The 121,294-nt window shown below is 48.2% G+C and overlaps 1 protein-coding gene across 15 annotated transcripts; it reads left to right on the plus strand.

Moving 5' to 3' along the window:
- Positions 1–27,156: 27,156 nt before the first annotated feature.
- On the plus strand, positions 27,157–101,863 carry IKZF1 (IKAROS family zinc finger 1). Of its 15 annotated transcripts, XM_061197525.1 has the most exons (8): positions 27,157–27,204; positions 35,450–35,569; positions 72,798–72,857; positions 80,590–80,850; positions 86,481–86,648; positions 90,871–90,996; positions 94,124–94,258; positions 101,154–101,863. In XM_061197525.1, exons 1-8 carry the CDS (start codon positions 27,165–27,167, stop codon positions 101,861–101,863), a joined length of 1,620 nt encoding a protein of 539 aa, XP_061053508.1. In that variant the 5' UTR covers positions 27,157–27,164. The 15 variants fall into 15 exon arrangements, with proteins under 15 accessions (XP_061053508.1, XP_061053509.1, XP_061053510.1 ...); XM_061197526.1 differs by lacking the exon at positions 72,798–72,857; XM_061197527.1 differs by lacking the exons at positions 72,798–72,857; positions 90,871–90,996.
- The last annotated feature ends 19,431 nt before the right edge of the window (positions 101,864–121,294 follow it).

Below are 121,294 nucleotides of genomic sequence, written 5' to 3' on the forward strand. Positions count from 1 at the left end.
TATCTTAGAATTAAATTCATTTTCAAAGCAGTCTTTGCTTATTATATATTTTTCTTTTTCCTTATGAATTAATCAGTTATCATGATGGTTTCCAACATAATTTTGACCCAACTTAGGTTCTTGTTAACACTTTTTTAATTCTATGAAGCAAATCAAATGAGGTATCTCAACTACAATTTTTTACATTACATAGCTTTACCGATAATATTAGATATTAGTAATAATACTGTAATACAGACAAAGAATATAGAAAGTTATTAAGAAGAAAGTATGTCACTCAAGAACCTCTCACCCACAGGTAACGTTAACATTTTAGTGAGAGCCTTGTAGATATATATATGAAAAACCTGTGAAATGCTTAAAATCATTTTGTAACTTGAATTTTCACTCAACTACTCATAGTGGGTATCTTTTCATCTCAAAAAATCATCTACATCATCTACTTTTACAGGAACTACTATAAAAACCACTCATTTATAGGAACATATACTTATAGGAGCATATCAAATTTTATCTTATCTTGTGATGAACATTCAGTTTGTTTTCAATTTCTGTTTCTAAAAACCTCATTCTAAAGAACCAACTACTATGTATAAAATAGATAACTAATGAGAACCTACTGTATAGCACAGGGAACTCTACTCAGTGCTCTGTGGTGACCTAAATGGGAAGGAAATCCAAAAAAAAGCAGATATATGTATACGTATAGCTGATTCACTTTGCTGTAGAGCAGAAACTAATACAACTTTGTAAAGCAACTATACTCCAATAAAAATTAATTAAAAAAAAAAAGAAGACTCAGAGTACAATGGAAAGAAGAAAAAAAGAACCAACAAATCATACACACACACACACACACACACACACCCCTTAGTTCTTGAGCATGCATTCCTTGAAGTTACAAAGTACACTTGTACATTTTACATTTTGATTCATGTTGACATGCAATGCTCAGTGGTGCACTAATCCCCCCTATGAATGCCACCAAGGAGCCCCACTTTCTCCACTCCCTTAACAGCAATCTTTGAGGTGTGATAAATAAAAAGTCATATCTTGCAATATATTTTAATTTTCATTTTTTAACTGCTACTAAAACTGAATCTTTTTCTTGTATTCAGTGGCCTTTTTGTTTCTTTTGTAAGTTGTATAATGAAGTGATTTGCCCATTGCTTATTGAGTTACTTCTTTTTCTTTTTTTTTAATAATTTGTAAGAGCTCTTTGTATATGAGCAAATATATGTATATATGGACTTTCTTTCATATGCATTGCAAATATTATCTCAAGCTATCATTTGTATTTAAATAGTGGTCTTCTTGCCTTCTTTTTCTTTCTTAAAAAATGCTATCACAGAAATTTTCAAATATATACAAAAACAGATAATCATATAATGAATCCCCATATAGCCATCACCCTCATCAACAATTATCAAAGATATTACAAACCTGGGTCCATCCCTCAACTGCTTTTTTTATTTATAATTGTTGTTGTTGTTGTTGTTTTGCTGGAGTATTTTAAAGCACAGCTCACTTTACCCATAAATAGATCAGTAGGCATCTCTAATTGATAAGGACATTTTGACATATAACTACAAGACATTTTCCCAACCTATCCATCTTTAATACTAAGAAAATTTCACCTACCATGTGAAACTTTTTTGGATGATATATATCCATTTCAAAATACCACCCCCCCTCCCCAGGTCATTTTGCTTAGGCTGTTTTGCCTTTTTAACCAGAGGCAATTTCATCTATTTACTTTGCATAATTTGTTATACACATTTCTATAATTCTTATCATATACTCATTCCCTACAAAGAATTTTTGCTCCACTCAGATGTTCTCTACACTTTCATCACATTCTCTTTTCTGAGCATCAGATGATTGTAGGCCTTTGAACCTACACACTGTTGTAATTCTGATCTTCACGGCCTCTCTTCAGTTTCAGCTCAACATTTCCAGTTGAAGTGACAGTGTTTGCTGAGATCTCAGGGTCTCCCTGCCAATTTTCCATGTTGTAGGCATTTACATAGGCATTTGGGGAAGTCATGGGTTTTCCCCAAAGCATTTCCTACTTACCAACAGCCTAGCTCACAGCAGAGTTCAGAATTTCCCTCAGATCGATACACTTACTTTAGTCTGATATTAACTCATCTTCCTTAAATCTCCCCTTGCTGATGCAGGAGGCAGCCTTTTCCAAGAGTTCTGATCTTCACCAGCTGTCTCTCTCCTTTTACTCAGGAGGACTTTCCCAGGAAAATCCTGCTGCAAGCAAGAAACATCAAGCTTCTCTGTGAGGGCACTGCACAGATCAAAGGCAGGTGGATCTTTCTCTCTAGCACGTATCTATTTTACTTACGTTTCAGGTAGGAGAATTGTCCACTTCTTCACTCCTTCTCACACAGTCCTGAAGTCAAACCATCCAGGTTTGGCCAAAGAGGTTTAGTCAGTATAGGTTAGTAGGTGATGGATTTACTGGTTGTGTTGGTGCATGTTTCAGGGTGTGATAAGTTCTGACTGCTTTTGGAAGAGTTAGCCCTCAGTGTTTGGGGACTTCTGGGAAGCACGGCACTAAAGGACAGAGGGAGGGTGAACTTACAGATAATGGGCCAAGAGCCTGCAGAGCTTTTTGCCAAGGCTGTTCTCAGGTCTATGCAAGCCCACAGAAAAACACTGCCAAAGCCAAAATCAAGTCATGGAGGATCATTCTGGGGAGACCACAGAGACCATCTTGTCAACCATTCCAATCTTATGAACAAAGGAACTGATGCTCAGGAAGGTGACCTGAAGGACTTGCCCAAGGCTGGAGAGAGAAGCATGACCAAAACCAGGTCACCTGACTCTAACGACGGACACTGTCCATCTACCCAACCAAACCAAACTGTCTCTGGCTGGTGACACTCTCCACCTACCCAACCTCTACCAAAGCTCAGAAGGCCAGTGATGCTTCTCTAAAGCATCTCATCTTGTCCAGAGCCTAAAATCACCTCAATGGGGTTGACCACCGTGTTCAAACTACTTCCAAGGGACTACAAAGACAACCTGCTCCCTCTGGGGTCCCATCAATTGCAATTCTGGAATCCCTCATCACGGACATCAGGAAGATGGGATTAGATATTGGCCTGTTGGATGAGGTAAGGTCTACTGAAACAAAAGAGAATGGTTGGCCTAGGATAAGATGAAAAATACACTTCAAAGGGAATAGACTACTAACCCTGCTGTCCTCCGGAGGCCCCAATCCAACGCATCAATTCCCTCCTACCCTTGGCCTGCCTCCGTCCTTAAAGAACTCGGTCTTTTGTCTGTGAAAAGACAACAGGATTGGGTCTTTAAGAGAAGAAATAAATAGTAAGTAGTTCTCCAGGTTTTCTGCAGCTACGTCTCATATTTGACAATCTCACACTCACCGACTTGACAGTCTGCTTTCGCTAATCCATATGCATATAAGGTGTATATTACCCCCACGTCTACGAGATTCTCACTTAGCCAACGACATCTGTCTGTGAACTGTCACGAAATGCTAGAATGATTCTTTTTCTTTTGTGGTGTCAATTCCTCTATCTGTCATTATGAACCTTGTTAAATACCCTCTTCCCTCCCCTTATGAAAGGCATGAACTGAGTGCTAAGTTTCAAACATACCCCCTTAGCACATCCAGATGGGGAGAAAAAAAGCACATCTAGCTATCTACTTAATCAAACATCTACTTTTACTCCATCAACGGGGAGGAGGCCCTTTTGTACATTTAACAAATTCAAGCAATTTAGCAACTGGGTTAAAACCTATGTAAAGTACTTCAACAACATGGGAAATAAAGACACTGGTCTTCTGTCTTAGAATTGGTTAATGGAAGACGTGAAGTCTCAAAGCGCGCACAACCGTGGGTTCTTACGGAGCTGCCCTAATGCACTGCTGGGAAAACCTTGTGAAGTTTTCCATCACGGGGGGAGGTGGGTTGACAGTTTTTGCCTTTGCTGTCAGTTCCACTGTGGGAGGCTCCTAAATTTATTATATCTAGGAAATAATTCTGGTGCAAGCCTATCCTGGAGGAAGCAAAGAAGCAAGGCATGCAGCCCGCTCTTCCAAATGTATTGTCTGTTATTACTACAAGGCTGTGGGCTGAGTCTTGGCAACTCCATGGGCAGGGACCTTGGGCGCTTCTCGGTCTAAACTTGATCAAGGGGAGGCAGAGCAAGAAAGAGGTCCCATTGGCCTTTCTTCATCTACCAGCTTGACAAGCCCTAGCTAAACAATATATTCAGAAAGTAAAATGGAATCATCACAGTGGAGCAGCAGTGTTTTCCACTGGTGTGAACGTCTCCATCAAATACCATCTCTGCTAAGTCATCAAAATGCGCAATACCACCTGTTAGAAGATCAGATGTCAAATATTACTTTTGGATCATCAAGAAAGAGCTTTGTCTCTTTTTTTGCAATCTCCTCACTTTGGGAGGGTCCATCACCTCAGTTTCCTCATCCACAAAATATGAATAATAGCGTGGTCCAACCTCCTGGGGAGGAGAAGATAGATAAGTGCTTTTTGCTGACTAGCTCAAAAGCCACGCAAATATAAATCACTGAGTACTGCACACGCTGCCTTGCTGCTGCTGTAGGTGCCTGGAGCTGTCACTGAAGCCTGCGAGAGCTCCAGGAACCTACAAGAAATATGTGCTGGGAGAGCCACGTCCAGCGTCTTTTGGTGGTGATGACTGAAACGCTGTTGTAGTGGAGGGGCAGCTGCTAAGTTTATGGTTATCGACCTCTGAACTTGGACTTGCTCTGAGAAGCCTGCTGGCTCCATCAGGCCGTCCAGCTCAAAGGGCATCAATCATTTGGTGCAACACTGTGTCTTATGGGCTTAATGGTATTGGAATCCGAAGGGCCAGAAGCTGCCCTGGAAGTGAACAAAGGGCTGCTCACAGGCTGGAGGAGTGAGAGGAAGATGGACCTGACATTTGCTTCACAAATAATCTAATAATAAAGGAATTAAACCAACGCGCAAGTTCTATTGATCTATAATAATGATTGAACGATCAATAAATGCACATCTGGGGCTTCCCTGGTGGCACAGTGGTTGAGAGTCTGCCTGCTAATGCAGGGGACACGGGTTCGAGCCCTGGTCTGGGAAGATCCCACATGCCGCGGAGCAACTAGGCCCGTGAGCCACAACTACTGAGCCTGCGCGTCTGGAGCCTGTGCTCTGCAACAAGAGAGGCCGCGATAGTGAGAGGCCCGCGCATCGCGATGAAGAGTAGCCCCTGCTTGCCACAACTAGAGAAAGCCCTCGCACAGAAACGAAGACCCAACACAGCCAAAAATAAACAAATAAATAAATTTAAATAAATAAACAAATAAATGCACATCTGCACTCGACAACTTAGTAAATGGAGCCAAATCTCTCAGTTGTATCCTCAGGTGAGTTACTTGGCTTGTCACCTTTTGGTGATCGTGGAATATGTCCACAACTACAGTTAATCATCTTACAAACATATATAAATCCCCCATCTCAACTTGCACCAAGTACTAGCAATAGCCTTTGCTATCATCTATCAATCAATACATTATCCCTTCTCCCCAAATGCAGGGTCATTTACTACAACCTATTGGAAACGTGCTGCTTGGCAGAGAATGTTTATGAGATATAATCATAGAAAATAAAGGGATATTATAATGAGAAGTCAACCCTTCAGTTTAATTGCAAAAGACTGTTTAAGCTAAAGGAAATAGTGTATTTGAGCTCTGAAGTGGAAATAAAGTTGCCAGTTTCTGAAATGCATATCATAGAAAATGAGTTCTTTTTCTTCATTAGAAAAAACATATCTGCAAGTAATAAGAATATTATGAGTAAATACTAAAAGAATACATAGCCATTGGGCTGTGAGTAGCTACAGAATACATTATATCTTTGAATAATTTCTAAATCACCGACTTAGAGAAATACTGAGTCCTGGCCTTGGTAAATTATAATCTGTGTTCTTATCCTATAGAAATGAAAAGGATCATCGCCCCACACAACCAGAACAGGAAAACTTTATTATCAATCTGAAGTGTTGCATTTTTAAATTAGTCTTTGTCTCCTTTTTGAAAAATAGCTTGAAAATGAACAGAATAATGTATGTATAAGGATAGTATGAACTAAATTGTCAAATTCTCTATAGACCTAAGGGGGAAAGAAATGTGGACCTTGCTGTGCTGAAGTTGCTGTTGCTAAGGAAGCACTAAATAGGTGAAGGCGAAACCCTACGATGTGCATGAACTTGGTGTCCCAGATGGACGGAGGAACAAAGAGGAGGTAGGTCCTTCCAGCTCTAAGGCCAGGAAAAAGCAGTTCCTATGCAAATTTGAAAACAAAGATGACAACTCTTTGTTGTTTGACTTAAACAAAATTGTTTTTCCTGAGTTAGAAAAGTCAGATTAACCCTTCAAAATCAGTACCCATAAATGGAAATATCAGTTAACTGTTCCGGTCACTGTTCCAGGCACTGAGGAAACAAAGGAAAAATATTCTATCTTCCTAGAGAGTAAACAAAGTAAGTGTTAACTCTACAACATGGTACAGATGATAAGGGCTGTAGGGAAAAAAAGTAAAGAAAGAAGGAGAACGGGAGACGTTTGGGTAGGGGTGGGGGGAGGGTTGTCGTGCCTTACAGAGGGTAGAAGTGACAGTCTCTGAGCCAAGATGACATCGGAGCAAAGATTTGAAGCCAGCAGGAGGGCAGGCAGGCAGGTACCCGAAAGACAGTGAGCTGGTCCAGATGCTTGAAAAGTAGCAAAGCAGAGCAAAGCGGCTGGAGACAAGTGAGCAAGGGGCACAAAAGCTGGACATGAGAAATGGGAGAGACATGAGGAAGGAGAGAAAAATCACACATCCTCAGGACTTCGGCTTTAGTCAGAGAGCGCTGGCACACTGTCCAGCAAAGAAGCACACAATCTGACTTCATTTTTCTCAGGCTCTCCCTGGGTGCTGTGAGGGGCGAAGACAGAAGCAGAGAGTGACTAGGAGGGCCCACAGTTTGCAGATGGAAGGCGACCGTAGTTTGGACCAATATGGTTGCCATGGAGATGAGAGGAGGTTGGGCTCTGGATACCTGTTGGAAGAAGAGCTGGCACGAGGTCTTGGCAGATGGGATGGGAAGAGAAGGAGGCATCCAGGATACCTTCAAGGTTTTTTGGCCTTAGCCATTTCCAGTTGCTATTAGGTAAGATGAAGCAGGTTTGAGGGGAAATATCAGGGATTTGGTTTGAGGCCATGGTAAATATGAGATGCCAATTAGATCTCCAGGTAAGGTGTACGAATCCTGATTTCAGAGGGAGGTCTGAACTGCAGATGTCAGGATACATGTGACATTGAAAACTATGTCTGGGGCCTTGTCTGGAGAGCTCCAGCATTTCAGGAAGGAGACTGAGTAGCCCATGACACAGGGAAAAACCTGGCAAATGTGGCCTCATGAACATCTACCTCCCTGATGTCATCAGGTTCAGAAGAAATGTTTATGGGTGTTTTAGGTAAACTTTAAAGCCCTAGATCAATGCTCACTTACTACTCCTGGAACCAGCTGGACTTTGCACCAACCACTTTGAATTAATTCTTCCCAGCCCTTCTCAGATAAAGGAACAATCAATTTGCAACTTGGTCAAGGTGAGTCCCAACTGCGAGCCTGCAAACCCCTTTCAGGCACTTGGCCTTCTTCCTCACCTGCTTTCTGCTGGATGTCACCTCCAAAGCATCCTCAAGGACCTCCCTAATCAGGGGAAAGGAAAGAGAGGGAACTAACACGGATTACCGGGCATCAGGATTGAAGATTTACCTCCAGGCTCTCAATCAATCTTTAAGCCAACTCCGTGAAGCAGGATTGACTTCTCCTGTTGTAGATACAGATAAGAACGTGATGCTCAGAGAGGTGATGGAATTCAGCTAAGTTCCTACCGTGGCCTTACCTGGAGCTGGGAGAGACACCAAGATCTTCAGGACAGTTTCCACTATAGAGCCCCAAAGCTCAACCCCTTCTCCAAAACCATCCCAATTCCTCTACAGATGGGACAGGAAAGATTTATGATGTATTAACACTGAAAAGAGAAAGTTGCTCTAACAATACAAAAATAGCTAGACTCAATGTCTATGTACTTTACAGATTGGAAAGCCCAGTCACAAACCTTCATCTTTCCTGGACGTGTCGATCTGATCCCTTTACCAAGACTGGTGCTGCCAAGATTGGCAACTTGGCCTCAGGGGAAATAAAACACTGAAAGTGACCTGGAAAGAAAGACTTTCCACCAGTGGAAGGAGGATGTCTTAAAGGTCCTTAATGAGTCCTTGGACGGATCTCAGCTCTCTGCTGGGAAACAGGGCATAGGCAGGGGGCGTAGCCGAACGAAGTGACCGAGATTTGTATTCCAGCCCAACCACTTAGAAACTGAATACTTCAAAAGTATCGAACACTGATTCAGTGCTAAGTATCCATTCAAGGTTGCTTAGCGCACATTAACTCAGACTGTGGACTGTGGACGTTACTGATGAAGATTTGACTGTTGGTGGTGGTGTTATATTCCCATTTTACGGAAGAGGAAACTGAGGCCTGGGGAAGCCTAGGAGCTTGCCAAGCTCCCAAACACAAACAGTTTGGCTGCAGAGTCTGGCCCTTAACCTTCAACCCCAGGCAAGCCACGCTCTCTGAACTTGAGTATCCTCGTTGCGTTGTTAGATGGAAAATAATCTGGCAATAATAGTCTGGCAATGTCCTCCACAGAGCTGGGTTCAATAGGGCTGTTACCTGAATATGACTGTTCGCCTTTGGTTAATTGTCTCTTTTGAGGAAACTCTTCTAAAGCCCCCGCAGGTAGAGAAGACCAGCACTTCCTACACCAGCTCGAGTACCACTGAGCAGCTTCACCCTCTGTGTGTCCGCAGGCTTTGTGTCTAAATTTACCACAGCACGTTGCACGTCAAAATGCAGTTGTTTCCGCTTTTCTGGATTAGCAGTTGGAGGCCCTTCAGGGACAAGACCACATCTGATGCTTTATCGGGACTACCTGCCTCTCAAATACCACCCGCAAAGGTAGACGTTCAATGGATACTTGCTCTTTGCATAAACCAATAAATGCATCCCACCGGAAGGTGTGACACCACCAGAAATAGTGTTCCAATCCCGATCTTACCCCAATCAGTGGGGGGAGGGTGACACTCAGCTCTCGGTTTTCCTTGTTCTGATCTGTTCAGATCACTTCAATATCTGCTCTTCTTTTACTCACACAAAACATCTTTAAACCTTTTCATTGGAAAGCTTTTGGGTGAATCTATCTTCTCCAAATCACTATATCTGACTCAGTTTGTTTTTCAGTTGCTTCTAACCAAACGATATTGATAAAAAGTCACTGTTTTTGAGAGTCTAAGTGTATTCTTCTTACAAATACCAAAGGGAATAAAATGAAAGAATTATCATAAAGTGGGAAGGATTTGGCTGTCAGCTGCATCACATCCTTGATTCAAAACCCAGCTGCACTGCTGCATTTCTCTGAGTTTCAAAACCAGGAGCCACAGAGCCTCTGGAGAGGACATGGTGCACCCTGAGGGGTCTCCATCTGGGTCCCCAGGCATTTCCCACCCAGGATCTGCCAGCTGGACAGTCTTGGCTCTACATGAGCCGCCCCCCACACTTCCCCACCCCTGAGTCCTGGTTCTTCACTTCCAAACCCAAGGAGTGAGCCCCAAGAAAAAGGGTCGAGGCCTTGCCCCAGGCTGGAAAGCTTTGGTTTTCAAAAACAGAAGAAGCAGCAGCTGGAGATCATAAAAACTGGGAAAAAGAAAGCAGAGCAGCAGAGCCCTTGTTGCAGAAGTTTCATCCCAGTCCTCGGTCTTTTTCCTCAAGTTCATCATCCTTTACACTATACAGAACCACAAGCGTTCTGTATGAGTTTCATACTACAGAAAGATAATAGAATTTCATTTTTTACAGAAAACTTTACCTATTATTTAACAAGATACTTACTATTTCTCAACTGCTGGAGGCAAAGGGATGCTCATTTTATTGCTGTTTAATAGATTTTCTTAAAGAAAAAAACACCATCATCATCGTAATTACTTACATACATTATCTCATTTAATTTCACTGAATTCTAGCAACACCATTGGAAAGTAGGTTTGCTCTGCAGATGACAAACTGAAACTCAGAGAGGTTAAGTAACTTACCAAGACGCACACAGCTAGTAAGAAACAAAACTAATAACCACACTTATCACCTCAACTATCCTTTTCCTCTACAAAATTCACTCTCCTTTAAAATGCAATCCAGGCTCCGCCAGAACAAAAGCGCCAGTAACTAACTCCATTATTACAGTAAGTTCTGAATAAGTAGACTTTGATTAATTCTATAGGTGTTTTTATTCTTTTGAGAAGATTATCTCGAAAGAAAAAAATGGTAATTTAGCAATTATTGTCTGAATGAACTAAGCTGTTTTTAACACTAACATTATGGAAACAGCTATCTATCTATATCTATCTATCTATGCACACACATATATATATATTTCTAAAGAAACAAAATGACACCTATAAAGTTTTAGAGGATCACACCTGTTTCAATTTCCACTCATACGTTTTCTCCTCCAGTGTGTTTTTTAATGTTTATCGTTTTTAATTTATTTTTAATCGAATGAAAGATTCTTTAAATTATATAGTGCTTTACAGTTTAAAAAGTTTCACACACGTGGTTTCACATAATCCCATAGTAACCCTTTTTTTAATCCCCTACCCCTATATAGATCCTCCAATATGCTTTGACTGTTGTCTTCAGCAGCTTTAACTTCTGATGGAAGGGTCATCTCTGGCCCCACGGAGTCTTATCCACAGACCCAGGTTACAAGCTGAGTTCCTTCTGCTTCACGTCTTTGCAGTGGTACATGAGACTGGCTAATAATAGTAGAGTTCATAATAAATAATAATTACTGCTCACAGAGTCCTCCTCTGCTATGGCAAGAAGCATATGGCAAGGAGTTTTGTATGTGATCTACTTTATTCACCAACAATCCCGGGAGGTAGCTTATATTGTTACCATCAGTGTATAGATGGGGAAACTGAAGCTCAGAGAGGTTAATGACCTCGGTCAAGGTCACACAGCCAAACAGTCTGGGCTCCTAGCCTCATGCTCTTCTGCCTCAGGAGGCTTTGCCTTGGTGGGATGAACACATCTGAGTCCTTGACACGCACTCCTGGGGACCATGGCACACATTTAAAGAGAGGAGCCTGGGGGGCGGAGCTAAGAGTGCCGCACTCTTCCAAGGTCATGACCCCTCCACCACGTCATCTGCCTCCCTTGGGGCCCTGCACCCTAGGTTTATTGCCTCATTGAATCTTGACAAGGACTCTTTAGGATGAAGTAGCGTTTATTTCTTTTGCAGATAAAGAAGACGAGGCCCAGAGAGGTTCAATAACTTTCCCAAGGTCACACAGGTAAGGGAAGGACGAGGAATTAAGTCAATGAACCTTTTACAAGTCCCGCCTCCTCTGGGCTTTTAAGCATGGAGTTAAGTGGCTCGGGCTCAGCACAGCAGAATTTCAGGACGAACCGAGTAGTAGTGTCGCTGAAGTGGTCCAGCAAGAACTTGGCACATGCTGTTTGTAGCTCAAGGATGGTAGGAGAGGCTTCTCCCAGGGATGGCAGAGGTGAAGGTGGTCAACAGGGCCCCCGGCCCCACCACGACCAGCCTCCTTAGACGGGCCACAGCCTTCCCTGGCCTCACTCAGCTGCCCGTTCCCTTTGCCCGGAGGCACTTCTCTCCACTTGGAAGGCCTGCCCAGCCTCCCGCTTCGAGGCCACAGAGCCCTTCCTCGCTTTTCCCATGGAAAGACGCGGTCCCGTTTGTTTGTCCCGCTCACGGGGATGCGCCGGCGTTTATCTGAGCCTTACTGATGCGCCCCTGCAAGTCTTGAAGGGCCGGGGTCTTGGCTCGTGTAACAGACCCTCCCCTGGCGCCTGGGCGGGGGCTGGGCGCGATGCCCAGCACAAATCTGTTGAATTCATGACTCCTGCTCGTCTGCTCAAATTGAGCACTCTCGCCGGGCTCCCGTCGGGTGGGGCCTGCCTGATCAGAATGACGGATTCCTCGCGGAGGACGAAGAGGTGCGCCATCAGAGCCGGCATTCCCGTTTGAATCGATACTACGCGCCTTACACTCGCGCTTCGGGGCTCGCGGAGGGAGAGGCTGAGGCGCAGAGAGCCGAGGAGGGGTTACAGGTTTGCCTTCCGAGCCGCCCGCGCCCCCGCCGCCGCCGCCGCCCTTTCACACTCGCGTGTGCACACCGGCCGAGCCGGAAGGCGCGATCCTAACTTGTGCCTCGAGCGGGTGGGAGGGAAGAGAGACTAGAGGTATTCCATTGGTTGTCTGGGAAAATGAATTGCACCTTCCCCTCACTTGCGGAGGATCAACTTTTCCCACCCCCTCGGGTGGGCACTCATAACCTGGGGTCGCAGCCAGAACCGGGGAGCCAAGTGGCCCGAGCTGGAGGCAAGCGAAGCCGGGCGGGCAGTGGGCTGCCCTAGACGTCGGGGAAAGTGCTTCACGGGACCCCGAGTGCCCCGGGCGGGCGAGCACGCGGGTGCCCCGACGAGCGGCCCGGGGCGCAGGGTTGCGGGTCCCCGGGAGGGCGCCCCGGCTCCAGCGGCCCCGCACGCGTCGTCCGCGCCGGGCCCCCAAGGGTTAAGCGCGGGCCCCGCGGCGCGGTGGCAGACACGCCAGCCAGCCCGGGACGCGGAAAGGCGGTCACCGCCGGCCGCGCGGGGCCGCGGCGGGATGCGGCGCTGGAATGAGGAAGCGCGGCGGCGCGGGGAGGGCTGGGGCGCGCGGCGCGCGGGGGTGGCGGCGGCGCGCCCAGCGGGCCCGGCGCGGGCGAGCGGGCTGCAGCCGGCGGCGGCGCCAGCAGGTACGGCCCGTGCCCGCCGCCGCCCCGAGAGCCTGGCCTGGGGGGCCCGGGGTCCAGCCCAGCGCGGCGGCAAAGTTTGCGCGCGCGGCCCCGGAGTTGCGGTCGGGACGGCGCAGCGCGAGCGGGCGACCGGCGGCAGGGGCGGCGTGCCAATCTCCGCGTCCCTCTCCGCGTCCCTCTCCGAGCCCCGCTCCGCGTCCCGTCCCCGTCCCTCACCGAGCCCCGCTCCGCGTCCCGCCCCGCTCCCCGCTCCTGTCCCGCTCGGTGCCGGAGCGTGCGCGGGGGCCGAGGCGGCGGCGGGGCAGGGCGCGCCGGGACCGGCTTGGCGCGTAGCCCCAAAGTTTGTGGAGCGCGGGCTGCGGGCGCGCGCTCGGGCCGGGCGGCCGCAGGTGGCGGAGCGCTGGCCCGCGGGGGCGCGGCGCGGAGCCCAGGTGCGCGGCCCGTGGGCGGCGCTGTGCGCGCGGGACGGGCCGACCGGCCGGGAGCGCGAAAGCCGGGTGGCGGCCGGCGGGGGGTGGGGAGCGCAGAGGAGAAATGGGGAACAATGCGAGTGAGCAACTTCAGGAAGTCATTGTGAAAGAAAGCTGGGAAGAGCTGGGCGGCCGAGCGAGCCGGGCGCTCTGACAAGTGCCTGCGCGGCCCGCGCCCGGGGCGGCGTCTGCGGCGACGGTCCTGGGTCCCCGCGGAGCGCAGCCGAGCCCGGGCGGGACGCTTGGCCGCGGCGAGGGGGCCGAGCCGGCGAGCCCGGCTCCGAGGTTGCTCTTGGCGCCCGAGGATCGGTCTTGGACCCCCAGAGTGCGACGCACACATCCACGTGAGTGTTTCCAGGTAGAATTTCCGTAGGAAAACTTGGATTAAAAAAAGAGAGAGAAAGAAAGAAAAGACGAGGCGGTTGGATGTGTACGTCCTGGTTTCGCTCGGGTCCGCCTCTCCTCTCTGGGGACAGTGGCAGCGCTGACTTTTGTCAAAGCCTGGGCCACTTGGTGCTGTGACTGCAGGTGCAGGGCAGGCCGGCCGTGGGACACCTGTGAGCCGCCCCGCTGTCCCCGTGGGGAGGACGCCGTGGTCCCGGTCATGTTTAAATCGATCTACGCTTATATAGTGAGATCACGGAAGTCAGCCTTTATAAAGTCATTCATAACGCGCTTTCTTTTCTTATTTTTGACGTGAGAGCTTTTTGTTTATACTGTAAAATAAATAGATCGAGTCTGAGCTTGCTTTCCGCAAAATTGGAATTATCCCGGTTTGAAAAGTTGGTAGTACTTTTGCCGAGTGCCGTTTTGGCTGTCAGGTTACGAAACCCCTCGGTCAAAAGGCGTCGGGTTACTTGCGACTGTATTTGAAACGTGTTTGAAAAATTCGTCAAGGATCCTTGGTGATTCCTAAGGAATCTCCTGAAGGTGTGATTGTTTTTTCTTCTAAGTTGGAGGCACGGAGTGTAGCATCTGGAGAAGCAAAAAGGGTTACGATTCGATTCGCAGGGTCTGATCCGGCACTTCCAAATGCAGCTTTCAAAATGCAGTTTCCATTCTCTCTGGACTGCAGCCCCCGGAGTGAATGTCAAGGCCCTGTGCTTCCCTCAATTTCAACACTCAAAATTCCCCACCCGGCTCCCCACGGGGTATTTCAGCTTTGAGGTACCTTATTTTAAACTTGGAAAGACAAACTGGTATTGAAGAAATATCTCCTTAACCTTCTGTTAAAAGTTAAAAAAAAAAAAAGGAAGCTGAAAATATTTATTATGCATAATATTTAAACTTTCATGGAAATTTCAGTGATTTTAAGGATTGGTTCACTTTGGTTATGAGTTGAGGGGAGAGTGGAACCTGCAGGAAACTGTCTGAGCCTCTTGAATTCACTGCTTTGTTTGAAGATGTTTATTTGATGAGGTTATTTGGATTCATCTTTTATGTGGGATTTTTAAAGTAATAATTCAAGTATTATGTATATTATATGTGTTGCAATTGTTTCAGTGACAAATTAGATTATTTGATATGTGGCTTAAAATTTAAGCAGTCACAGATATCTCTAACCGGAAGATTACTTGCTTACATTCCAGATTATACAGAACGTGTTAAAAAATAATTTGTGTGCACAGATATAAATAATGATGTCGCATTTAAAAATCCTATACAACTTGGGTTTGATATAGTGTATCCGATTTCAAAACTTCCCATGGTCATACATGTTTATACCTTTTTTACATGGGGAAAAAAATGTGTTTCCTGGCCTCAAAGTCCACCAGAGCTGAAGACCAAAACATGTCACTGAGTTAAATGGTCAGGTTTTCTTCCCATCCTGTTTCTTGGTGATAGTTGAAGGCAGGAGTTTCAGAAACTCCTCCGTGCCTCTTTAATTCATCAATATTTTAATCAAAGTGCTACATCTTGGGAAACTACATATCCTCAGAAATTCAGGACCATCGTAACAATAAAAGCCCATCATCACGGCCTCATGGGATGAGCCCACAGGTCCATGAATCAAAGTATGTTGCATTTGGGTCTTTTGAGAAGTGTGTCTGAAGTCTCCTGAGAGAAGGTAACCAGTGGTTTCCTTGCAGCCATTTCCCTTGTTGAAAATTAAGATCACAGCCAATTTCCTGGCCAAGAGGCTGCAGCCAGTAGTGCTGGGATGGACCACTGTGTCTTCCTCACTGGAGGCCTAGAGTCTGAGGATCGTGGTTCTTTGGTTTGGGGATCTTTTCCCCTTGGCTTGGATTTGTGTGTCTCATGTTGGGTCATGTGTAGGAGCATATTGTCAATATAAACGTCAAACTCTTGAAGTTTGAGAGGACCCGGTGTATATATACAGTCTACTACATGCCATGCTGTGAAACACCTCCACCCCACCTGTCCACGTGTCATGTGTATCCTTCACGGTTACATGGGTATTAATAAATACAGGAAATAAAGACATTATGTGACCATATGCACACAGACCCACACAGGGAGTACATGCAGCGTGGGGAGAGACGCAGGGGGCAGAGTGGGAAAGGGTTATAACATCAAACACACCTGACCTGAGTACTAAGGCCCCTCCTTTTTGGGTTTGTTGGTTGGTTTGTTTGATTTTTACCTTTTACTAAAACAAGACAGATTTTCCTGCTTGGAATGGTGAATTTAAGCATAAGTGACGTTAGTACTCTGGGTGTCTGCCTCACGCATTTGCAGTTAACCCAGAATTCATCAAGGGTAGCAGCGTTCAGAGGCATTTTTGTTTCTTTTTCCCTCCTCTAATATTTGTCATTATGAAATAATTTCACTACGAAATAACTCTTGGTTTTGTTGCCTTATTTGAATGGAGATTTATATCAGTGGATCCAGCTCACAGAGAGCAACCCTTTAAGGTTGACTGGCAGCCCTTGCTATTTCTCTTTTTTTTAATTATTATTTTTAAAAATTCATTGAAGCATAGTGGATTTACAGTGTTGTGTTAATTTCTGCTATTTCTACACACATTTTTGGGTGCTGTGACAACCACTTGTGGCCATAAGACGCTGCCCCTCCTGCCCTGATGGTTACCGTTAGTCCCTGTCTGGTGTCGGTCCGTTTACCTGCAGAGCCCTCAGGTGTGCGTGTAGCATCATTCCATGTCACTGGAGAAAACACAAGATGTAAAAGCGACAAGTGACCCATCCTTTGAGGCTGACAAGGGGAGAACCGTTGATCCAGTTGACACCTTGAGACGGATCATTCTGGTTTTGCTCAGAACAGGCACATGTACACGTGTGATCCAGACCTTGGACAGGTTGTGTAGGCATTACACACACACACGCACACACACACACATTTAAAATCCAGATGAGGAGGGAGACAGGGATGGGGTTCATCAGGGACGTGGGCCTCCCAAAGCAGACTTGAGCCACACCAACAAAACTGGTGTTATGGGGTCGACCAGATGCCCACCCTGGTTTCTCCACGGAGACCTGGCATGTTGTTGTTCTTTGCAGTGTAATAAATGACTCTGCACTGCAGGTTATCTTTCTGCATCTCCTGTTATATATGTTCATGTCCTTCCATTTTCAGTGTCGTTGCTTTAATAGCTTGTGTTTGACATCACTTTGAAACATTTGATGATATTCTAACAAATATTTGTAAGATGTTATGAAACATTAAAAGTGAAATGCTGCATTATTACAAGTGAAACAGAGCAAACAAAAGAAGCTTTGCAGAGAGCCGCAGGGTGGAGAGGTGGGCAGGGCCCACCCTGCTTTGGTGTGTGTCTGGTTGGAGGCCGGGAGCCACTCCTGAGAAGGGCCTGGTGGGGAGGCAGCCCAGGCATCCTCTGCAGGAAATGGCCTCATCCCTCAAGTCCGTCTTTTTTGCCTTCTCCTGTTTTGCTGCAATGAACAGGTAGGTGGATGCCTTGGGTGCCTCCCATGATCCACCTGGGGATGAACTGTGAAAAATGGTGAAAACCCCGAGTTCCAGGCCTGGGGGCCACCTGCCTTCCCCGCCACAGGCCTGGCTCTGTCTTCCTTCTCCCAGGGCCGTTTGTTTCTGCCTTTGGGGCACTCAGAATGCCTGTTGACTAAAAGAGATCCCTCTCCCACCCGCCACAAGCCCGCCAAGTCAGACGTCCTAATCTGTGAACCCGTTTTGGTCAGGACAGGAAGCACGGGCTCCCTTCCTGCCCGTGTTTTCCTGAGAGAAAACTACCTTCCCTCCTTTTTTGCATATTTGGCAAATGGGCCCACCTTCCTCTCCGCCCCAGTGGAAGGCGAGAAGGGCAGTGACGAGGCGAAGGAGACAGCAGGGTCCCTTCCAGGTGGCTGAGTCCAGGGGCTTCTGCGCAGCTCAGGGTCCGAAGGCCCCAGGCCTCCAAGGTAGGACTGGGGTGCAGCCCCCCTGGGTCTCCAGGGGCCACAGGCTCCTGGGTGAGATCGCCCATTTCTTTGCTGCTTTTCCACAGATGGGATGTTCCCAGCGTGCACTCTCCTCCTTCCCAGGGCAGCCTACGACCCAGCCCCTGCCGGGCACCCCTCCCGTTGTCTGTCCTGGGTGATGGAGAGCCTCATTACCTTCCATGTGCTCTCTCTGCTTTCGGGGGTCCCCGCTCCACCTCCTGATGGCTTACGGCGCAGGGCCACGGCTTAACGAATTGCTGAAGATGGGCCCTAATGAGTGGGAAAGCTCCTCCTTCATCTTTTCTCATTCAAGTGTGCAATGATTCGTTTTTCTTCAGCAGTCAGCTCACTGCTAAAAGAAATCTGACTCTCTTCCTGCCATGTTCGCGCCAAAAGTGAGCTCTCACGGACGTGCAGTTGGTGCAGGGCTTCTGGGGTGTGTTGAGGGCAGGTGCAGTGTGCGAGGGTCCCAGCTTTGTTATTTAATCCCTTCCCTCCCTCCTTCCTCTCTGTCTCTGCCTCTGTCTCTCCATCTTCCTTCTGTCTCTCATGTGTGGGGTTTTTGCAGAGACAACTAAGAACTACATAAAGAATTTGTAAATGACCTTACACATACTGAAATAGACTTTTGGGCTCCATTGTTGAGTTCACGTGCTAAAATTGACACTCTAAAGCTTTTTCGGGCAGTTTGAAACTGTCTAAAATTGAACAAGATGGTTTGGATTAGAGTCCTTTTCTAAAGCTAGGGGTTCCACGGTGAATATTGATTCATCAGTTTTTGGTAAATTTTTGTTGTTACATCAGACTTTCACTGGCACACTTGCAGCAAATGAAATAGCACATAAGACACCTCCTTAGACCAAATGGGAAAAATGTTTAATTTAGAATCTTTAGGAGAAATGAAAATGAGGGATTGATCTCTTATAAGCTGACTTTGGAGGCACTCTGAAATGAACTCCAGTGCTTTTAATGGAAACTAGAAAGAGCCGGCGACCCCCTGGTGTGAGCCCCACTTTGAGCCTGAAAAAGTGACCTTTTCTTCCTCCTTTGTGCTGGGTTTTGTGTAGGGCAGTGATATTCAAAGAGATCCACAGTGAAAACATATTGATAAATTGTGTATCCTACTTCATTAAATTAAAAATCATACTGCTAATTATCTCAGGTTGTTAGAGATAAGGCAATTAATTACCATTTAAAAATGGTTTAGAAATTTCTAGTGCATTTCTACCTGCGTTTTCTTGCTTCTGTCTGGAGTTGTGTTTGTTTAACCTGAATTTCAAGAATTTTCAGTTTAATTTAGAGCAGATAGCCTTTTGTAAAAGAAATGTAATTTGCTGGGAAAAAAAAAAAGTAGAACATTGAAAATAAATAATTTAAACTTATTTAAGGGCTGCAGAAAAATCTGACTGTAGTGTTTAAAATGAGTTTTCCTATATTTTGCTCCCTGATGGATGTGAGCATTTTCTGCCTGATTATACATAAAGATGTGCTGATTCTGTAGGCCTGAAAACGAGGAAGTTGTAAGCCTCTGTGAGGTTCTACTGACGACACCCCCCACCTCCCCCCGGGTTTGCATGAGGACATTGTGGGCTAAAGGTTGTGGATGACAGACCGGGCTCCAAGCAGTCCTCGTTGGGCCTGATACCCACTAGGAGAGCATATCCATATGGACCCTGTTACGTGTTCTATTATGTTGGGCATTTTGTCCTCGGGATCCTACAAGGTTCGGGTTACAGGATAGCTCAGCTCTCTGTCCGTCACCGAATACAATGGAAATCTAGAACTTTTCTTGCTAATTTGGTCCAACTAAAGAACCCATTCAGAATATCAAGTGGTATTCTTCTCTGTGATTATTTTAGTTACTGTCAGTAGCAATCACTGTTACCAAATCATTGATACATTTGTACTTCCTTTACCCTTCTCAGACACAACTGAACTTGACTTCAGCTGACCCATTTGAAGCTGGGGTGACCAAAGTAAATTCCCAAAGTACTGAAGCTGCTAAGAGATTAAGCTACGATTTAAGGAGCCTGATTTTTGAATTTACATTCTGTGTACTATGAACTTGGTTTTGAAAAGTGAATAGAGATGATTTTTTAAGAATTTTTATAAGAAGTTACTTCATTTTAATTCATTACAGCTGATAATTTAATTCATTACAGCTGATAATTTAATTCATTACAGCTGATAATTTTGGGGTGTTGTAAACAGAACTGATCTCAGAATGTAAGTCCTTTAGGGAGAATTTCCCATTAACCTGGAAACCGCATGGCCTTAACATGGAGAGTCAGCCATCAGGATGTCGGCACCCATTTCTCTCTGGAGCCAGCATCCTATGATGCTCTGGAACACATTTTCTCTCTCTGTCTGCATCTAGATTTGTAGCTCTTGTTTCCCCACCAGCTAGACAGGAGAGACTTTTCTAAATTAAAAAAAAAAAAAAAAAAAAAAAGGTTATATGGTAAACTGGATGGTGTCCTCAGTGGGAAAATCAACAATAGCTTTTCAGTTGTTGTTGATAAATAGATATGTATGGATTGCAAACACTGGGTATTCCTGTGGGGATTAGCATAATTTTACTCCCTTGGGTCTAAATAACATAAATATAGCTTTAAAAAGAAGTCCAATGGCCTTTGTAGAAACCTCAGTATGACAGGTATGTTTTTCAGAGTGTTATGGGTATACACGTGGATTTTCCTACCATATACAGTTTTAATTTTGAATTTTTCATGTCCACATAAAACTTCACTGCTAAGAAGGCAAGAGGAGATACTGTATTCTTCATGACAGCATCTTGCCTTGCTGAGTAAAAAACTGAGTTCATATTGTAACTTTGTATTTATCTATTTTATGAAAAATGAAAAAAAATCTTTGAAAAATAATAGGAACACAAAAACTATTCCTGGGTTCCTCTGTCTCTTCACTTTATAATGACAAGAGATCAACACTTATGAGAATATCCGTGTAAATCATTATTTTGGTCCAGTTCCTACATTTTTCTTTAAAGATGGAGATGTCACTTTTGTTGCACAGTTGCTGGCCAAGCATGAAGTCTTCTAAAATCGGGAAGAAGGTAGAAGAAAATGATCTAAACTTAGACTTTTTACTTAAGTGATGAAGTGTAAAAGGCCATTTATATTTGAGGAAGCGACTTAGGAAATGGCCTCTGATGACGGCTAGGAATCAGGAAAAGTCCTCTAAAAGAGTATGTAAATTCTGAGTGTGTCTGCCTCTCCCAGGGTTGCTGAATAAACAGCAGTTACTGTTAGTAGTTTGAGAGCCAGTGTACAGGGGTGCACACATGAGCGGGTCCAGACACACAATAGTTGTGCAGTGCTGGACCTTCCTGGGGCACTTGAAACCCAGCTCTGGACCTGTTTTGAAAGCACAAACTGTCTCCAGCTCCGTTTTCTGTATTATTTTCTGATTTCTAATATTTCGCATTTTGTTTCCTGCCTCACTTCGAGACAGGTAGCTCCATGATGGCTTTAACAAATAGTCTCATGGTTCTTTTCATTCTGTATTAAATCCCTCCTCACTAAGAATGTTTTCAGACAGCAGGGTTTTCAGCTGTTTTTTGAAGAGACTTCCCGAGTTCCCCCTGACCCTTCCTCTTTTGCATATCAGTTCCTGCCCCTAGAAAAAAAAATGTGAGGACAGAATTGCACATGGGAGCTAATTTGCCCTCAAAAAGCAGGTTCACAGCAGAACAAACCACTGGAGGAAGAGTTCTCTGTAGCTCAGTTTAAAAAAAGGGTGTGTGTGTGTGTGTTTGTGTGTGTGTGTGTGTGAATGGCTCAGTTAAATATGGGGGGGGGGTGAAAGCCAAATTGGATTCCCTGCCATCCTGTTTAAATCTTGTTTTTCATTGTTATTTGCACCAGCCCTAATCTCTGTGGAATAATCATGAAAATGTGTAGATTGGCAGCTAATTTTTGAAAAATGAAAAGACTCAGAAATGGAATAACTGGGCTCCGAAGTTGTTACGTTCTCCCGACCTGTTTTGTCAAGTTGTTAGGAAAACCTCTATGGTCCCCAGAACCAGACACAAAGACCCTGCATATTGCCTTTGCTTTTTCTTGGAAAGTTTCCTTTTTTAAGATACAGTGTAATTCACAGTGATAGGGTAGATTTGCAAAAATAAAATCTACCAGTCTGAAGATCAAAAGACTTTCTCTCAGCAGGAATAATGGGTTTTATTAAAGAGGTCTGTGACCTAAAACATTTTAAATAGATTATAGGCTTGGCCCGTGTTCCCCCTTCAAAATAAGCGTCATTGAGATTATAAGGAAATAACCCCAAACGTAACTCTAGTGCAGCCTCACTCATCAGGGAGGAAAATAACCAATAGCGTCCATTTGACCAAATAACCAGAATTTAACTAAATTGTAGAAGTTTTGTGATGAAGTTTGCCTTAATTGCAGAGTATTACAAAGAACATGCTTATTTTCTGTGAAGATACAGGTAACACCCATTCCTTGTCCATTTATACATTTAAAATTTGGGAACGCTGCCCAAGTGGTCCTGGGTTCAGATCTCAGCTCTGTTGTCTGTTTAGATGTGTGGCCTTGGGCAGAATACTTCTTTCTTAGCCTCGGTTTTCTCATCTACAAAATGGAAAGAATAATATGGATTATGTATAATAATAAGAATACAGTTTAATTGTAAGGGTTAAAGATGCACACTTAGGAAATGGGGATTGAATACTAGATCTACCGTGGACACTCTGCCGGGCACTCAGATAAGACAGAGGACAAGGTGGGTGGTGTCCATGCCTGTGGGGATTAGCAGTGAAATGCCAGGCACATGGTAGTTGCTTCAAGAAAGCGAACTAACCCCAGTATCGTTTCCTTTCCCTCTTTTTCTGGCATATATAAGGCACTCAAGAAAGACTATGAAATATTTCTGGGCAGAAACTCACCCATGTGGTTCATCATAGCACATTTGTTGTGCTGTGTACTTAATTCTTTAATCACCATTAATCAGGGTGGCTTGGAGAGTCATCAAATTGTGGTTCGTGACAAGCATCTGGCTTTTAGTTTTGACTTCATTAATCCAGACTCACCTTTTTGGATTATGGAAAAGCCCTGGCACCTCAGGGAAAGTGCTGTGAGGGGAGGCGGCTGAGGAGGGTCTGGGGACCCCCACTCTCCCCGGCCCTTCCCACCTGGGTGGTCCTCGCAGGCTCTCGCCGAGCCGCTCTTCAAGCTGCTTGCTCTCCGGCGGGTAGAAATGGGGCCACTCGTCCTGGAGATGTGCCCGGGCTCCTCACTCGGAAGCCACGACTGCCCAGGGCTGTTGGATGCTTGTCCCCGGGGAGGCATCCAGGTTCCAGCCCCCGTGGGTGTGGGAGGAGGAAAAGAAGGCGAGGTCAGGGAGGGGCTTCCAGAAGGTCTTGCTGTCCCCCTGGCCCGGCCACCGTGGAAGCAGGATGCTGTGGGCCTGCCTCCATCTTGTGCTGGGTCTTCACTGTCCCCCTCTTCTCTAGGCTCCAGAGAGCCGGTGGGGAGGGAGAGATGGGCAAGTCCCGCGCAGCAGCAGGGGAGTGACGGGCCTGACCGCAGGCTGTGCCTCCTGAAAGGACAGTCCCCGCTGGCTGTCCCTTATCTCTGCATCTGTTTCCCCGTGTGCAGGATTCAGGGCTGCTCACTCCCAAGAGACAATAAAAGCATTCACGTCTGTAAGAGCTGCCCGGTGACGGTTATTTCCTGAGATTGCTGTGTTTTCTCCCATCAATATGTTGGCTCTGGCCTCAAATCATTGGGGCTCCCTGTGCAGAGCAGAATATGGCAATGTTCCCGTGAAATAAGTGTTCCCTCTGGCATCTCCCTTTACAGGCCTGCTGGTCTTGGTTTCGGTTTAGGTGAAGGTTTGTGAAAATAAGGTGTTAAGTCACTTTTGCGATAAACTCCTCTTCCTGACTGCAAGCTCTTTTGTACTGAGATCAGATCAAGCCTGAGTCCCATTTTCCATTTGACACTGGGCCCTGCTTCCACGAGTCTAAAAAGGAACACAGAGCCTGGGCCGTGCCTGTGTTCCCGGGGAGGGGGTTATTTCACTGTCCCCTTCGAGACCCTTCCAGGCTGCCCCTTGGCAGCTTCTTGGTCTTGGAGGGGGTGGTGTTTCCTCTCCCTCAGGCAGTTTTCCATTGTCGGATTATTCCTTGGTCTTTGCCTAAAAGCAAAGTCACTTTTACAAAAAACTCACTCCTTTTTAGTCCCAAGAGATGCAAATTTCGACTTTGGGGAAGTTTGAGGGAGCTTGTCAAGCTACCCACCGAACCACCGTGTGATGTCAGACAAGACAGGTCGCGGAATCACAGGGCCGGCGTGGGCTGTGCCCTAATTCTTACGAATCTCAAAACGATGGTGCCAACAAAACATTCGTCCAATCAAGGGGGGCGGCCCGTAAGCACAGCCCCAGGGCTGCAGTGGCTGCAGGCCCACACATAGTGGGTCCGTGTAGGGTTGGTAGAGAGTGCATCTGAAAGTCTAAGCAAGGCTGAGGACCTAACAGTTCCACATGGGGGTTGCAGACATTCAGTGAAAATGGAAACCGGCCTGTGACAGGGACCCTGCATCCCCTGATTGCTGGGGTCGGCTCCCTAACACCTCCAATGTCCAGAGCACCAGTGGACACTGAGGCGGGGCTGGATCCAGGAAGGTGCCCTCGCCCTGCCCCCTCGGAACACGCAGGCGCACGTGCCCGCCCAGCAGAGCCGGGCCTGGGCCTTAGCCACGGGCCCAGAGCATCCTTTTGCTGCTTTGTGACATGTTCTCACGTCTCCCCACCTGAAGAGACCAATGAACAAAGGGGAGCTGCGAGTGGGTAGATTTTGCCCCGACAGTGAACCCAGAGGGTCCATAGGGTCCGGTGGGCTGGAAGGCACCTTCTCCGGCAGGACTGGGGTGGCGGGCCATCAGCTGGGCCTTACGAAACATTTTCTCTTTTTACTCGGAAATTACTTGAATATACGGTAGGGTATTGAGGAAATCAGTCCCTGCCACTGAGCAGTGCATAGTCATTAAAACAAGAATGTCGATGCATATTTGTCAATTAAAAAGATACGTGTAGGGCTTCCCTTGTGGCCCAGTGGTTGGGAATCTGCCTGCCGGTGCGGGGGGCTCGGGTTCGGGCCTTGGTTTGGGAGGATCCCACGTGCTGTGGAGCAGCTGGGCCCGTGCGCCACGACTGCTGGGCCCGCGTGCCTGGAGCCCGTGCTCCGCAGCACAAGAGGCCACTGCGATGAGAAGCCCGTGCACCGCACCAAAGATCCAATGCAGCCAAAAATAAATAAATAAAATAAACAAATTAAAAAAAAAAAAAAGATACGTGTAGCATTAAATGAAAAAATTGTTTTACAACAGTTTATTTGGAATATGTTTAGTGTCCTGTTCTTCTAAAAAGTTCTGTGTGTACACACACACACATACACACACAGAAAAAATGTAGTTGTCCTAAGTAGTGGAAATTATGGGCATTTACTTGCCTCTGTTTTAAAACAGTTGTAAAATATGTATCACTCGCATAGCAGAAAAAAAGTTCAAAGTCAACAAAATAAAAATTGGGAGTTAGAGTATCATTTGTTGCTGCAAGATTTGAGTTCTATCTACTATACGTCGCCCCGTCAATACGGGGACACTTTAGAACTGGTTTGTGATATTTCACTGTAAAATACTATACTTGTCTTCAGAAAGCTGAATCTTGTATTAATGCTACACAGTGAACACAGAGGTTTTTCTCATTTGAGTCTGTCTTGTTTCTTTAGAATTGTTTCAACACGTTGCAGAAGAATCATAGGTTTTTTACCTTTTTTACTGTTAAAAAGATGTGAGACTTTGGACACATTGCTTTTTGGTGAGCCTGGACAGGTTTCCTGTTTGCTTCTGGGGCTAGTTTGTCTGGCTTTGCTTTTGGTGGACCCTCAGTCTTGGGGCTGAAACACAAGTGGGCCATGGGGCCTTTTTCCCTTCTGGGGTCACGGGCTGTACCCCTAAGGCCCACACTTGCCTTGGAAATTCGAGTCACTGCTCAGACTAATGCAATGGCTTGCAGGAATAGAGGCAAACCCTTCCCCATCCAGAACCAGTGCTGGTCATCCGTGTCCTCTTCGTGACTAGTACCGCCAGGACTGAAACTGAAAATCTGTATTCCGAATGCACCATGACGGCTGTTACATACACACACACATGGCCTCTGTCTGCTCAGAGCTGTAGCCTCCCCTGAGAGGGTCAGGCCCCCTGAACCTTCCATCGCTGTGCAGGCATCTGCTGAGAACAGGCCTGAAAGCGCAGACACACACATCTGAACGGGAGAGACAGAGGTGGTCCCCCAGAAAGAAGTGACCTGATTTCGAGTCAAAACAGGCTCCGTTGGCTGGTTGGAGAAGGCGCTCTTCTGTAGGTTGTCCAGCAGAGCATAAACAAGCAGACTTTGTGGAGGTCATCTGCTGCTGGGCCCCAGCTTTCCTATCCACGGAGCCTCCAGATGTCATCTACCAGGGGTACCTGAGACCTGTGAGGTGCAGGCCAGGACCCTGAGTGCAGAATGCAGCCCCCCTCCCTCCTGCTCGGCTGACGTGGCCTCTCCCCGGTGTTTGTGGTGGCCGCGAGCAGAATGGTCCCCATCGCCACCCAAGGGCAGCTCCTCCAGGCTCGCTTTCTCTCTTTCCACCCGCCCGAGGAGCCAGCCACGTGTCAGCAGAACAGGAAGGTCTGGGCGCTCTCCGGGCCTGGTTTGCCAGCCGTCGTGGGCTTTCCTTCTCCCCGTGTCAGAGCCTGGCAGAGTCTCAGGCAGGGGCCCTGAAAAAGCGGGGGACAAAGCCAGCGGCGCGAGGCCCATCTGCCAGGCTGGAGGTGTATTTATTATTGATGGACGGAGCACGGTGGCTGCTCAGATATGCAGCCCTGCCTGGGTAAATGAGACATTCTTCAGCAAATTGCTTCGTTTTTTGATTGCTGATTGTACGCGTGTCACCAAGCTGACTCAAGGTTCATCGATGCATGCTCAGTAAATTAGAAAGAACATAACTATGGATCAGCCAAGAGAATGAATTCTGTGCCTACAATGACCCAGGGCCATTTAATTTTCTGCTTAATTTTGTTGCAGTCAGTTTGCATTTTGGGTTATTATGCAGTAGGAAATTAACAATAAATAACAAATTTGGTCCTCCTGTCCTTGTAATGATATTTTTATAAATCTTTGTAATGCTGTTTTTAAAAGGATCAAGGTCTGTGCCAGTCTGATACTCCAGCGAGTGTGTGAGGAGGAAAATGCATTATTCTTGGTAGATAGCCTCGTTGTTAAAGAGCTCAGCCCTTATCTCTCTTTCTCTCTCTCGTATCTTAGGAGTAATTTGCTTTCAACTAAAATCCCTTCCTCTCTTTCTCAGATAACCCGAGGACCATGGATGCTGATGAGGGTCAAGACATGTCCCAAGTTTCAGGTGAGAGCTGGTGAGATGCCCATATGGGGAGTCCAGGAAGACTGCTCCAGTGGGCACTCAAAGCCAAGGTGCTTGCTGGGGGGTGGGGGAGGAAGAGGGCTGTCCTGCCAGAGGAAAGGCCAAGATGGAATTGGTATCCATGTTTCACCTCAGCTCTTAGAGATTATCCCAATGTGGCAACCTGGACAGAAAAATCTCCCTCCCACATAAAACTGGTTTTCCTGTTACATCTGCGAGCAACTTGGAAAGGATTCAATCTATGTTGATACTCTTGGGGAGGAAAAAGGACGGATGATCTGCCCTAGAGTCCAAACACAGGCCAGTGAAGGTGCTTGAAAGAGAGAGAGAAAGATGGAGGGAGGAGGGGGAAGGGAGACAAGGAGAAAGTGGATTGGAAAACAGAGTTTGGGGCAAAATTCAGGATATTTGTTAAACGTGGCAACAACATTGCCCCAGTCACCATAGGTTTATTTCAAGCCCTATTGGACATAGCTCCTCCCATCCTGGGAGACCCAGGGCCTGGGGCAGTCCTGGGAGATGAGGCCCAAGGTTGGATCACGCTGTCCTGCTGGGCGATGCCCGTGCGGTGGACCCCCAGCCGGTCTAGCCAAGCCTGCCCAGCTCCGTGTTCATGGGCCCAGGAAGCCCACTGTCTGGCTAGCCCTGAACATGGATGTGTCAGCAGCAGTCGGGTTTTCAGTATTTTATATTTTCCAGTCTCAGGCCCATGGTCAATCCCAGATAAGCCTCTCTGCTAGAATGGCCCATGTGGTCCTCTGGGCATGGCCAACCTGCCCCCACTGGTTTCCAAGTTGTGACTGAATTCTGCGTCAGGGCCTCGGTCCATCCTGGTGATGGAGATCAGGGCTGGCTGCCACTCTGCCTGCCCGCTGCTCCCGGGAGATGGGCAGGAGGGGAGACTCAAGTTCCCTCAACCTGGAGACGGCCTGCTGCAGCCCACGGTCCCCCCTGCTCTGTTCCTGCCACTCCTGTCATTTAGAAAGTCTGGATTGAACTCTCCAGACTGTGAAGTACCAGCAGACGCCTGGCTTTTCAGCTGTGGCACGTAGGCAGTTGATGGACAGTTGGTGGACGTGAACACTGGTCAACACGTTTGGCCTTATCTGTAGAAACGAAAGTTGTGTTGGAGGAATCAGCCCAGGAGACGTGCTCGCACACAGGCACGGGGCGTTTCTGCCGATGCTCGCTGCAGCGTTGGTGCTGATACTGGAAAACTTTGGTCCCTCCATGCCCTTGTCCGTTCAGCTCTGAACAGTGAGGGCCATCTGAACATAATCATGTGGAAAAGACATCCAAGATGTATGTGAAGGTGAGAAAAGCGTGTTTCAGGATGATATGCAGAGTATGATCCCATCCTCTGAAATGAAAACATATCTCACACACACACACACACACACACACACACACTTTCCACATGCCTGTATATACGTTTAGGAAAATTCTGGAGTGATACTTATTAAACATGCACTTCCTCTTGGAAGACTGAGGATGGAAGGAAGGGATGGGTTAGAGCAGAAGGGGACGGAGACTTTGGTTTTTCATCTTCTGCCTTTCAGCATTATTTGGATTTATTTCCCTTAGACACATACTTTGTTTCTTAAATGTAAGTAGAACAGCAACAACAATAAAACTATTTAAAAAAAACAGCAATTTTTGCTCTTTGGAGCCTCTCCTTCGGCTTGGCCAGGATCTGATAGCTGCTGGTAGATGCAGTCTGAGATGAAGGAGAGGTAAGTCCCATTCCCTGGAATTGCAGACCACGGCTAGAGGTGACGAGAGGGTCAGAAACACGGGATGTTAAACATCCCAAAGGTGCAAAGAGACCCCTTCGTGGTTTCTGATCCTCTGTGTTCCCTTGTCACCTTCTTCTTGGGTGGCTTCCAGATTGGCATCTTACATGATGCATTGAGGAGGAGACCCCTTGGATCCATGCAGACTCTGCTGTCCCAAAGGCAAAGCCGAAAGCCCGAGCCTGGGCTGGCATCTCTAGAAAGTTTTGTAGGAGAATGGCCAGTCAATATTCTGATCCCCTCGATTGGTAACAAACATAACAAAACCCTCATTTTCTTCTCCTATTTTTCTTGCCCTTAACGTTATGCTAAACACTCAATTTGTTTGGAAGTGGCTAAAGAGAAGGTTGGCAGGGGGTGGAGTCAAGAATGAGGTTGGCCTGAAAAAGCCAACTCTTCTTTGGTTTAAAAAAGATTCAAGATTTGGTCTGAAATTTAGTTTTGTATACTCCTAGGAAAGGAAATGCTACTTCTAGTACTTTACACAAATAGTCCTTTGGATTGTGTTAAGCTTGGAGCATTCTAAACAGAGATTAGAGCATTTAAAGAGTTGTGCCCTTTTTAAAAATTTATTTATTTCATTTATTCATTTTGTTTTTGGCTGCCTTGGGTCTTCATTGCTGCATGTGGGCTTTATCTAGTTGCGGCGAGCGGGGGCTACTCTTCATTGCGGTGTGCGGGCTTCTCATTGCGGTGGCTTCTCTTGTTGCGGAGCACGGGCTCTAGGCGCACGGGCTTCAGTAGTTGTGGCTTGCGGGCTCTAGAGCGCAGGCTCAGTAGTTGTGGCGCACGGGCTTAGTTGCTCTGCGGCATGTGGGATCTTCCCAGACCAGGACTCGAACCCGTGTCCCCTGCGTTGGCAGGCGGATTCTTAAGCACTGCGCCACCAGGGAAGCCCAAATTGTGCCATTTTTACTAAAGATTTGAAGCATACTTTTTCTACTTGTTACTGCTTCTCCAATACAATCCTTATAATGATCACTTTTCCTTTTGGATTTCTAAAATGGAGGAAGGTGGCAGTTAGTTGTAGAATAAGGATGTACATTTAGCCAAACAGAAGTTGAATTCTTGATTTATATGAGGAATATGTTCTGAATCATCCCCTTTTCCCACAAAATTGTTCCTTGTTATGTACTGCTCCCAAAAAAGAAAAATAGATTTTTTTCTAAGTTGAACCCTATGAAATTGCCACTATCATGGGTAAAAAAAGTTCCCACATCAGCAATTTCATAGGAGTCCACCTAATCTATGTGCACTACTCCCTTGAAAAATAGAGAAGTACTTAATACCCAACTTTTTTTTCAAACTACCTGTTTCTTTCTTCCCTGGGATTTATCCTAAACGTGGACTGAGCCCTGGTTACAGGGCCTTGCCTATAGTAGACACTCAATAAATATTTACCCACTTGCATCCACCAGAGTCGGGAAATGCTGTTGAATAGGCTTGAAGGAGAGTGTGTCTAAAGCAAAGCCATCCTTTCCTTTAAGGCACATCTCCTTCATTCTTTGGGTAAGTTTTCTATTCCTTTCTCTGTCTCTTTTTTCTTTGGCACACTTTCCAAATTATTGGTTATGCATGTGGTTTATGGTTTGCTTTGGGTTCTAAGGGAAGAGGCAGCCTGTGGGAGGACAGGAATTGTGAGGCCCATATCAGCACCTCATCTGTACCTCCAGCTCTGAGACCTGACACCGTTCTCCATGCCTCCTGGACCACTGTGTATCCTCTGCAAAATGGGGGACTGGAGCCAGTTGAGCTTAGAGGATGCTCAGGCTCCTGGGGCCCTATGGGATGTTTTCTTAGTGGTGGTTTGTAATGTTCGTTGGAACAAGGAAACAAGAACTAGGCTCTGTAGACATCCATCGCCTGCCTGGGAAATGAGGCTCATCTATGTTGAAGTGTCAGTGCAAATGTTAATCAGAGTAAATCACATTGATTGAGTGCTTGAGATTTACCAAACACCGCCCTCAGCATTTTCTCCTTTCAACTTTACAAGACCCCTGTGAAGAAGATACAGGGACCATCTTCAATTCACAGGGAGCTGAGACTCACAGTTTCAATAACTGACCAGAAGTCCTACGGGAGCCAGACATGGCGCTGAGTAGGAGCTTCCCCACTATTCTGTAGAGTCTATTTTCTGAGTTTTTATTTACCCCCAGGAATTATGTTCTCCTGGGTAATTTTGCATAGTAAAAACTCATCCACTAGGGAGAAAGGGAATCACAGAACTTTGCTTGGTGAATTATAATCTACTTGAGGAATATTTGCTTGCTGTTGATAAGCTAATTATACAATTTTCTCATCTAATTTGCCCAAAATGCTTCTCATAGGTAAAGCTTTATTTGAAACATGGGTAGTAGGTAACTTACATAGAAATTGGTAAGACGTTTCTTTCATTTTTCTAAATAAGTAAAATGACCTCTCACCTCCTAAATTCTTCCATTTCAGTACTTGATTTCTCACTGTCTACAGTTCTGCCTGTCTGTGTGACATTGTACATGCACTTGGGGGACATATGGGCACTTGGTGCTGTGCATACCTCTTTCTATAGGATGTTACATTTACAAAATAACACCATAAGCTTATTTAGCATATTAGCATCCATACACTTTGTTATTTTATCCTCACAACAACCTTGTGAGCTAAGCCAAAATCATGTTTTTTAGCCTCATTTTACTCTTGAGGAAAGAGTCTTAAAGAGGTGACTTATTATGGAATCTGTCTTATAATTGGTCAAATCTGAGCTGTACTCCATGTCAACTAACTTCTGGTCACAGTGTGTTACTATCTGCTATGTGTTGACTTGATTTAATAACTTCATTTTCTTATCTTTTATCATGGTGGTGTATTTTATACCTGGTGTTGTATTTTAAGTGGTTAACTGGGTAAATTGGTTTAAAATCAACACATAAAAATATGTTTGCTCCCCATGAAGGTTTTGATGAAGTGGTGGAGGTTCATCGTGGAAATCTCCAGCAGGGAAAGGATCCCAGGGTCGCTGAGTACCAAGGCTCAAGCCAGTGATTAATGCCTCAGTAGCCGCTGCTCAAACTTGGGGGCTTTTAGGCAAATCAGATGAGCTCTTAAAAACCATCACAGAGTGCAGGCGAGGTGAGGCTGAATTCCAGCAGGGCTCGTGACAGGCACGTGGCTGTCTCACCTCGCTCTCTTCCAGTACTGACTTTTTACCAGATGCCCCTGCACACGCCGAGACTGATGTTTTATTCTCGCTTCTTCTGCATGGGGAGCTCCTATTGATCGACCCGACCCAGGGTATTTAGAATCATGGTCCCTACTGTTTCCATTATTCCTTTTTCTCCCCCGTGTAGGAAACAATGAAAGTGCTGAGATGCTGCAGGACTGCTGGGCTGTAGCTCAGCACAGGAGCCCAGCCAGACGGAAGCACGCCTAGGATCTCACCAAGTTCTAGTTGGTCTTGTTCCCAAGAAACGAATCAGCTAAATTTGAAAAAAGATTATGTGGATGCATTTTTCACATGAATGGAGGAGAGAGACCACATCCCTTCACTGGATAAATCCCGATTCTTTATGATGCTCCCTTGGTTTCCTCGTGCCCGGGTATCTAAATTGATCCCAGAGTTCTCCAATGTTATCATCAGGAAGCTCAGAATAAAAAACAAAACAAAACATGAATACAGTCTAGTTTCTCAGTGTCCCGCTCCCAGCCCGTAACCATGACAGCTGGTTAATCAGAAAGGCGAACATGCACACCCCACACTCTGCACCTTTAATGATCCGGTCAGTTTGTTGGGCCAGAGTTCCCATGGTCAGTTCTGTGGAGGCTCCTTGGGGGTCTTCACAGAAGCAAGTGGCCTGGGCCTCTGGTCTTTCAGCCTCCCTGCCCTGCAGTGTCCCCACTTTACACAGAAGACGGGTTTCGTATATTGAAGTTCTGTGTAAGAACTAGAGATTTTCACCTGAAGTGAAGTAAGTCAGACAGAGAAAGACAAATATCATATGATATCGCTCATATGCGGAATCTAAAATATGATATGAATCAACATACCTACAAAACAGAAACTAACTCACAGACGTAGAAAACAAACTTATGGTTATCAAAGGGGAAAGGGGGGGAGAGATAAATTAGAAGTTTGGAATTAACAGATACACACTACTATACGAAAAATAGACGAACAACAGGGTCCTACTATATAGCACAGGGAACTATATTCAATATCTTCTAATAACCTATAATGGAAAAGTATCTGTAAAAGAATATGTGTGTGTGTGTGTGTGTGTGTGTGTATGTATGTATAACTGAATCACTTTGCTGTATACCTGAAACTAACACAATATTGTAAATCAACTTTACTTCAATAATTAAAAAAAAATATTATTCTTACCAAAAAAAAATTGAAAAAGAGTCCTCTGACCACCTCCCTGAAGTCCTCGAGGTTTGAAGACCATAACTCTAGGAAATCAGAAGGAAAAAAGAGTTGTCAGTTGGTCATATGCTTCCTGCAGGCTCCTGTTCAGAGCTTTGGCCCATTTATGAAGTAGGTGAACAGTAGTAACACTGCGTCTTTAGCTGTTGCTACTTTTAAAGTCTTCCTTTTAGGGCGATGAAAATATTACTGATGTAATGCACATTTAGTGTAACACGAGCACTTCAATCAATTTCTCTCTGGCCTTTGGCTTTTCCTTGGGAAATTCTTATCATCCTGCCCCACCTTTAACTATCCATCTTGTACTGGCTATCCAAATATACCCAATAATGCTCTTTCTGAAGATATGCCAATTGAGATAATTACAGCTAAGCTGGAATATTAAACTGTGATGTCTGTTTGCTAGAGAATGCGATACTGTTCCCCAAAGCATCGCCTTGGTGCCTTGCAGCTTCTATTTTAAATTATTCCTGGAAGGGTCGTCTCCTATGCTGGGGATGCTTGCACTGGTCCTGCCCATCCCCTGAAGGCTTGTGTCGCTTTTGCAGGTGGTTTATTCAAACAAACAAGACAGTTTCACACTCTGCCTCGCCCTGTCTTCCAGGCTCGCCCTCATCATCATCTGTGCACTCTCCTGCAGGTCTGGGCTTCTGTGCAGGAATATCCTTTGTCTGGGACGCCAGGTTGCCAGCCCAGCCAGCAACCCGCAATCCCAGCCCATCCCTTTTCCACGAACCTTCCTTGAGGCTCCTCATGCCTGCTTGTCTTCCACAGCAGTGCTCATGGGCTATTCTGCATCCACTGGGGGCCTCACCAGCTCTTTCCTTGCCTGGGTCTATTGTCTCCTAACTCAATTTTAGGTAACATCTATGTTAGAAGGTACAGGGGTTTCCATTTCAAAGGAGAAGGAGCATTTTCTACACATCTAGGCTTCCCAGTATTGAGTTCCTGGGAGTGGGAGTGATTTCCCCATTTCTGGAGCTTCCGATGAAACATTATAATATCGTCAAAAATAGATTCGGGCATCCTGTAAAACCCTATCTCATTTGGTAAATCCTACTTTGTGAAGCAACTTTTGGAGTTGTGTGGATTCTGTTTTGTTTTCATATTTTGAGGATAAAAATTCCTCATGGCAGACTCTCTGTGCAGGTGGGGCAGAGTCGTGTTGATTCCCTGTTCATCCTCCTTCCAGGCTTCCCGGCTCCATCAAGTTAATCAAATCGGGTGGCTGGCAAAATACCTACCCCCTGGCTCTTGAAAAGAGAGTGAACAGACCCAGAATGTGTAGCTCTGGGCAGGATGCTCAATCTGGTGACCTTAAATACGAAATAATATGAGGGTGTGGTGAGCAGGCTTGTCGGAGGGTAAAGTGGAACAAACTTACAGAGGAAAATTTGGCCCTAACACGTGAAGAGGCTTAAAAATGTGGATGCCTTTTGACCCAGGCATAAAACTCCCGGGGTTTATACTATGGTGGTTCTTAAAAACGTGGGCAGAAGCTGTCTGTCTGGAGGTTTACCACAGTGTTGTTTCATAAAAAAAAAAAAAGATTGAACACAATCTAAGTTCAAAAGTAGAAAAAGGATTTAAATAAATCCTAGTGTGCCCATGCAATGAAGTATTACACAGACACCACAAAGTTATGGAAGTAGGGCCACTGGTTATGAGAATGTCTAAAAAGTACAGTTTATTTTGATCAAGAAAATATGTCACCACGCATTATCCATAATATATAAGTATCCATGTATGTGTACACACACGCACACACACCACAGTTTTAATAGTGGTGATCTCTAGGTGACATGTATTTTTTCACATCTGTGTCCTCTCAGTTTTGAGTGTGGCAATGATATTATTTTATAAAAAGGAAAGCAGGTTCTAATCCCCAGAGAGAAACGTGAACTCAATCCAGTAACTCGAATGAAGCCAAGCCACGGTGAGGCCCAGGCTGTCCCTGCTGGCCCATCGCAGTGACCACCACCCCCGGGGTGACCATGTCCCCAGAAGCTCAAGCTCCTAATTGTCTCCTCAGGGAAGGAAAGCCCCCCGGTGAGTGACACCCCCGACGATGGCGACGAACCCATGCCTGTCCCTGAAGACCTTTCCACCACGTCTGGAGGCCAGCAGAGCTCCAAGGGTGACAGAGGACTGGGTAAGTGGCCTCCTGTCCACAGACTGTCACGTGCTCTAATCCTCCTGAACCTTTGTCTCTTTATAATAATTTCACCTGTGGTTTCCCCTCAACCCCCATGTCAAGGAAACACAAGATGCAGGACGGGGCCCTATTGTATGAAGGATGGGAGACCCAGCTCAGTGTGGCATTGAGCCCTATGTGGGAAGCAATGTGGCCAAGCTGTAGAGCATCCCCCAAAGCAGCCATGTCACTCGCCTTCTGTCCTCAGCACACTGCAGCAATATCCAATTTTATGGATTGTAGATAGGGAAAATTATCCATTTTATGCGTAATGGCAATAGGGCTGTTCATTTTCATAGCTTTGGTTTAGAAGGTGCCGAATCTGGCCATTTTAAGTTATCCTTCTCATCTCTATTTCTTGAATGTCCAGTTTAACTGAAAGTAGAAAATTTGACAAATAGAAAATTTTTAATGTTAAAAATAAATCTAGATAATCTTGACTAGCAGACATTTACATGCCTTCTCCATAAAAGAATGTGTATGGAAGTATCTGCAATCTCTCCCCTGGTTAACCTACCCAGGCTACAGTTCATGGTGAGAAATCTTAATCCACCCTCTTTAAGAAAACAGAGGCCCAGAGAAATTCAGTGAATTAGCCAAGGTCACATAGCAGAGTCAGAAGGAGACTCAATTTCTGACTCAAAGATTGGTTTTCACTCCATTATACCCTATTCTCATCAGCTAAAGAGTCAACAGTTCCTTGGAATACCTATCTTTTTTCTTTTTATAAAGAAAAAACTGTGATGTTGAGAGCCACTCATCTGCACAAAAGTGTATCAGGAAGGGTACACAGGTGGAAATGAGGTAAGACAGGTAGGACAGATCTCATGTGGGTCAGCTCATAAGAGCCACAGCCAAGGAGGGCACGTGTGTAAAGTTCGCGGGGTTCTGAAAATCGCCAGTTATTTTCCTGTAGGACATCCTAATGTGATAACTAAGAAACATATTTTGTATGTTTTCATGTGTCTTGGAAACCAAATAGACTCTGGGTATTATGGTTCTTCTGTTTTAATTTAGCTATACAATTAGGTGTACAAACAGACAAAGATAGTGGCTAAAGCCCTTTGACATAGATGAACCAAGAAAACAAGTACATTTCTGAATTCCTTTTCCCTGTTAGAAAATGTATATGTGGGCGAGTAGGGGGAGAGGAGAAGGTTTGTGGATCTTGCCCTTTGTTCCACACACATCCTTTCAGGGTTTCCCAAAGCTGAGACACAAAAGGGCATGCTTTGTTGTAATTGATGCATTTATGTTTAAGATTGTCTTCTGTTTATTACAAGAGATACTGGTTTGTCATACACCCTGTACTGCTGCAAAGTTTCCTTTCAAGACACATTTACATAAATTAAAAGATCAAATTTCAATAAAAACATTAGGACAATGAGGGTGTGTATACATGATAAAAATTTGCAAAGGCTCAGGGACCAAAAGCCAGAGGAAATTATGTGGATACGTACCCACTAACCATTTAAATGACCCGAGAACGCAGACATCAGAGTTAGGACTCCGGGGTCATTATGGAGAAACTGGGGAGCCCCCTCGCCGCACTGAAATCCCTGCAGCTGCTGGGCAGGCTGACAGCCATAGGCACCTTGGGCAACCTGTAGAGAACTGAAAGTCGGGCCGGTTCCTGGAGAGTGAAGAAGAGTCCACTTGGTGTAGGTAAACAAGCCTTCGTTATAAATGCCTTCGCGTTCTAAATATACCACCCCTTAAGAACTTCAGGTTGTGGGTGATCTGCCTTGGTAAGAGGTCATCAAGGCCCTGGTTCCAAGACTGCGTTCTGGTGGTGAGATTCGGGCTGGGTCCTGACAGAGCCCGTGCAGGTGTGGCTGGTACAGCTGGGGGGTGTGATCTCCCGCAGGCTCTTCCCTGTGCTTCCTCGCCATGCGACACGATGCTCACCCACTTCTCCTTTCAGCATAAGGTTTCTAAAAACTGAATTTCAGAGTTGTAAAACTTCAAACAACACCCAAGAATCCTCTTTCCTTGGTTTGTAAATAGCGGCTGCCGTGTGGACAGGCAGGGAAAGTGGTTGGAAGTGGGGGCCAGGGACAGAGGAGTGATGGGTCACTGCCAGGAGGCTAGAAAGGACAGAAGCACAGACTACAGGAGCAGACAACGGGCAGGTTTAAGGAGACAGGTGAGTGGGAGAGAATCCCAGAAGACCAAGGAGTAGAGAGAAGCATCAAGGAAATCGACTACTGTTCATGCTCGGCCAGTGAGCTTTAGAAACCATCCTTTATGGTTTTTGAAGGAAATCAGCTGGCTTGAGTAGGCGGTGGTAGGTTTTTTATTAAAGTAATGCATCCTAGGTAGCACTGAACAAATGAAGTATGTCAATAGCATTAGGAGACCACTTTAAAAGATGGGGAATTAGAAGCTGGAAGGAGAAGGAAAGGCACTCAAAGGCATGTTGCGTCAGCTCCCTGGGAAGAAAGCAAAGGAAGGAGGGTCAGGGGACAGACAACAGGAAGCAAGAGCCCCTCCCTGCTTGGGGGCCCCTCCCTGCTCGGGGGGCCCCTCCCTTCACAGAAGCAGGAGCAGCACAGCACAAAAAGGAAGCGCCAGGGAGAAGGCACTGGGGCTGTAAAGAGTGGGGAGGATGGTGGGGAGGGCGGAGGCTGGCCCAGGAGAAGGTGCACCTGGGAGGGGAAGGGTGGAGCCTGGGCCCCTCCCAGGCAGACCTCTGAGCCTTGGTGCCCTCATTTCAAACTGGCGGCAGCATCAGAACTCAGCTCACAGAATGGTCTCCAGGGTTAACTGAAAACATGCAAACACGCTTTGCTGAAGACAGAATAACAAAGTCAAAAAGTAAAACAGACCGTAAAAGGCAGAAAAAGATCTTTTAAAAGTTTATGGGCAGAGTAAAGGAGCCTGTTGTAGCTTCCCCTGGGAGAAGGGAAAGAGAATGGATAAGATTTGCAGCCCCAGGAATAGAAGAGGAATTTATTAATTAAAAAAATGTGAACCAGAGAACAAGCAAATTGAAAACACAGCCAAGAAGACGGGGGAGGGATCAGTTAGGAGAGGGCAAGACCAAGAGAGAGACTGAGGTGCTGGCTACCCCCAGACCCAAGGTCCAGTCAAGGGTGCTGCCTCCTCCGGTGGAAATGTCAAGGAGAAATGGCGAGAGGCCAAAAGATGGGAAAGTCTTAGGTGATAATAGATCGCTGGGTGTCTGTTTTAGAAAGAGCCAAGGGATGCTTTTGAAAAGCTCTGAGCCCTTGTTACCAGTTTTAGACAAATCTAATCCCAACCAGGAGAACAGACCTGTGTAATGAACAAGTTGTTGGGAAAGGTAGAAACCAGCCCCCTAAGATGGAGAGGTGGCATCTCACTGGTGGCAGGTCATTCCCAGCATGAGAAAAGTAATGATTTTGCACCGCAAGCCTTCCCCCAGTCTTGAGGGAAGTCCTGTAGGACTGTGTGGAAAGGTGGTCAGAGGAATAAGGCCAGGCGAAGGCTGTTGCTCTCATCTGGCTCCATTTTCTTCTGGGTCTGAATAAGAGGAAGCAAGGGTCTGAAGTGCAGCGTGAAGAATGTAAGATAGACACAGGAGAGAACTTTCTGGCCATGAGGGATTTAGTCATCAGGACAGTCTACTTAGTGAGATGCTAGCTCGTTCTTCTGAAGTGGTCTCCTTAAAAATGAGAGAAATCTCGCCTCTCTGAAGTGGTTGTGTATGAAACTGCTAAAACGGAGGATGCACTCAGTGACCTCCTAAGGCATCCCCCAAATTTACTCAATCACCCATGGCAGGTGCCCTAGAGGAGTGGAAAATGGGTCGAGAGTTCTTCTGACAGCTGTTGACCAGGGGTGATTAAAAGTGTCTCGTGTAGAAATGATGTCAGGACAGGCGTCTAACAGGACAGATAAGCATTGTGAGTAAAGGAACGAAAAGCTTAGTTCTTTTCCTCCTTTATTCAATAACCCGTACGTTGCTTTCTTCCTTCGGGCGTGGATTTTTACCCATTACTGCCTTGCTCTCCCTTTGCTCGTGGGGATTTCCCTGTCCTAAAATTGGGCAGGGGTCCTCCAGCTCCTGAATGCTATCAGTGAGTGCACAGGACTGGAGAGGAAGAGTGAGAACTGCAGGCTGGCTGGTTCCAGCCCCAAGAGAGACTGTGAATAAAGTCGGAAGCCCCTTCCCCTTTGAGTGTAGATGGCTGGCAGGGAAGGAGGCTTGCTGAGCTGGAGCAGAGGAGACAGGGAGAGGCCAGAGATGGAGAAGAGAGATTTGAGGCCAGAAAACCAGATGGTACCCTAAGAGAGATGCCTGGCAAGGTTAGGATTTAGAGTAGAATCAAAGGGAAGACCCAGGGGCAGAAGCCCAGTAATGCCCAGGGGGTGGTTGAATTAGCCGACGGCCGAAGACTCGAGGCTGGTTTGAGGTTGAAGGAGGCTTTCCAAACGGCTCGGCTCCATGGACAGACAATCAGGATGACCTTGTGTAGTAGTCACTCGAATGCAGAGGGAGGTGTGAGGTTGGGTGCCTTTGAATACGGGGCGATGACGTGTATTTGTGCGTACCCTGCCACATTCTAGAATGTTCTTCCCTTGCTCACTTACAGGACCTATGCCCAGAGTAGGGCGGCGACAGCCATTGTTTCCTGGGTGCTTTATTGTAGGACCTAATTCCTGCAGGTCACACACCCCAGAGTGGTGTTTGGAGCATTCTTGAAGCTGAATTCTTGTGTCAGCTTGGGTCCTTGGGTCCTTCCCTTGGAAGACTTTGACCAGGGTTTGATTCACCCTGGCGAAAATGGAAAGAAAAAAAAAAAGTAGGAAAAAAATCTGGCGTTCTTCCCCCTGGAATCCAGGAAAATGATTGTGTCTACACATACATTCTCTTTTTTGGTCCATTCACTTGAAATAAACATTGCTTTATTCCATCATGAGTTCCAGACCTGGAGTGTGAATTGTAAGAGGATTCATATATTTTTCACTGGTGATTCTGGTACCAGATCTCACTTTTGTTTTAAAGTTCTAGGCAGGGCACCAAGACGGTGGCAGGACGGTGGGTGAGGGCTGTAACACCTCTCCACAGCCTGGGTGGATGGGAGATACTGGAGAGCATTTTTCACAGTGGAAAACAGTGGGCTTTGGTCTAATTGGAGCTGGGGCGCTGGCGTTTGAGTACGGATGCTGCGCCCGCTTATCTAATCAGCAGTTAGAGGAAGTCGTTTTTATCTGTGCCATGCATCTCCTCTGAACCGAGAAACCCCATTTGAGCTCGGGAGAACTATTATCTCACAGCATCTGAGCATTAGCTGCAGCTGGGCTCGAGCTTGTCAGGATGGGATGTGCGCTGTGAAGCAGTCGCACAGAGAAAACCGTCCAGGGCTGAACTCCATCCAGGGCTCGGGTATCTTGGTTTCCAGTTTTCTTCTGAGGAGCAGCTCAAAGCATGTCATTTAGATTCGTGTTCACGTCTCTGTTTTATTTAGTTCCTTACTCCTTTTCGTAGTTGACGCATTGTGCAGTGCTTTTGATGGAGCACCTTTTAAAGATTCTGTCCTCTTCATCTTCCGATTTGCTGTCTCTGCCCGGGGTGCCTGGTGAAGACCACAGAGGTGACCATACATCACCAAACCAAGAGGAGGCCAGTTGGAAAGATTCTCATTTTCCTGAATTTCCCAAAATGTGAGACAAAGCATCAAAAATATATATATATTTTGCCTACTATCTAAGTCTTTCAAGTTTTGAAGAGGGACTATTATGTAGCAGGTTCATTGCTTCCCATTTAAAAGTAAATGTTAAGTTTTTTCTGACCTCTGTTTTGTGGGTCAGTGCAAAACACTTGGAAATCATGATCTTTGTGGAACATCATGACACGTTGGTACACGAAATTAAAATAAGTGATTGTGTGCTGCATGGGGTACCGTCCTGTACTGGGTTTTGGTATATAAGGTGGGACCAGGCAGCAGAGGCTTCTGTGTGTAGTGTGTGCAGTGTCTGTGGGGTGTGTGTGTCAGGGGTGTGTGTGGGGGTGTGTGTGTGTGTGTGTGTGTGTCCTGAGTGGTAGTCAACAAGACACCACAGTGGGTCGCTTGGAGGAGCATCTCTGCTCCTGGGACCCTGCTGCAGGGATTCTGTCCTGCTGGCCCTGGCAGGTCACCTCCCTGTGGGGTGAGGGCATCACCTTGCCCATCACTGTAACCTAGGGCGAGCGCCGGGGGGCGGCGGGGCCGCGAGCTAGGGGCATCCGTGCAGCGGCAGCCCTGGGGCCGTCATCATCCGTCAGGCGTGCTTGCTGTGAGATCTCTGCGGGATCTGGACGCCAGATGAGCACATGCTCAGGTCACCTCCTGGCAGGTGACTTCGGGGAGAAGCACCAAGGCGGTGCCCTCACAAGACGCTGAAAATTCCCAAGAAAGAAGGCACACAGGAAGCAGCACGTGATCGGTGTGGCAAGACCCGAGGGTCTCAGCAAACTCCGGGTCCTTCCCAGCGGCTGGAGAGAGCGGGATACGAAGAAAGGCCTGGCTGGAGGGTGGAGGGCTCGTGAAGGTCCCCCCACCAACCCCGCCGTGGTGAGGGCCGGCCCACCAGGAGGATGTGCGTGGGGACGAGGGGCTTGTGGCGCTGAGCTGTCAGGTCATCTGAGGGCCAGTGTGTCCTGCTTGTACTCGGAGGTCAGCGACCACACGGTTGGAAGCTGTCAAGGTGTGTGCGACCGAAAGCAGGGCCCCTGCTGGAGGCCAGGCTGCTCTGGGCCCCGCCCTCCTGTCACCTCCCCACTGGGTTCACTTTAGGATTTGGGACCGCACCGTTTAGGTTGGCTTTGTGCTTTGTGTGAACGTGTGTTTCTGTGACTCTTAGGACATGAGGACCTTCCATTCAATAACAGTAATATTGACTGAGCCCTTCTCCCTGGCTGGCTGATGCAGCCGCTGCCTTGCAGACCTTAGCAGTTACACCTTGCAGACTAATAGCGCAGCGCCGTAAGGCACGGCAGAGCGCTCACAGGGACATCAAGTTTTCTCTAAAGAAAGAGGACAGAAGGGCTTGTTCCCAGCTGGGCTGGGGAGTGGGGCGATGGGGAGACTCAGGGAGCTGAAGTTCTCACAGAGGCGAGAAGGTGAGTCATGTTTGACCTTAGGAGACGGGTGGTGGGTGGGAGAGCAGAAGCGGGGGGGCAAAGTCACAGCAAGGGCCCCCGAGGCCGGCTCTGGGAGCGAGCTGTGGGGTTTGGAGGGGACCCCGCAAAGTGTTTCCTCCAGACCTGAGTGCTGGCAAGATCATCTGGTGACAGCAAACAGGGAGACATGTCCTGTGCCTGAGCCGGGAGGGGCCGGGTGGGGAGGTGATTCCCAGCAGTGGCCACGGCGTGTGTGACCCCGCGGTGTGGGCACGCGAGCGAAGGGACTGCAGCAGTTCTCTTAACAGAACGGGAGATGGACACAGAGTTGGGGTTGACTGGAAGTCCGTTGACAGTTTGTAGCCAAGGAACTGTCTGGAAGGCAGGACACGGGAGGGGTGGACAGAGCTGGTCCGGCTATGCCAGGAGGGATGCTGAGCGCCAGGGCCTTGGGAATACATGTGTGTGATTGTCTGGAAGAGAAAGCAAGGGAGGAAGCAGAGAACGAGTTGCTTGATTCGGGTACAATTTTCTGGAAAGAAACATGGTGTAGAAGTTACCGGGGTAGAGATTTTAGGGAAGATGCGAAGCATGAAAGGGTGGACGGAGGGGCTGGGAAGGGGCCTTCGGGAGATGGGCGGTAGCTTCCCAGAGGGCTCGGCAGGGGTGGAGGCCCAGATCAAAATGTAGGGGAGCAGGAGGGGCCGCGGAGCTCAGGCAGCTGGCAGACAGTAGGGATGCAGGGGGGAGCCAGGAGCAGGCTGAGGATGCAGCCGGGGAGGATGCTCAGGGTGGCCTGTGTCAGAGGAGGACAGTTAAACCTGTTAGAAGGCAGAGAGGAAGGAGTGACTGGAGAGAAAGGACAAATACATGACAGCCCAGTGGAGCCCCAGCGCAGGCAGGACCAGCCATCCAGGGGCTGGGCTGGGGTCTCTGCCTTGTGCTGCCCCCCACCAGGCCCCTGTGACCCTCTCCCCTCCTGCATTCAGTCTCCATTCGGAAATGACACGTCAGAGGGGCCCTCCCTGACCTAAAGTGGCAGCGCCAACCTCTCGCTGTTCACCTGTCCCCACTTGCAGGGAGAGTGTGCCCCTGGGCTTTGCTCACTGCATCCCAGCATCCGGTGGGCGCCCCGGATGCGTGCACCGAATGCACGGGATGGTGGCCCGGCCTTCTCAGGCAGAGAGCTGGCAGGACAGCAGAGAGAGCTTTTAAGTTGAGGGGGAGGAATTTAAGGCTGCACCCGAATTTAAGGTTCATCACATGGATTTTTTAGGCCCCTTTTCTCAACGGGCGCCATCGGTATTTGGGGCGGAGAGGCCTTCCTGGGCTGACTGTCCCTCCCCCCCAGGGGCTGTTTAGCCACCTGTGTCCCACCTCCGCCCGCTCATCGTGATGCCCAGTGTCACCACGTTTCCCAGCTGAGAACCATCTAACCAGATCACCGTCATCCTCACGTGGTTCCAAGTGTCCACTCACGCGAGCTTCACACTGCAGACAGGCGTTTTGTTGACTGTTTAAGATTTTTTACTACAGTCAGTAGTGTCCCAGAACCGGAAGTATGACTTTTTTAAAAAGGGAATAATCTATAGAAAAATGGGGCCCGGAGAGGTTGGAATACCCCGAGCCTGGCATTTCCAACCACGCTTCCAGTTTTCTTTTTTTATTTGTTTTTTGGTTTTATTTTATTTATTTATTTTTTATACAGCAAGTTCTTATTAGTTCTCTATTTTATACATATTAGTGTACATATGGCAATCCCAATCTCCCAGTTCATCCCACTACCACCACCCCGCCCCCGCCCCTGCTTTCCCTCCTTGGTGTCCATACGTTTGTTCTCTACATCTGTGTCTTTTATGTCTGCGTTGCAAACTGGTTCATCTGTACCATTTTTCTAGATTCCACATATATGCATTAATATACAATAGTTTCATTTCGTGTCTCCAAAGGAGTGTGTGAACTCGGAAACGCTGGTTATTTTTACAAAGAGAAACCAGTGATCGGCTTCTGTCCATCTTCTTCTGACAACCTAAATTCAGGATCACATTGTATCTAGTTGGTTTCCTGAGGGAAATAAGGCTAGATTCTTACTTATCAGAGTAGAGAGATAAACAGTATGTTCTGTTCTAGGGTTTTGGTCCCCATTTTATTCTCTGCTTTGTTCCATCTGTGTTGAAAGCATACTTAGCTCTGGGGATAAAACAACCAACCGACATTTCGTTAACTTTCCTTCTACATGGGGTTTCAGAAAGAAATGGAAAAAAAAAAAAAAAAAAGCTTTTGAGCTGTGGTTGCCAGTTGCCACCTGTCCTATCTGGTTAGGACATTTCTGATTTGGGAAGTGTAAATATAACCCAGAAAAAAAAAAGCTTCCCCTCCTTTTATGCAAAAGTAGAAGCCTAAGCAGAGCCGAGCCCTAACCATTGCCCTGTAAAGTTTCCACAGTCCCAGTTCGATGAGACGAAAACACTTGCTCGGTTGAGCCAGGCCCCAGGAAGCCGCCTTCCTGGTCCCACAGCCGTGGGGCGGGGTTGAAGCCGAGCCCACTGTAGCCGCCAGATAAGCCCCGCACCCTGCAAGGTCTTAGTAGGAACTGCAGTTCACACGTTACCGCAGAGCCGCTCAAAATTGTAAACCCTTCGCCTGTTAGGACTTGGCGGGGGACAGGAGCTTACAGGCAACTAGGAGACTGTCTTCAGGTTCTCGGGCTGGAGTCAAAGCTTCCAGGCTCTCGTTATCTATTGGTAGCCGGAGTACTACCATGATTGGAAGGGTTTATACCAAAGAAATGGGCAAATGCTACAAATTAGGAATTTTTTCTTTTTTTTTTTTTTTTTTTGAGAGCTGGTGTACCTGCATACAGTGGCTTAACTATGGTTGTAACGTCTTGACAGCTCCAGTGGAAAGCAGGAATTATCTTGCTGATGGCTGTGTGAGGTGGGGGTTTTTTGGAGGGGGTGTTAGGGAAGACTCAGTCTGCTGGGGAGACTGGGGGCGGTGAGGGGTAAATGCAGCTTGTCCAACACGAGTTGATTCCAAGTGACGCTTTGCTGTTGATGTCACAAACTGGAAATGTCACAGCAACTAGATTCTCTGTATTAATAAGTAGAATGCTGCTTCAGCAGTTTAGTTTTGCTGCTGGGGGAGTGTGATTAGAAAGGATTCTGTGTCTTATTTATGAGATAGTATTATTATTATTATTGCTGTTATTCCGGTTTGAAGAACTTTAAATGCAAAGCAAGACTTGTCTGCATTCCATCAATATGTTGCTAAATTACAGTGATTTCTCCAGGAAAACATTGGCTTCACGCTGTTCTTCAAAACACATGGGATTGAACTTGGTCTTCTCAAAGATGTTTTGGTATTGAGTTCCTTGGATGAAACACAGCCCTGAGATGTGGGTGCAGATCTGGGAGGTGACCTCTGTGGTGGTCCCTAAGTAGGTGGTGGCTTCACTGGGACATTTTCTCAGCAAGGGCTCAGCAATGTGTGAGCGGCCTGGGGAGCGATTGGAAAGCTAATCGCCATTGGAGGACCAGAGAGGCTCTTTCCAACATTCCCGCTCGAAGCGCCTGACCCTGGCAGCAGCTGGATTAACGGAAGAGTCTTGGTGCCCTACTTTGAGGAGTGAGTTTAGCTGAAAGGATCTTTCAGCAGGTCTAGGGCGTGTCTTGCGAGGCTGCCTGCCAGGAGAGCACTTCCCCTGCAGGGGATGTGGCTGCAGGCTGTTGATTTCCACTGAAATCACCCGGGCCTGATTCCGGTGAAGCCCTGAACATCCGGTGTCTTCCCCGCAGGGCGGGGTGTGATGGACGGAAGGCCTGCAACCCCAGGGCCTCGCTGTGCTGACAGAGCGCGTGGCAAAGGCGGCCACTTTCCTTTTCAGAATGAAGGACTGCCACACTAGAGGTGAAATCCTGCTGAAATGAGAAAAGGACTTTTATGACAGCCCTGCAGGCAGCTCTGTGATTATTTTTATTGTTATTCTTGGAATCCGGCAGAATTTTGCTCCTGTCACAATATCTCTACTCTCTCCAGTTAAACACGGTAACAATAAAAATATGACTTCGCCTGTACTCCCCCCAGCACTTCTGATGGCCTCTGTCCCCCCCCCCTCAAGTAATGTTAAATGATGACGATTAACTATTATCCGGTATAGAGAGCACTTAGGTAATCTTAGCATTACGGTTCAAGTGGCCTTTGGCGAAATTCATGTTCAGTAGACAATGCTGTGGTTTTAAGTGAGAAGAGAAAAGAGAAGAGAAGAGGAATTATTTTGTCATGATCAACACTTACAATTTTAAAGAAGTGCTGTTATTACAAATATGTGGACTCACTGCTGATTTTTATGCTTGGAGCCGGAGCTATAGGTGTTAACAGTTAAGGGTTCATTTGTTTGTCTTTCCCATTTCAATAGCTTTTTTTCTTTTTTATTACTGATGGAGTATCTCCTAACAAGGCATCCTTAAAATCAGCCTGCCCTGTGCGTGCACACACATGCACACTCTCTGCGGGGTAGGTGTGGGGTCCTTCCAGCCAGGTCCTCGCAGACAGCTGGACTCCAAGCCTTCTGAGACACGGTGACCTTGAACAGCCCTTGTTTGGGGAAAGGTTTCATGGATGAAGGACAGCCAGCATTTCTGGAACATATTTGTGAAATCTGGGAATCACCTGTTCCAGGGTAGCACTGTGCATGGACTATAAGGAGACTCACATAGGTGATTCTCAGTTTTCTAGGAGTCACTTTAAAAAAGAAAAATGGCACAGGTGGGACGAATTTTTACATATATTTTATTTAACTCCGTATGCCCCAAATTTTATTATTTAAACGTGCTCTCAGTATAGACAATCATTAATGACCATTTTACCCCTTTTTCCTACTGAGTCTTTGAAACCCAGTGTGTATTTGAGGCTTACAGCACATCTCGGTTTGGATTGCCCACGTTTCAAGGCTCAGAAGCCTCCTGTGTCCAGGGGCTACCTACGGGATGGAGCAGATCTGGGATTCTATGGAAGTACGTGTCATTATATCATAGAAAACCTTTTACAATTAATTCTTGCTGAAATTAAGCCCCAAACTAGTTAGTCATCCACTCTCTAAAGTAGTGTTTAAATCAGTTTTATCTTCAAAACATTTTCTCAATTGTCATCACAAAGGAATTGGAAATTTTTCATTTTAGTTCTTCTGGTTTTGGCCACATTTGATTTAGAGAAAACCTAGGTCCAGTTCAATTATTTTTTACATCATTTGGATTTACTTAACGTAGCTCTGTTTCAGCCATAGGTTTTGTAGGCATTTGATTAAGTACAAAGTAACAAGAATAAAGCAACATGTAAACATGCAAAATAAAACAGTTTTCCAAAGCATAGTAGCTGAATGAAATACAGAAATCTACTATTTTTTTCTTGTTTTAGTTTTCATCCTTTCGTTTTATTCTCATGCACTCTCTATGGTCATTTTGGGTGGTGGGAAATCCTTTTGAATGTTTTGAAGCAAGGCAACTGTTTTATAGACGTAATGCACATTTCCATAAGAGTGCCATTAGGACAGTCACCACGTGAACTGAGCTCCAAAACCGGGCACCATCATATTGGTGAACTTGTTTGCAAAAATTGTGGAGAATGAAGCTTCTTGATAACTTCCTAAAAGATGCTGCTGCAACCTGATGAAGCAATGGGGCAGAGGTGGTAAAGGAGAGGCTTTTTTCTTTTATTGTAATGTGGGAAAGGGAAGCAGCCGGTGCCTGTACTGCACCCTGAGAAAACAAGCCTGGGGTTTCATCTCGCCACCAGGTCCTGATGCCCGTGCATGGGGCACCCTGGCACCCAGCCAGGCTGAGCCTTGTGCAAGCCAGACCCCAGCCTTCCTGTGCAAGGACGCCTCATGCTTACTTACTGGCTCGCTTCTTGCATCTCAGGGGACAGTGTGTGCTTGTGTGGCTGCTAGGTTTCCTGAGCACAGCAGATCCAAAGAGCCACAGAGGCAGCACTGTGGCTTTGATTGTGCTGTCACTCTCTGAGGCTTTTTTTCTTTCTTTCCTCCTGTCTTTCTTTCCTTCTCTCTCTCTTTCTTTCTTTCCTTCTCTCTCTCTTTCTTTCTTTCCTTCTCTCTCCCTTTCTTCCTTCCTTCTCTCTCCCTTTCTTCCTTCCTTCCTTCCTTCCTTTCTTCCTTTCTTTCTTTCTTCCTTTCTTTCTTTCCTTTCTTTCTTTCTTTCCTTCCTTCCTTCTCTCTCTCTCTTTCTTTCTTTCCTTCCTTCCTTCCATCTTTTCTTTCTTTCCTTTTTTCCCTCCCTCCCTTCCTTCCTTTTCTCCCTCTCCCCTTCTTTCTTTCTTCTTTCCTTTCCTGCCAGTGTTTCCTTCCCTTTTTTTTTTTAATATTGATCTTGGAAACAGTTTCATCAAGGTTCTCTAACTTGGGTCCAAGGACCAATAATGGAAACCTTTAGCTCAGGAACAAACTATCTTAGGAGGCCTCGAGGAGAGGCTGCTCCAGTGCCCTCAGGTACCGCATACCTGTGCGATAAGTAACCTAATGTAGCAGTACAGTCGGCAGTGACGGGAAGACTCACAGCCTCCCAAGTTCAAGGTCACTGGCTCCTGCCTTTTGCTGCTTGTTAAATGGAGTAGACAGGGACGACCTGGTTCATGATTTGTTGACAAGAACTACGTCTTTGTACAAAAGGGCTGTACCAGGAAAAACCATCGTGGGGAAGGGTTGCCTTCTGGAGCTGAAGAGCACACCTTCCCCAGCTGAGCGCACGTGGAGGAATGCTGTGCAGCCAGGCTGGGTTGCAGGCTGGTGCACCTGAGTGCATATGCCCAGCACTTGTCCTCAGGGGCCCAGATTTTTCCATCGCTCACACTCACTTTGTAGCTTCCGCACTGTCATTCCCTGCTGAGCCCCAAGCACCTACTTTTGAATATTTGAGGCAAGGCTTTCTTTTTCTTTTAGGACTAGTTAAAAGTCCATTTGGAACCTTAGACCTTTGCACGAAAGTGTTGACTTAGTCTGGGGAATGCTATTGTTTGGTTCAAAAACACAGTTTAATTGTAAAGTAGTGAGAATTGTTTTCTGGGTTGACATAAGTTCACCCTAAAAAATCACCCCCGGAAGATGATGAGTCCAGCTCGTTGTAGGATTGGAAGCAGAGCTCCCTGCGTGCACTGCCTGCATCTGCAGGTACATTGAATGAATCAGACATTTTCCCTAAGTGCATTCTGTGTAAGGTAGTATTTAAAACTGGCTTGGAAAGGATGACCATCTTGCTGTGTATTTGCCGTGCGCGTCTCCTCGTGCGTGGGGGATGGACAGGCCACATCCTTTGCGACTCCAGATTCATTTCTTTGTCCCTCCCAGGGAGTCCTTGATGAAGCCCTTCGGCGCCTGTCTCCCCCGTTCTCTTTACAGGTTGGTACCATAAGGACCTGTCATCCTCATCTCACCTCTGTATCCATTGTACTCTGGAAAATATATTTCACAACTTCCAAGCTGTGTACCTAAATTCACCTGAGCACACCTGGCCTTCCTGCACTCCATCAGTGCTGAAAATGCAAAACCAGGCTAAAGATGCCGTGAGGCACATGCGCCGCCTTTGGATGTGACCCGCCCTGAGGGCACCGGATGTCCAGTGCCCGCGTGTCGCGTCCAGCTAGATGTCAGGGTCCCTGCAAGCAGCACTTCTCCTGCTGCTTCTCCAGCTCGTAACACAACGAGGGGGAAAGCAGAACGTAATGAACATCCTGACACTCAGAAATACCAAATCCAGTGTATGGTGAAAATCCTCTTTATCGTGTCTGTTCATGAGACTGGCTGTAGAAATAGAAAATCATTTCAGTTGAAAGTCTGGAAACAATATTTTAACCATCGAAGGAAAATAGTTAACACAAATGGGAAGGAAGCAGTACTTAACACAGTTGAGGGGAAAATAAAATGTCATCTAAAACTTTAAATCAATCTATATGGGAAGTAAAAGGGAAATGAATATTTTCAGTTTTGCTGTATAATTAGGATTTGCTTTGCGGTCCAGAGTCTGTGAAGGGCCCCCCCTCTGGGCTTCTCCCAACCCTAAGGGGACAAATAATCCGAATTAACAGCATCCTGGGATCCCAGAAATTATTAGCATGCCCTACACGGAAGTGCCATCTTTTTCAATGTTTATAGGCCTAGACTATGGGTTTGTTTGATCCTCTTCAGTCTTGAAAATTGAAAAGAAATCCGATTGCTCATGGACATGGTGTTGAAAACTGTATTGTCTTCAAAGTGCTGTCACTGAATCCATCCCAAGCTGCTAGACCAGCTGTCATGGGGAGTCAAAGCCGTGTGAGAAGCGGCATCCACAGGGGTTAAATGGACAGAGGGACCTAAAGGGTCCCTGGTAGGTTTGTGGCTAAATGGCTAGCCCAGGTTCTAAGCAGTGTCAGCGTTCCAGATTGCAGGGGAGCAAGCTGGAGGTGGGGATTGAGCCAGCCTTGGAGGATTGATTAGTGAGAGAAATGCTTGTTAATTACCTGCTCTATCCCAAGCACCCTGCTAGGCACAGGGGCAACGAAGAAAGGCAAGATTCCGGGGCTCAAAGAGTTTACCTGCTGGTGGGAGAGAGGAAGGATGCAGCTGAGCAGAGAGAGAGAAATAGTAAAAAGGGAAAATATAGAAATAAAATATTTCTTCTCGTCCGGCAGACAGTTCTGCCTGGTTATAAACGTCTGCTTCATAGTAATGAAAACGTTTAGCTTGATGCTTTGAAGTTCATGACTGCACTGACTGCGATATGACCGTTCCCCTAGGGAAAAGGTGAATCGGAGCATCTGTCTGCATGTGCTTGAAACCAGGCCAATTTAGGAAAGCTTCTGAGGCTGACTGCTTCCGCCTCCCCAGCACTCACGGAACCAGCCGTGCACACAGCTTGCTTGCTCTCTGCTCTGTGTCTGCGGTAGGGATGGATTCCCAGTCCCATAAAGCATTCCAGACCAAGGTCCCTGAGTGGTCCTGAGCCCAGGGCTCAGCATCCTTGATAGGGGATGGCCGGTCTGTGTGGGCACCTCATGAGACAGCCTGCTTGAGGTTTCGAGAGACACTGAATGTTAGAAAAGCCTTGAAGGAATCTGCTTCTGTCCAGAGCCATCCCTGCTATAGCAACACTTTCTCCGAAGTGTGGGAGCCCCACCAATCATTGGAGACAGTAGACCAGGCCCTCGAGGCACCTCCTTCTCCCAGCCAATGTGTTCTGGTTCCCTCCGAGTGTGATGAAATGAACAGGATCGTATATTTGCTCCGCCTCTCCTCACTGTTCTCACGGTCCCTGGGCATTGCACGGTGTGCCCAAGTCTCCTGAAACCCGGCACCAAAGGGCCTCGCTGGCCTTGGCTGGGGACGCAGGTGAGAGAGAAAGCCCAGTCTCTGCCCCGAAGATGAGCTCCCCTGGGTCCAGATCTACCTCTGTCCCCAGGGTGCGAGGGAAGACCGCATGTCAAAGCCAATTTTGTTACCGTGCAGGACTCTCTGCTGTCAATTTATAAACACGTGGGTATAGAACACATCTTCTGTCCTTTTGAACTTTAGTGTTCTAGTTCTGAAGAGCAGGGGCCACGTAGGAATAGAGCCTGCCTTGCTTGGGTGCAGGTTTCTCCTAGATGCACAGTCGGGTCAGACGTGTGCAGCCGAGATTTGGGTTCACTGCCAAATAAGAACTCAGCGTCCATTTCTCAGAACAGCTCTGAAGACTGTCTCCCTCCTCTTGCACCTGTGCCTTTGGTGTTTGGAGTCTCACGTGCTGTTGGGTACAGTGTGTTTCCCTTCAGCCTGTTAGGGTCCTTCTGGAAGGCCTGTGGGTTCCTCGTGCAGGTACAGTGGTGAATAAGAGGGGGCCTCCCTTGACATGTTGGTACCTCAGCAACTTTGCCTGATGAAAATGTAGCCTTTTTAAAAAACATTCAGATAATCTAGTTTTTAAAAAAGATGAAATTAGCATACCTGTGCTGCTAATGACTCCACTCTGTCTGATCCCTGATTCCCTTAGGATCTTTGCCCTGCTATCAGGACAAGCAGATATAAAAAGGAAGCAGTTCATGGTAGTTTGTCAGCAAACCAGGCCTAAGGTCAAAGTCTTGCTCTTAAACCTAAGTTTTTAAAAGTTTCTTAAAAGGAGCAAAGCTCATACCGTGCATCAAAGCAAAAAGCAGAAAAATATGCCATTGTTCCCACTGGAACTCTTCCTCCATCCTATTTTATTCTAGGTAAAGCTAGTCTTGCAAACAGCTGTGTCTATGAGATCTTTCATTGAGTTTAAGTTTTACTTTTGTAAATAGAAACGTTATCTTTAAACACATTGGTCCACTCCTTCAATCCAGAATTTCCACAGCTCAGTTGAAACGTCAGGTGTCGTGTCGTGTAATTTTGTGAACCATTCACATGCAGGTGGTACACCATAGAGACGGAAAGATTTCTTAGAAAGTTTTAAGTGAAAGGGAAATCAGGTAGAAAGTGTGCTTTAAAATATTAGGTATGTGGATGGTCTTCTTTGTGATGCTTTGTGTAGTCATCACAGTTTTGCTGCTGTGACTGGATTCCCAACTCTTTGGGTCAGGAAGGCTCACATTCCAAGATGCACAGAGAAACAGGGGGAGCCTGGAGGGAGGGATGCTTTACTGTCATCGAAGGATGAAGTATGTCCTTTTCTTCATTTAGGAAGAATAAAGAAAATGCCAAGATTTCCCTATGAGATGCCAGAGGCATTTCCAGGAGAATTCCCCTTTCAGAGAGACACATCTGTAGATGCCCATTAGTCAGCTGTACCTTCCAAATAGTCAAACAGGGAAAGGAATTCAATTTTTAAGTTTGTCGGAAAATTTTAATTATTTGAAATCTTCAGCTGCTGCCACTGAGAGTGACAGGCCCGACTTTTCGGAGTCCATGGAAAGAGCATGTGATTCCCACAGGAAACAGAAAACGAAGAGGCAGCATGACTGATGAGTGATTTCAGGAGATGCCCTACAAACTGGCTGTTAGCAAACATTCTTACCTCAAAAAAAATAAGAGTAGGGTATGTACCTTGAGAAACAGTTATTTTTGGCACATTCTTTGAGGTCAGATACCTCTGTGAGATGCTGCTTCCTCATTACTATGGCACCAAGGTCAGAACAAGAGTGCGGTGGTTCTGAAACCATGGGCGTCAATCAGCAGCTACGGAAGCTCCGCCCACTTGTGGAAGGAGGCCGGCCGCTGTGTTGATTCAGGAATAAACAGATGGACCCCATGGCAGGTGTGATCAAAGCCGGCAGCTCTTCTGAAGGTAGACAAGGGAAAAAATAAAGAAAACACAACTTGAGATAGTACAAAACAATTATTATTTTATGCATAATAGTACCCACTCGTTTAATAAAATGCACCAGAATCATGCCCTACAGATGCCAACACCCTGCCCTTAAATGATGCACGGTCAGTTGGAGGGAGACAGAGTGTGGACAGGTGGATAGGTGGGCATCACTCTCTCTGTTTTACAGATGAGAGCATCCCCAGCATCTGCCCAGACCCTAACAAGGCCTAGAAGGGCAGTTGGTGCTTAGAGTCGCCCGGCCTCCTTGGGCAGGTGGTGGTTATACAGTTAATGAGGTTAATTAACTGATCTTCAAATCACACAACCTGTGTGAACCCAACTTTTCTGATCTTAAATCTTTCATTCTTCTGACTGTTAGTTTTACCATTTTTATTTTAAGTGTGTGTGTTTATGATCTTTGTCACCGTTCAAAACACAAGTATTAGCTGAGTGACGTTGGACAGTACTGTCTTGTATTCTCAATGGGATTGGGAAAGCGGTGGGAGAATGTGGTCTCGATCGCTGCAGTCCAGCTGGCGTCATCGTGCGGCGTGCGCAGAGCACAGAGGGAAGGGTGAAGAGGATGAGGAAGGCAAGACCAGCCTTCCCGAGGGGACAGAGTACACGAAATGCTGCCGGAGCTAGAAAACCCCACAAAACAGGCCAGGAGCACAGTCAGCTTTGATGAGAAGAGTGTAGGCTTTTTAGAAGACATAACATATAGTCTGTTCCCTCAAGAATGGGTAGGATTGTAAGAGCTTGATGGGAGAGGGATCAGGTGGGGGACATATCCGTGGGCCGAGGAAGCATCACTGCAGCTTCGGTGTCTGCGTGGGCCGAGGCGGACCCTGGTCTGACCTCAGAGGAGGTGCTCCGGAAACGTATTCCCTGGGCAGTCACAGCCATGGGTGATGGAGATGGGGTGGGGAGTCGCTGGCTTAGCTTTCCCCCCAAATGATTGCAAGTTGAACCCTTTATTCCGTTGCCTTTCAACAAGAAATCTCGTTACCTGGATCACCCTAATTGAAACCCTATCACATTCAGGGCATTCATTCTTCTAGGTGAAGTGTTCTAGGAGCTGTGAGAAAGGAGTTTGGGGCACATGGGAACCCTCTGTGCAAAGTTTGAGTCCAAGCTTTGGAAACCAGACCGCTTGTCTTATTTATTTTACAAATTCATCCAGAAAGCTGTCGGTTTGAAAATTCCAAAAGTAGGGATGAGAACCCATGTGAGAAACAATTGAAATGATCCCCAAGTCAGACGGAGGTGTCGGAGCAGATCTTACGCGGATGCAGTGGCAGTGAGGGGGGTGGCCCTGGGTGGGCCCTGCGGACATGCAGGCCTGGGTGTCACTCGACATCACCTTCGTGACCACGTGGCTTTGAGGCACCTCCCCCCACCCCTTCCCGAGCACCCAGTGCTGCTGCCCTCAGCTCCAGAGGCCGTGGTGGGAAATCCTGGGACACGGAAGCCCCTTCAGGGGTCCCAGGGGTCACTGCCATGCTCTGTTTCTCAAGAAGGCAGTACAGACCTCCCCTCCTCCCCTCTGTTGCCACCTCCATGGGTTTTCCTGGTGCAGAGGCCAGTTCAACTCTCAGGGCCCATCTGGGAATGGAGTGAATTGAGCAGGTGAGACAGGTAAAGTCTCTGAACCCATTGTAGCCCAGGCTGCGGTGCTTCCCGCGACCTTGAGACAGCATGTAGGTGATTCTGCAGCTGGAGAGAGACCCCTCCAGGACTTGGAGACAGGTAGATGGGAGGATAATTCTGAGAGCGTGTCCCCCGGTAGACTCTGCCCACGGCCCTACATCACGCACAGATAACCACCTCGGTCTGAGCCATTGGAAGTGTGTCGCTGAAGTGTAAAAATATTTATGCTGTTAGATTTCCCATCATTTTCTGTTCTTTCATTTCCTCTCATTTGCATTGGTTACTCATAAACGTAGATCTTCAGTGCGATTTGTACAACCGCTCTGTGTGTCAGTCTGTGAAAAGAAATCTTGGTGCCAGCCGAGCTGCCGGGGTCACTTGGTCCCCACGTGCCGGGTGCCAGTGGTCAGCTTGAAGTGGGATCACAGTGGGCCCGGCCTGGGCTGCTGACCACCAGCAAACAGAGAACAGTGGGCTTCTGGTTCACTCACTTGCTGTTGAAGAGCTGCTTTTCAACATCCTAGCTGTGCTTTTTAGCAGAAAGCTCTGTTGTCTTCACACAATGACTCTAGTTGTTTAATTCAACTTGTGGATGACACCTCTGAGCAAAACCAACCGATTATAACCGCTATAAGTTCTGATTCGAGGTCATTGAAATACTCACCATATCACCATAGTCCATTAGATACTCTCCTTTTTTATTGTCTATTGATAGAAAATACCCAAGCATCTAGCGCCTTGTAGTTTTATGATCTGGGAAGGGGTGGATTTAACCATTATACTAGTTTTTTCAAAGTTTAAAAAGTCATTTCTCATGAAGAGAAATCGTATGCCTTAATAACCTTGATAAACTAAGTTTTTCATGATTACACCTTAAGGTTGAAACACATTTCATTTCATCATTTCCCAGAAGGGGCACTGAATTAACCCATTTCCTGTTTTTAATCTCAGAATGTTCTGTATTTCCTCCATATATCTGCTTTCCTGGCAGCAGGACCCTGGAAGCAATTGACAGCAAACTCTTTTACCTCAGATGTTTGCACTTGGCACGTGGTTGCCATCAGATCTACAAGATCTCTGCACAGAAATGGAGGCGTGAGGCAAATTCGCTGTCCCTACTGTGCGCAAAATCGTTCAGCCAGCTGGTCCGTGAGCCCCTGTGATGCTGGGCCTGGTGCCAGATCTGGTACCAGGTCTGACCTCATGGTCACGGTTCTCATCCACAGGCCACCTCATCCAACATCTCGGTCACGTAGCATTTGCAGGGGAGGGAGCATTTCTTCACAACTAAATGTTCTAAATTACTCAAGCCTACTCCATTTTACTTTCATTGTGTTTTAACCTTTCTGGATAAGGAATCTTTGCTAGAACCTGCTAGACCCCCCGAGATCCTTTTAAGAATATCTTGAATATGCTCTAACCTTTTCTTCTGAAGTCCTGCTTACTGTTGTAAACACTTAGACCCAGCATGTTGGAGAGAGCATTGCATGTACACGCTTGGCAAACTGTGAGCCCTGCCAGCAGGGAGGTTTGTATGATCAGGGCGTTCACTTGCTCATTCATTTATTCATTCCTTCAGCAGACATTTCTCACACCCTGCAACGTAACGTACAGATGACAACTGTGCAGTCTTCTTGTGGCCAGAATACTTACTTGCATGTGTCCAACCCTCAGGTCCTGGAAGTGGCTTCAGAAATAGTCATTGTGTGTATGGAGCTTATCACTCACTGTTGCCTAAATGACCCTGGCCTTGAATTCTCTTATCTGTTTGGATAGTATTTTCAGTCTCTTCCTTGACTTTCTAATTTGCAACTTTTAATCTGCTGAGTGTTAAGAAAGAACCACTTAATCGTTTCCACGGCTGTCCACGATGTGGAAGACAGATGCCCCCGCCGAGTGTGGAGGGACTCACCCATGAGTAAACAAGTGCATTTTGGCTGAAAGTTTTCCTACTTCTCTTTTATTGGTAGTCTCAGAGGTCAGTTTTACTTTTTTTCTCCTTCCTGACCTGTTGCTGTGGGTCGTTTTAGGTGGCCGCATGGCTGCTGAGTAAGGGAAATGTCATGGGCATGAGGTCAGCTAGAGTTCCCCAAGTTTATATTTCTAAGTTTTTCAATCTCTTTGATCTTTATTCAGATCCTTCCAATTTAAGTTTTGTTGTGCTTCTCTCTGTCACTTAAACCGGGAGCCTCCAAATCAGAATGAAAAAGGCTCATAGTGGGCAAATGAAAGGCTTTATCTAGTGGGCAAATAGATCTCCTTATTTCTTTATTAGAAATGTTATTTTACTTGGCTCTCAACCATGACATATCTTGGAATAATTGGCAACCTAAATAGGAATATTTTGTCATTGCAGGGGGTAAAACTTTCTGTGAATTCCACGTGTGGTGTGTATCTTTCCATCTTACATACTGTTAGACTTTTTAAATACTTGGTTTTCTGAAAATAAAATAAAATTGCTTCTCAGCAAGGTTATGGCTTCCCAAATCTCCCTTCCTTGCTTCGATGGCAGAATCTCATCATAGAAGTCAAGCTGGAGAGCCGGGGTCTGGAGGGGCTGCAGGACTGGTTGGCAGCGATGCTTCCCCGTGGGACATGCCTGGGGCCATCCTCTTCCCCGCCGTCCCATGGAAGTTGCAGCTCCACTTTTCCCAGACTTCCAGGGCACTTGACAGAGAGAGGAGCCTGCTCTTCTGTACCCTCAGCCGTGCCGGCCACAGCTCTGGCCAGAACGTGCTGTCTTAGTCTTCAGGCCCTTGACCACCACCGCCCCACCCCGGGGTGGGCGGGGCTCCTGATGTCCGCCACACACCCACGGTGCATAAGTCTGCTGCTCTTTCCTTTTCCCTCGGCCTGTGAACCCTGTGAACCCTGCAGCGTTTGCACTGATGCTTATGAGGGAGAAAAGAAGTTTGCCATCCTCCCTCCCATCCGCCTCCAGCCACAACGCTGGGGACTCTCTGATGTCACCAGATGCAGTGACTTACCGTCGAAGCCAGTCCTCTGGTGGGGACATGGGGTCTCTCTGGCCCCAGAGGCTTTGGAAGCCTCATTGCCAAGGGCCCAGGGGCTGCACCTCTGCTCTACGAGATCCATTAGTGAGTCTCTAAATCTGCTGCATTTATTGAAAAGTGTCCACAAGCCTTTTGCCTGTTTCTCCTGGGACCTCTGTTACAAGGAGGGAGACCCGTTCACGCCAGGGACCCAGCCCGTCCCAGAGCCAGGGTGCAGGAAGTGTATTAAAACTCTGAATGACAAAGGGTCCAGGGGAGGCGGGATTCCCTCCGGAGCATCTGCAGCGGATGGCGCTGGTTGGCGGGTTCTACCCGCGTTTATCTGTAACTCAGGCCTTAAAACCCCAGGGCTGCCTTCTGTGCAGATGAGCTTCTTCTTGAGCAATGTCCCCTCACTTGGAAGAGCTCAGTGGTTCTCCCAGCCTGGGTTCCCTCCAGGGCAACTGGACCTGAGTGCTGTGAGCAGACGGTTTATTTCATTTAAAAGATGAGCTTGTGGAAGGGGGAGCAGAGGAAGGCACTGGGCGGAAAGCAAAAGGGAAAACCAGGGCGCAGGTGACCACCATCTCTCCAGGGCGCTCTGAGTGCCAGGCTGGGTGCAGGAGGGGCATGCGTGCCCCGCCCCCACTGGCCGAGGGCTGCCCCACGGAGGGTGAGCATCCGCTTTCTGAGATGAGACACCAACTTACCAAAGCCCAAGGGAGAAAAAGGACTCAGACAATTAGGAGTCACCGGCCTTTGGTGACCCTCTTGCATTTCCACTCTTTGTCCCAGAATCGGAAGGGACAACGTAAAAAGTAAAAAAGGTGAACAGTGGCCTTGGTGACGGGCTGTGGCCCCGGGGGTGGATGTGGCATCCTCGGTGGTGCAGAGAGTTGGCACCACAGGTGTTCAGCATGGGCTGGTTGAGTAAACTGAAGTTTTCCCAGGAAGGAAAACGCTCAGAGTCTCGGTTTGACGTGGACGCTTGGACCACGTCAGGATCAAAGCATCACGTGAGGGGTAGGAATGATGGGTGATGCACCGTCATCTAGAACGTTCACCCAGGAGGCCCGGAGGTGGAGTCCTGGGGTCTTGGGTGGATATGGAGACAAAGGCCTCGACCCAGGACAGCCCTCTCCGGGCCCGCAGCCCCTCCCGACCCCCCTGCACCCCAGGTGGCGTGCACAGGGGTGAGGTGATACCCACAGGCTGAAGGTTGGCCACCGTCTCCTCGGGACACGGCCTCTCTCGGTTTATATTCATGCGATTCAACATGTGAGCCTGCGAAGAATAACCGGAAAGGACCACTCCTGGGAAGGTGCTCCTGAAATGTAGTCTCAAGAGATAATCAGTAGTTTTCTATAAGAACAATAGTAGTTCTTGGAAAATAAGGAAGGGGGAAGATAGTGCATTCATTTAAAAACCCGCGCCTGGGAGGGAACTTTCCATCTGAATTCAGAGACCTCAAAGGCAGGCTGGTGGGCCCCCGCCCCTCAGACACACGCCATGGAAATGCTAGATAAGGCGTTTTTCTGACCCCCCTCCAGGCTCCTCCAGTGGGAATGCCTAACACAGAGAACTGCTGCTGGTTATCTCCACACACAGAAAACGCCGCAAATGAGTTAATTCAGTTTCTTTCTCATTTTTCCCTTGATTCCATGCTTTACTCTCGTGGCCTGTTCTCATTTTTAAAAATGATATTTGGAGATCCCAAAGAGGAGCTACCTGCATATACTTATGCTTTCTGTACCTTTAGTCCATTGTTTTGGTCTCGGCTCTCAAATTGTGTGTTTGATGACACAAGGCAATGTTACCATGTTTTTAACTCTGGCTTTTTAAATACAAGAGAAAAATAACAGATTGGCCTCCAAGAATCATTGGGAATTTCTGGATCTAGTGTGGTTTAGTGCAGACATGCAGGTGACCCTTGGACCATATCCCCCAGCCCACTGGACCACAGGGCAGACGTGTCCCTCTCCCTCCCGGGCTATGAACTAGGAGATCATCCTCTTGTAGAAGTTTGACTGAGATGCAAGACAGGGTGTGTGAGTGTCAGTGTCTGTCTGGGGGTGTGTATGTGTGTGTGACTGTGTGTATGTTTGTGTGTATATGAGTGTCTGGGTATGTGGGTGTGTATGTGTGTCTCTGTGTATATGAAAATGTGTGTGTTTGAGTATATGTGTGTCTGTGTGCATATGGGGGTGTGTATGGGGGTGTGTCTGTGTGTATGTGAGTGTGTGTGTCTGTGTATGTGTGTGTATGTAAGTATGAGTGTATATGTGTCTGTGTGTATGTGAGTGTGTGTCTTTGTGTGTATGGGAGTGTATCTGTATGTGTGTGAGAGTGTGTGTGTATGTAAGTGTGTGTATATGTGTGTCTATGTGTATGGGGGTATGGGTGTGTCTGTGTGTGTCTTTGTGTATGTGGGTATGTGAGTGTGTGTCTGTGTATCTGTGTGTCTGTGTGTGTGTATGGGGGTGTGTATGTATGTATGTGTGTGTGTGTGTGTGTACGTGTCTGTATGTGAGTCTGTGTGTCTGTGTGTGTGTGTATATGTGTGTTTGTGTGTATGTATGTGTGTGTATGTATGGGTGTGTGTGTGTGTGTGTGAGTCCGTGTGTCTGTGTGTATCTGTGTGTGTACATGAGAGTGTGTGTATATGTGTGTCTCTGGGTATGTGAGTGTGTGTGACTGTGTGTATGGGTGTGTGTGTGTGTCTGTGTCTGTGTGACTGTGTGTATCTGTGTGTGTATGTGAGAGTGTGTGTATGCGTGTGCCTTTCTGTAGGTATGTGTGTGTGTCTGTGTGTATCTGTGTGTCTGTGTGTGTGTATGGGGGTGTGTATGTATGTATGTGTGTGTACGTGTGTGTGTACATGTCTGTATGTGAGTCTGTGTGTGTGAGTGTGTGTATATGTGTGTCTGTGTCTGTGGGTATGTGAGTGTGTGTGAGTGTGTGTGTCTGTGTATCTGTGTGTGTATGTGACAGTGTGTGTATGCGTGTGCCTGTCTGTAGGTATGTGAGTGTGTGTGTCTGTGTGTGTATGGGTGCGTGTGTGTGTGTGTGAGTCTGTGTCTGTGTGTATCTCTGTGTGTGTATGTGACAGTGTGTGTATGCGCGTGCCTGTCTGTAGGTATGTGAGTGTGTGTGTATGGGTGCGTGTGTGTGTGTGTGTGAGTCTGTGTGTCTGTGTGTATCTCTGTGTGTGTATGTGACAGTGTGTGTATGCGTGTGCCTGTCTGTAGGTATGTGAGTGTGTGTGTCTGTGTGTGTATGGGTGCGTGTGTGTGTGTGTGTGTCTGTGTGTATCTCTGTGTGTGTATGTGACAGTGTGTGTATGCATGTGCCTGTCTGTAGGTGTGTGAGTGTGTGTGTCTGTGTGTGTATAGGGGTGTGTGCGCAGGTAGGGGTGTCTGCGTATGACAGTGTGAATGTGTGTGCACACACACTCTGCTCAGCCGCCCCAAATGCAATTCCTGCGCTGCTTCCCTTTCTGTCACTTCTCCATAATTCTCTGCGTTTCGGTTGGGCTGCTGTCCCGGGCTTCCTCTTTCCCCGCATTCCTGTATTTCATTACTCGCCCTTGTTCCTCTTCTAGGGCTTGTACAACACAGCCAGGAGGATGTGGAAACGCAGTTACAATATGACACGCGGGCTGCGGTGTCACAATCGAGCTCCTGGGCCTGCCTCCTGGAGGCTTCGGGATGAGGCGGGAGGAGGAGGCATGGAGAGGGGAGAAGACAGAATGCAGAAGTGCTGGCGGCGCCAGCATGCTTTTCCTCTAAAGCCTGGAGTTTCCCATTCGCCAAGGCTGCGGAAGCCTGCGGCTGCCATTTCTGCTCAGGGAGCCTGGGGCACCCAGGAGCCCCTTCCCAAGTCAGAGCCTCCTTGCCCCCGGCCACCGCCGGCTCCCAGCTTGCCTGTCTGACTGTCTGTCTGTCTGTCTGTGGGCTGTCTCCTCCGCGTCCCCTCTGCCCAGCCCCCCACCGCAGCCCCTCCATCCCGACGCCTAACCCAGGCCCCCCAGCGCGGCCCCCTGAGCAGGGACCTCGATGCTCCCTGAGGCCTGGGGGCCTCACCTCAGCTTCCGGGAGCCTCCAGAGCCCAGCCCTTCCCCGCTGCACCCCGTTGTCTGGAGGGCCTCCGCCACACGTGCGGCTGCCCTGTGCGTCTGCTGGGGATGCCTTGTTCCTGCTTTTCGTTCTGAACGTGATCCTTCTGGGAGACCAGGCCCCGTGTCACTCGGCCGGCTCCAAGCAGGGGGATCCCTGGTGCTGGGCCCCCTGAGGCGGGGGGGCCTCTCTCCCGCTGCCCCTCTTAGACTTCTCCTTCCTGCCGTCAGAGACCCTACTGCCCTCCCTCGGGGCTTCGCACCACACCCTGCAAGACCTCAGTGTAAACCGCCCCCGAATGCTAGGTGCCCAGGCGCATTCAGGGCCTTCTTCACAAACTCCTTCATTGCCGGCCCCGGGGGCCTTCAGAGGCCAGAGCAGCCCTGGTGGGACCCAGAGGAAGACGGTGAATTGTTTCCCGAGTGATAACCCCCCTGAACTCAGGCACCAGGGTTCAGTCTGCTTTCCCGTCAGACGGGCGTGGGCTGATCAGGTGAGCTGCAGGTAGCAGACATCCCTGGGGGATGGTGGGGGGGAACTGGGTCCCAGTCCCCACCGGCAGCCCTGGGTAGGTCAGGCGGCCTGTCTGAGCCTATTTCTCCATTTGTAAAGTGGGGTCGTGGTTTCCTCATGGGGCAGCTTCAAAAAGGAAAGAAACGGGTGCCCAGAAAGTGTTTTGCACAGTAGCTGGTAGCACACCCAGACGGGAGGGGACAGTTCAGGCCGGCAGCCCTGCCCTAGATGGTGCACGCTTGGTGCAGCTTGGATTTTAAACGGGAAGAACACATGACCTAAACTGGTCCTTTTCACACGTTTCTCAGTAAATGGTTTTGAATCATAGAGCTGGCGGGGTGGGGGGGGGGCGGGGGGAAAGGGAGGAGGAACCTTCCTCATTTCAAAGAAATGTTGCCCGAGGGAAGGACAGGACTTTTTGAGAGACCCTAGTCCTAAGAAACGGCTGAAACCTACTGGGAAAAGTGTGATGTTTCAGGTTCTTGCCGAGAGATGTGAGATGTTGGCTGAAGTGCCGGGATGCGGGGCTGCTGAGTAATGAGTGAGTCCCTTCACAGGGTGTGGGGTGTCTGTGCCCTGTGACTGCTGGGCCCTCGCCCTCCGAGGGTCTGCACCCCTGAGCCAGCCTTGTGTGCTGGTGTCACATCTGAGGGGACCCAGCCTGAGGCCAGGTGACGCTCTGGGTCCCAGAGCTTCTCGAAGGTGGAGGGAGCACAGCAGGACTTCTTTCCCCAAATCCATCTCCAGCGCCCTCCCTGGACTACATCCCAGAGCTTTACAGGGAGGGTGGATAGACTGACATGGCATTTGTTAGGCACGTAAATAATGAGAGGGGTGAGAGAAGAGAGAGGAAGAGCGGGAAAGCTTTAGAGTTCCGTGAGAGAAGAACTATACAATGCAGAGGGTGCAGGCTTATTTTATCCAGGTTCGCAGTAAGTCCACACTAGACGCTGAAGAGCTCGTGGCGGCCGCATCTCTGGCCCGTGTCTCCCCCGTGTGAGTTTACTGTCAAGATGTAGGGTTCCTCACCCAGGAATCTCTCCAGGATGTTTCCCAGCTAAGAAACGGAGGGAGAAGGAACCTCACCGTGACTTCTGGGTACGGTGGAGATGCCTCTGACCACGGGGCTGGGCGGGAGTGGGAGGGAGCGGGGCCTGTCTGTGCCCTGGGGGCACTGTCCTTCGAGTGTGAGGGTCAGCATGACAGACTGGCTGTCTACCTTCGAGGCTGTTTCTCTGAGCTGCCTTTGTAAATACCTGGGCAGGAAGAGCGGTCTTTGCCACTGACGCGCACACACACGTGCATAGACACGCACGTGCACACACGCACACACACGTGTGAGCCTGGTGCACAGGCCAGGGGCGCCCACCCCACCGCGTGTCAGTCCCGGCCACTTGCCCAGCCTCGGCCCTGTTCCCCTGCAGATGCCCACGTGCTTGCAGACCCGAGGTGCCTCCTACTTTCTGCCTTTCCCTCCTCCATCCTGGCCCCTCGCCTGGCCTCACCTCACCCCCAGATGCTGCCCGACAGCGTGCTTTTGGGCGGAGCACAGGAAGAGATGGGAAAGGCAGGGTGAGGGCTTGTCTCCGCCCTGGGCCGTAGGGCACGAGCATCCTGGGCAGCCTCTCCTTACAGACCAGCGCCCTTGAAGACAGACAGCGCTGCCGCTCCCCCGGGCTCAGGGCAGCGGGGCAGCGGGCAGAGCTGTTCTTCCGGACCCACCTCCCCCTGCTGAGTCACCTCTTGCTTGGAATTCTGGCAGGGACCCCTCTGAGCTTCTGGAAGGGAGGGACGGCAGGGGACCCGCCCTCCGTGTGTCCCGGGGGAGATTACTTTATCTCCGGCCTCCCCGAAGCACGGCCTGGGCTCCTGGGATCTGTGGGGCTTGACACGGTGCCAACTGCGGGGATGGGAGGGAATGGCCTGGAGGGTCTGCAGAGCCGGAGGGGGCCCTCCCTTCACCCCTCTGCCGACAGAGCAGCCCGTCCTGTCCTCCGTGTGGCAGAGGTGCACACAGCAACCGTGCTTCAGGGGCCAGGCACATCTAACCGTCGAAACATCGCCTTCAGCCTTCACTGCTTCATTTCGCGCTGGCAGCGACATCCAGCCCGCTGCTGCAGTAAGAATGTGCCCCGGGAAAACCACAACTGAAACACGCACAGTGTTTACAGTCACATCAGCTAAAGCACCTGCGGGTCCCCCCTGCAGACGCCCCAACGGCCAAGAGCTGTCCATCCCCGCCCCTCCTGGCCATGTGGCCAGGGATCCAGTCACCCATCGCCTGGTCTCCTCCCATCCTCACGCGGCCTTGACGCTGAGAGGTGGCCCCCTGCACCTGTGCTGGCCCCGCCCGCTGGCCCCGCCCACACGCCTGCGTGCGGCCTGAGCAAACTCTCCCTCCCTTAGTGTTTCGGCCTGTCTGATCCGGTGTACATTCCCCTCACTGGAGCAAGATTTGTAATGGAAAAGAAAAACAAAATAAAATTCAAGGTTTCACCTACGTCCACGCCCTCACACTATTTCAACCTCCCCAGGTCCACGGTGAGACGTTTATGGCTTCTCATTGCTTCTCCAGCCATCTGAATTTCCTTCAGCCCTTATTTATTGCCTGAAAATGTCCCTTTCCTCCTCTCATTTTAAAGCTTGAGCTAAGCTCTCTCACTCTGTTTTTATTATGTTTCCATGGTCTCCTTTTCATGGGTTTCCTTAGATTATAGGCGTTGGAGGCGAATTTTAGAAATTTCATCTTGGTATTTCTGTATACTTGCTATCTTTGAATAGGCAAATACTATTTTTACCAATAAAAAGGTATTTTTTCTTTAAAAAAAAAAAAGAAAAAGCAAGAAGGACATAACATTCTGAAAATATCCCTAAATCTATTCTTTAACCTGTTGAATGTTTCACCCTAAATTGCAGTAAACTCTATCTAAGAGGGTGGGTAGGGGGCGATTCCAAAGGACACCAAAGCAATGACTTCAAAGACAGTCCCATGAACAGAATCATCACTTTTGAACCTGTTTGCTCAGGTGTGCTCTTCAGAAGAAGAGTCTTTGCTTATCCACGTTTCCCTTTCTAAATTATAGGTTTATCAATCAGAGCTTTCCCATGCTATTTAGTTCACTGTGAACACTTAAAATTGTACTAATGGAATATAAACAGAAATAGGGCTGGTCCCCAGCTGGTCTCCTCCACGGAGAGGATCAGAAGTTGGTTTGTCCCCGGCAACTCATCAGGCTGTTGGTTAGTTCCGTGTGTTGTCTGCTCTGGATGGCAGACCCAACAGTTGTCATGGGAAGGAACGTCTAGTTGACTTTGACCATTTTGTCGCTTTCCACTTGAAACAACCAAAACTGTCCCACGACCTGGCCATCAGCTGGAAACCCTGTAAGGGTGAGTGAAGGCTTTAAAAGGTCACCCCAGCCCCATTCCCAAGTGGAGGTGAGGACCTGCCAGGGTGTTTGGGGTGGGAGGGGAGCCTGCCTAGACTTGGGTTTCCAGGTGCCAAGGACATGGTCCCCAAGGGTGTCTGTCTTTCCTAGACACCGTCATGGTCTTGCAAAGCACCAGCCCTGTTGTTTTTCCCGTGTATTAAAAACTTGGTCAGCGCTAGTCGGCTGTAGCCAAGCCCTTCAGCCTGGAGTCTTTGTTGACGAGAAGATAGGTGTTATCATTGGTCCTGGTTATCTGCCCATGGTTTTCCACTGAGAGGAGGGCCGGCTGAGGAGCAGGGCCTTATAAGCGTTACCGTGCATCTGCACATGGACCCGACAGAACAGACACGATGATTCCCGTTCTGTGGGTGAGGAAGCCGGGGCTCAGGGCAGCTGGTGCCTGACCGAGTCCGCATCACCTGGGGGGACAAAGCCAAGCGTCCAGCCCTGCAGCCCCTGCACCCCACTCTCCAACAGCGCCCCTCCTTCCCAGAAGTTGACACAGCTGCAGGTTCGGGGACATCTGGGACGTGATGTGACACAGGCAGGAGTAGCCAGAGGACCCGTTTGAACAGAAAGGCTGGGCCCATGTGCTCGGTTCTCTAAACTGAAGTCAAGTCCAGCACATTCCCCGAGACTCACTCGACCTAAATGCACCCACTTCCTTGGGAGCCACACTCAGACCTAAGAAGTACAGTGCCTTCTGCCTCATACTTTGCAGTTCCTCCTGGAATGTGTATGGATTTCTGAAAATGTCCAGGTCAGATGGTTGTCTCCAAAAATAAGGAGTTTGTCGATTCAATGACCCTGTGATGAACCCCTCGTGTTCTAGGTCTTGTGCAGGAGGAGAGGAAATGAGAGAAGGGAGCAAAGTGCCCGTAGCCTTTTATCTGATCACGGAATTGGGCTCCAGACACACCAGCTTCCAGAACTGGGCGCGAATCCCAAGGGCTCTGGAGTGGAGATGGCGCAGGCTGTTGTACCGAGAGAGAGGGTGGGTTCTGACCGGTTGTCGAAAGGGTGGGAGAGCAGAGGGACCCCTCGGGGGGCAGAGAGGCACTGCTAGCTGAGTAGGTCGGGGGGACGAGACCTGAGGCGGGTGGCCCTGACATCTGCACAGGACACAGATCTGCTCGGACGAGGAGGACGTCTCCATACCGGCTGCAAGGCGTTTACAAATGAGTGCAGCCGGTGGTTTGGTTTTTCTTGCATTTTTCCTGCAGGTTCATCCGTTTGGTTGTCTGAGTAGCATTCCCAGCTGGGAGGGTCATGGTCATTGCTGACCAGTCCTAGAGGGATTTGGCCCAGGATTTGGGGGTTTTGTCTCATCACAACAGTGCAGACCAGTGGAAGCTCTGGACGTAGGTGCCCTGATAAAGGCAGCCTGTGGATGAGGGTCTCAGGGCGATGGGCAGCGTGGATTGGAAGCGGAGCCTGAAGGCAGGGTCCCCGGGGTGCAGGTCATCCCCATCCCTGTGCCGGGCAGTGGGCAGGAAGCCCTGGCAGGATGTGGGGCGGGGGGGGGGGCGCCCTGCGGGGCAAGGCAGCGGCTTCACGCGTGTGCTGGCTGCCATGTGACTGGAAAAGAGTCGGAAAGACAGAACTCAGAGAGAAATTGGCCGTGGAAGGCCAGGGGTGGGAGTGAGGCCATGCGGCCAGATGAGAGGACCACTGGCACGTGGGACGGGAGGAGGAGAGCTGGGTCTGGAGAAAGACCTTGAGTCTGGATTAGGGACGGAGCCCAGGAGAATCCTGCAGTCAGGGGGCGCTGGCACATCGCTGCTTCCTGAGTCCATGCAGGACACAGGGCTGAATAGACACCGGGGCCCGGAAAGCTAGAGGAAGGATCTGGAGCGGGAAGCGGGGTGTAGCAAGAGGAGCCGCTTGGGAGTCGCTCAGCTTAGGTGTGAGGCCTCAGCCAATGCTCGTGGGCTCGGTGTGCGGGGTCAGACTAGCTTCCTCTTCTGTCAGTCTGGAAGGACACCCCCTTCCTGGCGTGAGTGGTCAGGAAATGTCAGCATTCTCTTTCCCAGCAAGACACAGAGCCCCCTAACATAGAGGATGGTCTGAGGACAAATACGCACCCCGGAAACGTCTGGGTGTGGCAGAATCGCTAGAGAATCTGGATCTGGTACCTATGCAGGATGTAACCAGCTCTCTAGCAGGAGCATGGCCTTGGGGTTTTGGCTCTGGGGGGGGGCGTCCCTGCTCCTCTCCTTTGCCCACTGGCCCACTCGTGGACCCTGTCGCTAGGGCGGGGACAGGGTGAGGATGCCCTTCCCTGAAATGCTAGATCTGCAGGTATCGCAAAGGTCACTGCAAACCATACTTACACAAGTTAGTAAGAGACTGATGATCTGGCTGTGACCGACAGGCTAATATGATTTAAAGAATCTATTAAAAAGTCACATGACCACACATTTCTAAATTCTCCTAAATACGAATCTGAATGTGTTTACACTGAAATCGTCAGAGTCTTTTTTTGACTTGGAAGTGGACAGCCTTCCTCTCTCCCAGTTTGAAAATCCCAAGTATGTTTTCATCTCTCCTGAAGGTTCCAGCAGTGTGAGAAGTATATAATTATATTCTTTATAATTTGCACAACTAAAGGCAAACTGAAGAGTGTGGTTTTGGGGCCTTTCACCTTTTTCCCAGAATGGTCATCAATTGGCAATCTGAATAGGGTTCCGAATCTGAGGCACTCCCAGCATTTTATACAAAAATGTTCGTGACAACTTGGGGAATAAAAATTCCTAGCAAATGAGCTCAATTTGCTGTTGGTTACAAGAATGTATTTCATGAAATTTAGGAAACTTAACAAGGTTCATTAAATCTGTTTGTATCTGCACCTTTTTATGAAACAAGAGCCTGAAATGTGGGGTGAAATTTACTAGGGAAATGAAGACAAGGCTGAGCGTCCAGGAGGCATCACTTCTGCCCCCATGGCGAAGCTTCTAGGACCAGCCAGGATTGTGATCAGAGACACGTCAGGTCTGCACCTGTAACACAGCCCCCCAGGTGCCTGGGGAGAAAGGTGGTGTGGCTGATTTTCACACTCACCAGACACGTGGACACCATCAGAGTGCAGGGCCCTCGGGTCAGCAGTCCAGAGAGAGCAAGAGACTCTGGACCACCATGCCCACCGTGCATGCTCACTGCCCGTGGGCAAGGGGGCCGGGTGGCCGTGCAGAGGGCAGCAAGGGGAGGGGGGCACACTTTCCAGACCACTCACTGGTCGTCATTTTGTTGTGTGGGGAATTCTTTTTTTTTTTTTAGTAAAGATATTTATTCTTTATTTTATCATTTTTAAGTGAAGTACAGTTGATTTACAATATTGTATTTGTTTCAGGTGTACAGCACAGAGATTCGGTATTTTTTACAGATTATACTCCATTAAAAGTTATGACAAAATAATGGCTATAATTCCCTGCGCTACACAATATATCCTTGTTGCTCATCTATTTTGTTTTATTTTTATTTTTATATTGGAGTAGAGGTGGTTTACAATGTTGTGGTAGTTTCAGGTGTGCAGCGAAGTGAATCAGCTCTACAGATACATACATCTATTCTTTTTCAGATTCTTTCCCCACACGGGTCATTACAGAGTATGGAGCAGAGTTCCCTGTGCTCTACAGTAGGTCCTTGTTGGTTATCTATTTTATACACAGTGGTGTGTGTCTGCTAATCGTGCAGGGGATTCTGTAGGTAAATGCGCTGTAGCTCTCATGCGTGGTGAGCGTGTGTGCAGCTGCGGTAACGTTCGCGCGGTCCAGTGCCTCTCCAGCATCGTAAGGGAGAGAGCACAGCTCCCAGAGGCCCTTCCGGCAGGGAGAGTGTGTGTCTGGAGTACTGACTCTATGCGTCAATTACATATGGTCTCAGATTCACCTGTTTCCCTGCTAACCACCAAGAGGATAAACTCCAGAGCTTCCTGGAAGCCCCAGCCTCCTCCCTGGTGACCTAATGATAGTTCCTGCCTTGAAGGATCTCGTGGGGACAAAAGGCAGCTTGTGGAAAGAGCTTGTAAGTCCCTGGTGTTTACAGAGCTCCTGGTGAATGCCTTCCCCGAGGCACTGGACCGACCAGAGTAAAATGGGACGAGATGGGACGAGACGGGACGGGGCAGGATAGGGTGAGTTTTCACGGTTCCCTGCTGTGCATCATTTCCCCACAGGGAGTGAGGAGCTCTCCTTTTCCTGAACTCAGAAGTAGGTACCTGCAGGAACGTGTATGGTACCCGAGCAAGAGTGAATTCTTATCAGTTCAGCTTTCCTCGGGGAAAGCACAACAACTTTATAGCTACAGCTGTTTTGTTTTTTAAACTTTTTGTAATTTGAAGGGAATCAAATCTTTAGGACAACAACTTTCAACTTCATTTGAATTATACTAAGCAAAGAACTGATGCTCTTGAGAAATGATTAACATTCAGTGTCCAACGATGTGCTGTAATATTATTTATATTCAAAAGTAATGGGTGAAATGGAAAGCATTCTGACAGAATTCCATACTTTAAGGCTTATGCTCTGATCACCCAGGATCTGTGCAAGTGTACATCTTCTCCTGGCGAGGCAGCTTTTAGATGAATGCTATTCATCATCACGCATGGCCTGTAGCTGAAGGGGCACCAGGAAGTTCACTTTCAAATCACGTCACGCCCAAGCCCCCTATCATCAATCTCAGCCATATCTCAGGGAATTGGGGCAGTGACATCATTTAATCAGAGAACTTTATATTATGTCATGTGTTGTGATGTTCCTGATTTTAAAAGGTAATGCTTACCTTTCAAAACATCTTGACCTTTTCTCCCTTATCTGAGATGGTAGCACCCCCATGACACAGAGCTACTGAGGTGCCAAAAGTCGATACAAAGGGTTAGAACTCAGTGAAGACGATAGAATTGCAAAGGTCACTGTGAAGTCAGCATCCCGTGGTTGACTGTCTGCAGACCATGGAGCACAGGTGCACCCAAGTGGACCACCTGATGACAGCTCTGCTGGGTGGGACACAGGTGGTGACTGTTAGATTCGGATGCTCAAGGAACAAAAGGAATAGAGGAAGACTAAGGGTTTGTTAGGAAATAATTAAGGTAGCGACTTCAAGGAATAGCTTTGGAAGTGTCTACCAAACTGTTTCCCCATTATCCCAGTATTTTACTAAATTTTTCATGTGGAAAAAAAGGGAGGGTCTGTGGTCAGATAAGTTTGGAAAACACTGATCTAAGCAAACTTCAGTAGGTCTGTTTCCTGCAGGAAACTCTGCTAATTCAGTAGTTCAGCAACACGTTTAATTTAGCAGCTACTCTGTATGCATAACTCAGACAGTTACTGGGGGTCACTCCAGCAGAGAAAACTGTATGTGTGTTGTGTGTGTGTGTGTGTGTGAGAGAGAGAGAGAGAGAGAGATGTGTGGTATCTATTAAGTTTCAAGATACAGGCACACACTGAAAAGCTATGACCTATAAAACCAAACAAACTTGGCGATTTGAGGTGGTGATAGTATTCATGAGGGCAGCTGATAAGGAATACCCACAGAAATTGGTAGCTCGTTTTGAGGTAGAAAACACGAATTTCTCCCCACTCAGTGTGTTGCATGAACATTTTCTAATTTTCTGTGAACACTTTCTAAGAAAAAGCTGAAGGAAGAACATTTGCAATGCAGTCAGCCCATTAAGAGTCACACTGCTTTTGTGAAGATAAGCACTTTCCCAGGAGACGCTTGGCTGTGAAGCTGAGATCTTGGACCTGTTTATACCAACTCCCCAAAAGGGTTTCTCAGCAGAGAAAGTTCTAGAATGTTCTAGGTTGCGGCCCCTAAGATGTTCAACACACCAGACGTTGCTCTGCAGTGCCTGTGTGATATAGTGCCATGAGCTCAGACCTCTGGGAAGTGGGGTCCTCTTTCTGAGTAAGCACTGTGTTACGGTGTCAGCCCTCTGTCTGAGGGCTAACAGTACCAGATTAGTAACTAAATAATGGTTTTGAGTAATATTACTTTCCTTTTAAAAAATAATGCTTTCTTTTAAACTCTTACTCTTTCTCTCAGATGGTGTTACAGCCCAGCTTTCTTTTTGCCTTCTCTATTGCAGTTACTTATGGGGCTGACGGCTTTAGGGATTTTCATGCAATAATTCCCAAATCTTTCTCTCGTAAGTATACACTTTGCTTCTAGAAAATGGTAACGTGTATTCATTTCATACTCAGTTTCCATAGTGTAAATGTTGTGAATGCATCTTTTTTCATCACCTTCCTTCATACTTGAAAAAATGAGATGAACTAAATATCAATCACGCTGTTTATTAAACATCTATCATTGAGAACATCTCTTACACACTGAGGTATGTATGCCTGGTTTTAGACTGCTGGATATACTATGGAGCATGCTTTTTGTGGTGGCAATGCAGTAATAGTAAGGGTAGAAGTAACAATAGTATCAACAGAATTGTTACCCTACTAATGCTGTTAAACAGCTTTGTTACGAATGTTACGACTATCCCCTCTTTGTTGAGTGTGATGATAAAGGTCAGACTTTCTGTCACCGTTAAATAACCCAACATACTTTCAAGATACTTTTTACAGTTTTGTAGGATGGAGAAGGATACATACTGTCTTTCTGTTGCTCTGAAGTATTAATTTCAGAACCGAGAGGAGAAAAATCGCAGGGCTTCAAGGCCGTTAGTCCGTGGTCCTCGCTTCCTGAGCAGACACACTGAGTGCTTTTGCGTGCGGAACGCTCCTGATCTGAGCTGTCAAACCAAACACAGATGTTAATTTCATTTTTCTTTTTTATGAATTGAGAGATGATGAATGATAAATATATTTGGGCAACATCCCTGAAGGAGTATTTTAAGGAGTGGAAAGTGCTTTTTAAAAATGTCCAGAGAGCTGAATATTCAAAGTGGTACAAGTTGGTTGCCCCCTTAGGACTTAAGTCTTCAGAGCCTGTATTAGTAAATTATCTAATATTAAAGCAACATCAGAAGACAGGCCATGCTTGTTAATACTGTAACAATTATTAATACAGGCTGTAATCTAAAAGGTGTCAGTAGCCGTTAAAGATAGGTTTCTGACATCCTGGCTATCAAAAACTCTTCGGTACCTAAAGGGTTTAGCAGTATCAACCTAAGGATATCCCTTTTCTCATAACCTACATTGACTGCTTTTCCAGTATAGAGAACGGACTTGAGGACGCGGGGAGGGGGAAGGGTAAGCTGGGATGAAGTGAGAGAGTGGCATGGACATATATACAGTACCAAATGTAAAATAGATAGCTAGTGGGAAGCAGCCACATAGCACAGGGAGATCAGCTCCGTGCTTTGTGACCACCTAGGGGGTGGGATAAGGAGGGTGGGAGGGAGACGCAAGAGGGAAGAGATATGGGGATGTATGTATACATATAGCTGATTCACTTTGTTATACAGCAGAAACTAACACACCATTGTAAAGCAATTATACTCCTATAAAGATGTTAAAAAAAGTAATAGAGATCTTTCTCTTACTAATGTTCCTTTGAATTAACTTTAACAGCTTGACATTTATTTCTGTGAGATCTATATGCATATATGTATAAATGTGTATATGTGCGTATATATGTGTATGTGTGCTGGTATGATTATATAAACTGTTATACTAGGACAGATAACTAATATAATTTCGAGATGAACAATCACATTGTTGAAATATTAAGAAGTTAAAAGCACTTAAGAGTAAGATAATGCATTCTAAGATGTGTTTTCATTAAATCTGAGGAAGGTTTAGGCTCGAGCATATTGTAATATTGGAGCAGATCCTTTGGTGAAGACTCCAGTATGTAAAAAATTGCTGCCTATACAATACTTGGAGATACTGTAAGATAGATGATACATGTTTCAATACACTGCCTGTCTATATATTTATACAGTTGGGTTCACAAGGTATTAGTATCTCTTTCTCTCCTCCTTCCCCACCCCCTCCCACATACCCAAGTTGTAACTAAATGGCTGTTGACCTTGATGAAGTCTCCACCCAAAGAGCAACCCAACTGTTCTGGGACAACATCACCACCTAGTGGTCATAGTGGAAAATTGTCCTCCTCACTCATCTCTTTTTTTCCTTCTTGAAAATTAAAAACATGAACTGTTTGACACCCTCTATCTCAGTTTGTGTCCCTTGTTACCTGAGGAAAATGTAAATATGCTTGTAACTCATTCTTTTTTTCTTAATCTTCCTCTTTTGTCTCTCCCTGATTTCATTCCATTTAAAACCTTAAACATCAAATAAGGATAAACGTATTCCTAATCATGCATCCTTGCAAGGGAAAAAAACCCCCTGCATTTTAAATGATATAAGTTATAATAAATGGTTTCAGTAACCTTAAAAATGCTTGAGAGTTTCCATAAATCCTTTAGAGGCAGTGCAAAAACTTCTACACATCTTCTCTGCATCTAAAATTTTCGTTTAATTACCCTCATTCAAGATATCTCTTAAATATTTTTATTCCATTTGATTTTTACTAGTCGTCAGTTGCAGGAATATTTCTGTCTCCTGTTTCTTCATTTAAAATATTGAGCATTTTGAGCTTACCTGGCTTAAACTCATAGTGACAGCTTGGGGATATCTTTTCAATGGAAAAATGCTGTCTGAGTACCATTTACCTCACCAGGAAATATAAAGACACATTCGAAAGGAAGAAGAAGATGAAGGGGAAACAGAACCCCTTTGTGAGGCGGGGCTGCCAGTGTGCATTATTCCTGTGCATTAAAAGGATTTGATCATTCATGAGGCCGTACGATGCTTGGCAGGAGACCCAGGCCCCGATGACCCCGAGTTCCCTGGATTCTCTCATTGCTAAACTTGTCTAAGTGCTAAGGTTCAGGGGTCCAGGGTCAACTGGATCTGCCCTGTTACTAAACACATAGAAGGCCTCTGAAATATATAACAACGACACTTTCATTTTCCTGAATTTTCAATTGCGTCTGGGAAGGAAAGTGCCTTTTGGCTCAGGATTTGAAGGCACCCACTCTTTATGCAGCCACATTTATTAAATAATGACATTGGGGTCCCGTCCATTAGCTCCCGGGGGTCAGTGGAAAGGCTGCAAGGTTAGGCCTGAGCCAGAGTGTTCTGGGGTCAAGAAACACAGAAGTCTCCATTTCATGTTCTATATTTAATCACTTCCATTCAGCACCTTACTGAGTTTGACATTTTTCTAAGTGGTGGGAGGACGGAGTTAGAAGATATTTGTAAGTAGAATCCCTGTACTCAAGGAGAGTATAACATTTCACAGAAGCAATACTGCAGCTAAGCAGTTTGGGGTCCAAGGAAACGGAGCCGATGAAGCGGTTTAGGGATTCAGAGGAGGGGAGGGACACAGAGACAGCCTCCGTGAGGTGGACCCCAGTACACTAAACGCGGGTTAGGGAGGACTGACCATTTCCTGGAATTGGTGACGGGCGGGTCTGAAGAAAGAAAACGACAGGGCTGGTCCCGTGGCGTTCTCAAGAGACGGATGCAGGAGCCCCGCTTGTCCCTTTGGGTGGGCTCCGGGGTGTTTGCATGTGAACCTGCAGGAGGTGGACAGCTTGAATACACTCCCAGCACCTGTTCCCAGTCTCTTCCTTCACTAGCTGGGCAAAGGCTGGTGCCGCTGACTCTCGGCGGGTGGAGTTCAAAATCACGGGCCCACCAGCACTCAGACCCGAGGGCCTTCCCGCACCAGCGCCCGCCCCTCTGGCGCCTTGACTGGGAGCCTGGCAGCCAGAGCCTGGCTATTGCCCTCTGCCCTCGGGCTGCTCAGAGGCCTCCCAGGGCGGGTGCCCCCCGTGGAGGGACCTCCGATCCCCCCTTTGCCGCTCCTCCTGCTTCCCCTCGTTCAGGAGCTCAGGGTGGGTGGCGGCATCTCTGCTCTCAGCTGGAGGCTTGTGTCTCTGAGCCGAGCATGTCCAGGCCCCTCGATGTCCCCTAGGAATGGGCTTCAGTGTCCCCCGACTTCCTTCCTTCTGACCCTCTCTGGGCTGCACTCCCTCATTTAAAGGAGGCGTCCGGCCTGGCTGGCTCAGGGGATTCTACATGTCAATAACAGAGACCCCCAAGACCGCAGCCTCTGCTGTCCTTTGCTCAGGCCACATCACTAATCAAGCTCATCATCACCTAAAACCCCCGAAGCCATTTTCACATTTACCAAAGTGGTGAAACCAAGACACCCCTTTCCGAGCTTGTGTTTCTAAAATGTGTATTCTACCTTAAGTGATGGATGTCTGTTAGATTTTGACCTTTGAGATCTGGTCTGTGTTTGCCATGTTTTAAGACAGTTCCGTGGCCTGATTTACATCATCTACGACAATAATACACATGTCGCCTGTATTCGCCTCCCCGTCAGACGAGAGGCCCCGTTTTCACAGACGCAGGGGTGGGGGGCATCTCTGCCCCTCTTCCACGCAACCGGCACCCAGCCTGCATTTGTCCACAAAGAGATGGGAACCTTCCCCCAACACTGAGAGAAAATGCACACGTGCTTGAATCTGCTGAGCCCATGCTGACGTGTTGCCCTCTGGGTCTCACCTCCACTCTCAGCCCCCTCAGGCCCCCTTTCTCCCCTCTTACTTGCCACAGATCTTTCCTGTCAGAGTCTGGCCTCAAATTCACCCCCAGAGCTCTAGCACGCTTCCAGCTCTGCATCCCCGGCATCTGGCCTCCGTCTCTTGTGACTCAGTGCGTCTACCATTTGCTTACCTGGAGCGCTCTGTCCAGTTCCCATTATTTACGCTGCCTTGACCTTGCCACTGTGATCCAGGGACCTCCAGTCTGGGGGTCTGCCCACCTTTTTTCTGAAAACCAGAACATCACAGGATACTGAATTTTCTTCTTCAATTTTGGTCTCTTCTGGCACCAAACACATCTACCTAAAATCGTACAAGGGGACCCACAGTGATCGGAGGGTGATTTAAAATAAGCTCTCTTCAGCCTCTGGTTTTCGGTTCTGTGAACAGCATGCTCAGAGAAGCTGTCACATGGCAGCTGTCCCGCCTTCATGAACTGCTGTCAGCTGAGTGACTGGTGTCAAGGCTTCTGGCTTGAGGGTGTCTGTGACATTTAAGGTGACATCCGTCCCTCAGTTTTCACTCCCGCTGTCCTCATCCCGTTCACTCCTGACGCGCTTTACCTGCTCTGCCAGCAGCCTGCCCGCGGGGCCGGGACGTGTGTCCTGATGGCGGAAACCTCAGGTCGCCCGAAGCTCCCCTGCTGTCCTGCTCCTCACCAGGAAGGGCCCGCACTTCATCATCGGCACAAGCCACAGGGCCACCAGACGGTCACACAAACACCTGTCTTCTTAATGCAGAACAGGTGGGAGTCTGGGGCAAGTGTTAATAAGTCCTATACTGAGGTGTGTTTTGGAGAAAGCAAGAGTCAGTTCCATCGAGCGGGTTGCCTCTAAACTTATGACCTGGAGCTGAGTGCAGGAAGATCGGCGAAGGGAATTATGCCGACGCTTGTTCATCTGCATGGTTCCCTTCCTCCGTCCACAGGGTCCTTGGCCTGCGCCCTGGGTCCCAGCTCCGGGCGCTGGAGAACCTGCCACACCTACAGTCATTTGCCCCTCTGCGCTCTGAACTGCCCCCATCTCATTTTCAAAAGCCATGAGACAGATGATTAAAAATAACCCTGGTGAAGGAGTGCAGAGGGCTTTGAGCATTCCGGAGCAGAACCCAGTGGGCAGGGAGGCCCTAGTGAGTTAGCTTTGAGAACGTGATTCCAGAGGGCTCAGGGGTGAAGCACCTTCACAGGATGGCACAGCTACCCTCCTTACCTGTCTCATCTCCTGAGCTCGCCATGTCGGTAGGACTTGGTTCCCTGTCTCCAGCAGCTGGGAGAGGTCAGCAGGAGGCCACTGCGATGCAGGATGCTCCCGAGTCCCTGCTCTCGGGACAGTCTTCTGTGATGCAAGGATGCGATGGGAAGAGATATCCCCTCACTTCTGGGGTCTCCAAGTCCACAGTGGGGGTGTGGCCTGCATCCCAGCTCATTCGTTCCGTCTGCTTATTTGTCTGCAAGTCTTCTCTCCAAAGATCTGATGGGCAACCTGGGCGGTGTGGCGGTTAGGAGCGTGGGCGCTGGGGCCAGGCTGCTTGCAGTATCTCCCAGCTGTGTGACCTCAGGCAAGTTGCTCAACTTCTCTGTGCCTGGGCGTCTTCAACTGTAAAATAGGATAACAGCACCTCACTTATAGGGCCGTTGTGAGGGTTACCCATTACAGGGCAGTTAAAGTGCCTGGCACACGGTCCGTGCCGTGAACATTCCTGGGGAGCCCCCTCAAGGGGACGGCTTTATGGGAACGTGCTTTCATTTGCCAGGCCAGTCACTGGCCTAAGTTCACTTTACATCTCTTTACCCACTAAATCCTCCCAAAGCCCCTGCTGCGCTAGTGTGGATAGTTCCCGTTTTTACAGATGAGGATTGCCCAAGATCTCAGAGTTTATAAGGAGTGGAGCTGAGATTCCAAACCAGGAATTTTGATTCCAGAGTCTGGGCTCTGGGCTTCCAAATCACGAGAAATGTGTTGAGTCAAACAAACTTGGAGTGTTACTAGCACAGTTTTTCTCAGACTCGAGTGTACGCGGGAATCCCTTGGAGGCTCATGTGAAGAATGCCCAGGGCAGGGCCCACCCCCCAGAGTTTCTAGTTCAGTGGGTTCGGGTAGACCCAAGAGTCTGCTCTTCCAGCAAGTTCTCAGGAGATGCCGGTGCTGCTGGCCCAGGGACCACACTTGGAGAACCACTGATTTACAACGTCGATCAAAGATTTTGTAGCCGTGGTTACTGTCGATCTCATTGATTGTTTTACTTGGCAGAATTTACCTACTTCCTCTTATTCATCTCTAGAGACTGTGATGAACGTGAGGGCTTTCAGTGTAACTGCAGTTTCTCCCGGTCATTACAATATTGGATTCAGCCATCCATCATCAGTTGGTGTTTCGGAAGAATGCAAACCAAATGACTATTTTCTTTACCAAGAAAAATACATGAATGGCAGAAATAATGACTCTAAATGCAGAGTGGACAGTTGTTATTGTACTATTACCAGGAGCCCTTCACCCCCATGCACACACGAGTCTTGCTTTCTGAAAAGCTAGTGCAGATCTGTTACGTTCACCATCCATGCTGGTCAACCCTTCAGCAACGGGAAGAAACCTGAGAAATCATGGCACTACTTTAGGACACAGGTTTTATTTTCATCATGGAATAAAAAGGGTTTAGAGTGATCACGTGCTGAAGAAACAAACAAACAAAACTCTTTCGGGAATCTTTGGTCAGCAATCTGAGCGCGTGTTTGCTGAGTTTTGTCGCACGTTTATTAATACATGAACGAAGGAAAGGTAGCTTATGCTTATCCTTATGCTCAAGGGGACTTTTCCAGGCTAGATAAGCGCTTCTTAGGGGGTTTTGCCAAACATGGTCCCACACCTGGGGGGGGCTACGTGATCAGTACTCACCTTCTGGCGTGAGAGGTCTGCTGGCTCACAGGGTGTCGGGCTTGGCCTCAGGTCACTCCATAGGGGCCCAGGCTGTCACAGTGGACCCGGTGACCTTACCCTGCATAGAGGTCCCCCCACACACACCCAGTCTAAAGCGAGAATTTATAAATTCCATGCATTTTCGCCATCCGCCCTTCGGACCTACAGAGAGGACAGACAAGGGTCCCAAACCCGTGATGTTTGACGGCATGTATCACAGCCCCCTGTGGGCCGGTGGGTCCAGAGCCCAGGCCACTGTCCCCTGGTGTCAGCTGCCAGGAACCTGTGTTTAGAAGGTGCCGCTCCCGCTGGGTTGTCTCTGCTGCTGTGCTCTTCTGTTCTGTTTTTGCGATGACACTGAGCGGCCCCCTGTGTTGTATTGTCTCTTTCAGCTGGTAATGTTAAAGTAGAGACTCAGAGTGATGAAGAGAATGGGCGTGCCTGTGAAGTGAATGGGGAAGAGTGTGCGGAGGACTTACGGATGCTCGATGCCTCCGGAGAGAAAATGAATGGCTCCCACGGTGTCCAAGGCAGCAAAGCTTTGTCAGGAGCTGGGGGCATTCGACTTCCTAACGGCAAACTAAAGTGTGATGTCTGTGGGATAATTTGCATCGGCCCCAATGTGCTCATGGTCCACAAAAGAAGCCACACTGGTAAGGCCTGGCGGAGTTCCTCCTTCGGCGGCCCGGAGGGGCCCACGGGGTGTCGCAGAGGACAGGGCCCTTCCCGGCTGAGGGTCCTGAGCGAGGCGTAGCCTCCCTATTCGGGAACAATATTCAGAAAAGTGCTTCCGAACATGCACCAATTCGATCCTACATATTAAAGCCATAAACAAAAAGGGAAAGGAAACAGGTATGCAAGTTCTGACGAGGGCCCGAGAGCATACTCTCTAAATATTGGCGGTGGGGCTGTCAGGTAGTTCACCCTTAAAAAAACGAGACAAAGCAAGATAAGAGGAGACTGATACACTGAAATCTACTCCTCCAATTTTCCACTGAGAAACCATGAGTCAAATGTGCAGGGTTGGGGGTATCCAAACTGACAAGGCTTGATTTTTAGAAACATTCGTTGAATGATGGAATAGCAGCAAAATTTAGTCTTTCAGAAAGAGTTCTGTTTGCAGATGGCTTATCCTCCAGCAGGTGACACTCCCACCAAGACGGTTTGGTTGCCACTAGTTTCTATCTCAAACTGGTAAAGAATTTAATACCCAAACCCCTGTCTTAGTGGACGGGGCAATGGAGGCTTTGGCAGTAGAAAACAGTATTCTGTGTCCAGAAATGAAGGGATGCAGGCAATCTTGTGTCTGACGGCTGCACCCAGGCTTCTGACATGTTCTCACATTGGGGGCTGGAGGAGTAGGGTCTCTGTTCTGCCCCGTCCACATCCCCCGGGGTGCACAGTCCTGGTGGGTGACCAGTCACGGGTGTCCCCACCAGGGCTGTCACCACAAATGGCACTAGACAGTCTTCAAAATAAAAGGTTAACAGGTCACATCTTACCTAAACTGCATGCGTAAGGTGTCTTTTGAATTAAACAGAAACTTTACTCTTCTGCCCGAAAGGTGGAAACAACACAATAAATGTGCCAACTCCAGTGGTCACTGAAAGTTTGGACATAAAACATGCCCTGAGCCGTTGCTGCCCCGGTGGGTGGCATCTTAGGTCATCATAAAGCCAGCGTCTGCCCCTGTTCTCCACAAGAGGAGAAAAACGAGCCGATAAAAGCAGACTGAGGAGGTAGAGTGGGTTTTGTAAGCTGGCTCAGGGACGTCAGGAAGAAGATCGCAGCCTCCTGTGATTCTCCCCAGGGGCCCAACGCTTATCTGATTATCAAAACTGAAGCAGGAACTCAGAAAATTCATGGAGCAAAACAGCTGGGTTGTCAGGAAATGCGGACCTTTGTGGAGTTGTCATTTTTGTATTTGAATCAGGCAGTTCCCAAAATAAGTTCTGTTTGTCATACATCTGGAAAACCGTAAAATATGTTTATTTTCAATCAACATTCATTTTCGGTAAAAACTTAACTTCTACAATTTAGCAAACTTTGCGTTTCCTAATGTGCCTCTTAATCCTCCAATTATCCAGTGAAATGTCCCCGCCACATCCAGCCCCAAGGGAAGCTCGCAGGAGAATAGTCAGGCTCCCCGCTTTGTAATGAGGTGGAAATTAACGTGAAGGTAGGTTACGTGGTGAGAGACCCTTCACAGGATACACCGGGACCCATATGAATTCATTCCTGATGGAGGAATAGACCTCGCAAATGAATTACTTTCCTGCTAATTCATGTAAAACCTGACTATACGGTGAAAGTTCTCTTCAATAAATATTTGATAACTGAATGAAATGCTGGCATACTAAATGGCCAAAATATAATGACTGCCTGCCCTGATAAAAAGAATACTTGCATTTAATGAATAAACCCACCAAGTATAGATATGCAGAGTAGACCGGCTGTTTGCTGCCCACTTCTTCCCACAACTAGTGGCTACGGGCCAAGTAGGTGCCAACACGCAGAGTCTTTCGCTTACAGAACAAGTTCATTCCAGAAAGAGGGACATAGAGACCATCAGTTTTATGGTTCCTGCCTTGACTTTTATTTTAAAAAAAAAACAAAACAAAACAAGGAACTCCTGATTTGCTTTCATAATGCTTTTCCACTTTGCATACATATAGTCATAGGTCGATATAGAAATAGTTTGGCCAAACTAGGTTTGAATAAATAGACATGCTAGAAGGTTTCCACTTTCCTGGAATCGGAGTGGAATGTATCAGAAAGACATGCTTTGCTAATCACCGACCCTGTCCTGAATTCTCTAACACATCAAGTCCCCATAAATCACTGGGGTGTCCTGTGAAAATGCAGACTCTGGTCCAGAGCAGAGGACACTGGGAGCTGGAGCAGGGACCCAGAGCATCCGTAGGTGGTGGGACGTGCAGTTGATAGCGGACCAGAAACAGTGCCATTTCAGGGGGCCCTTCGTCGGGGAGCCTGGGCTCCACCTAATGTCCCCCCAGAAGCCAGGACTTGCACCTGCCGTCACCAAGTGGGATGGGCGCACTGGGGTTTCCTTCTGGAGGACTGCAGCTGTCCGGGGCAATCTCCCACATCACCACCTCCGAGAGGGGCCAGGGCTGCCCTGGCATGAGTGGTCCATTGATGACACCATTTCACTTCCCCAGTTTTGCTGCTCAGTTTCATTTTTTTAAACTCAAGCGTCATAGTAACACTTTCCCACCAACCTCTGAGGGCTCACGGGGGAGTCAGAGGGAGGGTAGTGGTAGAGGAACGTGCAGTAATGTGATTCTAAATGATGGGATTTTTAACAGGAAGCATCAAGAAGAGTGTCTGAATTATGGTTATTCTGTCCGGCCCTGTGCCCACTCTGTTCCCAGCTATAAGGCGAAAAGGCAGAGTCACCATGCTTTATAAACACGGTATCGCACTGGGTGCTGCTCCAAGGCACAGCTGCAATAAGCCCAAGCGAAACCTTGTAGTTCAGTGTATTTTTAAATTCACTTTCTTCTGATATAGGGTCAGAAATTTCATGATGTGGGCATCCGTGGAGACTTTCTTTTTTGCCCAATTGAGTTATGAAAAGGAGCTCAGACATTTCGTACAGGGAGTCTCTGAAATGACAGATTATAGAGGTACTGGGATTAAAAACTAAATTTTGAATTAATGATATGAAAGCCTTCATCCCAATTAAATAAAAGGGAATACAGCCTTGGAGGAACTTGGTCTAAGTTGGCTATCATCAGCCGTATACGTATGGGGGGCAAGCGCTCACCAGCAGAAGTATACAGATATCGTGGGCTGTCTTCTGTCGGCTAGCTCTGGGGCCCTGATCCCCTTCCTGCTAACACCTCCAAAGGGAAACCACCTTGAGTTGAACTCCGTGTTGTCACTTCAGGGAACGCTGTCTTCCAGGCCCCAAGCCCTGTGATACATATTCATGCCAGCACAGCAATCAGAAACAAATAGATTTCCAGGAAAGCTTGCCAGCAGGATTAAGACACCAGGCGCAGCAGGATACACGAGAGCCGATGACTCAAATCAGAAGACAGATTGCACTCTCAAAGACACGGCCCCTGTCTTTCCTGCCTGCCCTGTTCTGCAGACGGGACGCATGGCTGTACGGATCTGTCCTTCCTCGCTCTGCTGATTGGCTGCCCTGCACAGATGCTGGCTGGACGGCGGGGTCCAAGCCGGTGTTCCCTCCGGCCCGTCTGACCTCAGGAGGAGCCCAGCAAGCACCTCGTCAGCACGGAGGGGACGCTTCACAATGTGTGGGGTCACACTGAGGCACGCTGGTCACCAAGAGTGGCCCACATCCTTGTCACGAGCATTTTCGTGGCATGAGACCACCCAGCTTTCCAGAACAGCCAGCCTGAGGGTCCCCCTGCCAGAGCTAGTGGGTGGAAGCTTTTCCCCTGCGAGGTCGCCCTGGACTCTTCTTCCTTCTTTTGTCTGCTTAGAGTTAAGCACGGCAGCCACACACGTGTGTGTGTGTGTGTGTGTGTGTGTGTGTGTGTGTGAAGGCTCAGAAGTGTTTCTAGTAGGTAATTAACAATCTCTATTGGATGCTCCTGGGGGCTCCCTGGCTATCAGCTATTTTAATCTCATCCAGTGTGGCCTCCTAACTCAGAGATTTAGGTAGTTTTACTTTTATAATCACCTTCCCACCTGCTGGGCTTCCTCTGCTCAGCCAAGTCCAATCTAGATCTAGATTTGGGAAAATTCTGAATATATTCTGGTTAGTATCAAGATTCTAAATGGTCTATAATTGAATATCACTGTAAATTAGTTTCAATGTTTCCAGTAGCACATCTGTCCTGCCCAGTTAAAATTAAGAATGATGGTAATCATGAAATTCAGAGGCCAATATAGACTTTTAAATTTAATCTGGTGTAGATTTTAAGAGTACCAGGTATGCTTCTACTTAATCGCTTTTGCTAAGTGCTGTCTTGTTCACCAAAATCATGTGAGCCTATTGGGAAAATTGACTGTACATTTTAACACATTCTTCTTTCTGAAGAAAAAATTGTTAATAGGAAGTGCATTTTCATGGTATCTCTCAACACCAGATATTGCGGTCATACAGAGCTCTTCTTAAAAAAAAGAAAAAAAAAAGCATTTGTTTTTAAAAGAGCTTTAATGCTTACTTAAACATGACAAATATATCCCTCTTTTAATTGAGAGTTAAATAAAAATGTTCACCGATTTTAGATTCTGAGACCTATGACTACTCAATAGCATATTTCTTGAGTACAGATGCCTGTTTATTCCTTTGTCGGATTCAGAGTTTGGGGACATGAGCTGACACACAGCAGAGGGTCCAGTGTTTTTTTTGTTGTTTTTGTTTTTGTCACCACTCCAGTAGTGCCACCCCTGAAAGAATCCCTAATGACAACTAAATTGCAGCTCTTAGAATATTTGTACTGAAAATATAATTGTCTTCTATGAATATGGATAGATCAATACTAGCTTCAAGGTTGTAGGATTGTGAGGAAAGCAAAAAGCCAGAAACCTCAGTGCAGGTCAGATTTTGAGACAGCACCACGGGGAGATTCGGGACTTTTCTTTGGACGGTGCAGACCTTCCCTCCAGTTTCTCAACTTCTCATTTTATTCAATCTTTCTCTTTCTCTCTCTCTCTCTCCCACCCTCACACTCTGTCTGTCTCTTTCCTGATTTGCCTGCATAGGGACAGACAGGTAATGGAGAAGAAATTGAAAGGGAAAATACAGGGAAAATGTAAATGAAAAGAAGTTATTATAACTGTTATAATGAAGTGCCTTTCATTTAAATATAAGAATGTAACGCTGAAATGAACTTGTGATCCTGAAATGCATTTTTAATGAGTTTCCTTTTTATTTTGCTGCTTCAGTGGCATATTTTAAAGACCCTTTGAAAAAAGCCACATTAAAAGCCCCACCAAATGCCACAACACGCAAAATTGGATATTGGTTTATTCCAAAACTGCTGATCAGGAAGAGTGGCTCTTCATCACAAAATGTTGCAGTCACTTTATTTAAATGAGTTTGAATTTGCATTGTGATGTGCCATTCTGATTTAGGGGAAAAAAATTAGATTTTCAGATCAAATTGACCCAAGCAGTGAAGCGTTAAGGAACTGGCAGGTTGAGTCTGAAAGCCTCATGTTCTATCAAACCTGCAGCCGGTGGGAGTCACCGGGCCCGCGGCAAACAACTTTCTCGCCGCGTCCTCCCCTCGTCCCAGCGCTGAGTCCCGCTCTCACCGGCTCCCTTCTCGTCCCCGCAGGAGAGCGGCCTTTCCAGTGCAACCAGTGTGGGGCCTCCTTCACGCAGAAGGGCAACCTGCTGCGGCACATCAAGCTTCACTCGGGCGAGAAGCCCTTCAAGTGCCACCTCTGCAACTACGCATGTCGCCGGCGGGACGCCCTCACCGGCCACCTGAGGACGCACTCTGGTAGGTCCTCTGGGCGCAGGCGGGGCTTGGCTTGGGGACTGCCTGGCATCCTCTCAGGGATGCCCTGCTCCCAGGACACCGCTCCCTCGGGCATCGGCTGCACCTGACGGAGACAGCAGTGCCCTCCCCCATGTGCTCTGATTTGCCAACGGACCGGAGGAAATGGGTGGGGAAACAACGCACACACGCGTGCGCGCGCGCACACACACGCATGCACGCGTGTCATCTTAGGTAGAGTATTTCAGAAGAGGCCTCCTCGCCCCCTGGTGTCAGGTAAGCGCGTTTCCCTTTTACAGGATTTCGCCAGCTCGTATTCGTCCTGAGTGTGCTGCTAACGCCCCAAAGTTTCCAAATACGTCTCTCAATGTTGACTGTTAAGTCACCCTCGCTACTGTTTCCTGCCGAGCGTTTCGGGAGTCATCATGGGGCTAGTTTTCTTTGCAAAGGTGGTAGATAAGGTGATTCTGTCATGACTGGTGTGGCCTGTTCCCTGAGGGTGCGCTCCCGACTGGGCCCAAGTGCAACGGTCACGCCAGAGGCCAGCCGAGGCCTCCGTGGGAGAGGCCAGTTTGGGGCTGTTACGAGATTTTAGTAAATGCATCCTGAGTAATCAGGGTCTCAGCAAGGTCATGGTAAGCGACAATGTCCCACAATATTCGAAGCGCTCCAGCCTGAGAGCACAGATCCACCTCTGAGTAGACTGGATCTTCTGTCCCCGGAGAAGCTTCCTTGGTGTTTCATGATCCAGTGGCCCCGTAATCTTCCAGGTCAGAGGAAGACAGGGTGGGGCCTGTGTCCTGTGCCAGCACGCCAGCCCGCAGGGGCATTTGACATCACGCCCTTCCCAGCCCCGAGAGCAGGAGGTGATGGGCCCTCACCCCTGCCCTCAGGGAGCCCACTGTCTGGACTGTCCAGACCTGCGGTGGGAGAGGAAGAGGCTGTAGACCAGCTCCCCCCGACGCCCCCAGGACAGCAGCACGAGGCGCCTCCACCAGAGGAGGGGATGTGTGTCCTTGGGGAAGGTTGGCTTGCGCTCAGGCCACTCTCCCCCAGACGTGACGGGTGTAGTTGATGCCAGGGTTGGGGCCGCTTCCTCGCCACACATTTACCGAGCACCCCGGGGAGGAGATGGCGGAGCCCCAGTGTGTGCCGGGTACCGTGGTGCGAGCCTCAGAGGGGACAGCGGGAGCGCAGGGAGGGGACAGTCAGTCTCAGGCGAGAGGTGTCCATCCAGGAGGAGGCAGGGCTTGGGTCCAGCCACAGGGTGAGTTTCTAGGCTCACCTTCGGAAAAGTTCCCAGTGAGCGTGTGGTCCTGGAAAGGGAGGTGCTGGACATTTACAAGTGTTGTGGGGAGGTGGTCCCCCTCTGGTGGGTGGTGCCTGCAGGGAGTCAGCGGAAGGCCACAGGGACAGTGGGGGGCGGGTCCCGGCAGCTCTGGTTCTCAGATGCTCGGCCCGCCCATCTCCCCTCGTTCCAACCTCCTTCCTGACCGTCAGCGTGGAGGAGGCTCCCAAATGCTCTTAGAAAACTGGGATGGTGTGGGAAAGCTTCTCAAAATCTTCCGAGAGGAGCCACACGAAGCCGAGGAGTGGCTTCTCCACAAGGAGAGGTCAGCGGGGGTGACTGTGGGACCTGGGCCCTGCTGAGGGCTGGGGAGGACTTTGCTGCAGGGGCCAGGAAGACAGGCGGCTCCCCCAAAGCGGGATGATGACACCATGACATTGAGCATTCGCAGATGCTTACACGTGTGGATAATAAGGAGCACATGTGTCGTCCCCCCAGCGGTGGAGGTTTGCAGCGTCTCTGCAGGCTTCAGATGTGACAGTGACACCGTCTGTGTACAGAGCCTACCAGGGTGTCTAGGGCAGAGACACTTCACAGGTGGCCTTCATGTGGAGTCAAGTTGACATCATCACAGTTAGCAGTAACGCTGCATTAGAGTTGTAGGATGCACAATATCCCCTTTGGTAGAAAACACAAAGGCTCAGCCTTAGCTTGACACCAACCATACTGTTGTCGTGCCTGGGTCACTCTGACTGGCAACAGAAATCTCTCCTGCGTGTCAGTTCTGTGGTGAAGTTAGAAATATCGAGTGCAGTATTTTAGCTTATTCTGGCTCCATGCCTGCTTATTTCATTTGAGGCATGATGGTATCCTGCTCCAAGTATGGCTGATTATATATAACAGTGGTAGACTTTGGACAGTTTATTTCTATTAGGGATTCACTGCACAGTTTGTTTCCATTAGGGATCCACTGATGAGCGAGTAGACAAAACTGTAGTGAGAAAACCATCATTGATCCAGGGCTGCTGGTGATTCTGCCATCGGAAAGTGCCACAGACACACAACTCCTGCAAAAAAAAAAAAAAAAAAAAAGACAGTGACTTAGGTTCTACAAGATGATTTCACTAGAATGCAATGAGGACTTCAGCCTTTGTCTGCAAATCCAAATATGGTCACGTTCTAGCCCATTGTGAAATGGCCACACCCCCATTCCGCTAAAAACCACCATCAACCTGGTAGCTTTCCCTGGCAACCAGTGGTGGCCTGAGATTCCAGCTATAGGATCTGTCCCATACTGATAAGAGGGGCTTGGGTAGTCTGGAAGGGTGAGGAAGGGTCCCCCTCCCTTCTTCTCTGCTTTCATTGGAAATTGCAAGCTTGGCTAGAGACCTTCTTTCCTGCAGAATAGTGGACTACACTTCAAGATATACTTTCGTTCAGTTGCTTTCATGAACTTCTTATGTTCCAGAGTTAAAATCAATCATATATTCAGACAGAAATGGGTATTCAGACACCAGGCTATATGTATGGAAATTTGCTAAAGCTGTGGCTTTTCCAGGAAAAGACATTGAGTGGGTTATCTATATTCTATTAGTTTCTAAAGGCCATACGCAATAAAACGTGTGGTTTTAGGCAACATTGTATATATCAATGTTGTTTCTCTGATGTTAGGGATACAACACTTTCTCCAGGTAAAAAAAGATCCCTTTTCCCTCTAGTACATGTTCCAGAAGTCAAATTTTGGTTTTCATCTTAGTCTTCTTAAACCACAGCTTCTGTTCACCTAAGGAAGAGATTTAACCAATACAAGATTTGGTTAAGCCGTTTCAGCAAACATTCCTATTTGGATGGCATTGATTTTGACATAATACTCTCAAATATGTGAAATCTAACAATATGAGAAGGAACTAAAAGGTTCTGGCTTTAGGATGGAAATTTGTATTGTATAAATAATAGAAGATCCTTTATCCATTTTATCTCCTAAAATGCTATTAAAAATCTTTAAACTTAGGCATGATATGAACTTGTGCTAGTCTTCTTTTCCTAAAATACCACTCAATAAAATTCAGGAAGAACTAAACTCTGTATAGAAGTGCACTGCTCAATACAGTAGCCACGAGCCATATGTGGTATATAAATTTTAATTTTAATTAGTTAAACAAAATTCAAACTTCTGTTCTTAGTGGCGTGAGCCATACTTTGAATGCTCAGTGGACATGCGTGGCTGGTGGCTGCCATATTGGACAGAACAGGTGGAGAACATTTCCTTCTTCATAGTAAATTCTGTTGGACAGGGCTGATCTAGAAGCCATGCCATCACTAAAGGTCTTTGGGGAGAAAACAGAGCTTTTCCAGGCTAGAACAAGAAAATACATTTTGGAAACAAAATGCTCATTTCATTAAAGTCTATTTATCCACTGTGGTGTCTTAGAGACCTCAAGGTATTTGTTTTGCACTAGTTTAGGAGTTGAATTCACTTTGGTTGCATTAGACTTGGCGCCAGTGTCACTCCAGACCTGGCCCACGGTATGGCCATGGAGAAGAGGCCAACTTTGGAGCTGAGTCTGTATATTACCCAGCCAGCTCGGGCCTTCCTCACATCTCTGCCCTGTTGTCGGGCATCCCTGTTATAACACTGCAGTGGTTGGTTTCCTCCAGTTAAAGTTCAGACTTTGTGATTTAAGTAGAAGAGAATTTGTTAGGCAGTGAACAAGTTAAAGTGAAAAAAAGGTAACAGGAGTTCTTGGTACAATCAGGAAACCCTTAGGCATTCACATCTTTAAATTCAGTCAACTCGACGGAGCCCATAATGCTTTTAGCTCTCAAGAGCAGAGGTTTTTTTTTGCCTTTTTTGGTAAAAAGTGTATTGCATGCCTTCCCATGACACGTACGGCCGCTATTTAATCGGGGTCTTGAACTCCATTGTGTCTCCTGCAGTTGGTAAGCCTCACAAATGTGGATATTGTGGCCGAAGCTATAAACAGCGAAGCTCTTTAGAGGAACACAAAGAGCGCTGCCACAACTACTTGCAAAGCATGGGCCTTCCAGGCACACTGTACCCAGGTAAGCACCGAGGGCACAGGCTGCCTGGCCTTGGCTCCCCCTCCCTCCCCAGCTGGGGGGAAGGAGGGCCCCCTGCCTGCTGGGATGCAGCTGGACCAGAGCACAGGCCCGGGAGCCACCATGGCTGGGATGGAGGGACGTTTTTGGCCGCTGAACTCTCACTAGGTGTGCCCTGTGCTTCCCAGCTTTCCAAGACCTCCTCTTACCAGGGAGCACGTGACCTTGAAACCCCTTCCTCTCGAAATCTGGGAAAGCTTCTAAGATCGTAGTGACCCTTGAAAGTCTGGGGTTTTTTCTTTTCTTTCTGGTTTTTGGTGTGTTTTTTTGTTTTTTTTAAAATAAAGACAATGAAATAGAGAGAAAGTCTTTTTTTTTTTTTTTTTTTTTATGGCTGTGTTGGGTCTTCGTTTCTGTGCGAGGACTTTCTCTAGTTGCGGCAAGTGGGGGCCACTCTTCATCATGGTGCGCGGGCCTCTCACTATCGCGGCCTCTCTTGTTGCAGAGCACAGGCTCCAGACGCGCAGGCTCAGTAGTTGTGGCTCACGGGCCTAGTTGCTCCGCGGCATGTGGGATCTTCCCAGACCAGGGCTCGAACCCGTGTCCCCTGCATTGGCAGGCAAATTCTCAACCACTGCGCCACCAGGGAAGCCCCCATTTTTGGTGTTTTGGTTTTTTTTTTAACCTGGAGTATCGATTGCTTCTTTGTGCTTAGTCATCAAAATAAGATGTGAAATCTGGTTTTAAAAATGATTTTTTCGTGAAGTGGATCAAATAAGAGCTTTCAGGCCGTGTTTTCATTCATCAGTGTCGGCACCTGCCTGGAACATGGGATGATTGGAAGACCCTGACTGTCTGTAGTCTTGCAGCTGTCATAGGTTTCAAAGGAAGCTTGCTTTTTTTCCTCATGTGCTCTGATGCTTCGCTGTGTATTGCATCTTGAGATAACATTTGGCTCCGATCTGAGATAATGTGAAGTGAAAGATGTAAACAGAGAGAGTGTGGATCCATTTAGTCCTAAGATGCAAATTGATTCCCTTTGGTGATCAGGTGGTTTGGGATTCTTCATGATGGCTTTCTGTCCTGTACTCAGATGAGACGGCTTCTCGTGTGGAGTTAGTGCTGGTTGAGGGTCCATAAAAGCCAGTGGAAGTCCTGCAAGGCTACACCGGGTCTTGGGCAGGCAGTGGATGGGGGTCTCGCTGTGCTGGGCTCGTTGACCTGTGCCCTCTGTGCATTTCTCATTACCCGTCCCTCCTGGGCCCCCCAGGACCAGCCCCCATGAGCACTCAGATGGACCCTTAAGCAGGCTCACCCCTCTCCATCCCCTTAGGTTGGAGCCATTCTTTGGGCTTAGGTACAGACAAAGCCTAGCTTATGAGATGTAGCAAAGATTTAATTTTTCTGAATATGATTTTATTTAGGAAAAGGCTTTTTGGTCATCTGTCATAATTTCCTAATGTCTTTGTGGAAAACATGAGGTTCCCTTGAGCCTTAGGTGCACAGATTGTGTTACAAGCTTAGAGAGAAATGCATCAAATGGCAGAAGAGTCAGTGGTCTGGGAGCTCTGGGCTCGTGGCCCCTCACTGTGCTGTCTCTGAGGGTCTCAGGGGGCCCCATGGCCTGGCAGAAAGGAAACCCAGCTTGAGGTGCTGTAGGCGCCCTGGACAGGCCACGGGCCCGGCTTTGCAGAGAAGGATGGACACACTGGGAAGCATATTAGCTTGACAGATCAAAAATACTACCAGTGCAATTGAATTCTACGGATTTTATGGGTACCCCTCCGATAAATCAGGGTGTGGACCGTTATGTTTGCCCATTTAATAAGAAACCCACATTTCCAAGGCTAAAAAATTACATTTACCAGTGATAATAACCAATTTGAAATATATTTTTTCAAAGTGGCGTTCATCATGAAGCAATGAAGACATAAAATGCTTAGAAATAATCTTAGCAGGTCATGTGCAGTCCATGATGAAGAAAGCTAGCAAACAATACTGGGGCCAGAAAACATGGAGGAGTCACAGGGAGAGAGGCCTGGACACTGCAGGTGTGTCCTCTGGGATCACGGCATGGTTTTAGCATGAAATTGGTGTGTCAATCTTATTGGAATGTCATAAAGTGTATCTGGAAAAGTAAATGAGGGAAATGGCATTTTTTAAAAAGAAGAGTAATGTCTAATGCTGTATTCAAATGTAGCTGTCATCTGGACGTCTTTGAAGAATAGACAGACAAATCAATAATAGAAATGGATAAACCTTCCAGAGACCCTGTGACCAATCAGCCTGTCCCATCTGAAAAAGGAAGAAGCACAGAACAGTGGGATGTCAATGGACTTTTCAGAATCGGTGTGGGAAGAATTGATTAGCCATTTGGAAGATAATCAGTTTGCATTTTTAGCTTCTTATAGCTTAGGAGAAATTGCAGGAGGATGAAAGAGCGATATTTCCAAAAATCCAACCATAAAAACTAGAACACGGATGGTTATGCAGGATACAAAGCTGTGTCTTCAATTATGGAAAGAAAGGGATGACATAGAAAAGCACAGGTTGGCTAGAAACACTTCCTAGATCAACATTCACCTCCACAATTTCTAGATTTCCTACAGTGCATGTTTTTTGATTTTCCGGTTTTCTGCGTTCAGGGTCCAGGAGCTCTGAGTTCATTCCCATGTTGCCAGGATTGGCTGCAGCATCTTTGTGGCCAGGTTTCTCCTGCACCTCTGTTCACTGTGGCAGAGTCCGACCCTTAGATCATTTCTAGCTGAGAGTTCTTTGACTCTCAGGAGGGCTGCTGTCAGGATTGACTGAGTTAGTGGATTGGGGTGTATTTGAAAAGTTAAGAGGACTTGTCAAAGCGACACAATTACTTAATCACAGTTCAGCTTCTAGGGACAGTAGTGGCGCTTATTCCCTGGTCTTGGGGGATAAGGCAGGTGTCATTAGCAGGCGGCTCTGGTCAGCCTCCATCTGGCTGGCAGGGTTGCTAGGAAGATTAGAAATAATCTCCGTGAAGATCCTGGCTCTTGTAGGCGCTTAACACATGTCATATTTAACACTGGATGATGAGACTGAATCCTTTCACTGTAAGTATTTCTAAACTGGTCTTTCTAACTGTCTTTGACTTTAGTCATTAAAGAAGAAACTAATCACAGTGAAATGGCAGAAGACCTGTGCAAGATGGGATCGGAGCGCTCACTTGTGCTGGACAGACTAGCAAGTAACGTCGCCAAACGTAAGAGCTCTATGCCTCAGAAATTTGTTGGTAAGAGTTAAATGTTTCCTGTCTCTTAAAAGAACAACCACGCGGGTGCTTTAGATGGTGATTAGTTGAGGGTAGAAGAAAGGAAAACATATCTCATTTTTTAAAAAGCAAACATTGGCAAGCTTAACATTTCTCAGATATCTCAGAATGGTTTTCCAATAGTCTTCTTAAAAATAACAGATATTCTCCCAGGAGTTGTCCTTAGAGGTGGTTCTGCAGCGTCTGGGGCGCTCGGTGAGATCTGCCTGTGGACGCTCTGTGTCCATTGGGGGTGGCCTGTCAGTGAAGACAGGGCAGGGGGCGCATGGCCCGGAGAGCAGCCTCTCTGAGACTCAGGTGCTCATTTTTCAGAGGAAGCTCATAATACTCCCCACATGGGCTACTTTGAAGGCTAAAAGGGCAGAATTGCAGGGCAACTGGCCTGCGAGGTGCCCAGCAAGAAGATACCCCTGACTCTACCTGTGCCAGGTGCTTTCAGGGTGGGGCAGCTCTCTCTCTAGGGGGTTGTTGTCCAGTGTAGCCATCATCCAGCCCAGACACTGGAAGTTCAAGAAGGATGACACCTGGGCAGGCGGGAGGGAGGAAGGGCTCTGGGCTGGAGACCCAGCCTGAGGGTGTGAGTTCACAGCCACACTGTCACCTTGGCAAAATTAGTCAAACTCTCCAGCCTTGGTTCCACTCTGTATGTATCTCACAGGGTTTTATGAACATAGATTAACACCAAGGAAGTGAGAACATTTAGAAGCCCTCAATGTGAAGATGATATCATGAAGATAATGTAGAAAGAGGAACATAGAGGAGAGAGTCATGTCCAGGGAAGAGGACTGGGGGGGAGGGTCACATCCAGGGAGGAGGATCATGGGGGGGAGGGTCATGTCCAGGGAGGAGGACCAGGGGGGAGGGTCATGTCCAGGGAGGAGTACCAGGGGGAGGGTCATGTCCAGGGAAGAGGATCAGTAAAAGCTTGTGAAGCTGACAGTGACCTGTCACTGAGAGGGAGGAAGAGGATTTCAACACATCTTTGACAGTGGAAGAATGGAGGAGGGTTCTAGGCAGATGGATACAAATACAGAGAAATGGTGATGCTGTTTGGGGGCTGGAGGGTGACGTGTGGACACGTCCGACAAGCAGGGCGCGTCCCGGGGTGACTCACGGACCCTCAGGGAAGCCTTAACAGTAAAGCCCGAGTCAGCTCTGGCCACAGGTGAATGGCCTTGGAATGCCAAGGTGAGAAATGTAGCCTCAATGCAGTAGGCAGAAGAAAGCATTGGCGTGTTTTTGATTGGAGCCACATCTTGGAAAATAGAGAGCTCGAGTGCCAAAGATTGACTGGAAATGCGAGGACGGTGGGGCTGTGGTGGAAGGAGGGAGGTATGGGGGCTATGCCGGGACTGGGGGATGGAAATCATGAGTCATGGGGACACATGTGCCATTGACAGGTTCTGCGAAAAGATAGAGTCTGGGTTTGATCTGCTCGTTTTCAAGGACTTTCTGAGTGACGCCCCGTGGGAGCCTGGGAAACGTGTGTTGGGAGAGGGCGTGGGTCCAGCACGGGGTTAGTGGTCAGTGAGGCCTGGGGCAGCTGCTGTCCTGCAGGAGGAGGGCAGGACCAACAGGAGGCCAAGTTCTTGGGCTCCATCCTCTCTCTGACACTTAAAACAGGCTCCATTTTGATCGGGTTTTAAGTAGAGGCTTGTCATAGGCTGGGGGTTGGGAGGGGTGGGGGGAGGAAGGATTCAGTTAAAAAACACTTTTGCAAACCAGCCGCTGGAGACGCGGTCTGGGGAGTCGCCCACACAAACCCGAACCTTTAGACTGTTGTGCGGGGGAGGCCTCATGTTTCCTGAGCAGAGGGGGAGTGACGTGACGCGGAGGGCCGACTGCTGGGGGTGGGATTTCAGGTAGCACCGGGTGGAGGTGAGCCTGGGGCCCCTCGACTCCTCCCTGGAGGCCTCGTGTGGAGGGGGCTTGGGGGCCGGTGACCAGGAGAGATGGAGCAGCAAGTGTGCCCGAGGATTGTTGACAGTCACGGGCCCTGGGGAGCTGGGTACCACTTCCTCCTTCAGGTGAGGAAAGTGAGGGATGCCAAGGGCTTTATAAATGGGCGTTTCAGCCCCTGCAGCTTACGGAGACTTCAAATAACTATCTGTGAAACTCCGCAGTAGCCACCGCGGGTGAGACCACAATTTAGGTGTTATATTGAGATTTAGATGCTTTCGCATTAAAATAAATAAATAAACAAACAAAAAAAACCAGAACCCCTCTGTCTGATCAAGCAAAGCTAAGGTAAAAAGAAGTCCCTGGGGAGAGGTGGACAGCACAGGAGAAGTGGCAGCGTCCAGGGGGGAACGACAGTAGACAGTAGGACAAGGATGGCAGAGTGGAGATTGGAAAAAAGGGCTCAGAATTGGCTGTGTCGTCTGTTAGGTGTTTCCCCAAGAGTTTGGTGATTGACAATTTATTTCTAAAATAATGCCTCTTCTGGCCCCCAGGTGACTACCTTACCCTCATGTCAACTTGATGGGGTTTTCATCAACCACTCCTAACTTGTGGTTTCTCCATCTCTAAAATTAAAAAGGAGATGGACCTCTAACCTCTAGAAGTGGTCTATCTTGTACATAAATTCAGAAAGAGTGTGTAGGAATGCAGCTGTTACCATACAAACTGGCAGGGTATTGGTGGGGTTGAAAGAGCTCCGAGTTTGCACTCAAGAGAGGCTCAGACCCAGCCCTTCTACTACTATTTCTATTTATTTAGAGTGATCTCTTAATTGATTGGACTTTACATGCCACTCTTTTCAAGAAGCTTCTGTAGGTGTTCTGTTTTCATAATTGTTTTGTGTTTGAGGAGGTCTGCCTGCTGCCTTTCTACTTGAAGAGCATGCTGACGAGTATGTGATGTTGGTCACTCTTTTTTCTTCCCTGAGAACTTTTTAGATCTTGCCATCATGACTGAAGGCAAGATTTCCATTTTCTCTCTGAATGCCTGAAGAGTTTTTTCTTTAACCTAAAAGTTAAATACCCTAACTGGGATGTGTCTTGGTGTTTTTGCATTCTGAATAAAAATTTCCTGACATTTTAATCTGGGGATTCCCTTCTTTTCTCTTTTATTTCTTGGAAATTCTCTTTTTTATAAATATACATTTTGTTTCATCTGCTGTGATCTCTATTCAGAGATACCAGGTGTCCTTATGTTGGAGAGTTTGTCTTCCATATCTGTTAGCATTTCTCTAAGTTTATTTTTTTGGCTTTTTCACATTTATTCACTGTTATTATCTTGTGTTTTTCCTCTATGTAAGTAATTCCATTTTTAGTGGTTTATGTTCTATTACTTGATGTTTCTAATCCATGTATTAATTCTGTAATAATACTGTTTGGACCTCATTTTGTTTCCTGAGCTCTAAAATCTCTGTTTTCATCTTATTCTGTTGTTTTAGGCTGCCATGTTTCAATATCTTTTTTAATTGAATTCGTGTCACAAAGCAATTATGAGACATTACTTCTCTTCCTTGAATTAAGCTTTTCCCTAGGATGGGCTTAGTGGTCTGTGTTTTACTTCCTTTCTTCCCTTGTCTTACTAGAAAATATCTTCACAGTAACCATGACCTTTTCTTTTCATCTTGCTTATTCAGCTTGGGCTGATAGAGTTTGATTGACATGTCTACATTCTTCCTATTGTATCTGAGATTTTTTTTTTTTTCCTGTGAGAGCTATTGACTTTTCTCAATCCTGAAAGAATGCCAAGGATGGGGTTGGGGGAGTTCAGGTGAGGCAAAGTGCAGTCTTTGTTAAAAGAGCTCCTCTCTGCCCTCTCTCCCTCCTTCTGAGACCTGGTTAAATGCCCTAAACCAGTTATCGCTGTACTGTACCTGGTTGGGGAGTATTTCCCACAGGGGGCTGCTCTGGTCCTTTGGGCTGTTTGTTTCCTCCCAGTGTACAGCATTGAGGACTTAACTCCTGTCTCCCATCCAGAGAACCAGCCTCACTGCTCACTTGGCCAGGGTCACCTGGTCTCATTAGCAGAAGTTTTAACTGCTTTTTGATCAGAAGTGGGAAAAGACACCTATTTGAATTGATTCTCTATGGATATGAGGATATTAGGGAAAATGCTGAAGATTTTGTTGATTCATACTTAAGGTTTTTGTAAGTGAGATAAACAGCCAGGCTTTGCCATGTATCTCATACCAGAATTTTCTTTCCTTGGTCCTTGATTTTTTATAAACATGTATTTCATTAGACTATGTATCTTTATTTAGTGTATTGCCAAAGTGAATGTTGTGGGATTTTCTCACTTTGTGTAATATTAGGGAAGAGAAATTCTGCGGGTGGTTTCAATATGCCACGTGAGTCTGAAATATATGTTGTTGTTGTTGTTTTCCTACATCCTTTTGTTGTTGATTCCCAGTTTTAAAAACAACAGATTTCAATGGTTGCTTAGGAAACCACAGAACCATGACTTTGGGAGAAACAGGATGATTAGGTGGGAAAGCACCATTTTTGGTGGAGCTGTAAGCACTTTTATATGTATCAGAATTGTCCGTGAAGTCTACTCCCCTCCCCTCCCTGCTGGGGTTTGGTGGAGGGATAGACTGAGATACCAGCCAGAAGGGACTCCTTCTCCTCTGAGGTTAAAGTAACCAGACACTTGGCACCTCGACACAAAAACAGGAAAAAAAAATCACGTGGTTTCTGTAATGCTACTCAATTACTTCTAACCTTAAATGGGGAGAAACACCACTTCTGTGATCCCTGCCACCCAACTTATGTAGAAACTCCATTCTGTTCCAGTTCTGCAGAGGGCGTGGCAGTCCACTGACAAGTTTCTTTGTGTCATCCAAGGGTCACATTGTACTGTTGTCAGGGCATGTGTCACTCCTGACCACCAGCAGATTTGAATGAATGAGAGCCAGGCCGCTGTATGATACACATTCCTAACAACGCAAGAAGTGGGACCTAATGATGCTTTCTAGTATGATGGGACATACGACTGGACAGTTATTGAAGGTTACAGACATTTTTAAGGATTACTAATAAGTCTACGAACTGTGGAGCAGTTTATCCTTTCGTTGCTAAGAACTAGCTGCAGACCGTGATGTCAGATATCCATGTGGGAGGTGTGGGGATCCTTGCTGTCACCAGCCTTACCAGCCACCATCAGCCGTAACCTGGACCCTTGGGCAGCCGGAAGGCATTCCTCACCTTTGCCTCCTGCCAGTGACCGAGAAGGGTGCTTCCTTCCTTCAGACCTTTCTGTCTTCCTTCAGACACGGTCTCTGCAGGGTTTACCCAGCCTACTGATCCTCCCAGGGCTCTGGCCACCTTCACCCATCCCTCCAAGGCTCCAGTCTCCCTCTCCTCTCGCTGTCCTCTCGCTGCTCCCCTGTGGGACACACTTCACGGTCTGCAGCTAGCTCTTAGCAACAGAAGGATAAACCGCTCCATACTTCCTAGACTTATTAATAATCCTTAAAAAAATCTGTGACCATTGATAACTGTCAGGAATATGCCTCATCATACTAGAAAGCATCATGAGGTCCCCATAGCAAGCCTTCCTTTTCTTTCATGCAACTTCTCGGACAGGGATGCACTGCATGTGATCATGTGTTAATGTCTGTCTCCCCCGTGGGCTGCTGAGGATGGGGACCACTGTTACTCGTTCGCCATTCCGTCCCTCCTGTCTGCTCCAGGGTGGACGCTTGGTGGAGATGTGTTGCGAGAAGGAAAGAAACAGAGCGAGGGGCGAAACGTAAACAATTCAGACCTGCCTGTGGATGGCCTCTCGTCCTGTGACTTATTAACTAATTAACCACCACTGAAAGTCAAGTGAATCAATAGCCCTGACAATGAGGGCAGACAGTTCATTCATGAATTTGCTAATGAAGCCATGGTTTCCTACTGAGCTTAGAACCAGTATATAGAGAAGGTGTATCTTCAAGTATATTCATTTTATTTCATTGTGAAAATTTATACTCGAAAGTTAATTACAAGAAGTCAGATCTTTTCTCAAATTTCCCCTTTCCAGGGGAAGCGAGCTCGCCGCCTTCTACAAACCGTGATATTAGATCTTAAGTTTCTTGAGGCTAAGCTTGCTGACAAGTCCTTGACGACAATTCCTCGGGCATCGTTCACGCTCAGTAATGGTTTGAAAGGACAAGTACATGTCACCCCTAGGGCCTCTTCGCTCTGCTCCCGGCTCTCCACCACTGACTCTGCAGCACAGGCTCGGTGCTGCTAAGAGCTGGGAGGCGAGAGTGGAATTGGAGGCCAGGCAGTATGTGGAGGCCGGCCGTATGATGATGCTTTTCACTCTCACGCAAGTCAGAGCCAGCTTTGTGCTACTGACAAGACTGATACCATTTCACTGTAAAGAATATACAGTTTTCGTATTTTTGATTAAGCCTTATTCTAGAGTATTAAAGATAGGAATTTAAAACATACGAGATAATATTATTTTAAATAAGTACATTGCATATTGTTGTAATCATATAATTATGTTTTAATTAAATAAATTTGATAAATTAAGCAGCCATGGTAAATTTCTTAGAACAGTATATTGAAAATACATCATTTAAATATTAATGTTAAATATAAAAACGTTTATAACATCCGGAGTAAAAGACACAAGTGTTGGTTTCATCCATTTGAATATATGCTGTTTAAATTGGCACACCATCCTTGGTTGCCCTACTCATTTACTGATCTGTCCAGACAAATTGGTTTAAACGCCGACCCCGGGCAGAGCCCCGTGCCAGGTGCCCCGCAGGCAGAGATATGTCAGCTCTCCCCCATGTAGGAGGTGCTCCCGAGGTCGGTGCCCCCGCAGGTGTAGATGTCAGCTCTTGCCACTGGGCACAGAGGGAACCTGGGCCTCTCTGACTGTCCCCCGCTTCCCACAGGGGACAAGTGCCTGTCGGACCTGCCCTACGACGGCAGCACCAGCTACGAGAAGGAGAACGAGATGATGCAGACGCACGTGATGGACCAGGCCATCAACAACGCCATCAGCTACCTGGGGGCCGAGTCCCTGCGCCCCCTGGTGCAGACGCCCCCGGGCAGCTCCGATGTGGTCCCGGCGCTCAGCCCCATGTACCACCTCCACAAGCCCCACGCCGAGGGCCCCGCGCGCTCCAACCACTCGGCCCAGGACGGCGCCGTGGAGAACCTGCTGCTCCTCTCCAAGGCCAAGTCCGCGTCCTCCGAGCGCGAGGCGTCACCGAGCAACAGCTGCCAAGACTCCACGGACACCGAAAGCAACACGGAGGAGCAGCGGGGCGGCCTCATCTACCTGACCAACCACTTCAACCCTCACGCGCGCAACGGCCTGTCCATCAAGGAGGAGCACGCGGCCTACGACGTGCTGCGTGCGGCCTCCGAGGGCCCCGCGGACGCGCTGCGCGTGATCGGCACGAGCGGGGAGCCCCTCAAGGTGTACAGGTGCGAACACTGTCGCGTGCTCTTCCTGGACCACGTCATGTACACCATCCACATGGGCTGCCACGGCTTCCGAGATCCCTTCGAGTGTAACATGTGCGGCTACCACAGCCAGGACCGCTACGAGTTCTCGTCCCACATCACACGGGGGGAGCACCGCTTCCACATGAGCTAAAGCACCCCCCCCACCCCCACCCCCGTCCGCGGACTGCGCCCCGCCCCCAGGAAGAGCCTCCAGGACCCGCGCCAGCCCCTGCGCGGGCAGCCGGGATGGACCGACTGCTGTGCTTTGACCTCTAGGTCGTGTTTCGTTTTGTTCTGAGTTGGTTGGCTTTTGCAAACAAGAAGTTTTTCTTGTTAGATGCTGGGTTCCATTCGGAGCCCCCGAAATGCTCTCTTACTAGACAATTCTGTAGACCGCTGGCTGAAGTCCCCTCCCCTGTTGCTTCCTAGAAATTGCTGTCCTCCAAATGATGGGTCATTTTCGGAGAGAATTTTATAAAAACAGGCAGAAGCCCCAGAAGGAATGAGCTGGTTCCGTGCTAAGCACGGGATTCATGCCCCAGATGGGGTTTCTGAGGTGCCAGGAGCCGTGGGTGCAGCCCCTGAGCTGTGGTCGTGAGCTGACCCTGGGGGTGAGGTGCCGCTACAGCAGGGCCGGAAGCTGCGTGCATCCAGGGCAGACAGGCCACAGGTTCTAAACAAAGATATGATTCTAAGTCAAATTCTGCACATTGTTGGGGAAAAGTGACCATTGGGCAGAGGGAGGGAGGGATTGGGCAGAGGGAGGGAGGGATGGGAGAGCCTTTGGATTCATTCTCGATTTCCAGACCGTGAGGTTGCTCAGCCCCCAGCTAAGCCTTTCGAGGCCTGTTGTCACGTGGGATGAACTCCTATTCCCCTGGGGCACCTGGGACTACTGTCCTCTGCTCCCTCATACCGGTACTTTTAAGGGCCCCCCCCCAAAATCTATCACTACATTTTTAACACCAGTCCTGAAATTTGAACCTTAATTCCTTTTGAAACGTTCAGATAATAAAATCCCCCAGAAACCAAAATTTTATTCTAAATTCCACACTCATTTCTTTGGTTCTGTACTCCTTCCCCGCTGGGTTCTACCTATGACCAGAAGGCTATTTTCCCTGCAGAAGGCCCGTCCTAGACCTCATTTAATGTTTTGTTTGCAGCCCCAGGCCTGGATTTCTTACCGTCAGTACATTTCTTACCCTGCTCGCCGTGTATATTATTCTCATTTTAAAATCTGTAAAAGAAGGATTCAGAATGACCCTTCATTTTTAGTTCAAGGAAGTTTGACAGGTGAAGTCCAGGAGATGCTGCTTACATACAACACCTATTTGTTTGAAACTAAACTCTCCAACCATCTGAAACTCTCTCCTGTAAGGACAGAGCTGCACCCTGCATCCACGTAGGCAGGACGCACCCGTCTGACTGGGGGACCATCTCGTGACCAGAACTCGAGGTCCAACAGGACAGAGGCAGGTGGCCCCAGAGGTGCTCTCTGAAGCTCCACGAAGGTGTCCGTGGGTTCTAATCCCAACCAGGAAGGTAATGCTATCATTAAGGACATCCATCTCAACCATCTAGCAGGAAGGGCATACAGTTTCAAATGTTTCCAGTATTTGTCATCACCAAAAATGTCCAAGGTGACCATGAAGAAACAGGAAAAATTGTGCACAAGCACCGCTGCATTTCATCTAAATCCTGAGTTCTTGGGCTCAGCTCTCTTGACATTTGGGGCTGGATACTCTGTTGCAGGGGATTCCCCTGGGCATCATAGTCTAACAGCATCCCTGGTCACTACTTGATAGATGCCAGTAAGACCCCGAGTTGACTACCAAAAATGTTCCCTGGGGAACAAGAGTTGCCCCTAGTGAAGAACACTGCTCTAAATGAATTCTAAACCAGTCAAGGGTCTGGAGGCCTTCCAAAGGGTCTGGAAGGGTCTGGAAGGGCCTTCAAGGGTCTGGAAGCCCTGCAAGAATGTTCCCCGTCAGCAGTCTGGAGCCTGACTCCTGTTCCTTTGGATTCATGATAAATTCTATCAATGAATTATCCCTCTTCAGTCTTCAGAAACATACCCTCTCAGGTGCATTTGAGTTTTCTGGAAAGGATGGCGTCCCAGCATCCTTGAGGCGTGGGGTTCTTTGCTTACAGAACCGTATGACATTTTGAACCTGAAAGTAGACAAAGTTGTAATAATTTGGGCAGTGACACACTGATGCACTGGGTGAAGGGGCAGAGGGAGGCTCTGGGCTGTGGACAGTGTTAGTTCCATATGCAGATACAGAGAAAGATCCACCTCATCCCCAAGAACATATCTATTCAAGGTGAGAGACTGCTTAGATTTCCAGTTTGTAGGCCAAGTTCACCTGCCCTGTTCTTTCCCATCCAGCCCCACAGGGTCCATTGGCTGAACGGAGTTATTTTTCCCTGTGACTTCAAACAGAGCTGGACCCACCACTGTAAATAGTGGCTACAGGAGTTCTTTTCTCCAGGGCTTTCCCCTCCCTCTCTCTGCCTTTTATAGCCAATGTAACTGTTTATTTACACACCTTTTGTTGTGGTTTTCTATTGTAACACCATTTTTCTTTCAAACTATTGTATTTAAAGTAAGGTTTCATAGAATGTCAACAAGTAATTAAATTATGTTTGAAAGGCGGCCGCGTTCTGTACCGAGAGCTGTTCACGTTCTCCTCCTAAGCTGGTAAAAGTAGGATTTTGCATGATCTCGCTCTCCCTTTTGTTCTGTGGTTTGTTCTGCTGTTTGATGGTGTGAGTGTGTGTCTCGGGGACCGTCATGGATGCACTAGGTTTCGTGCACTCTGGTTGCGTTGCAAATAAATATCAACCAAAGGAGGGGCACCAGTAGCAGGTGCGTTCGTTGATCACAAGGAGAAATCCCTGTTTGGCGTTCCTGCCCCTCCCTGTCACCCAGCTTCCCTCCACGCGGAACACCTGGATGCCTGCTCCGTACCCAGGTCCTCCTGCATCACGTACCTTAAAGCATGGGCTTGTCCTAGTAGAAGAGTCACTAAAAAGAATTGCGTTACCATTGCTTTATCGCCCAAGGGCGTGTCCCAGCACCCAGCGCTTCAGATACCCGCACGTTTCACTTCCAATTCAGAATCAACCGCAGAATGAAATCTCAGAATCTTCACTGAGAAAGACAGCTACCTGTTATGGAGATGTGAGTTCTTTTTCTTTCTTTTCTATTTTTGTGCTTTTTTCTTGTTTTGTTTTGATTGTGACTCTTAGAGTGTCACCTTCTTGCCGAAACAAAAGCGAGATGGAATGAACTGCTGTAGACAAGTCATGAAGCAAATGTATTTCTCTCTCTTGCACTTCTTAAGTTCCAGCAATAATGAAGGGTCACCACTACTCAAAACCCAGATCCCACTCCTTCAGTTCAGTGTGTGTGTGTGTGTGTGTGTGTTACTTTAAAATGAAACAAAATTAGAGTTATTTAAGATATACAGACATCAGAAAAAAAAAAAAAGCACATAGGCTGTTGGTGCCATAGCATTCACTGTGAACCCATGTAACCAGATATGAATATGCAATCTTGTTTCCAATACTTTCTAATACACTTTTTTACAATGTTGTGTGTGATGACTGTTCAGGGTTCAATTTGTTTGTATCTAACGCAGCTTTAGGTGTTCGGCTGCCATTCTGGCAGTTACATGTACAGGATTGTAAATGGGAAAATGCAGTTGTATTTCCAATCTGCCTCTATGACGATGTTAAATTATTTCTGTTTTGCTGTGAACAAGGGGTGTACCCCTGGAGGAATAGAGTATCCTTTTGTACACATTTTGAAATGCTTCCTCTGTAGTGATAGAACAAATAAATGCAACAAATACACTGTCTGCCCTATCCTGTGAAGCCCACGCTAGTCTGAGAGAAGGTCCTGCAGAGCTGCCGCCTGCTGCAGACCCGCTCCGGGTCGGAGGAGACAGAGGTGGGCTTGGGGGCGGGTTCAATACAAGTTGGGATCATATGTGATCGTCTGCATACGACGTTGCTGCCAGTGCATCAGTTCACTTCAGCAGACTGACACCCCCTGCCCCCCGGGCCCAGCTGTGCTGGACTTAGGGTACTTGTGGGTTTGAGGGTAGGTAGAAGTCGTGAGCAACAAGACATACATCCCTGGCTCTTCGTAGTGCAGTGCTTAATGCCGCGAGCAGCAGGCCTGTGGCCCGGGGAGCCCAGAGGCAGTGACCGACCGCAGTGACCACCCGGTGGCACTCTCCCTGCAGAGCTGCACACTTAGGGCAGGGGCGCTTCAGCTCTGCCGCAGACCCGCACTGCTGCAGACACTCTCGGTGGTGAAAACCCTCTGGCCCTTTTGGACAACTAGCCAGACATCCTATGGGTTCAGATCTACTAACCAAGGTGAAGTGACCAAGTTTCCATGGTCCAACATTTCACCCAAATTGGGTGAAACTTTAGTGAAATCCATAGACTGTACTGTTTCACATCAGGCTCTGGCATCAGCGGCTTTTCATAAGTGGTGTTGGCTGAGGCAGCATCCTTTAAAGGAAGTTCCCATGGTGAATGCCTCCTTAGGTTACAGCACTGAAAGAGCGCGTGAGTCCTGAAAGAGCGTGTGGCTTAGAGAGACGTGATGACACACCCATTGCCAAATCCATCCCACCGTTTCACAGCTATGTCCTGTCATTTCTCAGTGATCACAGGTCCAAAAAATAAAGAATGCCTGCATTAACTCAGAAATGACCTAGGCTCAACCTCAGGAGAAAAAGTGACTCAAAAGTGTGGAGTTTGACCGTGAGCGTGAGGACCATGGGCGAGTTTGTGTACATCTTACAAAGCTTAATGAGTGTGTGTGGAAGGAATCTGAGGAGAGCAGCTGCCTGCCCTCCTCTCTCCAGCCTCCCTGGTGCCCGTCGACTGAGCATGGGGGGGTTGGGGGGGGGCATCGTCCTGGATCCCGGGACGTGGTGACGAGTGAGGGTGAGCTTTCAAACACCCACTTCAAGAGCCACTAGCAAGACGAGACTTCATTTCTTGGTTTTCACTACCTTTTATTCTATTTGAGTCCTCCTAAGAATGATTATTCTCAGCATGTCTTTCTGATGCTCTAAACCATCATTCCCATTAACCTTCCTCCAGGCCCCTGCGAACTTGTAGTGAGTCAGTGGTAATCCACTCCATGCACCCAACCCGGTGGGCCCCACTCTGGGGAGCCTGACCTGGAGGGTGTCCCCTTCTTGGGGTGAAGGTGAGGACCAGAGCATTTCACCTCCACACCTGGGAGGGAGCGGAGTCAGCATCGGTCTGCCTGGTTGGCCCCAGGAGGACTGCACCTGATTCCAGGTGGATGCAGCAAGGTTCGAAGAGCCGGTGGCCGGCACGGAGGGCCCGGAAGAAGCTGAGTGGAGGAAGCGAGGTATGGACGCAGCTGTCACACCTGACACTGTTCCCAGCGCACCTGGAACAGCCCGGCGCGTGCTGGACAGCTCTCTCTCTGATGATCCCCCTGGGGCCGCCCTGGAGGTTTCCTGCACGCGGTTTATCATCCCCCCACCCCCTGGAAACAGCTGCTCATCTGCAGTTCAGTTCTATCCCTGATGAGTGCTGTGCTATATTTTAAATATTAGTGTGAAATCTGGGGAGCTAAACATCAGAATTCGGGGTTCAGATGCCAAAGATTTCTGATCCCATTTCCAATTAATTGGTCCTATTTGCTATCAGAATAAAACGTCTTGGTGGTTCTGTGACTCCTTGGTGAGGTTGTGCATTCTCATTAAAAGCACGTGCATTCTCAAGGAACAGGATCCCTTGGACATTGCCAAAAGTCTTGTTTTTTTCATATGGCCACCTCTCAACTCCAAACACAGAGCAGAGCTCCAAACAGACATCTAGGAGCTGGGCAATCTGTTGAACATTCGGAAGAAGTTCTCAGACCACTGACACAGGAGTTCAATATTCCTCCAAAGCCCAGGGCATCGCTCTGAACCCCACTGGCCTTTCTCTGCCACCAGAACCCAGAGCAGCAACCCTGGCACAGCTGTTGAGCAGGGGTGGAGCCCGAGTGCTGCCTATGTAGCATTGATCTTCTCTGCCTTTCCCCAGAGAACCCAGGAACGAGGGGGAAATGGATTCCCTTGGCTCCTGGAAAAACAATTCTGCCTCACAGCCAGGCTGCCGTCCTCCCACTGGCCTCTCCCATCATTAACCCAAATTCCCAGTTCCTGGCTCAAGGCTGCCTCTGGACTCCCTAAACCACGCCACCTTCCCCAGGCCCCAGGGCTTCCAAAAATCCCCCATGACCCTGGTTCTCAAAGGCAGCTCAGAATCACCTGGCTGGTTCTTTAAAATGCAGTTTCCAGAGACCCACTCCTGACCGTTCTGGAGCTGGAGGTCTGCGTGGAGCCCACCCACCAGGTGTGGGACCAGCTCCCCAAGTCCGGATAAGCTGACTTCCCCCAGCCCTCTCCCCCTCAAAGCAGGTACAGCCTTAACCCTCTCTTCCAGCTCAACTACCCCCCTCTTTTTTGACAGAGGAAGAAAATTAATAATTATTAATAAAAATTAATAATTATTAAAAATTAATAATGTCTCTCTCTTCCCCCTCTTAAGTTTGAAACAACTCAGATATAGACAAGAGAGTCAGAGAGTAGGAAGTCAAAATCCTATCCGTGCTACCCATAAAAACCTAGATTAGAGGACACGGCTTCAGTGCATGGACCACAGCGGGCTTGCAAACCTCAGGCCGACTTGCTCTTCTGGATGCAGGCAGGATTTAAACTCGGGCACCCCCTGAAGAGGCTCAGCCCCTACCCTGCAAGAAAGGGAAGGGGGACCAGAGCCCACATCCTGCAGGCAGCAGACCCCAGGAAAGCAGCAGAAAGCAAGCTCAGTTCCTGCAGCCAGACAAGTGTGGAAAGGTAGAGAAGCAGGCGCAGGCGAGCCACTGGAGACAGAGAAGAGAGTGATGTAGTGGGAACCAGGGAGAGCGATGGGAGGGCCAGGCAGCAGTCCTGGCAGGAGAGACACGGCTGTAACCTGTACAGCAGCGGGGCTGGAACAGAGCAGAGAGGGGAGGACATGAATCTCTGCCACTGGAATGCAATCTCCAGGAACAGGGACAGTTTTTTGTAATTTACTGTCGTATCCTCAGTGTCAAGAAGAGTACCTGGCACATAGTAGGTGCTTGCTATTGTCTGAATGTTTGTGTCCCCCCAGAATTCAGATGCAGAAATCCTATGCCCCCGAAGGTGATGGTATTTGAATGTGGACCTTTGGCGGGTGATGAGGTCATATGGGTGATGCCCTTGTGATGGGATTAGCGCCCTTATAAAGAGGCTTCAAGGAGCTCCCTCACCCTTTCGAATGTGAGGACACAGTGAGAAGTCTGCCACCCGGGAGGGGGTCCTCACCTGACCCTGATCTCAGACGTCCAGCTTCCAGAACTGGGGGAAATAAATCGCTCTTGTTTATAAACCATTCAGTCTTTGGCATTTTGTTATAGCAGCTCATAGACTGAGACGGAGGTCAATAAACATGTGTGCATAATCATCTACTGAAGATGATTAAAGAGATTGCACATGAAGGAATCATGAGGCGTTGACCCCAAGTCTCTGGTCCTATATGAACAGTTCGTAGGGGGGCTGGGCAGAGGGATTGGGGAAGGAAGCTCGGTTTTGTTTAATTGAAGCCATTGGATGACAAGAGTAGGTCAGCTGTGAAGACAGGTCAGAGTTTGAGAGTCATGTGGACAACAGCGAGGAAAGCGGGACGGACACAGGAAGGTGCCCAAGGGGAGAGCCAGGTGGGAGGGTGGGAGATGCTTTGGAACTGCAGAGGGAAGGGGGTGATTGTTCCAGACAGAAGGAAAGCCCGCTGAGTCCAGCACCTGGGTCTCCTCTACAAAGAAGAGGCCAAAAAGCAGGTGCAATAAAGCAGCTGAGATGAGGAGGAGGCTGCGTGTCCAGGACTCTTGCAGTGACGTGTGGCAGGTCGGGCAGGTGGGTTCAAGAGGCAAGGATGGGCGGAGGACGGCTGGGACCCAAGATGCTGGCAGAAGGGAAATGGGGACTCCCTGCAGCACGGGCCTCAGGCCTCAGCTGGGACCTGATGCTTCAAAAATGCCAAGTACTGGGCTGAACTTTCCTAAGGAGGAAGGCGAAAACCTCAGTGTGAAGTCCCCTCACTTTTTCTGCTTTTTGGCAAAGCCAAGGACAGGAACAAGGCACCATCCCTGTGCGATGTCTCCTGTGGCCACCCTTTTCTGGGGCCCTGGGCACCCCTGGGGAGCCAGCCCCACATCCCTCCCCAACTCAAGCAGCCCGTGCCCCCCCTTCCCTGGCAGCGGGGTGGCGCCCCGGCAGAGCAGATGGGCTGTGGCTGCCCGGGGGATCGCAGGACCGGAAGCAGATGCGGCCACCGTGGTCCCCTGTGCACAACTGGGACCCAGCCGCCTGAGGAGGACATTTGCATAAGGATAATTTGGTACCAAAGCTGTCCCCTGAAGTGAACTGCCTGGATCTCGGTACAGTTAACAAATTTCACTTCTTCTTTCCCATGTTTTGTCAAGCCAACTAGATACGACATTGAGTGTGTGAATTGTCCAAAGATGTCTTCTGTCTCCCTGCGTGAGTCAGCCCTCCTCCCTCTCCCCCACTTACTCTCCCAGGGTCCCCTCCCTGGCTGGCCCACGGCCCCTGCGGGCAACCCAGCAGTGCCCCCTGCCCACCCAGAACCTCGCTCCCTCTCAGAGGGACCCCGTGGCAGGGCCCCAGGCTCCTGGCAGCAGCTCCTCCCGGACACCTCACCCTATCCCCACACCTGCGGCTGCATCATCCCTCCCGCTTCCTGTGGGCAAGGGCAGGCGAGGCCCCACAGCAAGGCGGGCGTGCGGTTTCAGGCCCTCAGTTCGATTCCCCTTTCAGGGCCCTCCTCCCTTCTGGGCATTGCCCTCCACAAAACCCGCCGTGGCTCCCCCTGCCCACACCCGGACCCCACCCCTTAAGGCATCACAATTCCTTTTCTAAGTTGCCTTTGTACCATCTTAGAGGAAAGCAATCGTACGTGTGTATCCACTGCTGCAGAAATAAAACAGGCTCAGCGGCCTGCTGCCATCACCGAGGGCCTGGGGGTCAGCGAGACAGGTCTGGGGTTCAAGTCCACCCCCTCCAGAATGGCATCCAACCTGATCAAGACCTGACCCCCGGCATCTCTCCAGGCTCCTTCCAACCTTCAAGGCAGCCTGGTACCCAGGCTCCCTCTCACCACAGGCCCGCTGGCCCTGGGATGCCCCCCCAAGCCTTGCTGGCTGCTGAACGAGGCGTGTGACAAGGCTGAACCCTTGTCCCTGGCTAATTTTTGGAGTTTTCTCAAGGCCAGTTCTCTGGGCTCCTGGAGCAGCATGTTTAAATCTGTGTCAGGGCCCTCACGGTGCTGTGTTAAGTGCCAACCTCCCCCGTCGGACTATGAGTCAGGGGTCTTACCTCATCACCCCCAAACCTCCAATCCAAGCTGGGGTCATGCCCCTGTGGCCCCAGGAATGGCGCGTGGCATGTAGGATGGACTCTCCTCCCCTGCTCCTGGAAGTCTGTGAAGTCTTATCTCACCCAAGATGATGGCCTGGACCCCAGGCCACGGCTCTTCCTTCTGAAGCCCCCTCCCATCTTTCCACTTGCTTCAGGGCCAGCGTCATCTCCCCAGAGAAAGGCAGGAGGCAATGGGACACAGGGCCCAAGCTCCTGGGGTCTCCAGGAGGGTCCTCTCTCGTGGGTGCTGGTGTTCAGGCCCTGGCAGGGGGGTCTCGTCCAGGGGGCAGGCTGAGCAGCCCTGGGGGGATGCTGCTGTCAGGGAGCAGGAAGGACTGGAGGCAGGGCAGCCAGTTTCCACTGACCACGTGCGTCTCAGCTGAGTCAGGAGAGACAGAGGCAGAAAGAGAAGAAAGAGAAACACTCAATAAAAACCAGAGACGGCAGAAGGAGTGGAAGACAGTTAAAGTTTTAAAAAAGAAGAGGAACAAGGGTAACAAACAGAGCACAGTAACAAATCTGGTGGATACTAATCCAACTGTATCAATCCTCATTTTAAATGTCATTGATCTAAATGCACCAATGAAAACACAGCGACTGTCAGTGTGGATCCACAGACAAGACCCAACTACACGTCGTCCATGAGAAATTCACTTTAAATATAAGACACATAGATTGAAGTAAAGGGATGAAGAAGGATACACCCTGCTAACACCGGTCGGAAGAAAGCCGGAGCAGCCTATATTATGTTCAGACACAGTGGACTTCAGAGCCAGGGAAATTACCAGGGGTAAAGAGGGGCCTTGTGTCATGATAAAGGGGTCAGTTCTCTGGGAGGACATAACAATTCTTAACATGTACGCACCTAAAAACAGAGCATCCAAATATGCCATAGAACCACAAGGAGAAATAGACAAATCCACTCACGGTTGGAGACGTGAACACCCTCCATCGGAAACAGACAGATCCAGCAGACAGAAAACCAGGAAGGCCGGGGCTGATCGGAAAGACAGAAGGTGTTTGGGTGAAGAAAGGTGTGAAGGAACTTGGGGCAGAGGGACAGGTGAGCACAGCTCCAGAGGCCAGAACATGGCCATGTGTTTGGGGACGGCCATGCCATTGAGTTTGGCCAGAGGGACCCGGAAGGGCTTTTGGGGTCTGCAGCCTCCGTGGTGCTGAGGGGCCAGCCCACTGGGGGGTCCAGCAGGAAGTGGGGCATCCACACTGAGCCTGAGAAGGGCCTTCTCAATGCTAAGCAGAGGCTTGGGGAAAGAAGCAGGAAACGAGCCCCCGTCCTGGTCCTGGAACTGCCCAGCTGTCAAGGGACTTTGGAGGAAGGGCGAGGGTGGGGGTGAGCAGCAGCTTCAGGTAGTGAAACTAAGGCCAGGGGAGCAGAGAGACTTCTTCAAGGTGACAGAGAGTCACCCCTGAACCACACTTCCTGACGCCCCTTATGCCCAAATACACAGTCCCTGAATGACTATTTCTCTGGGTCAGACACATAGGAAAAAGAATAATACTGCAGGGCACTGCGGATAGCAATCCTGAAACAAAGGTGTTGCTATCCCCGTGCCCTAGAGACAATGTGAAAGAGGCTTAGAGGGTCCCCACCTGGTCTGGGGTCCCCCAGCTGGGGGGAGCTATCACCCCACTACGAGGCCGTGGGGCAGCTCAGACTCCTGGTGACCTGGGCTGGAACTCGTGTACAACAGGATCATGTTAAACCACCAGAAAGGAACACAGGTAACAGTGTCTTACCCTGAGGATTACTTGGTCACTGCCACACACTCTGGGTGCACGCCCAGCCCCATGCAGGCTGTACCGAGAGATTAAACACAGAGCAGCCGAAAAGGCGCACGGAAACAAAGGCGCGCAGAAACAAAGAACTATTCTGCTTCTCGCCTGTTTGCTTCGAGAAACAGGGCAACCTCTTCCACACCTGCAGCATGGAAATGCCAGAACAGAATATTGATATCCTTCCCCAAAGAGAGGTTCTACGCAGAACGATGCTGTTCCACACGTTAGCCACCAGCCACCCCCGGCAATTTAAACTTAAAATCATCAGAACTATATAAATTAGGATATTCAGCCTGTCCGTTGCAATAGCCTCATTCTAAGTGCTCCATAAGCCACGTGGGGCCTGTGGCTGCCATGCCGGACAGAGCAGATAGGAAAGCTTTCCATCACAGGGGCAGCTCTGTCCCAGGGTGCCGAGCAGCCCCTCAGCGTCCAGCGCCTGGAGGGGGACACCTTAACTCCCTCCCCCCAAAAAACCATGGGCTCCCAGCTTGTTCCTGAGGAAGCCTGCCCTGGGGTACCGAATCCTGAAGGCTGCTGTCAATATTCAAATTATGCAGCAACTTTCACTTCCCCTTGGGGAACCAGGCCTTCCACTCTGCCAGCAGGGACACCGCATTTGCCCGAGACCATGTGCCTTTAATAAAGCAGGCTCCCAGGCCCTTCAAGGTGTCTCTGGGGTAGGGCTGCTCTTCCCCGAGGCCCCACGGTATCTCCCAGGCTTTCGCCCTGCTTCCCCTGGGTCTGTGCCGCGGCGGGTCCTCCGGTGACCTCCGGTCCCCTCCTGGCAGCCGCAGGAGGGTGGGATTTCCAGCAAATAGGGAAGGACTCTGACGCCCTGCTGGTAGCTTCTCGCAGGACAATTCTCCTCTCAGGAGAAAAAGGGGAAAAAAGGCAAATCACTTTCCTCTTGCTTCTGCTTCTCCTCAATAAACTGCTTGTCTCATTTCCTTTGCAGTTAGAGAAACGTTCCTCGTGAAAGCGATTTCCACACATCCACACACTGTGCCACCCAGGCCTCCAGGAGGGATTTGCATGGCAGTGTCCTCCCCGGGCCTGGCTCCCCCATCCCTGGACTTTGGCTAAAGTCCTTGCATCTCTGTTGGAAGACAAACGCCAGCTCGAACCATCCAGCTCTTCCTCTGATGGTGCGTGCTCATCTCCACTGGACTCCAGGGTGGGACGGGATGCAGCTCTGGGAGCTCTGGAAGGTTTCACCCGAGAACTGGGGGCCTCCCAGGGTGGACCACGACCACGTCAGCCAGCAGCAGCCTCCCGAAGGCCCAGGCCTCTCTGTGGCCCTGCTGCAAATGGACGAAGTCAAGGCCTCTGTGTGTGCTGGGGGGCTGGGGGGACGCCTTGGTTAGCAACCCACTCTAACCTGCCTCCTCTGTAACAATCAAGATTGAAAATACTCGTCCTGAGAGCAGAGGGAGGGGTTCGGGGAGACGCTAGGTGTCAAGAGAGGACGTGTGCACTGCCCTCCCAGGGAGCCATTCCGTGTGTGTGTGTGTGTGTGTGTGTGTTCAGGGTCTGGGCTGAGGACCTGGGGACACTCTGGCAGGCGACAGAGCTGGGAAAGCACAGAGGCTAGAAGGGTGGAAGGAACCGACTGCCCGCCTTCCCCCATCTCCACCGGTTCACACGTCTGCTTGGCCCAGGAAAGAACAGGTCCCTTGGAAGGGACTCGAGGCCCTTTCTGTGTACACAGAAGCCAGCATCAGTAAAGCAATCCAGCTGGAAATCTCCCAGTAACACTATAGGCCAGAGCATTTTTAAAAGCCAATTCAGTAAGCATAGTTTGTTTTTAATTTAAATACAAAAGTGAAGAAACTCAATATTTGAGTTTTGTGGCAAACTAGCTGAACATTCTCTAACATCTGAGTTGGAATTCCTTAAAATAGTATCAAACTTCAAATGGAAAGACAAATACCATATGATATCACTTATATGTGGAATCTAATTTAAAAAATGATACCAATGAACTTATTTACAAAACAGAAATGGACTCACAGATCTCAAAATCAAATTGATGGTTACCAAAAGGGAAACGTAGGAGGTGGGGGGAAGTGATAAATTAGGAGATTGGGGTTGACACATACACACACTGTTATGTATAAAATAGATACCTAATAAGGACCTGCTGTAGAGCGCAGGGAGCTCTGCTCAATACTCTGTAACAACTTATATGGGAAAACAATCTGAAAAAGAATAGATACATTGTATACCTATAACTGAAGTACTATGCTGTACACCTGAAACTAACACAACATTGTAAATCAACTATACTCCAATAAAAATTTAAAAATAAAATAAAACAAAAAGGAGCTCACAAATGAAATTTAAAACAAACAAAAAAAAAAAGGCGAAGGGCTGGATACAGCCAACTCCAGAGCCCACCCAGAGCCCCAGGGAAAGCGGGAGACGCGCGCCCCCTAGTGGTGAAGGCAGAGAGTGCAGCCGCCAACCCCCTGCTTGCAGGACCAGGTCTCACAGCACCTGCCAGGGGAGAGCGTTTCTGCCCCCTGAGCCCAGCTCGCCACTGCGACAAGGACAAACGGAGCCCTGAGGCAGTGAAAACTGAACTGGTCACTTAGCATGTTAAGGCTGGAAATGTGTTCTCTAAGTATCATTAGCTTATAGTTTGATGTTCAATACCCTTAAAATCTGCTATTCAGCTGTTATGCCCCCTGAAATCACTTCTGGCATAAACTCTGTCAACACCAAGTGCAGAAACCTCCCCCACCCAGAGGGGGGTCCTCACTCTAGCCCAGAACTCTTCTAACTTGATGGGTGCTCCTATCCGACCCCTACCTGGGATCCCACCTCGACCTCTGTCGAGCTTCCCCCTGGCCTGAGCAAGGGGTCTCAGGCGCTCACCTGCTCAGGAGTGATTCTTCTTTCCACTGGCCCTTCACCCGGGGCCTCCGGGTCCCTGGAACCAAGATGCCTGATGTCTGTAGGGAAGGAAAAATTGGCCTCTACCCACGTAAGTTCAGTGGCTGAGTCTGAAATAAGCTAATAGGTCAACAGGAGAAAAGGCACACAATTTTATTTGGTGTTAAAAGTTTTACGTGGCACAAGGGACTTCATAGAAAGGAGAGAACTCCCCCCCTCCCAAGAAACAGTGAGGCTTGGGGGCTGTTGAACCATCCAGACAAAGAAAGATCAATTTAATGAGAAGGGCCAAGACCGAGGAAAGGGACTCAATGTCCGGGGCTGGCAGTCTGTGGGAAGGCAACGGTACATAAGGGTTGGCTAGTAAGGCTGGTGCGGGTACTGTGATATTGTGATTCATAAGAAACACATATATACTTTTGCTCATTCACCTGAAGGACCATGCACGTTTCTCATATATGATTGGTCTTCACGCACCATCCCTGGCTCACAGATCCCGAAACCCTTGGGCTGTCCTGAGTGATAAAAGCAATGGGATCAGCTCCAGAAAACCCTTCAGGGAAGGTGACTTTTGGGGTCCCACCTAAGGATGGGGCTGGTTGCCAGGAGAACCAACCATGTGATTAGACAGTTGGAACTTTCAGTCCCACCCCTTTTCCCCCCGATTTCCCAGGAGGAAAGAGGGGCTGGAGGTTGAATCTATCACAATAGCCAATGATTGACTCCATCCTGCCTGTGCCATGAAGCCTCCATAAAATCCCAAGAAAACGGGGTTCAGAGAGCTTCTGAGTTGGTGACCACGTGGAGGTTGAGGGGATGGCAGCACCAGAAAAAGCATGGGAGCCTCACAACCTTTCCCCAACCTTGTCCTATGCATCTCCTCCATCTGGATGTCCATCTGTATCCCTTATATCCTTTTATAATAAGTCAGTAACTCAGTCAGTAAAATGTCTCTGTGAGTTTTGTGAGCTCTTCTAACCAATGAATCGAACCCAAGGAGGGGTTGTGGGAACCTCTGATTTATATAGCCAGTTGGTTAGAAGCGCAGGTAATAGTCTGGGTTTGGGACTGGCCCCTGAAGTGGAGGGTGGTCTTGTGGGACTGAGCCCTTCACCTGTGGTATCTGATCCTGCCTCCAGGTAGACAGTGTCAGAACTGAGTTAAACTGTAGGATCCCCCAGCTGGTGTCCGAGAAGTGCCTGGTGCTGTGGGAATTCCCCTGCCCCACACACGTTGGAGTTGGGTCCAGGGTCTTTATGGAGGCGCCCACGTGCTTAAGAAAGGGCAATCCCACCATGTGAGGAGGGATGGGAGAAAGTGCTCGGGAGATCCTGGCCCTGGAGCTCTAGCCCTCATACGTGAGGTCTGTTGGCCTCCAGACGGAGGGCTCCTTTAGGTCAGGCCTCACGTCCCGTTCATCCTTGTAACCCCACTGTCACCAGCAATTGTCCCTATTGTTTGTTTATTGAATCAATGTTTGTTTATTGAATCGATGTCTGTGAAGAAGGGCTGAGGCCAGACAGGAGGCTGCAACAATGCACGGGAACCCGGGGGTGGGAGAAAACCTGCCACAGCGGGAGACTGATCGCCGAGGGTTGTGCCGGATTGCCTGGGGACTGACTGCATTCTGGTCCTTGGAGACTATCGGGGCTCCCCAGAGCCCTGGAAACCGGGAGCCTCCCTGACGTTCACGGATTCTTGGTCTATGCTAGGATGGTCTATTTGGGAAAGTGTGAACGTCAGAGCAAACCAGTGACCTCTGATGCCTGGCGGGCAGCCGTGTCCTAGAGCAGATCGGACCCTTGACATTCACAAGCAACTTTGCCTCAGGAGACTCGTGGGTCCCCAGCTTCACAAGGGTCCTCCCAACATGTGTGAGGCATGAGGAGGGAAGACTGACAAGCCCGTGGTGTCCTTCACCCCAGGCTCACCTTGGGGCCGGGAGACAGGCCTCCGTATACAACGCATCCGTTAGGATCCAGTGCAGATAACATCACCGCCCATCCTGGCATCTGGGACCCTTGCAAATTGTCAAAATCACAAATATTTAACCCCATATGTAGGATTTTCTGGAAACAGGGTCGCATTCCTTGTATTTAGTAGTCATTCTAAAGGTAAAAGGGAAATGATAGCCCTTCAACTTATTTAATTCATACTGCCTCACTCTGTTAATGGCACAGGCAACAATAAATAATAAATCGCTATTGTGAGAAGTCTGAAAACTGAAGAATTGAAGGAAGATATTTAGCCAAGATGTTGGCTCTAAATTCAGACTCACCTTGAAATGGGCTTGGATTCACTGGCTGAGTCGCTGGTGTGATCACGGCAGTGAGGCGACCTGATCTCGCTAAGTGTACTCCCTCGTGTGTAAGACAGTGACAATGACTATTCAGGAAAATGATCCAAAACGTGGGGAAAAGCAAAGGATGGTGTGCCTTTCGAGGATCACACCGGGGCCCAGGCGCACAGATCCACCAAGGATCACTTAGTTCTCTAGGAGAGACTACTTGTGTTTAACTTACTATTTATGCTGTTGCTGTGGATTCCGCCCAGGTTCTGGGAAGTTGTTTGTCCACTTGTGCATCTTGTCCAGCCTCCGATTGCGTTTGGTACCTTTGTACAGGAGGCAGAGCCCAAGCCCCACAGCATCTCTGTGGGGATCTGTGCTCGTCAGCAAAGGTAGAGCAGCATCAACCTGGCCTACCCATTGCAGCCCTGATGAACCCGCCCCACCGAAGGCGCTGGGCTCTCAGGAGAGCTCCTGAGAGGGGCCCAGCAGCCCTAGGCTTCAGGGGACAGCCACACCACCAAAATAACAGCAGCGGCAGCATGGTGATATACACAACAGATTCCAGGAGGAAGGGGGCACTGCTATTTGGATTCAGGCAAGAGCAAGCATCACTTCAGTCGTGGCTCTGGGCACCTAAGCGTGAGACTTCACAAGATCCTTTCAGCTAAATGACAGACTTGTTCTTGATTCACACCTCTCAGGATAGGCAAGGGCTCTTGTCAACAATTTCCAAGTTTACAACCCTGTAGGACAGACTCTAGGTCCATCCACCTCAGTACAAATAACTCAATTTCGTTTCTTTTTATGGCTGAGTAATATTCCATTGTATATATGTGCCACATCTTCTTTATCCATTCATCTGTTGATGGACACTTAGGTTGCTTCCATGTCTTGGCTATTGTAAATAGAGCTGCAGTGAACATTTTGGTACATGACTCTTTTTGAATTATGGTTTTCTCAGGGTATATGCCCAGTAGTGGGATTGCTGGGTCGTATGGTAGTTCTATTTTTAGTTTTTTAAGGAACCTCCATACTGTTCTCCATAGTGGCTGTATCAATTTACATTCCCACCAACAGTGCAAGAGGGTTCCCTTTTCTCCACACCCTCTCCAGCATTTATTGTTTCTAGATTTTTTGATGTGACAAAGTGAGAGAGTGGCATGGATATATATACACTACCAAACGTAAAATAGATAGCTAGTGGGAAGCAGCCGCATAGCACAGGGAGATCAGCTCGGTGGTTTGTGACCACCTAGAGGGGTGGGATAGGGAGGGTGGGAGGGAGGAGATGCAAGAGGGAAGAGATATGGGAACATATGTGTATGTATAACTGATTCACTTTGTTATAAAGCAGAAACTAACACACCGTTGTAAAGCAATTATACCGCAATAATGTTAAAAAAAAAATAAAAAATAAAATAAAGGGTCAAATATGTGCCAAAAAAAACAAAACAAAACAAAACAACGCTGTAGGTGTTTCATTTAAGAGGAAGTGTGGAATCAACCTCACAGTGCAATCCCCAGCAAAAACTCAGAACATTAATGTGGCAAAGCCATTAAATAAGTAGAGACCATTTAGGAAATGCTCTGCTCAGGAGACACAGGATAATAAACAGTTTTTCCGGCGGCATGTAGACCTGTGCTGTCTCAAACAGTAGCCACCATCCACATGTGGCTTTAACTTTAAATTAATTAAAGTGAAATGAAATGAAACATTCAGGTCCTTAGTTACACTGGCCACATTTCAAGTGCTCAGTAGCACATGTGGCCAATGGATTTTGTCTGGGACAGTGTGGACACAGAACATTTCCAGCATCACAGAAAGTTCTTTGGGACAGCTGGTCTAGACAATGCAAGGATCTGGAAGGAAAGAGAACATGGGATGTGAGACCAGATGTGACGTGGCACGTGAACTGCAGCATGGTCCTTTGATGCTGTTAAATGTCATAGGGTATTTAGATGGATGTTTCCAAATAACTCACCAAGTATCTCTGCAAAATTTTTGAGTAATATTTCTTCCCCACTGATATTTCTAATTCCTCCTTTTCCAGTCTCAGGAGACTTTGGGCAAGTGGACTCTTGGCCATTCACCATGGGAACGCCTTTCTTCTTTGAAGAAAAGATGGACTTGGAAAGCTGCCCTAGGAAAGCATGGCCCTGCGAGCTTGGGTCCTTAACTTCACAAGAAGCACTCTCTGTATAGCAAGAATAGAACAGAATAGAATAGAATAAAGATAAAATAAGATAAGATAAAGCAAGATAAAATAAAAAGCATGAGATGGTCTTCACTTTTCCATCCTGCTCTCTGAGGACAGAGAGCATTTCTTCCTGCTCCTGCCCTGTGATGTCCCTCTGGGTGGAACCAGGAAGCCTGAGGACCCCCTCACTCCACCCCTGCCCATCCTGAGACCCTCCCCACATCAGTGAATATACTTCTACTCCATCATCTGTCTTGATGGCAAAGCGTTTCATTTCACCACAGCAAAATACTTTATAAACCTTTACAATCGTTCCCTTTCACCAGCCCATTACAAATATTACTTCATCAAGTTTAAACAACAATATACTATTTCATATACTACATTATAATTTATATTAATAAGTGAAATTCAGTTATAGAAGTTTTTCTAATGTTTCACATGTAACTGGTGCTATGTACTTTTAAATATGTCATTTCAGTTGTTTTTATCACAGTGCTGCGAGTGAGGCACACACAGTAGGTACAATCAGACCCATTTTACAGATAAGGAGACTTGGTTCAGAGCAGTTAGGTCACATCCAAAGTCATCATTGGGACTGAGTCGGGGTTAAAGCCCAAGACTCATTCCAAAGCCCCACTGAGATGCAAGTTGCCACTTTAAAACTTTATCTTTAAAAAGGCAAATTTTTAGTTCATTAAGATGCAGATCTTCCCCAAACAAAGGGCAACATTTTGCCGCACAAAATGTGGTGGTGAAATTCGGTTGTGCAATTTCAGAACTTGCAATCCGGTGCAAAGACTCACTCCTAGGTCATTTCCCTCCATGTGCATGAGCCCCAGAGTCTAACCCTAAGTTAGCCCCAGGTCTAACCCTAAGTTTACAGGAAA

Source organism: Eubalaena glacialis, chromosome 8 (genome assembly GCF_028564815.1).
Source record: "Eubalaena glacialis isolate mEubGla1 chromosome 8, mEubGla1.1.hap2.+ XY, whole genome shotgun sequence".
NCBI lineage: Eukaryota > Metazoa > Chordata > Mammalia > Artiodactyla > Balaenidae > Eubalaena > Eubalaena glacialis.

Coding starts and splice junctions, on each gene's coding strand:
- IKZF1 (XM_061197525.1), top strand. CDS start 27,165: ATGGATGCTGATGAGGGTCAAGACATGTCCCAAGTTTCAG. Junction 80,851..86,480: donor CCACAAAAGAAGCCACACTG/GTAAGGCCTGGC, acceptor TCGTCCCCGCAG/GAGAGCGGCCTTTCCAGTGC. Junction 86,649..90,870: donor CCACCTGAGGACGCACTCTG/GTAGGTCCTCTG, acceptor TGTCTCCTGCAG/TTGGTAAGCCTCACAAATGT.